This window comes from Nelumbo nucifera, chromosome 2, assembly GCF_055504915.1.
Source record: "Nelumbo nucifera cultivar China Antique chromosome 2, China Antique-T2T, whole genome shotgun sequence".
In the NCBI taxonomy this organism is placed as follows: Eukaryota; Viridiplantae; Streptophyta; class Magnoliopsida; order Proteales; family Nelumbonaceae; genus Nelumbo; species Nelumbo nucifera.
This window is the reverse complement of record NC_142650.1, coordinates 62,578,247-62,722,425: the sequence shown is the minus strand read 5'-3', so window position 1 is coordinate 62,722,425 and position 144,179 is coordinate 62,578,247. Positions and strand designations below refer to the sequence as shown.

Below are 144,179 nucleotides of genomic sequence, written 5' to 3'. Positions count from 1 at the left end.
GTTATTGAAAACAAAAACAACTGCCACATCGTTAACTCTAGATGCCCCAAGGCATGGTCAAAAACTCCAAGCAGCAAAAAAACAAATAGTAATAAACTAATAATTTGGTTAGAAGTTGGCGTAAAAACCTGCTTTTCTGTATGAGGGTTGGTTTTAGGCTAACTTCTATACTATTTGTTTTTTCGCTGCTTGAGGTTTTTGACTATGTTTTGGGCATCTAGAGTTATTTTTTATTTTTCTAGGAAGAGTAAACTTTTATCAAGCAAGCATAAACATTCAGTTATATCTCCAGTTGGCACTGCCTCCACTATTATTGGGTATCATTTAATGAACATCTATTGTAAGTTCATAGATAATTTTGGTTGCAAATTAGAAGCTTTTTGTATTTCATCAATTCGGTATTACAACATTGGTCATATTTTAGTAGAATAATTTTTTCATGTTAGCCTATATAACTGGAGAGTGCCTCTTCCACAACTCTAATAAACCCCAGAAGAATCTTTCAGATATTCTATCTTTTCTTATTTCCATATAGTAATTAAATGCTCGGTAAATTTTAAAGAGATGTTTTGTTGTCTTTGTAAATTTTTCTATAATGCTCTTTTCACAGTTCAATTAATAAATTTTAAAGTTTCAGCTGTGTGATGCTATTTCATGCTCCAATATTGAGATGCCATTGATCTTTCTTGCTCAGGGACCATTTGGGAGGGTTTAGCTTCATAAATAGCTGCTTTGAAGAAATTAGTCCAAGCCACCTATGGTGACTAAATTTAGTTCTCCATATATATATATATATTATGAAACATTGCTTACATGCTTTTTGGGTGGCTCCACCTCTCAAAACAAAAAGCCATAGTGAAAGCTTTCCTAAATAGGCACTCAAATTAGTGAGATTTTAGCCCTTTTACAGGACTAGTAAGTATGCACGTGCTTTACATGTGGTGATTCTTGAAGATGATAATGATAACAATAATATATTCAAAATTTTCTATAAAATTTATACATTTTTTTATATATATTTTTTTGTTTTTATTACTAATCATATGTAAATTGTGAAATCCAAATTCGATTATGTAAACACCTCATATTGGGCTACAAAGTTTTGGGTATTATTGGCAGGCCTACTTACTTGGTTGGACTCTTCTTTTTATAATATTTTATCTTCTTAGTGTATCCTGTTTTTGTTCATTTATCAAAAAAAAAGTTGTAAGATTTAAAGAAAGGGAATTCAATAAGGTGAAAAGTAGTAGTTCAAATTACATTTTAAACCTTACAACTAAATATGGATTAAATTAAAAAAATGGATATTTTAGTCAAAAGAGTTCTACAATCCAAGGTTCAAAATATTGATACGCCCGATATGCCGGTATGGGCGTATTGGGCGATATCGATACTTTTTCTTAAATTTTTTCAAAACTTGTTCAGGGGGGCTGGTTTAAGGTTGCTCCATCCCCTGAACCAGTTAGAACCTCGATACACCCTTTGTAGGGGTGTATCGAGGAGCCCCAGAATGATACATATCGATTGATACGGGCTAATATGTGTCTATCCTCTGAACTTTGCTACAATCTTATTCATATTTTTAATAGTAGTGTAAATATAAAATTATAGATGTGCTTAATTTTTTCTATAATTATGTTATGTACACCTAATTTTTCTTTAATATGTTAAATTTATGATATTATACAAATGCCCAATATTTTTTTTGTAAAATTTATGTATTTTTTTCATTTTTATGTTTTATATTTTATTAATTTATATTATTTAATTATGACATTATAGGTTAACACATTTGATCCAAAAGTTGAACTATTGATCCCTAACAAACCGGAAAATAATAACATTTTGGTTAGTTTTAGATTATGTATTTCATTTTCATCATCATTAAAAATAATTCTTGTTTATTACACATTTTTTAATTGATTAATAAAAATATCATACATATGTCTAATTTTTTATACATTTTGTAATTTTCTATATTTAAAAATTTTGTTAGTTGACTATGACTTCATGGGTTAACCAATTTGATACTGAGGGTTGAATTGCTTAGTCATTACTTGGATAAAGAATGGCTTTGTTTAAAAAAAAATATGGGTTTATATTGTTAAAATTATTGGATGTAGATATAATTAGTAGAATTTATTAGTGAAAAAATAATTTAAATATAGGATTTAATAAGAGAGAATAAGAGTTAATACTAAGACTTAATGAAAGAGGATTAAATGAGGTGAAAAGCATTAATTGAAATTACATTTTCAATCCTCATAATTAGAGATAGACTAAATACATTTTGGACATTTTAGTCGAGAAAAGTTCCACACCCTCATTTGTTCTTTTTATAATAGTATAGGTTTTGAGGTGAGATCTCTTTAGTCCTTCTCTCTCTCTCTTATTTTGTTTATACTTCCACCTTGTTTTATTAGCAAAGTTATATATCCTCAAAACTGCTGCTGTTCTTTTATATTTTTCCAACCTTTTCCTCTTCCAGAAATCACTAGAAGAGTGCATTACCAAAAAAAAAATCACTAGAAGAGTAGAGTCCGTTTGAACAATCCCTTTTTGGTTTGGATCATCTGTGTATAACTTGGTTTTGCTTTGGCGGAATGTACTATTGGGTGGTGGTCCTGCTTATGGAGTCAAATCAATATGTTGTAAGAAGGAATATTTGACAACAAAATCTTTTATGATTGTAAGGTGGGCCAGCCTTATTATAGTTACGGAGAAGTATGGACAGGCCCATTGCAGAATTCTAATTTCCACCGCAGATCTATAACATTTCAAAAGGTCAATTACCCCCATTTTATGCATCAATGCCTGCCCATGAATTGGTATCAATTCCGAGTTGTCATCTACCCCAACTGTACTTTGTGCCCAAACCGATTGGACTGGTTTTGGTTTCAGGGATTAGAGCTGACTGATTGATTCCGTCAGATCACACCCGACCTGAGCTATATATATAATATTTAATATATTAAATGTATTTATTTATTTATTATAATTGGGTCCATCAGATCAGACCCAATTGTTCCGAGTATTGATTGATTCAGTTCTGGGTCTAAAAATTATAGACCCTATTTCCGATTCTAGCCGGTCCCGGCCCAGACCCAACCCGTTGACAGTCCAACTTGAGACCCCCAAGTGATTTTTGAATACGTTAGTGTTCAGTGAAAAAGATAAAACATCACCGTCAAACCGGTGTTAGATTAAAGAATCGGCATGTTCAAAAATCACTGGGGGTCTTGTCTTAAAACGGTGGTCACAGGAAATGTGTTTTCCATTTAGTGTCATATGGGATTGCTTTTCATGACACAAGTGGACATATTCTCTACTTGGTCGGGTAATTTTGAGGTCCCCACGGGTTAGTTTGTCATTTCCTTCTTATTTCCAAAGCCAGAGGGCCTTTAAGTTTGTGTCGTGGTTTAGAACTGTACGCTAGCTAGTTTCAGAGTTTCACATTTTCCATATGTTAATACTCATCAATTGCTCTTTCATTCACTAATGAAAACATTAAAACACGTGTGTTTCAGTATAGAGAAAATCTATGTTTACTATTATAGCATTAGTCTTTAATTATGTACAAATTTTTATTTTTTGAGCAGACAGAAGAGTTGGTGTTCGGGGCATGTATGATCCCTCTGCAACTAAGCCCTCCGTATCTCTTTGATAGGGGTAGTGGTTTGGAAAATCCTTTCGGAGAATGGCCAGCGCTGTCGTTTCTCACGGAAAGTTTGGAATATCCAGAGCTGTATTCTTCTCTGTTCTTTTGGATTAGGATCACTCTCTCCATATCCAGCTCTATCAAAAGACACCAATTAGACGCCAAGTTCTTCAACAGTTTCCTGGAAATAACGCCATTAGCCCCATTAGCATCAACAAATTCTATACTCAAATATGGAATTCAATGACTCAAACTATCAAACCAGGGAAAGCAAGATTAGACAATGGATACCTGTGACAGTTGGATCACATCATATCCGCAAGAATCAAAGCCATGAACAAAGATGAACTTGTCTTTGGGACACCATTCTTTTTGTATGCCAAATGCCTACCATCTTTGAGTTTTAGGCTATGCTTGGTACTATGGGCATTTATTGAAAAAATGCCACCACATCACCGCCACATAGGCATTGATGTTTATTGCATATCAAGCAAAATGAAATAACTGTTTTTGGTTTCACAATTTATCAAATAAATTGTAGAAAACTGAAACACTTTGATTTTTGTGCATGGAACATTTGGGGAAACGTCAGATTCTTGTTTCCCCCAATGCCCGAGCATTTCTTGAAACCAAACGTTGATGTGACAAACTTTAATGGGTATTAATTTGACGTGAAGAGTAAAAAATGTTTAAAGTGAAACCCACCCAAACAACTAAAGTGAAAAAGTACAAATAAACGATCTATCCATAAACGCCCACGGAACCAAACGCATACATAATCTAGGCCCTGTTGGGTCATTTGAAGAGCCACATAGCTTGGGTGGTTGAGGTTTTTTATTTTTTATTTTTTATGGTATTTAGTGCTATGCACCATTACTTCCCCTGACCCTTTTTTTCCCGAAGTGCTAGTTGTGGGATTTAGGGATGGCAATTTTCCCCATTTTCCTGATCCCCGTGGGGATCCGCCTCAAATGGGGCGGGGATGGGGATGATTTTCCCTCCGCGGGGATGGGGATGAGGAAATTTTCATCCCCGTTAGTGGGGACGGGGAGAGCACTCCCTGCCCTGCGGGGACCCCAATCTTCGCCCTATAGGATCCCCACTAATATATATATATATATATATATGTACATATACATTTATATATTAATATTTTTAAAAATATGGTTGAGTATGTTTGAATCTTTTCTAATAATATTGTAAATTTTAATTATTTTATTTTTATTCTTTTTAAATAAAATAAAAACAAAAATAAAATGGATAACATTATAAAAAATCACGGGGAATGGAGATAACCTTGTCCCCGTTAGCGGGGACGGGGACAAGGATGGGGATGGGAATTTTTGCAGGGACGGGGATGGGGAGAGACTCCCTGTCCCCGCCCGCCCCGTTGCCATTCCTAATGGGATTTGATTCCACATCAATGCTGAAACAAACCAGCTAACACACCAACGAGCCAGCCCTTGGTTGGTGCTTGAGTGGTGGAAGTTGGATGGCCTAATAAGACCATGCAAGAAACCCCCAAATCAGGGCTATTGATATCTTCAGCATATCTGTAACAGTGAACATCCACAAACAATAAGGGTACCTATATTAATTAACCAAACCTTGGCATTTAGATAAAGATCCATTTCTTTTCAAAATTTTTAGCTCTAAAAATGAAGAGAATCCATGTCATGATGGAAAGAAAATTTACATATCTGGAACACAAGAGATGCAGGGGGCTTCTGTGCTTTCATGCCGGTCATAGAGAATGGCCAACGCTGCTCGATGGAGGCAACTTCTGTGTTTTCTGCAGTTTTGAAATATTTTTATCAAAAGTTCTCTTTTTTTATTTTGTTTTTAGTTGAAATATGAAATATATATTTTTGAATTTTTATCATTCTTTGAAATTTCCACTTTTTTTCTGAATTGGTATGATTTTCTGTATTTTTTTGCAATTATTGTTTTTAGGATTTTTTAGTTAAAACATATAATTTTTTAATTAATTTTTTTATCATTTTATATATTTTTCTATAATTTCTAATTTTTTGATGAAATATGTATTTGTGAATTTTTATCTTGTTGTACCTGTTTTCTACAATTTTTTGCTTTTTTTAGTTGAATTACATTTTTTTTTTATTTTTCTATCATTTTATGCATTTTTGTGCAATTTTTAATTTTTGGCTGAGAATATATTTGCGATTTTTGTGCAATTTTTATTTTTTTATTATTTCTCTTTTATGATTTTATTTAGTATTTTATTATTTTCCATGTTTTTTTTTGCAATTTCTCATGTTTTACACTAAATGTATAAGGTAGTTGAGCACTTCAGGGCATTTTAGTAATAAAAATATGTTTAATAAGACTAACTTGCCATTCAGGGGTAATTTGGTCATAAAAATTGCATTTATGCCGATGTGTACAACTATTGTCAATAAACAGTAACGATGTTTTTAACAGACGGTGAGTTTTGGAAAACAAAAGTTCATTGAGCTTCCTTGAACGTTTTGAAAAGTTATGGTGAGTTTAAAAAAAATGCTGAAAAGCCTTGATGAGTTTTAGAAAATTTACCTAATATATATAATAATAAAATAGGGGAAAGCCAGACTTAACTATTGATTTATTAATGTCAGCGCTCAGTTGACTTCAATAATTTGAATTCTGAAATAGTTTAAAATTTCAAATTAGGTGGGGAATTCTAGAAAAGGGAGGAAAGAAGTTCATGCCTAGGACAAAGTGGAGAAGGGAGCTAAGAGTCAAAGCTAAGAAGTTGATCTTCGAAAAGTGTAGAGATCAACGTCTAGGTACATTGAAGAGTAGGGAGGAAAGGAAGGTGACAATATTCCTGGTTAGAGAGTTGTGTAATGGTTGAAAGGTTTTATTGACGAAGCAACCTTTTCTGTTAGAATGCAAGGATGGAAGAGTTCTTTGAGTGCTGCTAATAGGAAATACGATGCCGTTCTGCATTGGAACAAAAAAGGGTGGTTTATAATAGTGACAAAGCTCTTTAAGGGTGACGAAAAGGGAAGCATGCAGTGGTTAGATGGCAGTCACAGAGATGATGCAGGTTCACATTGAAGAAGAAGAACCTTGGGAGAAGCAACATATTGAAGAGGTGGCTGGTGAGAGCTAATTGAAGGGGACAGAGGAAGAACTGGTGTGTACCAAGGATATTTGTAGTGCTAGTGATGGCCAACAGAAGTCTCAGGATTTGTTGCTCATTGCGAGCTTGTGTCAATGGGTGTCAATGAAAGTGGAAAGAGAGGATTGGTAGAATACGTATGTCGTCACTACAAGGGAGAAAATTGGCGACTGGAGACTAGTCTTGGATGATGTAGCGAACAAGCTATAGATTAAAAATGCAAAGACTATCTTACCTTTTTGTGAAAATAGAGCTATCATTGATATTGGCAATGAAGTGAATGTCTCAGTGGTGGAAACTATGTTAGGGATGGTGTTGTTTGAAAGATGGCATATGTGTTGTAATGAAAAAAAAAATAATAATAATAATGTTTCGAGTAGTGAAGATGGTAGGATTGCCATTCAGTCTTTGGAAGAAACATTATATCGGAAAACTAGTCGCATCTTAGGAATGGCAATAGGGTGGGTTCAGGGCAGGGCACCCCTTCCTCATTCCCGCCCTAAAACCAAGATACTCTACCCCGTCCATGCCCCGTCCTCGATGGCGGGGTGGGTTCAGGCAGGGCAACCACTCCTCATCGGGAACGAGGATTCCCTGAATTTTTCCTTTCCCGAGGGAACCACTTAAAAATACATTTAGTTTCAAGATATTTTGGTAATAGGATAATGGGAATTTAGGGGTATTTTATTAATTGGATTATGACAATTTGAATGTATTTTACAAATGGAATTATAGGATCTTAGTATTTTAAGAAATTGGAAAAATCTTAGTGATATTTTAAAAATTAATATTAAGCCTAGGGATATTTTACCAAGTTACCATTAGGTTTGGAGAATTATATGCAAACCCTGTCCTTGCCCCATCCATGGTTCAGGACAAAAATATTTTCCCTATCCTCACCTTGTCTCTGTTTAAGATACTCCATTCAGGATAGGGCCTAGTTTTATAGGAAAAATTGCCATCCCTAATAGCTATAGGTGGATGTTGGAGGAGGTGTGCTTCAATGATTTATTTGCTGTGATTCTTGTGAAGATAAAGTTGGTCAGAGTGAAACTGGAATGCATCCCACTATCCTACGACCTATTGATTGAAGGACGATGGAGGAGAGTTTGGATTGCAGCAGAAGTCAAAGCGTCTCTTTAGCAAGGCATCTCCAAGTTTGACGATGAAATTGAGTTGGCAAGGTGGTTCCCACATGGCAAAAGAAGAGAAGGGGAAGGGGAGGGAGTGGAAAAGAACAATTTTTTTGGAAGGTGAACAATCTAATGATTTTGACTGAGAGAAACTTATAGAAAAAAAAGGAAAAATTTTTAAATATTTTTAAAAATAGTGGAAAAGGGTGGGGTTAAACTCTTATGCTGAGGTGGTCAAATTTGGAGCTTGGTCAAAATCTTAGGTGGAATCCACAAGGAATACCAGAGAAATAGGTCTAGGTTTTTTTTTTTTTTTTTCAAATTGGTTATAGACCAAACCAAACAAGGTGCTTGGTTCAAACTTTAGTGGGTCTAAACTAAACTGCTCATGTGACACTTTAAATATTCATGTGAGTTGAGGCCTAGAGAAATTGACTAGGGACGCTAGACTTGGTCCATCATTGTCCCAAATAGCTATAACAGTGAAGGTTGTTAACAAGTCTAGTCTGAAGTCTGGGTCGAAACAAGGAAAGATTGGTGAAAGAATTGGTTGATGGGGGCTGGTTGAACCACGACATGTTCAATGAAGAAGACGTGAAGTTGGATATAGGATCGTTGATTGGAAGTGTGGAAGCAATGGGAGTTAGTTGAAATTCGGCAACAATTGGAAGAGATTCTAAAGCATGTGAAGACTTTTTGGTAGATGGGGTGATAAATCAAAACCTAAGCATCAAAGAACCATTTCTAAATAGGGACCTAAGGTAGGGTGTTCATAAGGAAGTTGTGGAGAGTCATTAGAAGTTAAACAAGGAAAATCTAGAAAAAGGTAATTAGGTACAAAATATTGGAAGTAATTCACAAAGTGCCTTTCCTATAGAAAATGAATCATAGTAGACATAACCTAGAAAAGCTAGTGAACCCTATTTTTTTGAATCGGTGAAAGCCTTTTAGTTCTTCTCTAGTGTTCTAACCAAGTATGTCTGTGGATTTGGTTTCAAGTATTGATGTGTGTCCTATGCTTGTAGACAGCACTTCATCTTACTAAGCTACCCATAGGCCATTAGTTCTAGCTTCTGAGAAGGAAACAAGAAGAGTTGTGGTTGGGTGTGATTCTAAGGAATAAAAGGAGGGAGAGAATTTGGGGTTTGATTGAAAAGTTTATGGAGGATTTGAAAGAGAGAGAATTGGAGAAAGGAAATTATATTGATTAGAATGATGGTAATGTAGAAATTGACTTAACTATAAAGAATTAAGGGAAGAGCCAGTGAATGCATGTTAGGAGAACATTAAAGATTTAATAGATGAATTTATGGGAAAGCCTGGGTGTAAGTTAAAAGATCCAAATGACTTAAAAGTTTTCCTAAAAAAGAAGATGAAAGAAGGAAAGGTTAGGAAGAAACAAATGAATGAGGTGAGGAGTTTAAGATTATATGTGAAAAGTGATAAGGATTATGTGAAATAGAGGGAAGAAGAAGAGGGAGTAAGTGAATGTTGTGGGTTTGGATAAAAAATATTTAGGTTAAGAATGAAGATTATTAGTTGGAATATTCAATGATTAGGGTGTGCTAAAAAAAGAGCTCTAATAGATGAGTTAAATAGGAAGGAAAGCCTAGATGTAGTCCTCATTCACGGATCTAAACTATTTGTTTTTTATGATAAATGGGTCAGGAATATTTGGAGGGCCACAAGAATTAGTTGGGTTGTGTTCCCATCATGGGGAAGTTTAGGGGGCGTAATGACCCATTGAAAGAATGATATGGTGCAAGGAGTGAAAGATTTGATTGGGAAGTTTATATTTTCAATCAAACTCCAACAATTGATAAATGATTCAAATAGGTCTTAACAGAACATATATGGCCCCAATGGGTATAGGGAGAGGAATGAGCTAAGGGAAGAATTAGGTGACATTTGGGAACTATGGGAAGGATCTTTGTGCTTAGGAGGAGACTTCAATGTCATAATATTTGTAGTGAAACCCGTAAGGTGAGGCAAAGAACTACCTCTAGTATGAGGAAATTCAATGAGATTGCTAATTTCTTTGAAATTAAGGAGTCACCTCTCCGACATAACAATTTCATGCAATTTAACCTTCAGACTAACTCTATTTGCTCCAAATTAGATAGATTTTTGTTCATGGTAGATTGGGAGGATAGTTGGGGAGATTTGATATTTAGGGCTTTACCTAGAGTAACTTTGGATCATTGGCCAATATCATTGGCTCCATTTCAGTTTGGTTAGTGTGTAATTTTTCTACTTTAATAAAAGGTGATTCCAAACTAGTTGTGGGGTGGATATAGGACCCAAAGATTGATTCAGTGTTTTAAGAATGAACTTAAAAAGTTTAAGTGGCTAACAAGAAATTTTGGTTAAAATGCAATGGGTGGGGCAAATAGGGAATAATTGATAGTTTAGCCAAGAATGGGGCAAACAAGGAATAGTTATATTAAGTAGAGCTGTAATTAGGTTTAGTTTTTGATTACTTGAAGATGTTGCATCTTGTACCTCTCCATTGGTTTTTTGTATTTGTTATTGTCCATTCTATCGGCTTCAATTTTATCTATACATTGTTTAGTTGCAGGCTACAACACCTAATAGAAAATGAACTTTTAAAAGGTTGAAAGTTCATAATTTTTCTAACAGTAATGAACTGCTTTGGCTATCTTTGGTACCATTGCCACTTCTACTAGCAACATTTTGTCTTGGTCAATACAAATTTTTGAGAAATTGTCTTAATTGCTACATCACATTAAATAACCACTTCCATTAAAAAAATATAGGCATTGGATTAGGTGTTGTCATTTATGCTAGAAGCAACAAATTTGATATTTCATGGAGAAGCATAAATGAAAAAAGTTATGTTTACATTGTGCCATAATTACTTTGGAGCATACTTGAACCACTTTTTGGAGTTCTATCATCAGCAAAACTATAGTTTTATCAAAGCTTTCCTAGTTGTAGGTATGTGTTTTATATTTTATCTTTTTTTGCATGACTAAATGCATTTCTTAAAATTTTATGTTTGGTACTCTGATTTTAAGAGTTTAAGAATCAGACTTGAAAAATCATTTTTATGGAGCAAAAGTGACAGTTTGGTAATTTACTTTTAAGGGTTTAAGAATAAGGCTTGGAAAATCCTTTTAAAGAACAAAACTAACAATTTGGTAGTTTGCTTTTAAGAATTTAAGAACCAAGCTTGGAAAATTCTTTTAAGGAATAAAACTAACAATTTAAAAATCTGTTTTTAAGAGTTTAAGAACTAGACTTGGAAAATCCTTTTGATAAACAAAAATAATAGTTTGGTAATTTTCTTTCAAGAGTTTAAGAATTAAACCTAGAAAATACTTTTATAAAATAAACTAATAGTTTGGTAGTATGCTTTTAAGAGTTTAAGAACAAGATTTGGGAAATCCTTTTTTGTAAACAAATAATAGTTTGATAATCTGCTTTTAAGAGTTTAAAAACAAGGCCTTGGAAATCCTTTTAAAAAACAAAACTAACAGTTTGAATAACTGTTTTTAAGAGTTTAAAAAGTAGGTATAAAAATCCTTTAAGGAACAAAATTAATATTTTGGTTGTTTACTATTAAGAGTTTAAGAATCAGACCTTAGAATTTTTTTTATAGAATAAAACTAATAATTTGGTAATGTACTTTTAAGAGTTTAAAAACCAAACATAGAAAATATTATTAATGAATAAAACTGATAGTTTGGTAGTGTATTGTTAAGGTCTTAAGAACAAGACTTATAAAATCCTTTTAAGAAGTAAAACTAACAATTTGATATATTGGTTTTAAGAGTTTAAGAATTGGATATGAGAAATTCTTTTAAGAAACAAAATAACAGTTTGGTAGTTTGCTTTTAAGAGTTTAAGAATCAATCTTGACAAGTCATTTTTAAGAGTTTACAACCCCCATGAGAAATTTTGTGGCAAATTTCCCATCGTACCTTAGCATCATGGGGTTTAATCTCAATCATTAGATCATTTACATTATATTTTCTTAGAATATGGACTTTTCTTGCAAAACACTAATTGGAATTTCCGCCCGTCCCTTAACCTTTTTAAAAAATATCTAAAGTCCTTAACACAACTTTAAAACCAATCATAACCTTAAATTTAATCCTTACTTTTCCTCCACCCAAGGATCGTCTTTATCTAACTTGTACCCTCTAAAACCATAGGTTAGTCCCATTTCTTACAACCCTCCAAAATTTTGGTCAAAGATTGTGACACTTTATGATTTGTACTTTTACTTTAAAAACCATTTGGATGAAAAATTTTCAAAAACGTATTTTTCAAAATAAAAGTAAATGATGATATTTGGATACAACAAAGTATTTTATATGTATGCATGTCACATGGCGTTTGAATGTAAATCAATAACATGTGGGTGCCACATGACATCATATATGAATGTTATGTACCATTTAAATGTAAATCAATAATATATGAATGTCATGTGGCTTTTGAAAGATAATCAATAATATTACCAGCCACATGGCAACATAGATGAATGACACATGGCATATGATTGTCATGAATTATGTTCATATAACATGTATCATCCATATGTGCCATATGGCAGCATATATGAATGTCATGTGGCATTTGAATGTTGAATCAATAACATGTAGATGCCGTATGGCATCATAGATGAACCATATGGCATGCCATGTGTCATTAAATATATTAATGTGTCTATACTTTCACATAGCATTCATATATGATATCATGTGGTGGGGTGTATAAGTATCATGCATGCACATGTTTGAAAAAGTATAAAGTATGTTAGAGGGCAAAAAAGCTTGAAGTATAAAAAACTGACTTCGTGCTTTTCGTGTTTTTTGTACTTTTACTTTGTGTTTTTTAAAAGCAAAAAACACCAAAACAAACACATTTTGATAATTTTCGTATACTTTTAAAAGTATGAAAAGTATTTTCAAAAGTACCACCAAATGGGACCTTAAATTTAGGCTCCCTACTTTCTTAGTCAATTAATGAGGGAGACAAGTGAAGACTTTAAGGAGCTTTGTCTAAGTAATTAATGAAGAGAGAGGGGATTGAACCTAGACATGAAAGTGTCTAGGTTCATCCAAAACAAGGAAAAACAAAAAGAAAAAAAAGAAAAAAATTAATAAAATCCTAGAAACTCCTTGTAGGTACCATGGTAAGGCGGAGGTTGGTTAGTCTCCGAAGGTCCGGAGATGGCAGTGGGAAAGAGGGAGGATGTGGAGAAAAGATGAGAAGAGAAGAAAGAAGGGAGTTGCTTATCTCTCAGAAATCCTATGTCAAGGTTGTATTTTGTTGTCACTCTTGGGAAGAATTCATCTCTCCCTTTTATAGAGATGAAGTTAAAGTTATCAAGGAATAAGTTTTTTCCTGTTAGGAAATTGAATATTTTCTATTAGGAAAATAGATATTTCCTTTAGTTTGACTATTCACGGATCATTATTAGAAAATCCTATCCCTTCCGGATTCTCTCTGTATGTGACCCTATTATACTAACGTGGCGTGGGCGACATCATCGTTTAGCGGGTGTACTTTTATTAAACCCGTATACGTAATTTAAAGGGCACGTGTAACCGGCATTTATTCCCGATTTACTGTAATTCTGCAGTTCTGTAATGGTGTCAGGTTCATCGCAACTTTGCACATGTTTGGGGTTAATCGCAAACCCATGCATGTCTTAGCTTACTCGCAGATTCACGCTAGCCGAAGTTTATCGCGACCTAACCCGATTATGAGTTCTACAATGAACTCATCGCAAACATGTGATAGGTTATGGATTTATCGCAGGCATCCACGTAGCATTGGTTTGACACCCTCTATACTTTGATGGTCTTAGTGACCACTATGTACCTACACCCCTCATATTTTATAATTGGACCTGTGAAATCGTTTTAAGGAACAAAACTAACAGTTCGGTAGTTTACTTTTAAGAGTTTAAGAATTGGACATAGGAAGTTTTTTTAAGGAAAAAAACTAATAGTTTAGTGGTATGCTTTTAAGAGTTTAAGAACTGGACATGGGGAATTGTTTAAAGAACAAACTTAGAAAATCTTTTTTATGAACAAAACTAACATTTTGGTAATTTGATTTTAAGAGTTACCAACTTCCATTAAAAATTTTACTACAAAATTTCCATCTTACCCTTCTATAAAAATGCACATTCTCATTAGCTAGAACACACCCTAGTATCCATGGGTTTAATTTCAATTAATAGATCATTCATATCTCTTGAATCTAAATTTTTCTTACAAAACACCTCTTTAGAAGTTCTACCTATCCCTAGACATTTAGGAAAATATCTAAAGCCCTCATCACAACCCTAGAATCAATCATATCCTTATATTTGAATACCTAATATTCTTTTACTGTAGGATCATCTTTATCCAACTTGCACTCTTCAAAACCCTAGGTTAGAAAACCCTAACTGCTAACTCTTTAAAAACTCTTTAAAAACCCTGTAGTAGGGACCAATCCACACCACACCATAGTCCACAACTGTTTTGAACTGTGGATAGATCGTGTGTACTTGACTAGTCCACACCCACGGTGGCATTCTATAGGTGTGGTGTGGACCAATCCACACCACACTTTTTGATTCCATGTATCTCATAAACATTTTATGGGAGATCTACACAGTCGATCATAAATGTCTAATTTTTGCATTTTATATGGTAAATAAATTGAAAAAAAGACATTAATATGTAGACAACAATTATATTTTTAAATATTATTTTATTGTTAAATATATTAAAAAACTAATATTTAAATAACATAAAAAGAGTTGAGAAGGAGTATCGTCGAACTTATGCTACAATTAACATTAAAAATTATTATTTTATTGATAAAATATTAAAAATTAAAAATTTAAGAATTATTAAAAGATTAAATAAAATGAGAGTAATTGGACCAATGTAATGCAGGTAGGTTACACTGAAACCTTCTCACAAACTATCCACACCCTAGTGTAGACCATCCACGAGAAAAAATACTATGGACGATAAATTGGGGTGTGGTCTGTCCCTGTCCACGCTATTTTGTTGACGAAGACTGTCCACACATAGCAAAACACCATATCTTATCGTGGAAATGAACAAAATGGTCTCATCTACAATATATACACGTTACCAAACGCAACCTTAGGCTTCTTATTCTTTTAGGCAATTAATGAAGAAAACGAGAGTGAGGACCTCAAGAAACCTTATCTAGGCAATTAATGAGGGGAGAAGGGATCGAGCTTAGATAAGAGGGCATCTAGGTTTATCGAAAATAAGCAAAAAGATTAATAGTGGGCGAGGCCTGATAAATCCTTTAAGGAACAAAATTAACATTTTAGTCGTTTAATTTTAAGAGTTTAAGAAATAGACTTAAAAATCCTTTTTAGGAACAAAATTAATATTTTGTAATATGCTTTTAAGAGTTTAAGAACCAGAATTGGAAAATCCTTTTATATAATAAAATTAACAATTTAATAATCTACCTTTAAGAGTTTAAGAAATAAACCTAAGAAATCATTTTAATGAACAAAACTAACAATTTGGTAGTGTGCTTTTAAGATTTTAAAAACCGGACTTGATGTAGATACATAGTGGTCATTCAGACCATCAAAGCACAGAGGGTGGAGAATTAATACAACACGGATGCCTGCGATGAGTCTATACCTCATCGTACATATAAAAGTTCATAACTCATCGCACGATTGCGACAGACTTGCACCCAAAATGGGTTGTGGTGAAATTCGGCCCATGTAAACCTGTAATGAACTTTAGATATGTACAGGTTTACAATAAGTTTTAGAAATGCACAGACTTGTGATAAGCTTTGGACGCACGTGGTCCTGCGATGAACTTCGCATATTTGTGGATCTGCGATAAGCTTTTAAATTATTATAAAACAACAAATGTAGAACCACTACAGACCAAGAGTAAATGCTAGAAACACGAGCACACATAATGGGACGCCCCGTGGACTTGGAAAAGGTGAGCAATACAAATAACGATGTTACCCACGCCACGTCAGTATAAAAAGGTTACGAAAAGAAGTAATATACGTAGAGAATCCTTAAGGGAAATGAAACCCTGTCTATGAAGGATCCCGCTGGACACGTGACGAAGCCCTAATAATTCTCCCTTAATAACCAACATAGAGATAAAGATCCCATTTCCTAATAAAAATGGGCTCTTTTATATCCTTCTTCTTATAGCTTTGGATTTCTCTCTATAAAAGGGGAGAGCAAATCTTCCTTAAGGGGGTAACAAGATAGAACTTTGACATAGAGTTTCTTAGAGGGGAGTCTTTCTCATCTCTTCTCTCTTCTTCTCTCTTCCCCACAACCTCTCTTTTCTCCGTCGCTTTTTCCAGACTTTTGGAGACTCGACCACCCACTAATGAGAACGCAACCTTATCAACACCTGGGAAGTCCATTTAAGGATCAAAACTAATAGTTTGATAAATTACTCTTAAGCATTTAAGAACCAAATAGGGAAAATTCTTTTAAGAAACAAAAACAACAATTTGGTAGTTTGTTTTTAAGATTTTAAGAACTAGACTTGAAAAATCATTTTTAGGAACAAAATGAACATTTTGATGGTTTGATTTCAATTTGCACAATCTCATTGTCCAAAAGACACCCTAACATCTTAGGGTTTAATTTCAATCATTAGATCATTCATATCATATTTTCTTTGAATATGGAATCTCATTGAAAAACACTTCATCAAAATTTTTGCCAATCTCTAAACCCTTTGAAAATATCCAAAGCTCTCAACATAACCCAATAGGCAATCATAGTCTTAGATTTGATCCCCCCCCCCCCCCCCCCCCCCCCCGCTCATGTTCCATATTAGGATCGTCTTTATCTAATTTGTCCCCAAAACCCTAGACTAGCAAACATTAGTTGTTTCCAAACTTTTGGTCAAAACTATTTAAAATTTAAATTTTAAATTTAGGCTCCTTACTCTCATAATGAGGGAAATAAGAGTGAAGACTTCAAGGAGTTTTGTATAGGCAATTAATAAGTGACGTATTGAACCTAAACAGGAGGGAATCTAAGTTCATCCAAAAGAAGGAGAAAAAAAAATACCCTAAGAACCCCTCATCCATTCGATTGGAACAAAAAAAAAATATTTTCTTTGAATTTGGTGGTTTGGTTTTAAGAACTCTTAGGAATAAAACATTGGACCAAAAAAAATATCTTCTTTGAATTTGGTGGTTTGGTTTTAAGAACTCTTAGGAATAAAACCTTGGACCTGAGAAATCCTTTTATGAAACAAAAATAACAATTTGGTAGTATGATTTTAAAAGTTCAAGAATCAAATTTGGGAAATCCTTTTATGGAACAAAAGTAATAGTTTAGTGGTTTACTTTTGAGAGTTTGCAAAGGAGGTTTGGAAAATCCTTTTAAGGAAGAAACTTAACAGTGTGGTACTTTGTTTTTAAAAATTTAAGAACCAAACCTAGGAATTTTTTTTTATGAAACAAGAAAACATTTTGGTAGTCTACATTTAAGAGGGTGTTTGATATTGTGTTTTTATCATGGATGAAACCATTTTGGTCTCGTCCATGATAATTAGTGGTGTTCGGTTCATTAGAAACGGGTAATTCATTGCCAAGGACCATCCCAAATCAATTTCTCGCTAATGCTTATTTTTGTGAATGGGAACCATCCACTAGTAGCCGAAAAGGAGCATGTGATAACATATCACATGTCTTAGTATTTGTTGTTTTTTTACCACTAATAGACCCTTGTGCGATGCACGGGAAAAAAGATGTTAGGGCTTATTGGGCTTAAAACTTATTGCTCTATGGGGTTACAAAACATGGGGGGTAAGGATGTTAAATTTTCTCCATCCCCAAAGAGTACCCAACCTCCGCGACCAAGTGGGGATAAGGAGTAAAGTCCACACCCCGCCTTGAACACGATTATATATATTAAATATGTGTATATATTATATTAAATATATAATATTATTCATGTTATTTGTATTATATTTCAAAATATATTTAAAATATTATTTGAATTTGAAAATTTCCTTTATTTAAGATAAATACCTTTCTGAAAAGAAACTTTTAATTAAAACATTTGGGAATTTAAGTCCCCGATGGGGAACCTGTCTCTATTGGGGACCGAAGATGCAGGCTAAATTTTTTTATCGATGGGGATTGAGATCAAAGATGGGGAGCAATTTAAAATTCGGGGTCAAGAGGGGGAGTATGATTGTCACCCCGAACCCGCCCAATGCCACTCCGACCTAGGGGGTCATCCCCCAAACCCTAATTCCCTCCAGACCCATAAATATAATTCCAATAATTATGGTAATTATAAATTTAGTATCCAATACTTATGGAAATAATTAAAATATTCTAATTGTTTATTTTAATAATTAGAAGTTGTGTAATTTGCCTTTCACTAAATTAAATTACCAAAATCACTAATTACTACTCAAAAATTATATTAAGTATCAAAATTACTGAAAATATAAAAAGTAAATTTATATTTATTGAAATTCATTTTTTGCTAAAAAATTTAATTATTATTTGATAATATCATTAAATATTAATAAATTGACCAAAATTACAAAAAATATCAATAATTATTTATTGCTAAACATTATTAATAATATCAAAATAAATGAAATTGAAAAAAAAAATAAACTTATGCTTATTGAAACGAATTATCTAATGAAAAATTTTCAATTATTAAATTTGTATTTTTAATATTTTAATTAATTATTAATTTTTTAGTAATTATTGATTTCAATAATTTATTTTCAAAAATTTTTAAAGTTAAATTACCATAACCAGTAATTTTCAGAAAATAATTTTTTGTAATTAAATTTTTCAATTTACCAAAACTACAAAAAATTATAGTTTAAGTGTTGATATTTATTAAATAATATTCAGTAATATCAGTAATTATTAAAAATGTAAAAAATATTTGACAAATTAATTTGACTACCCAAATTTATTTAACTAATTAATTTAACAATGCTTTTGGATTTAGATGGTTTGTTATGCATGTAATTAGATTAAGAGGTGTTTTAAGAGCAATTTTTGGTGGGAGAGATAGTTTAAGAGAAATTTCAGGAGGGGGTTGGCTAAGTGATTGGGAACATGAGAGAGAGAGAGAGTTAGAGTGATACTTTAGTGAAGAAGAGAAGGTTGCAACGTGGTTACATGGAAGGGTTGGGAAGGGGTAAGGGAGAAAAGAGAGTGTTAAGGAGAAATGAGAGAAGGAGGAACGGGAGAAGGAGAGGGTTGTTGACATAGCCTATGTTGTTATATAATATAGTATAGATTACACCCTTAAGGCTATGTTTCTTCTCACTTTATAGTTAACAAAGTAGAGATCCACTAATGAAAAATGGAACCTATAATTTGATAATATACCTTTTAATTTTTTAGCAAAAGTTCTACTATTTTTATTAAAGTTTTAAATAATTCAATAAAGTTTATTGAATTATTTTAATTTTTTAATAAAAAATAGTTTTGTTATTTTAAATTATTTTCTCACTTGTTTTTTGTTAAAATATTTTTTTGTTGGATAATATGAATTTATCGATGATGTTTCCAAATTAATTTAGGTTATTGTGTATAATTACTTATTTATAATCGATTGTGTAGCTATTCAACAAATTATATGTAAGATGTATGGAATAAAGAAGTGTGGTATGGACTAATCCACACATTTAGTCAACATAGTTCAAAAAAACTATGGACTGAGATGTGGTGTGGATTGGTTCCTACCACAGTAGTGTGGATCAGTCCACACCCACAAATTTTTCGTCCACAGAATAGAACACCTTAAAGAGTTTAAGAACTAGACCTTGTAAATTATTTTGAGGAAGAAAACTACAATTTTTGTAGTCTACTTTAAAGAGTTTAAGAAGAATTAGACAAAGAAAATGCTTTTATGGTACAAAAAAAAAGAATGGTTTGGTAGTTTGCTTTTAAGAGTTTTAAAAGTGAGGCGTAGGAAATTCTTTTAGGCTAAGTTTGATTGCGATGTAAATGCGAATCAACGTAAAACTCCACTATCGGTTTGCATTACACACATTTGTTTCTAGTGTAAAAGTGGACCAATGTAAAGTTCCACATCCTTTCCACTTTTTCAGGTGTTTGTTTCTAATATAAAGTTTACCTCAAAAATCGATATAACCCATTTTTTTATCAATGTACATTTACATCAATTCTCAATAAAAAAATCCCCCAATAACCCATTTAAAATTTAAACCAATGGAGTAACTTTTACATCGAGGATTTTTCCACTGCAATCAAAACGTAGTTTTAAGGAACAAAACTAACAATGTAATGGTTTGTTCTTAAGAGTTTAAGAATCAAACCTGTGAAATCATTTTAAGGAATAAAAGTAATAGTTTGGTAATCTACTTTTGAGAATTTAATAACCAGTCCTAGGAAATCCTTTTATTTAGCAAAACTAATAATTTGGTAATTTACTTTTAAAAGTTTAAGAATTAGACCTGGGAAATCCTTTTAAAAAACAAAACTAATAGTTTGGTAATATGCTTTTAAGATTTTAAGAAGGAAGCCGTTGATATCCTTTTAAGGAACAAAACTGACAATTTGGTAGTAGACCTGTAAAATCCATTTAAGGAACAAAAATAATAATTTGGTAATTTGCTTTTCTAGAATTGAATAACCAAAGTTGGAAAATCCTTTCTAAGACAAAACTAACATTTTGGAAGTCTGATTTTAAGAGTTCGCAACCCCCACGATAGATTTCGTTGCAAATTTCCATCTTACTCCTCCATAAAAAAGACTCCAATTCGTATAATCTTGTTAACCAAAACACACCTTAACATCTTGGGGGTTTAATTTCAATCATTAGATCCTTCATGTCATACTTCCCTAAAATCTAGACTCTCATTACAAAACAACCCCTCAAATTTTCTACCCATCCTTAGAGCCTTTTAAAAATATCCAAAGCCCATAACACAATCTTACAGACAATCCTAGGCTTAGATTTGATCATCTACTCTTCCTCCACCCTAGGATTGTTTTTATCTAACTTGTACTCTCCAAAACCCTTGGCTAGCAAACCCTACCTACCACTCTTTAAAACCCTTCAAAATTTTGGTCAAACCTATTTGAATTTCAAAATTAAATTTTAGATTTAGGTTCCTTACTCTCTTTGGCGATTAATGAGGGAGACAAAAGTGAGAACTTCAAGTAGCCTTGTCTAGACAATTAATGAGGAGAAATGGGATTGAACCTAAATATGAGGGTGTTTAGGTTTGTCCTAAACAAGGATAAAAAAAAAGAAAAACAAAAAGAAAACCTAAGAATGCCTCATCCATTCAATTAGAATAAAAGCTTCTCGAATTTAATAGTCTTGTTTTAAGAGTCCAAGAACTATATTTAAAAATGCTTTTGAAGAACAAAATTAACAGTTTAATAATAAGCTTTTAAGAGTTTAAGAATCAGATTTGAAAAATCATTTTAAAGAACAAAACTAATAGTTTGGTAGCATTCTTTCAAGAATTTAAGAATCAAAACAAAAAAATCCTTTTAAAAAGAAATTAATAGTTTAGTTGAATACTCTTAAGTGTTTAAGATCCATACCTAAGAAATTCATTTACAAGAAAAAATTAACAATTCGGTAGGCAACTTTTAAGTGTTTAAGAACTAGACCTAGGAAATCCTTTAGATGAACAAAACTAACAGTTTGATAGTTAGCTTTTAAGAGTTAAAAATCAGACTTCAAAAATACTTTTATGGAACAAAATAATAGTTTGGTAGTTTGCTTTTAAGAGTTTAAGAAATAGACTTGGGAAATCCTTTTATGGAACAAAATAACAGTTTAATAGTTTACTTTTAAGAGTTTAAAAATGAGCCCTAGAAAATTCTTTTAAGGAAGAAAATTAACAATGTTATAGTCTACTTTTAATAATTTCAAAACTAGACCTGAGAAATGCTTTTGAAGAGCAAAACTAATAGTTTGGTAGACTGTTTTTAATAGTTTAAGAACCAGACCTAAGAAATCCTTTTATGGAATAAAACTAACAGTTTAGTAGTTTGCTTTTAAGATTTAAGAATCAAAGTTGGAAGATTCTTTTTAAGGAATAAAACTAACAATTTGTTAGTTCTTTTTAAGGAACAAAACTAAATAGTTTGGAATGAAAATGAGATGACATACCTAAAAAAAATAAGATATGAATTCCTCTCTATTAGGAGAACTATAAATGCTAGTGTATCTGTCTCTCAAATTTTGAATTTAATGCTGAATATTTTGCAATAAGATTGCAAATCTTATACAAGATAATAAAATGGATAGAATTGAGCTGTTAAAAAAAAACTTTTCATTTAATAAACAAATCTTCATTTAAAAAATAAAAAGAGAAAAAACTAATAAACCAATCCTAATTGGCTAATTTCATAATATCACGTGTGAAAATTGATTGGTAGTATCTATCACACTTCATAGTCATTTAAATAAAAAGAAGAAAATCAAGCCATGATCCCACATTCTTAGATTACATGATTGCACTAAGAGGTTTGAGAATCAAAACATAACTTTACCTCTTCTCTTTGTTAGTTGAAAGTTGTAGGGTCAAAGAGATTTCCAATCTGTGGGGGCACACTTCACCTATTAACAAAGAGACTAAAGATGTTTTTTTATATACTTATAACAAAGGGGTAGAAGATTAGAAGGTGATAACAATTTTCTCCATTTTCTTTACTACACTAATGATGGGAGGTACGCAAATTAGGTATTTTTTCTATAGGACAACAAAAGTGTTAATTTTCTATGAAAGTTCTACTTCGCAACACAAAGCCCTAAATGGGTTTAGACTAGATTTCTTTCACAGGACAAGGTTGTAGGGTAGGGGATGGACACAAGGAAGAGAAAAAAAGTCACATGAGGAATCTCCCTTAGGATGGGGAGTCCAAACTTGTCTATCTGGTTTAGAGATATCCAAGAAAACAAAATCAATGATTTATAGAAATGAGATTACCCTAACAAGCTCATGATCTATTAAATCTCTCTTTAGGCCCATGTTCCAATTCACCCTAATTAACAAGGAAAATACAATCTGGTGGACAAGTTTTGTTTTGGACAAAGAAAGAGTGTACAAAGAATAGAAGAAATCTTTAAAGGTAGAGTAGCCTATCCAAAGGTCTTCTCAAAAGATAACTTTATATTTAGAGCAAACATCATACCTGATAAAGTTTAGAAATTGAAGAAGCACTCTACACATGGACTTCTAAGGGAAGGCCAAAGTTGTCGCAGATACCCGAACATCCCAACCATTGCCTGCACTTCTATGAATACTATTAATAACCTCTTGCTAAAGTCTCCTCTTCTCCAACAATAATTTGACAAAGACAAATTCTTCTTCCCTAAATTACCTATCCCTAAACCCCCTTACTCTTTGCTTTTACACACTAATTCCTATTTAATTAAGTGATCCTCCCTTTACCAAGTTTTCATAAAAAATCCCTCATTAACTTTTCTATTTTTTCACTTCCCCTTGTGGCATTTTAAAGACTAACAAATAATAAATTGTCAAGTTTGCTAAAGTGGATTTTATTAAGGTAATTCTACCCCCAAAGGATATGTAATTCTTCTTCTAAGCTATCAATCTCTTAAAACAATTCTCTACTATTGGATTCCACAACTTGCTTTTCCTTAAATTATCTTCTAGAGGCATACCTAAATATCTCATAGGCTAACAAGTAGTAGGAAAACCTAGGGCCTCCGCTCTATGATAGTCAATTTCTCCTACTTAAGATTTATCCTAGCCACACAACTCTTTTCAAAATAATTGATCTTTAGTTTAAAAATGTATTTAAACAATTCAATAACCCTTTTTAACTACCTTGCTTCTTTGGGATCCCCACCCTTAAAATCTAATTATATTATGTACAAACTGCAAGTTACTAGTGCATTATTCCTGCCCATCTTCCTTTCTCTAAACAAGTTCATATTATCTGCCCTCATGAGAAACTTACTGAATACATCTACAATTAAATTAAAGAGGAAAGGGGAAAAATGACCCCCTTATCTTAATCCCCGAGTAGTTGGAAAAATGTCTCTCACCACACTGTTTACTAAAAACGAATAACAACATGTTTTCAAACATCTTTCAATCCATTCGCACCATCATTCCCTAAAATCATAACATTTCAAGATATCCGAAAGAAAACTCAATCCACCATATCATAAGTTTTTTCTAGATCTAATTTACACACAAAGGCTTTACTCTTCCTTCCCTTAAAATTTTCCATACACTCATTAGCTATCAAAACTCGGTTAGTAATTTTTTGGGTATTAAGGATAGGAAAGTATAATTTACTTTTAGGGTAACGAAATGTTCATCACCAGATCCTTCAAAGATTGCTAATAGATCAAACTTGATTATCTCTTAACAATCTTCATAAAATGCCATTATACTAGCACTTTTGATTTATCCATTGAAAAACATCATTCCTAATCTCTCCCAAATCAAAATCCCTTTCCAACAATCTTACCATTTCAAGATCTAGCCTTGGCCAATCTAACCCTTCCACATTTCAATATCCACCCTTTTGTAAATTTCTTTAAAATGGTCCACAAAATACTTTGCAATTACCTCTTGGTTAGTCAAGGTTTCCCCATTAACTTCCATTTTGTTCACAAAATTCTTTCTTCTCCTTTGTTCACAAAATTCACTACTCTTCACATTAGTTCAAACCCATATTTCTTTTACCTCTTGCACTAAATTGAATATCACCTTCTACATCAGATCTCAACCTTTCCACCTCTGTCATCATGTTCTTCCTTGAATTCCCCATTGGCCATTTCTTAGCATACACATTAAGGTTCTTGACTTCCTTCAACTTCCAACCTAACTATTCAGCAACTTCACTTATGGGTTCCCTTTTTCCTTCCTTTTCCTTCTCTACACCCTCCCTCCCAGCCTCTACCCCAATTAGGCCTTTCCAACTCTATAGAATTACTAGTGTTCTCTTCAACATAACCTTCATTGACCCTAAGTCCTTTAAAAAAAATCACACACCAAGTTCTAGATCCATTCCCCTTGCCCTTCACAATCAATCTCCTTTGTACTTCTCTCTTCATTTTTTTTATGTTCACCTTCACTTCTAACCCAACTATAGGTCATGGTTGGTTCTCTGTAGGATTTGCAAGCACAGGGAGATTATTAGTAGCCTTAACCAAAATGACACACATAGCTGGAAAGTTAGGTTCTAATCAGTTGTTGGGAATAGGGACTTTTGAATTGAAACATACCCAAAAGATCTCTTCCGGCTGGATTTGAGGGTCCAATAGGGTTCTCAAGGAAACATGGTTGACTTTGACCACTAAAGAATTCTTTCCCTAGGGTACCCTCACACTCCTTGGAAGAATAATTGAAACCACAACTAGGACACCCTGTGGTTGTTGAGTCTCTAGGTTCATTCCTATCTTCACAAGCACATGTTTTGTCACATAAGTAATCTCTTCTTCCCTACGAAGCTTCAATCTAGCTTTAGATCTAGTAAGCACAATCATGCTTTCATCCCTTCCCCTCTCGTCTTCCTCCAAAAGGAGTAGTTTCGTATTGAAGCTCTCTAGTTCTTAGGATTCCTTACAATTTTTCAAACAAACGTTGCCAATACTAGATGCCTCTAAGTCATCAAATTCATTTTCCGCATTGTTGAACTCTCCCCTAACTAAATAATCCCCTTCTTCTTTTGTTAAAGTTCTCTTGCTCCTAGGAATTTTGCACTCTTGCTTCTAAATTTGAATTTAAATTCAATCCTATTAAGGGTGATCCAAATTCGATTCGTTTATAATTGGATCAAATATGGATCTATCCCTATCCAATTCGATAAAATTCGATATAAATATATATGCTCATATATACTTAAAATTGTATTATATGTATGACTGAAGTTGGTCTCAATGTTGTATTTTCACTAAATTTTTATAGTTCAAGTTTTATGCAAGTAATTTTCAATTCATAATATATAATATTTTGATCATTTTTTGTCTACTTTATTTATACTATTTAATATTCAATTATAATCTGACTTCAATTCGAATCCGCTATATAAATAGATCAAATTTAGATATGCCTATGTTCGATCCCTTTGTAGCCCTCTACCCCTAGAGTAGACCTGATTATAGGCCAGGCTTTGCCTCTACATTAATAGAATATACTCAATCCTAAGCCCTAGCTCAGCTTGACCATCGGGCCTAGGTCTTGAGCTCGAACTCGGCCCTCATATAAAGTCCAAAGCTTGGGCTCGAGCTCGAGCCCAACTAGAAACTATTTTATTTTTTCTTTTTTTTATTCAATTAAAAACTATTTTATTTATTTCAAAAGACCTTAAAACCTAAAAAAAAATGAAAGATCTCACTATTAGTTAAAAAGAGAAGTATAAAGAAAATTATATATATATATATATAATACATCATCAAGTCGAATTCGGACTCGGTTGAGCTTTTTCGAAAAATCCCAAACCCGACACAAAAAAGTTGGGCCCGATATTTTAGATCCAAGCTCAAACCCATGGGCCTAAAATCCTGTCCAAGTCCTACTTTATTCGGGTTGAGCTTGGCCGGCCCATCGGGTTACCCGACCCATGATCAGATCTACCTAGAGCCCTAATTAGATTCACTTGCACAGGTGGTGCATCAAAATTAATACCCCCATTATCTCCAGGATGATCAGATTCCTTAGATGGTAGATGTGGATGAGTGGATCCTGATCCTATTACCGTAACATACGTGACAAACTATGGGCCCATTAAGTCCTGGGGCTGGGGGCGTGCTGCCAGGATGCTTTTCAACCGTTGGAGGATTCCAATCTTGCGTTAAATGGCAACAAGTCAACAGTCACCCGACACTGGATCTGCTCCTAACATAGGACGCCTCACACCGACTTCACACGCACATCCTCCCATGGATTGGGAGCATCTATGTACGGGGATGCTCCTAATGCACGATGGATGTGCCTGTGAGGCGCCCATTTGTGAGTGAACCCAATCACGCTGGCCCGTACCTTCTCTGGTAATGAACGAGTGAACCCAACAACAACGACGAACACGATGAATATGATGTAAATGAAGACGATATAGTGATACACAAGCCCATGAAAGCCAGATTTGCTTAGCATGAACAGGGCTCCACGATCTCTGGAGTGGGCCCTTCTTAATCTCATTGATAGATGTAACTGTCTAAAATCGTTCAACCAAATTCATTCACAACTAGTCACCTCTGGCATCATCCAAGATGGAAACGTCCTAGTACTCGGCAAGAGCATTGCATTCTTTGCAAGTTATGCTGATTTCGAGTATGCCTGCGAGTTCCTGAATCAAATTCACTACCACCGGAGCTCTTTCGCTTTTAATTCATTGGTGTCAGCTTATGCCGTAAGCAATAAGCCACAGGCGGCAATTCTGGTGTATAGAAAGATTGTACGAAATGGGTTTTTGCCTGATATGTATACTTTCCCCGTGGTTCTGAAATCCTGCTCCAAGGTTTTGGGGATTGTTGAGGGTAAGCAGGTTCATGGGGTCGTTGCTAAGATGGGTTTTCTAAGTGATCTATACGTCCAGAATTCGCTTCTGCATTTCTATGGACTTTGTGGTGAATACCATTGTGCGAGCAAATTGTTTGATGGAATGCCCGTTAGAGATGTTGTCTCCTGGACTGCTTTGATTTCTGGGTATGTGAGGACAGGGCTTTGTGGTGATGCACTGGCTTTGTTTTCGAGGATGGATGTGAAGCCGAACATGGCGACTCTAGTTAGTGTTTTTGTTGCTTGTGGGCAGCTGGGTGATCTGGGTATGGGTATGGCAATCCATGGGTTGATTGTCAGAGGTGAATTTGAAATGCCTTTGGTAGTTGGAAATGCTCTTCTGGATATGTATGCAAAGTGTGGTCGTCTGGGGGATGCAAAGAAAGTATTTGAGGAGATTCCTGAAAGAGATATTTTTTCTTGGACAAGTCTGATAAGCGGATTAGTCCAATGGCAGTGCCCCAAGGAGGCATTGGAGGTCTTTCGTGCAATGCAAATGTCAGGTGTCGAACCTGATAAGGTTACCATATCTAGTGTGCTCACTGCCTGTGCAGGTCTAGGAGCATTGGATTTTGGAAAATGGGTCCATGAGTACAATGAACGTAAGGGCATTGAATGTGATACTCATGTTGGAACTGCGATGATTGACATGTATGCAAAGTGTGGGTGTATGGATATGGCATTGCACATCTTTCATAAGATGCAGCATAGAAATGTCTCTACATGGAATGCATTGCTGGGTGGCTTAGCCATGCATGGTCATGGCAAGGAGGTGCTCAAATATTTTGAGCAAATGGTTCGTATCAAAGTGAGGCCTAATGAAGTGACATTTCTAGCCATTCTTACTGCCTGTTGTCATTCTGGCTTAGTTGATGAAGGCCGCAAATTCTTTTATCAAATGATTGGTGGGGACTACAACATCGCACCAAGGATAGAACACTATGGATGTATGGTTGATTTGCTTGGTCGAGCAGGACTCTTGAATGAAGCGCAGGAACTCATCAGGACTATGCCAATGCCACCTGATGTACTCATATGGGGAGCTCTCCTTAGTGGTTGCAAGGCCCATGGAGAAATTGAGCTTTCCCAAAAGATCTTAAACAACCTACTTGATCTTGAATCCAAAGATAGTGGTGTCTACGTTCTTCTCTCCAACATATATGCAACAAATGATAGATGGAAACATGTAACTGGAATAAGGAAACTGATGGAGGAGAAAGGTATTAGAAAGGCCCCTGGCTCAAGTATCATAGAGGTAGATGGTAAGAGTCATGAATTTTTAGTTGGAGACAGTGACCACCCTCAGAAAGAGGCAATTCATCTTGTATTAAACATGCTAGCAAAGCATATCTTGAAGGACAGGCTTTGGAGTTCAAACTCTGATGTTTTACAGCAAGACTATTTCGTTTAGATGGACTAAAAGGTCTTAACTGTGGTTGAAATTTTCTGTCTCATGTTTTATCCTCACAAGTCATGTTTATATCTTTTGCTCTTAGCTTAGAAATCTAACCTAAAATTATATATTAAAGCAACATGGATATAGCATTGTTTCTTGATTTAGTGGCGAAAAAAGATGTAAATGAAAATGAATATTAAGAACTCAGAGGTAGTAGTGACGATATGGAGAAGATGATCATGTCCCAATATCCAATAGTGCCTTAAGCAGATTTTGTTCATTATAGGAGACAAGCAAGCAGTTGTCATTGGGTATAGAACCCTCTTTTTTAATAAGTTTTTTATTATTTATATGGGTAATTAGGCAGTGAATGCGTGTTTCGCTATTGTGTTTGTTGTTCAGTGTGATTTTTCCCCATAACTATAGCAAATCTTGTGAACGGTAAACCTTAAAATTTCATATAGTCTGGCTGATTAAGGTAGCTCATTGTAGATTTTGCTGTTTTTTTTTCCATTTTTTGTTGTTTTGGTAATTGTTCTCTTACTAGGGGTGAAATCTCTTCACCAGCATCTGTAATCTGTTATCTTTTATTTTACCGAAAATTTGTCCTTATCAAAAAAAAAAATTGGGCAAAGTTCGCCTTCTGGAAGATGTTCTGTTTTGGATCCAGGTTGTTTGTTGTTCCTTGGCATCATCTAACATAAATATTAGAACACATTTAAATTTAAAGTTGCAGAGCAAATAAAGTATAGCTGGACCAGCTTTGGAGTGAAAAATACTCCTTTTATTTTAAGAGAGTTATATCATTTTTTCTTTACTATGTATTGGGTTCATGCAAATGCCAACGAAAAGATAATAGAAGAGGTTAAATAGAATATAATAAAGAAAAAATGGGAAACTGGCACAAGTTAACCTTGAAGATCAACTCTAAACTACAGAGATGGCATCTGCTGTTCAAAGGAATCTATATTTTAAAGTTGGTATCTTTTAAACAAAAGAAAAGAAAATATTTTCTTTTATTGAATTTAATGAACATTTGCTGGTTTTATTTTCTATTTTTGCACTGCATGCTCATGTAAAATATTTGGCAACACATGAGCAGTTGTGAATCTGGAACCTCTGTGGTTTCTGTAGAAGCGATCTGTTCAGAATCTGGTGGGAGGTGTTTCAGTGATAGGATCCTCCTCGAACTGATTCATATTCCCATAGTAATAATGGTTGCTCAGTCTTTGCCAACATGAAATTATTGGCAGGAAGCAATGAGGATGATATACTAATAATTTTGTCGTCTCAACTAAATTGAACTCTTTCACCTTCCATTACCAAATTGTAGAGATGGCAATTTCACCCGTTCCCATGGGGCCCCACCCTGCCCCGCCCCAATCGGGGCAGGTTTTTTGGCCATTGATTGGGGTTTGGGGACAGTATTTGGCCACCCTGCCCCGACTATATTATAAAACATAATATATATAATTATTAATATATTATATTACATAATATAAAATAGTTCTAGGTAGGTTTCAAAAAAATAAAAAATAAATTAACAAGTATACAAGTAAGAATGACCAAGGTGGGGCGGGGCAATCCCCGTGGGGACGGGGATGGGGTTAGGATTTTTAGTCCTGTTGAGGTTCGGGGTAGGGAATTTGAATTCGAGGTCAGGTAAAGGGCAGGCAAAATCTGGACCTGCCTAGCACCATTGCCATTCCTACAAATTGCAAAGTTTAAGACCCTAGCATGGACTTGTTTGGACTTGCCTCAAGCGGCTTGGTACTTATGTAGATCATAGAATTAGAAATGAAAGATATTTAACATCACCTATTCGAAGTAATGCAATTAGGAAAGAAATAAAGAAACTGAAAGTTTGGCATTATTGAATTGTTGAGTGCTCGAATTTGTCTAATTTTACTTTTGCATTTTCACTTTGAATGTGTTTTATATATTATGTTTATGTATTTTAATTTGAGCTAATAGGCTTTCTGACATTTAGTTTAAAATTAAAGTTTGCACTTTTTATATTCTTATTTATTTTGTTCTTTTTCATTTTATTTTTACAAATTTTGCATCATACTTCAAAAAGGCATGTGTCTCCCCTTGTGCCTAGTGTTTTTAAACCACTGATTGTAATTGATGAATTCTTATTTTTTTTTCTTCCTTTTCTTGTTAATTAGGGAACATGCTTTTATTTGAGGAGGAAGTTCTTTATGAAACATGCCAACATCTTTTTATCTTACATGCGTGGAGTAATTAAGGATAATTTGATTGACATCTTGGAAGGAGTAGAAGAAACTATTTGTTTCTTCAAATAGGCACTACAACATAATATTTAATTATTACTTTAGATATACCTATATCACTGCATATCGGGACATTCAAGGTAAAATCCTTGACAGAGTGTATTGCATTAAGAAATTCTTGTTTATTCTATAACCTGATTGTAATGACAAGGTTTCTTAATCCCATACTATGCAAATATAGTACTAGAGAATTGCAAAGCTAATGCAAATGGTGATGGATTACAATCTTTTCAACCCTCTACCTTTGGTTCAGCTAATGCAAAAAGACAACTAGTAGGTGTTAGATTTCATTTGCTAAATGGGAATGATGAGTGGGGCTTAAAGTCCGATAGGGCACTGTTTCTTACACAGATTTTGTCTTTCTTGGTTGGGTACCTGATACCTGTTCAAGGGTGCCGTTGGGTACTTCAATTTTTAGTGTAAATTTCATCTCCAATACTATATCCAGATGTGTCCTTGTCATATCTGGATAATACACATGCCAGAATGAATTGAAAAAACTGAGATCCCAAATTCAAAGAATAACGGAGAATTAACAACTTCATGAATTTTCAAAGAATAACTGAGATCCCAATTTCATCTATTTTTGTCTTCTTTCCTACAAGTTTCCTACAATTTCATCTATTTTTGTCTTCTTTCCTACAAGTTTCCTAGAGGATTTAGACCACTGAGGCTTTTAATTGCTCACCTTTTCTTTTGGATGAGGCCAGGTGTGGATCCACAGCACAGTCCACCGAACATTGGCATCATTTTGGTTGTCTCCACTCCATTTGTGAAATTGTGAAATGGGGTATGATGGTTATCTTCATTTGGATGATAGCTTTCTTATACATGTGGATGCCCAAACACCCAACTAAAATAGGCAACACTACTCTCTGCAAGAAAGTACCAAATAGGACAATGAAATCCATCTGGTAGAATTACATTAATCAAGTGTAGAGCATTTTCACCGGAGTCATTGGAGAACTTGAGAACTCTAGTAAGAGGTGGACTCCTAGTTTGTACAGTTTTGGGATGCCTCTTTTCTTGTCCATCTTTATGTCATTATACAGTTCTTTATGCTCTCTTATTACTTCAATTACTATTTATTGTTGATGGTCAAAAAGATAAAGATATAAGTAGAATTTGGGAAACATCCAAATGCTAAATTTCCTTATTGATGGCATTCCCTTTACTAGAATTTTCGTACAAGGAATTGATAGCCATAGAGTTGCTAATTTAAGAATCCTGTGCTGCCACTTAAACGGCATAGTTTAGAAACTTGTAGAAATTGGTGACAACCAATTGGCACCCTACACAGCGCGCCCCACAGCATATCTGAATCGTGTATTAGAAATATCTCTCAATAATATGTTTCCATTGAGTTTACATCTCTGCCCCACAACGCCCCACAGCACATCCCCACCATGTATTGGGAATATCTTCCAGTGATAGTACTAGTCCCAATGATGTCATCATCGGGAGATGTTTCCAATACACGACGGAGATGTACTGTGGGGTGGAGATGTGATCTCGTTTCCAATGCACCCAAGCATGTGCACGTGGGGCACCTGTGGGAGATGCCAATGCGATCTCCAACCAATTCCTCTTTCATCTAAATTTCCATAGATCTATAATATAGTCTAACTTTTATTTCCAGGGATGGTTTCATGTCTTTGGCCATGTTTGGTTTGAAGGAAAATGCAAGGAAAGGAAGGGAAACATAAGGAAAGGTGTACAAGGTTTGTAAGGGTTTTCCTACCTTTCCCTTCCTTTCCCTATTTTTTTTTCTTCAAACTAAACACAACCTTGGGATTGAGAAACAAAGTTGGAAATACTGAGCTAATACCTATTAGTAGGTATAGTGTCCAATACATTAGGCTAGCTGCATATATATTTGCTTGATCAATGCAGGAAGTTTCCATTGCGAGAATCTACATAATAACCTCTCAAGAAAAGAGTAAAAGATATGTTTTCCTTTCTCAAACCCATCCTAAGCCATGCTTGGGAGTGCTTAAGTTAAATATAAGTGCTTATAAACACTTATTTGCATTTGGCACCCAACTTTTTCAAGTGATTATTTTTTAAAATAAACACTTGTTTTGTATTGGGTGTTTGGTAGTCTTTTTCTCTAATAAGCGCTTAAATAAGCATTTGTGACTATTTTATCTTTCATTTTCTTTCAAATTTTCAAAATATATCCTTTGAAAGAACTTTTATTAAATTACTTTTATAAAAATACTTTATTGAAAGCACTTTTACAAAAGCACTTTTATGAAAGTGCTTTCATAAAAATACTTCTAGAAAATTCAACTAGGGATAATTTAATAAGTGGTATTTTAAAATTCAACTAAGGATAATTTTGAAATAAAAAAAGTTGAATAAGTGCTTATTGTATAAGCACTTAAAAAAGCTGAAAATTTGGGCTTAAAAAATAAGTCCTTATTTTTAAAATAAGCATTTATTTCAGGCTTATTTCCCAAATACCAATAAGTGCTTAATGACATAAATAAGCACTTATTTTTAAGCACTCCCAAACATGGTCCTAGTCCACTTAGTAAAATTGAAGGAGGTGAAACCAGTTACAATGGTTGACACATTGAGATTGTTAAATGTTAACTGATTGAGATTTGGGCTTGAGCTCAATTAACGGAGCAAGGTTTAGTTGAACACTTTAGCTATTTAATAGGCTGTGGAACCAACGATGAGGTTCCACGCCAGTAATAAAGTCATTGGGCCATTGTAAAAGATGTGGGTCCTATGTATTTAATACTGGCATGAAACCTTATCATTGATTCCACAGCACGTGGAACAGCTAAAGCGCTCAGATTCCAATTAATGATACTTCAACTCTAAAAGCTGTAGCACAAGAAGAAATCTTGGATTCGTTTAAGCTTCCAAGTTAGTAGCATGTAAAATCCTTGACCTCATTCTAATATTAGTAAATCAAGATAAAACGACCAAATGAATCGATCTTAAGCTTTGATTATTCTCAGTGCTTATCTGTCTCAGTAGGAATACCGACTAAATCTTAAGCTCTAGTGGTATGGTCCATACAACTTTGAGCTCAGACTGTTTTATGAAAGTTAAGGAATCATTTATGTTCATCCCGCGCTAGTAATGAAAATTGTGTTGTGGTTGCTATTGCGAAAGATTATTTGGGCAAGATTCTGGACTAAAAGGATACTCGTTAGGAATTTCATGTATCAACGCAGCGGAAGCTTGGGCGGCTTGAGAAACTCACAATTTGGCATCAAAATTTACAGATTCTCCAAGGGGATTCGAAGTTCGTCATTTCTTGTCTCAAAGGTCAGATTCTCTCTCCATGGACCCTAAGAAATATTGTAGAAGATTGCTTGCAGCTGAAAGAAAAACATGAGAAAGGATTTGGGTATAGACACGTGCTTCAGGAAACTAACAAAGCAGCAGATTGACTTGGGAACAAATCTCACTCTTCTTTCGATGGTTATGTTTCCCTTAACCTTTGCAATCTCTCTTGGACTTTAGATTATATTTGTTTGAATGGCTTGTGGAGAGATGCTACCCCCGTCTTGTATAACAAATGGGCCCATCCAAGCCAGTTGCTTTTGGATTGAGCTTGAGCCCATAATATCTTGACCCTCTTGGGCTTGGCAGTTTTGTGCTTTTTTTCTCTTTTTCATTTCATTTTCTGATCAAAATCTTCATATTGCGCTAGTGGGGATGCTTGGAACCGTAATAATTCGCAAGCTTGTTCATTTCGATGTGGGAATTTATAGTGAGAAACGATAGGGAAAAGGATCAACAGTTGACCCCATGCTTCAGGTGTTGGTATCCGTACCGTAGATTGTGGCATTGCTCAGATTTCAATGCACAAGTACCCCCTTTTGTCTTACTCTTTGAAGACTGTCTCTACATGTTTTCCACTGGTAGTCTTAAGCCCGAGTCATAACTCTTAATAGACAGCTCTTCTGTACATGTGGGCAGTTGGACAGGTGATCCACTGTTCAACGGTATGATGAAACCATCTAAAATATTCTATTCGTTCCTTGGACAAGGAAAGAAAAAAGGGGAGAAAAAGGTTAAAACACAACTGTTGAGATGGTTGCATACATAATCTCAAGCCACAATTTATCCCATGCGTCAGTCAAGATTTCTTTTTCTGTCAACAGAAACTTAGGGTTCATTTGGTTCACATCTGGAATTAGAATCGAAAACTTTTAAAATCGGAATTAGAATCGTTTATTTCAGACAGGAATGAGAATGAAAATTAGAATCAGTAAGAATGAGATTTCATTTTCAAGAAAGGAGCAGGGAATGGCCATTCCTTCAAATGGGGGAATGTCATTCCAACAAGAATGGGAATGGGATTCCGGTTCCATTGAAATCGGAATAACCCATTCCGATTCCAATTCCAGACCCCTATTCCCACAAACCAAATGGGGCCTTACATAATTGAGAAACATTTCTAACCCTAACCCTAATAATAATAATAATAATAATAATAATAATAATAATAATAAAACACTTAAAAGATGTTTGATGGTAGAGAAAGCCTCTTTTACCTTATTTTTCCTTATGAGTGGTGGAGGGAAATTAAAATGAGAAATTTTTTGTCTTACAGACTCCACGGTCATTGGCCAATGATACTCTTTGAAGATCTTTATGGGTTTGAACTTGGGTTACAAATAGGTCTGCAAGTCAACCCTAACCCTAATCCAATTCCAAAATTCTGGGGTTAGGTTAGGATCGGGTTGGCTGGACTTCTCTATTTTCTTTAGTCAAATTTACTTATTTTTTAGATTGGGTTTATGTTAATTTAATATTAGCATTTATGTGTTAAAGAACAGTATCATCTTTCAGAAAACTTCTTAACATATAAATACATACATGTTTACATAGATAAATATGTATACACAAGTATACTTGTAACTAAAAAAATACATAAACATATACAATTATGTATACATAAGTAGATAAATATGTATACATAAACTAAAACTTCTTAACCCAAAATACATAAACATATAAGCATATACAAACATGCATGAATAATGAATCTGCATATACACAAGTATTTAATTACATGCATAAATACATCAGATTCATACTTTTCAACCCTAACCCGAAATTCAACCCAACCCTAATTTTTTGGAGTTGGGTTTAGATTCGCTAGTCCAAATTGCAGCCATAGTCAAAAAGCAGTTTATGGGTTTTCAAGATGATCAGAAGCTCAAATTTGGAAGCTTATTGAGACAATTATGAATTCTAAACATTTCCCTCATATGGAGACAGAGAATATAATCATATATTTTAACTCTTGTCAACTTCTTCCCTGGTCTATACTAGTGGCTTCATCATTGAAGACAAGTTATAAGACCCGGAAGTCATCAGGACAATTCTTCCAAAATTTACCCTATTCCTTGAGGAACCATGCATGTAAACCTAAGGGCCAATCAGTCATTTTAATGAAAATTTGAATTGAGTTGGTTTTGGGATATCGTACGGGGCACTTAATAGTCATAGGGACTCTCTTTCCGCCAGCCTTTTCTTCTTTCCTTTCCTTTGACTTGTTTGAGCTTAAGTTCTAAATATGTTAGATTTGAAATGATGTTTGTCAGATTGATTTTGATGATGGTCGGAGCTGAGTTTGAAACCACGTCATATCCTGATGCCCTTATTATGGTGATGAGTGATTGAGTTCTTTGTTTTTCAAACTAAGATGACCTCCATTGACTCCTCTGAATATGTGATGTTACCTCTGATTAGATCTTCCCATCATTCCTTCCTGTGGACACGATCTCCATAGAAAAACCTATGTTGGATCCCATGCTTCAAAGAAAAAATTGAGAAAAAAGGACTATTTGAGGGGCTGCAGATCACTGTAGTCGGTTTTGTCTTCATTTCAAAATATTTTGTAGCCAATATGTTCCAAATTTCCTATTGATACCAAGTGAATGGTTTGGATTCAATGATTCCAATGTCAGGAACCATGTAACCATCATTCATTTTCCTTAATTCCCTATAGAAATTCGACTGTTATATATGGAGATGTTGCCCTTGTTTTAACCACTTAATCAATCTTAAACGTGTAGTGTAATTAGAAGATAAAAGTAAAAGAGAGAAGATAATAAAATCTGATAACAGAAACTTCAATTTAAGACCATATAAAAATATTATATTCCTTTTGCCTCTCTGGTACAGCTTTATATGTCTGCATTTCATCAGCTCAACACCAGAATTCAGAAAGAAGACATAATTAGAAGGAGACGGGTAGGTAATAAGTAGTACTCTGGTGGAGCAAAAGATACTAGAAACTGGATCTACTATTCCTTTTTGACTCCTATGTCGCAACACAAAAAAGGGGTCAGAATGACAGCATCCACCAGAGACTATCAGGGTTTGCTGGGATTAGTTGTATTCAGACTGGAGGTGGAACTGAGGTTGAGGTCTGGGATAAGGCTTGGGCTGGGTTTGGCGTTTGCATTGGCCAGCTTCTGCTTCTTCAGCTCAGATAACAGAGCCTGATTCTCCTGGTTGAGAAGCTGAGCTTTCCTTCTTAGCCTCTCATTCTCTTGGATTATGTAGCAGTTCTGCAGGTATAGCCTTGAGTTGATCCTTTCCATGACTATGCAAAGTGTCTGTAACCAAAACAGTAAACAGAGAATAGTATATAAGAGAGTATCTTTTACATTGTTATTACAGGGAAAAAACAGAGAAAACTACTGTTACACTAGCTCTTGAAGAAATAAACTGATTTTATAAGTACACTACAGAATCCAAACAAACTTTAATAGAGAAGGCCCTCTGCTTATTCTTTTAAGAGAGGAAGATGAATAAATCCAATTTAAACCCAAACAAACTATGACCAAGTACTTGAAGAATTGAAATGTTTCAATTGCAAAATAGATAACCAACCAAATAACAGAAATGCACAGTCTCAGTTACAGTACACCCCAATAGGCTTCCACGAAAGAAGAATATATGGTAAGGGGTAAAAACAGAGTTGGAAAGAAGTTGGTGTAGCAAATGAAACAGAGTTGCCTGAAAACAGAGAGTTAGAATAAAAGAGGTGACACTCCTCCAGACTTGCACTGATTTTAAAGCACACTTCTCCCTTTACGGTGAAGTAAAGAATAAAGTTTGTAAGAAAACAGGGTGTAAGCTCAAAACCAAGCTAAGCCTCTGCAAACATAAGTATATTGCAATTCTTGCCTCAGAGATAGAAAAGCTGGATGTTCTAGGTTAAAAGGACTTAACCAACGTAAAAAAGAAAAGGAAAGAAAAAAGAAAGGAAGCCCAATTGGGTGGAAAAATATTCCAAGCTTCCAACATTATACTTGTCGTTCTAAGATCTTCCATTGCCATACCTAGAAAAAGGAAAGCAAAGCGGGCCTATGCACAACAAAGAAACAATAGAAAACTAACCAAGAAAAGAAACCCCAGACTCAATTCAATTCACTCAAACAGAAACTCACGTATGGAGATCACACTTAAAGCTTTCTTTCAAAACGATATCTCCACGATAACATAAAAAGGTGAAGGCGTGCAATTGGTTGTGGAGTGTGGAGAAACATAGAAGAAAAACAGGAACCCAAAATAACAAAATCCTTTCATAGCACTACAGAAGTAACCTTGATGCAAAAAGAAAGAAAAAAGCAAGAAGAGAGAGGAAACTAGAAGGCAGGATAGAGAGAGAGAGAGAGAGAGAGAGAGGGGTGGGGTCCTTCTTTAGCTTTTGAGAAAAGATCACCTTTTTGGGATGGTTAGAACTTAGAAGATGAGACCTTGATCGTGGAATGCTGTGTGTAGTAGAATTAGTAGAAAAAGAGAAGGAAAGAGAAAGGAAGAGTTGTGAGTGATGAATTGTATGGGATGAGGAATTGGAAAGAATATATAGAGGAAGGGAGTAGTGGGGGAGGAGACATTGCCCCGTTCATCTGCCACCATCAATCATGCATGTCAAGGCACGGAAGGCGGCCGGAAGGGGCGAAGATTTAATGTTGTATGATGATGGCTGTGGCTGGTTGGCCTAAATGGCCGCTGGCTTTGCGCCTTTGTGAGGACTGGACTGAGAGGACTCTTTCTCTCTCTCTCTCTGTGGAGAAGGTGGATGGATGGGTGCCGTCATGTGATGATGGTGGCTGCAGTGGGGGCATTCTCGTCATTCCATGGGGTATTCTTGGAATTTTCTATGCAGGGTTTGGTTTTACTAAATGATGGTGGGCTCGGCCGTCCCAAGATTCGCAATGATGGTTGGATTGGCTCGAACCGACGCACCCCATCATCACCTCCACCCCATCATTGATGCTCTTTTGTTTTTTTTACTGCTATTTGCTTCAACTTATTAATCTGTTCCTCTTCCCCTCCCCCCCCCCCCTCTCTCTCTATCATTTTTTACACCCTTTTTCTTCATTTATCTATTTTCCCGGCTAATGCATTCTAGCTTGTCCTTAGTAGGTATTGGACGCTTTTGCCCATATGACAGTTTGAAAAGAATACAACTATTTATACTCCTTCTAAACTGAGCTTATGGGATTATGGGTTTGATGGATTGAGGGTATAATTGACAATTTTCTTGACACCCTCTTGTTTTATACATCATTTTATTCTTTCCTTAATAGTTAATAACCCTTTTTGACAATTATATATACTTCTTTTTGATAATTATATTTGTAGTTTTTGCCAAATACGGTTGATGCACTATATTTTGCCCATATGGATATTGATAAGTTGGGGCTGGTGATAAATTTGGTAATTTGATTGACGTGTGCGCCGTGTGGTGGTGAGCCTCGTTAGTTGGGCCTCGAATTCTTGTATTAGAGGAGCTGCTAATGGGGTTAATGCATGCGTAGAAAAGGACTGTTTTGCCCCCACGATTTCCAATGTTGCACCATCTATTATGGTTCTTTTGTTTTTACGCTTTATAATAATAATGCTTTGAGTAAGTTACGTTTTCCTATTTTGAGGGTGTAATGGATATTATTGCTTTTCCAAGTTGGCCTGCCTCATGGGTTGTGAATGGTTAATGTGAACATCATGTCTGTTGAGTGTTGGTTGTGTTTTCTTTAAAATCTTTGACGGTTTTTTGCTTACGTGGATGAGTGCCATAGGGGTAAAAGGGTCAATAAATCAAGCCTCGTGAACCTCGTTTCTTGAGTCCGAATCTCATCTTGTTGGCTAATTGGATTGGGTCCATGGTGAATGGTCGAACCACTCAATTCAAGAGCCGGTTACCTATTCCTTTCCATTTAACACCTGACTCGATACATTGAATTAATTAGTCAATTGCTGATCCATTTAAATATTTATAATGTCACGGGTTGATTCATTCGCACTAAACGGTTGAGAATTATTAACCCAAAAACCAGAGGCAAAATTATTTCCATTATTAGAAATTTTTTAATAAAACAGAAGAAGTTACATAAGATGAATTCACATTTCCGCCCCACAATGTCTCACACCACATCCCTACCTATACCTACATGAAAGAGCTTCATGAATTAACCAGCCAACAGCTTCGAATCGGTTTTATAATATTATCTCTCTCTCCAAACTCCAAACACATAACAGATGGACTGTTAGGCCATGGTTTTAGTCATCATGCACCTCAACGTTGAGAACTGTTTGATCGGTATACACTTGGGGACATGGCCCACATAAGAGGTGACTTCCTAGGATGTGGTAAGTGGTAACATCCGGGAAGTGATCCTACTAATTGTCTTTGGGCTTAAATCTTGAATGGTGGTCTTATTCTTACATGTACCAATCTTATTATGGAACTGAATACCTAGCTATACCATCATGTATACTTAGAACAACAGGTAGGCATAAGGATGCGGTATGCTTTCTACAGTCAAAAATGAAGGGCAGTCAGCACCAACGTGCACTAGGTATAAATGATGATGCTTCCAACTTCCCATTCGTGATATAAATTTAGCCTGAAACTAATAATGATGACCAACCCTAATAATAATCTCTCTGCCTTCTTAAATTAATTTTGCTTTTTATAGAAAATTTTATGATTTAGGGTTAGGCTTTTTTATAATAAATTAGTCCCGTGTGATGCATGGAATTTATCAAGGAAAAGTTAAATAACCAAAACTTATAATTATGGAAGTAATGTGATGTTATTTAAAATAATTAAACCTTTGTTTTAATAATTTGTTACAAAAACGATTTAGTAATTTAGTAATTTGGATTATTTATTTTAATGTTTTTAACAAAAATAACAAATTATTGCTAATTACTTAATAAAATGGTTATTTTTTTATATTATTTGTTTGTGTTCTATTTTACTTATTTTACTTCATTAATGATTAAATGTTATAATTTTTTGTAAATATCACTCAAATATTTGCAATACTTAAATGTTAATAAATATATTAAATTAGGCTATAGTTGTAATTAAATTAATCTATAGTTAACTTTTTTAGTCATAATTAAATTAATCTAAGCCCGAACTCAAGGTTTAAGACTTTGGATTAGACTTGGATTGATCCTCATCCTAACCCAACCCACCTAAGTTGTATGCATTACGATACTCGTAATTGGATAAACCAAACTGAGTGCAACCTATGGGTTGGCAAATGGGTAGGTTCTACCCGAAATCAAATGGATCCGAACCTCGAACCAGCCTTGAACCAACCCTATCCAATCTATTACAAGGTAGGGTCTGATTCCAAATTCTTGGAACCGACCCCCACTCAGGTCGATTCCAGGGTCTAGGAGTTTACCCTACTCAAACCAACCTTGTTTGGCCTTGGTGGATCTTGCCTTGGAACCGAACTTGCCTTGAAATAAACCCAAGCACTCATGGTTACAAAGGCTATGGTCTCACTTGAACATTTAGTTACTTAAGTTATTTGATCATTTGTTTTCATTTTAATATTTAAATTGAATGTGTCAATAAGTAATGTAAAAGGTAATATTTACAAAATTTAAATTTAAATCATAAGTTTTGAACCATATAGTGATGATCTATATATTAAGTTACTAAATTAATCAATAAAGATAATATAAGTTTTAAATTATATATTATATTTATTGAATATCAAGTTTTTAAAGAGCATGCTTCTTTTCTTTTCTCTTCTTTTCTTTTCTTTTCTTTTCTTTTCTTTTCCTTTTTTATTATTTTTTTGAAGGGGGAGTAAAGAAAGAACAGGTTCCACAGGTAGACCCTGGAACCGACCTTAGAACCAGCCTTCATAGGGTAGGTTTCGATTCCAAAAACCTGAAACCGACCCCTATAGGGCAGGTTCAAGTTTTGCCATGGAACTAAACAAAACTGACCAATGCTCACTCCTAGTGCAACCCATGCATGCATTATTTTTGGGTTTTAAACTATTTTTAGATAATATTTAAACAGAAGGAGCTATGGGGGATACCCCCATGTGCAGCCCAATGAACCAAAAAATAAATAAATAAAAGATCTTGGGGCAAATTTTGATAGTGTATTAATAGATTTTACGGTTGCCTGGCCTAGCCCGACCCACACCTCAAGTGTAATAATATTTGTTTGGACCTAAGACATGGCCTTACTCGTGTTAAGTATAATAAAACTATTATTTTTTTTACAAACTAAAATTTTTATTTAATTTTGGTTTATTTAAAAAAGTATAGCATATATATTTATATATATTAAGGGCCTGTTCGTTTGCTTTGAAGTCTGACATCTAAAAGTGCAATAATTACTTTAAGAGGTATATTGGTATTGGTGAATTTTTCTTTCCTCTGAACTTTGAATGCAAAGAATGTTGTTCTAAACTCTGAATTCTGAATTCTGAATTCTGAATTCTGAAAATTGTGAAATGTCCATTTTAACCCTATATCTAAGATTTTTTTTGTTTTTTATGTAATTCAATAAAAAATAATATTGAAAATTAGTATAATGATTAATAGTTATTCATAAATAATTATTGCTAAATAATACAATTAATAATCAATTAATATATTAGTTAATAATTAATTAAAAAATATTAATAAGTCATTAATAAATTTTTATAATTCATTAATAACAATTACTTATTCTTATTATTTCATTATTATTACTAATTATTAATAATTAATTATTACTTTTACTAAAAATAATTAATGAACTTTCATTATTATTAATAATTAGTTATAATAATAACTATTAATATTAATAATTACTATTAATTAATAATTAATATTATTAACAATTACTATTAATTAATTATAATTATTATTATTACTAATTAATCGTATTTTTAATTACTATTAATTAATAATAAGAATTAATATTAATTATTATTATCACTAATTATTACTAATTAATAATTAAAAATTACTAATTAATAATAATTATTCTTATTAATTCATTATTATTACTATTATTCGTAATTAACAATTATTATTGCTAACTATTACTAATTAATATTTAATAATTATTATTTATTACTAATTATGATTAAATCATATTAAATTTATTATTAATTATTAATTCATTGTTAAGTAATTATTTGTATCATTGTTATTACTTAATTAATTAATTAATTATTCTAATTATTATTAATAAATTATTATAATAATTATTATTATTTATTAATTGACTATTATTAATAACTAATATTATTAATTATTTATTAAAATTATTCATATCTAGTAATTTTGTTATTAATTAATTTCAATTATTATTAATTTACGCATTACTGATTATTAATATTATGAAATACTGTATAAAACTATATAATATTATTATTGGTTATTAATTGTTAATAATATTAAGTACTAATTAGTCATTAATGAATTGATATTAATATTATTATTATGTGTTGTTAATAATATTATTTATTAAGACATAATTATTTATTCATTAATTAATAATATTATTACCAATGGTCATATGCTTTTAACGTTCAAAAAGGGTAAAACCGTCCAACGGTCAGCGAATAAGTTCGTTGATCGTCCATACCATACTTTGCATTTAACGCTTTGTCATGTTCAGCGATCAGAGTAATCGAACAGTCACAAAATCGCTAAACGCGTACGGTGACCATTCAGAGATCAGTGTTCAGTGATATCGAACGTGCCCTAAATGTGTTACCTAAATATTACATAATAATATTTACCATATATGCATATAACTAATTAATAATTCGATTAAATGTGGATTTAACCCCCACCCAATTTGATTAAAATCAGCACCTAATAAAAATTATTGTTTTATATATATGTAGTATAATTAATAGAGTTTATGTATACATATAAATATTATGTGTTATTATATAAAGTTTATAACTAATAAATTTAATATTTTATGTTTATATGCATTTATTATACATATATACTTTAAAATTTGAAATCCAACATAATAATCAGATGTGGATACAAATCTAAAATTTTCATAATCGATGTTCATGTGGATATAGCTGGACATGATTTGAGTTTAATCTATTTATAGTTCTACTACCCACATTATGTATGGGCTTGGTGCAAATCTGAGCAAGACCTAGCTCAAAAGAAAATAATTGCTTGAGCTTGAAAATGTATAGGTCTGGTTGGGTTGGGCTAAGTTATAAAACTTGCTAAAATATAATATTTTTATTAATTTTAGTAATTTATAAGTCTCTACTACCTCCATTATGTGTGGGCTCGGTATAGATCTAAGTTAGACCTAGCTTAGAAAAAAATAGTTGTTTGAGCCTAGAAATTTGTAGGTTTAGCTAGGTTGGGCTTCATGTAGATCTGGGCTAAGTTTTATTATTTTAATCAATTTTTATATAAAATGCAAATTGTTTATTTTATTATTTTTCATATATTATTATTATTATTATTTTATGCATTAAAATATGTTGTATCACTACCGTGTATCAGTATCACACGTTACAGGTTTTCAAATGAACCGGAACCATTTTTGAAAATGGGTCAACATAGACCTGTTTAGCTTGTCTTCTTGGCCTGAGTGATAAAACAGGTTCTACAGTTTTAATTTTCATTATTTTTATTTCTATATCATATATATTGGGTCCTTTGTTTTATATAAGTCTCTTATCTAAGCATGTGCACTATAAACAATAAAGGTCTCGACTCATAAAAATTATTAATTTTAACAATATCATCAGTTAATTAAAAATACATTAATATAAAGTTATCTAATATAATAAAAAGAATAAATAAAACAAAATACAAAATTAGAACACGGGTTCTATATGCAATATATCTGACCCATGTTTATGTCATAATATTATTAAAACTATGAATTAATATTTGTTGTATTTAAATTTCTTATTTTTATTAGTGTTTATTAAGTTTGATTTTTAAGTGGAATTGAAATGTTTTTAATTAACATTTTAAGGAAAGAAAAGATAAATATATTTTAATTTTTACTAAGTTTGGTTAATAGTTTTTATTTTTAAGTGGAAGTTTAGTGGATTTTTAAATTAATAATTTTTAAAATAATATTTTCATATTTTTTGTTTTATGTGTGATTGTTTAACCTCTATTTTTAGATTATTTGATTTATTAATATTTTACTTTATTATGTTGTTTTAATATTTCCCTCTCTCTCTCTCTAACTAGTGTAGAACTTTATTGATCCAATCAAATTTTGCAATAATTACTTTTTATATTTTTAAAGCAAAAGAAAATAAGAAAAAATGAAGAAAATGGAAGAGATTTACATCGCTACTGAAAAAAGAATATGGATTTCTTGATCAATGGGAATCAAAATCCCATTGAGCAATTTTCCCCCTCTCAATATCCAAAAAAAAGAAGGCCCCCTTAGTATCAATGAAAGTCTTCATTTGATTACAAAAGGTAAAATAAAATATCAACAAGAGAATCTTCGATTCAAAACTTCTTTTTGGACTCAATAAGTCTTGGGCCGGTTGGGTTGGGCCGAGGATCAACCTAGGTCCAACCCTAAGACTTAATACCTTGGGCTAATGCTATCTTAGCCTCAAATGTAGTATCAAATCTCCCCAATGTTCCTCTAAGACTTATCTCTATGTGGATGGATGAATATATTTGTTTTATGAATAAAATTGGTTAGGATGAGTATGGGTAAAATAAATTCTTTATAAAAAAGTAGGGAACAATTTGATAATTGAAAATTGTAAAAGGTAGTTCATGTAGTTTAAAATAAAATAATAAATTAAAAGGGTTTGTTAATGATCAAAAAATATTTTGAGTATTGTCTTGTGGAGGATATTATGGAAATTTTCAAATTTTATGAGTTGTAACTAAAAAGTTGCCATTTACGCATTCCATCATGCATAATCTACTCAAGACACGAAGACAATACCTTTGAGTTATGTTTCAACAAAGTGTGGGACATAGTGTACATCGTCGTAGCAAAAGTGGACTCTAATCTAAAATGTAAATCCTTCAAACCCTAAAGATAAATCCTTAAATCCTTAAACTTTAACCCTAAACCTTAAATTTATTATATAAATGTCTTTTGCTAGGACCCATGTACTAGGGGTGCAAGTCAGGCAGATTGGGCAGGTTTATGGTCAATTCGGGCCTGATTCTAAAATTTTAGTTTAAGGCCCGAGTCCTGAGCCTGAAGTTAAGCCTGATTTTTTCAACCTGAGCCTAGCCTGCACTGTAATTTGATGCACTTGGGTTGGGCTCATGACCAGGCCAAGCTTAGGTTAGTCGATGAAACCACTTTAAAATTATATATACATACATACATATATATACATACACACACATATATATATGTGTATGTGTGTGTATATATGTATGTATACATATATTTACGTATATATGTATGCAAAATATGTATATAAATAAATAAATATGTATACAAATGTATATATATATGTATGTATACAAAATTAACATAGACATATGAATATAGTTGGGCTGCGCTTGAGCCAAATTCAAACTTCTTAAGGATTAGGCTCAGGCCAGGCCCGAAATATAAAAAACCTGATTTCTTGGGCCCGATCCCAACCCGTGTAAAATTTGGGTCTGAGCCAGTTCGGACTCGGGTTGGGCACCCCTAGCATGTCCTCAAACGGCGGGGTATGAGACAAGCATTTTTCCTAATATAATATGACATTTTTATCTTGTTATGTTTTTAATCTACAATAACCATGAACAATTGATTCATGGTTATCTGAAAAACCAGAGGTCGTCAGAACAGGGGAAATTGCAAGCTAGGAGTTGGAATGGCAACCAGTCGTTCAGCTCTAGGGAGGGTGAGTCCGAAAACATCGTTCATGTCGAGCTCGCTGAGTTTCATCCCATCGGGTAGATCCCACGTAAAGCAATGAAGGAGATGAGCCACTGCCAACTCTAACGTGTACAGTGCGAGTTGCATACCGGGGCAAGAACGCCAGCCGGAGCAAAAAGGTATGAACTCGAAGTTGCTTCCTTTGAAATCCGGTGCTCCCTCCTTCAGAAACCTCGAAGGTTTAAACGTTTCCGGTTCGTCCCAGGCTTCCGGGTCTCGGTTGATCGCCCAAGCATTAACCACCACCTGCGCTTGCTTCGGGATGGCGTAGCCACCGATATCGGCGTCGTCCGCCGTCTCGTGCTGGAGGAGTGGCACAGGTGGCTGGAGCCGGAGTGTCTCTTTTATTGCACGCCTAAGGAACGTTAGCTTCTCAAAATCCGAATCCTGAACTCTTCTGTCCACACCCACCACGTCGACGAGTTCCTGTTGCACCCTCGACAGGTCCGCTGGGCTTCTGATCATCTCTGCCATGGCCCACTCGATTACCGACGCAATAGTTTCGGTGCCACCAAACATCACATCCTATTGTATACACAAATTCTGGACAAAATCAGCGACCTAATCTGATAATCTGTTTTTTAGTAGTAATCGTTTAATTTCTTTTCAATTCCACTTCATGTACCGTGAACATAATCTGATTATCTGTTGTTTAGTAATAATCGTTTAATTTCTTTTGAATTTCACTTCATGTAACATGATAATGGCCTTGATGTTATCTCTGATCAGGTTGATGGATCCCTGTAAATCTTCAGATTCACCATTTTTCGCATCTTCATCATAAAAGGAAAGCAGATCATCTACCATGTCATTATCTTCCTCCGTCTCATTGGCTCTGTTCTTCCTCTTTGCCAAGTGAGCGTCGATGATTCTGTCGATGAACTCGTCCAGGGACCGCCGAGCCCTGGCGAGTCTCTTGCTGAACCCCTGCAAGTCGACCCGGCCAAGCCAAGGAATGAAGTCGCCGAGGTTGAAAGCCCCGAAGTGCCTCGAGAGCTCCTGGATTATATCTACGAACTTCTCCTGGCCTTCACGAATGTCCGACCCAAAAGCGGCTCGGTAGGTTATGTTTGTCATGAGCGAGAGTGCCAGCTCACCGACGTCGACAGGGGAGCCGGCTTTCCCAGCTACAGTCCGAATAACAGAGTCAACCTATTCGCGTACGGATTGCGGCTGAACACCTTCGTGACAAAGATCTTACGCATCTGACGCCAGAAGGGGCCGTAGTGAGCGAAGACCATGCGCGACCGGTAGTAGGTCAAGTACCTAACGGCGATGTTGGTCGGGCGGTTGGAGAAGATGTTATCTTGTACTTGAAGAACCTGGCGAGCCATCTCTGGGGTGGACACCACCACCATGAGTAAGAGCCGAGCCGAATAATTGACTATTCGAGCTCGGCTCTCATGAATAGTATCTGTTTGATTCGAGATAGAGATTTGATCTCGAGCTTGGCTCGGTTCATAGTTCGCAAGTTCGAATTCGATAACTCAAGTTTTTTTTTTTAAATAAAAGTACATATAATTATTTTTTTTTTAATTTTTAGACAAAAAATTAAGAATTATAAAAATTATTTTTATTTATTATTATACATGAAAACTAAAAATATTATATTAAATTATTAATAAAATTTTTTTATTTAGAATAAAATTATTTATTATATACATATATGTATAATAAAAAATATTTATTTAATATTAGGCTCGCGAGCCTCACAAGCCAAGATTCACTAGGCTTGAGCTCGAGCTAGGCTCAACGATTAACAAACAAGCCTTATATATTAAGCTCGAATTCAGCTCAAACTCAGTTTAAACTAGACCTGTTCATGGGTCGGGCCAGGCCGGGCTCGGGTCGGGCTTTCACTTGTCACTAATGAAAATATACTAGGCCCGAGCCCGAGCCTGGCCCGACCAACGGGTGTTATGGACCTGGGCGTAGGATCTCGTCACGGGGCGATTTGTGGGGAAAACTCCTTGCCCTTCCCTTTGCGAGTTGACCCTATGGTGGCGAACTGAGGGGTGATTTGTTCAAGAGATCACCTAACTCTCCTTGCTCTCTTTCTTGACTGAAATTTCGATACCTTTATTGAATAAAATCAGCTCCTTAAATAGGAGATTACAAGAGGGTTTCCTTCTTGTATTCGACTAAGGTAGTCCCTCTCTTATCGCAACTTAAACTTCTATCGAAACTCAAACTCCTACTTCTAAGGGGAACACAAAAATAGGGGATAAGGGAAAGGTACAGCTGGCGTTGGCGAGCAGGGCTGCTATGGCCGAATAAGTGTGGGCCCGCCCGGATGAGCTGTCGTGTGGGCCCTGCTCTACTGTTGGCGCGTGCATCTCACCTTGCTGCTGCTGTGAGGCGTGTGCTACTGTCGTGTGGTGTGTGCTACCGTTCGGTGCGCGCTGCTGCCGGGCGGTGCGTGCCGCTAGGCGCACGGCTGGCAGACTGTACCGTGGCGCGCTGCCAGGCGGTGCGTGCAGCCTGTACCGCAACGCGCTGCCGGGCGGTGCGTGCCGCTAGGCGCGCTGCTGCCTGTGGTTGTGACGCAGCGTGTTGCCGGGTGTCGTGTCCATACTCCCCTCGGCAAGGGGAGCACGGCAAGGATGCTCCCGAGTACAGTAGCAGGCTGGCCGAACGGTCGCAAAGATAGCCTCAGAAAGAGAGGCCAGTTCGGGGAACCATCCACGTGATAGTGGGAGGTTCGGTAGTAGCGAGTTGTACTTCGGCAGCGGCCCGGGCGTCAGTTCGTGAAGCTGCCCAAGAAGAGCAGAACCCTCTGAAGAGGCCGAAGACGGAGGAACCAATTTTCTTCATGGAAGACGATGCGCGAGGGGTCCACTACCCCCACGATGATGCGCTTATCATAAAACTAAGGATCAACGACTTCGAAGTCAGGCGCGTGCTTGTTGACTCAGGCAGCTCGGCGGACATTCTCTTCAAGTCGGCGTTTGACCAGCTTCAGTTACGGGGAAGCGAGTTGAAGCCCGCAAACACTCCTCTGGTGGGCTTCAGTAGAGAGGAAGTCAAGCCCCTCGGGAAAGTGACAGTACCTGTGGAAGTCGGCACATGGCCCCGTGCGGTCAGACTCAACCACAATTTCCTGGTGGTCGCGACCCCCTCCCCATACAATGCCATAATAGAGCGGCCAATCACTGATGTCCTACAAGCAGTGGTCTCCACCTACTACTTGGTAATGAAGTTTCCTACAGACTTCGGTGTGGGAGTAACGCGGAGCGACCAACTCGAGTACCGCAAGTGCTATGTTGCCGCCTAGAAGGGAAAAACAAATGTGGCTGACGACCTCGAACTGGAACGACCTACGGAGCAAGGCAAAGAACGAGCTGCGCCCACAGAAGAAACGGTCGCGATCCCAACTTCAGTTGCGGACCCAGCTCGGACGCTACAGATCAGTGCTTCCGTCCAAGAACCTCTACGGTCCGAACTGGTAAGTTTCTTACTTCAAAATTTAGATATTTTTACATGGTCCGCAGCCGATATGCCCGGTATTGACCCCAACCTTATAACTCACAAACTTAATACCGATCCTGAAGTTAGGCCCATTAGACTGAAGAAACGCAACCTAGCCCCAGAGCGATGAAAAGCAGTCGACGAGGAGGTCCCGAAGCTTCTCGCAACCAACTTTGTGAGAGAAGTCCATTACCCGAGTTGGGTAGCCAACCCCGTTCTGGTAAGGAAGGCCAACGGCAAGTGGCGCATGTGCGTCGACTACACCGACCTGAACCGGGTCTGCCCAAAAGACTGCTTCCCACTACCCAGAATCGACCGCTTGGTAGACGCGACCTCGGGGCACGAGTTGCTAAGCTTCTTAGATGCCTATTCAGGCTATAACCAAATCAGAATGGATTCGGCCGACGAGGAAAAGACCTCGTTCATCACAGAGTTCGGCCTATACTGTTACAAGGTTATGCCCTTCGGATTAAAAAATGCTGGGGCAACCTTTCATAGGCTTGTGAATAAGTTGTTTCAACCCTTAATTGGCACAAAGATAGAGTGCTATGTAGACGACATGGTCGTCAAGACACAGTTCTCGCACGAATTAATACACGATTTGTGTTCTGTATTTCAAATCCTGAGACAATTCAACATGAGACTAAATCCGAACAAATGTATCTTCGGTGTCACCTCGGGCAAGTTGCAACGGAAAATCGTTAACCGGCGCGGCATTGAGACCAACTCGGACAAGATTAAGGCAATCATAAACATGAGACCGCTTCGGAAATTGAAGGGGGTCCAAAGGTTAAATGGTCGCATAGCCGCCCTAGGCCGCTTTATGTCCAAGTCGGCAGACCGCTGCCTACCTTTTTTTAAGGCAGTTAAAGGCAAAGGGTTCGAATGGACCCGAGACTGCCAACTCACGTTCGACGAGCTAAAGAAATACCTCGCTTGTGTGCCGGTCTTAACCAGGCCCGAGGAGGGCGATGTCTTAGAACTGTACCTCTTGGCAAGCGACGAGGTGGTCAGTTCGGTACTAATAAAAGAAGTAGATCGGGTCCAACGACCCATCTATTATGTTAGTAAAATTTTGCAGGGAGCAGAGACGAGATACCCGCAGATAGAAAAGTTGGCATACGCACTGATAATTGTAGCTCGGAAACTCCGCCCGTATTTCCAGGCTCACACTGTCATCGTCTTGACTGACAAACCTCTGAGGCAAGTCTTACTCAAGCCCGAAGTTTCCGGTCGGCTGACGAAGTGGGCCATCGAGCTTAGCGAGTACGACCTCCAATATAAGCCACGAACTGCCATTAAGGCCCAAGCCTTAGCAGATTTCATCACCGAGTGCACGTTCAGCTCCGAAGTCCCCAGGCCGGTTGAGCCCGAGATCCCCAGTTCGGGTGAGCCCGGAGCTCCCAGGCCAATAGAGTCCGAACCCCGTGAGGTAGTAGCCAAGGTGGCACCTCTCCTAGTTAGGCCAAACGCGAATTGGGATGAGGAGCCCTGGATCCTTCACGTAGATGGCTCCTCGAACCAACAGGGCAGCAAGGCTGGAATAGTCCTGCGCAGCCTGGGTGGCACGAAATTGGAATACGTGCTACGCTTTGAGTTTGCGGCATCCAACAACGAGGTGGAGTACGAGGCATTAATAGTCGGGCTGGCCCTAACGCAAGAGATAAGAGCGAAACACAGTTATCTGTAGCGATTCCCAGCTTGTGGTCAACCAGGTTACGGGCGAATACGAAGCACGCGAGCTAACTATGATCGCCTACTTAGCAAAGGTAAAGGAGGCTCTACTCAACTTCCAGTCACACTTCATCAAGCAAATCCCGAGGTCAGAGAACACTGAGGCCGACGCCCTGTCCCGGTTAGCCAACATTCTCAGGGGGGCAGAGGAGGTCGCTCCCGTCCTTGAAGCAAAGCCGAGCTGGATCGACCCACTCGCGAGCTTCTTGCTAGACGAGACCCTCCCTGTAGATCGCAATGCAGCCAGGAGGGTGCAGCGCCAGGCAGCCAAATATGTCATAATAGACGAACGGCTATACCGACGATCCTACACGCTCCCCTACTTGCGTTGCTTGCGACCTACCGAAGCCGAGCTCGTATTCCGCGACACTCATGAAGGTCTGTGCAGCAGACACTTGGGGGGCAGGGCCCTCGCCCAGAAGGCACTTCGACAAGGGTACTACTGGCCAACGTTGAAGGCAGAGGCCATCGAGCTCGTCAGAAAATGCAACAAGTGTCAGAAGCATGCCAATATCCACCATCAGCTTGTCGCCGACCTCAAGTATCTCACTAGTTCATGGCCCTTTGCGCAATGGGGCATCGACCTCCTGGGGCCATTCCCGCCAGCAACAGGTGGAAGGAAGTTCCTAGTGGTGGCGGTAGATTACTTCACAAAGTGGGTAGAAGCTGAACCTCTCGCAACAGTCACAACTCGAAACGTACAGAACTTCTTTTGGAAGAACATAGTATATCGCTTCAGGTTACCTCGGGTACTGATCTCCGACAATGGCAAGCAATTCGAGGACATCAAATTTCAGGAATGGTGCCAAGATATGAGGATTCGGCAGAACTTCACATCGGTTGTGCACCCGCAGGCAAACAGTCAAGCAGAAGTTATGAACAAAGCTATCCTCCGCGGGCTGAAAGCGCGACTAGACCGAGCTAAAAGGTTGTGGGCGGACGAGCTACCAAGTGCTCTATGGGCTCACCGAACTACGAAAAAACCGCCACGAGAGAGACCCCCTTTAACCTCACCTACGGCACTGAAGCGGTAATCCCGACGGAGATCGAAATACGTACACTGCGACTAGAAGCATACGACGATCAGACAAACGGAGACGAGCTACGTACTAACCTCGATCTACTCGACAAGGTAAGAAACCTCGCGTACATCCGGACCACAACTTACCAGGAAAGAGTAGCTCGGTACTACAATGCCAGAGTAAAAAAGCGAAACTTCCGCGTCGGCGACCTGGTTCTCCGTAAGATCATGGCACCCAAGCCCGGCGTGGGCAAACTTGGACCGAATTGGGAAGGGCCCTACCGAGTAAAGAGAGCGCTAGAGGGAGCATACGGGCTCGAAACCTTAGAGGGCAAACAAGTACCCCAAGCGTGGAACGTCGTTAACTTGAGATGATACTACCTATAAATCACCGAGCGAGGTGGACTAAGTCGCTACCAAGGACCTCGGCGTGGGCAAGCAAAGGCAAAATGCTAGCACCAAGCTGACGAGGCAAAGCGCCAACAGCGAGCTGATAAGGACCTCGGTATCTCATCATCGGGGGCCAAGTGTTGATGCCAAAAGCGGCCGCACGAGTATGGTTCTCGACAAAACAATATAGTCAGTTCGGGCATATAGCCTTATTATGCTAATCCGCCCTAGGCCCTAATTCCAGCAGTCCGACAATATAATCAATTCGGCAAAGAAGGAGAAGACAACAACACTTAACCAAAAGAACATTTCATTACAAAATACTCTGTTTACATACCAAAAAAAAAAAAAACAGAAGCGAGCTCACAGGCCCGGAGGTACATCTTCCTCACCCTCGGAAGGCACTTCAACGATACCCGAGGGTCCTGCCTCGTTCTCAGAATCCGGTTCACCGTCAGCTGCGTTGGCCATCTCCTGAGTAATGAGCGAAGTGGTTATGGCACTGATGTCGAGCTCGGGGTATGTGTTCCTGATCATCCACCGGCTTAGTTTAAAACCCATCCTGTACGAGTTCACCATCAGCTCGTCAAAGCACGGCGAGGCGATATAGTCATCGACGGCCTTCTTCTTGGCATCCTTGATGCCCTGAGAAAAGATCTCAGTCCTCTCCCTAATATCCTCCTGAAGGTATTCGACCTGATGCTGCAAGTCCAGCCTCAGGTCCGCCATGTGCTTCACCACCACTCCCAGGGCCTCGGTGTCTCTCTGAGACCTCGCCAGCCTGGCCTGTGCAGCGCGAGAAGCCGCTTCGGCAGCGTGGGAAGCATCTTCGGCAGCTCGTGCCCGCTTTGAGCTTCTTTCCGCTTGGGCCGCTAAAGCATGGATGGAGGAGTTCACCTGCCAAAAAGAAAAATAACGACAATGTTAAAAGAGTAATAGCGAGAAAGGTAATGACAAGGAACCCGACAAGAAGTCGCTGACTTACCACCATGGCATAAGAGGCAGCACGCCCGGTTACATGGTTCAAAGGAAGCTCGGCCCACGCCGCGACCTCCTCAAGGTAAATGGCCTCCATACTTTTTTTGAAGAGCGTGGTTCGGCGACAGCACGCTCCTGAACTCGCCTTAGCCTCCCGAGCCTGAAGGCCTAGCCCAGGTATAAGCAGCCTCAGCGTAAGGAGCCCCCGTATAAGCAGCCTCGGCGTAAGGGGCCCCTGCCGCTTCTTGTACTAGAGGGGCCATCTCGGGCTCCCTGGGCGGATCCATTGGCGGAGAGCTCGGTACCTCGGGCTCCGCATCTCAGGGCGGTTCGGCACGAGCCCATTTGACAACTCGCTTCCTCCTCTTCATGGTATGAAACAGGTTCCCACCGCGAGTCTTTTCTGCGTCTATCACACCTGCAAAAAGAGCTCGACATCAGGAAAACGAAAGAATGAAAAACAAAGGCAAGCCTCTAAGCAAAGAACCTACCCGAACTCAGGCTGGCCTGGATGAGCTTGGCCTCCGTTAGATAATGGTGGCATTTTAGCCTGAGCCGGGCCCAGTCCCGGAGGCCCTTCGCCGTCTCCCTATCTAGCGTAACATCGGGGTCAGGGGCAGCCAACCCCCACCCAGTTTGGAATGGCCACCCCGTTGCACTTCGTACCACGAAGTAGTCCCGTTTCCACGTCGGGACCTTGTTGGGAAGATCGTGTAAAAGCTTGAACCCCGGGCGAAGAGACAGGTAGTACGTCCGCCTACGCTCGGGAAGGGGACCCGCTTGCTTCTTAAGCATGAGAATAGAAGAGAAGATCTCTAAGTCTAAAGGTAGAATGTGTTCGCAAAAGAGGGAGATAGTTCCAACCAAATTGTGGATAGAGTTTGGGTGGAGCTGACCGACAGTGACACCGAAGTGGTTCATAACCTCGACGATAAGAGGGTGGAAAGGTAGGCGCAGCCCGGCGACGAGCTGCTCCCGGAATATCACGATCTCGTCCAGACCGTGTTCTCAAGGGAAGTCGCCCGAGGGTATAAAGTAAGTATACTCCCCGGGCAGGTTGAATTGGGTGATAAGGGAGTAAAGCCCCTCAGGCATCATGGTTGAGGACCCGAACTTGTCTAACGTCCGACCTCGATGGGAGGAGGACGCCAAACTACTCGAGGCAGCTCAGCCTACGGGTTCGAACTCTTCCTCGAGCTCTACCTTGGGCTCACTAAGGCTGTCGGGGTTGCAGCTCGGTTCGTGGAACCTGCATTTGACTCCCTCAAGAAGTTGTCTAAGCTGTCCGAGCTAAACATCGGGAGGAAAGGAAAACCAGGAAGAAAGTACTGACTCACCCGGAAAAAGCTAACGGACTACGGAAGGTTGACGCGAGCTAAAACTTGGACGTGAGCTCAAGAAGTGAACGCAGGAGAATGGCGATGGAAAGCGACTGGGGGTCCCCCACTATTTATACCCATAGTGACCGAAAACCGACGGCTCTGATCGAGGCAAATCCAACAGCTCACGATCAAGCTGACCGCACGCCTCCTAAGACCGAGACGTGATTGGCCGCACATCTTTGGAAACCGAAGTGGCGTCGGCGCACGTCTCCCAGCATTGAAGGCAGCAGTGGCGCGTTTTTTGAATTTGAAATAATGCCCGCCGTCACGTCTCCCAACATTTAAACACGGATTGACGCGTTTTCTGACTTTTTGGTGCTCGAGGAATCCGGAAATTTCTTAACGTATGCACACTTCACGCCATTAGTCAACCAGTTTGAAGTACGGGTCAAATCCACCCGTTACCTCGCGAACTCCCCGCGCTAGGGCAAGACCCTTAGCACGATGAGTGGGGGGCAATTGATGGAGGAAGATTTGGCCCGACCTCTTGGCCACCCAACACGTGGAAGCAACCGAGGGTGACCTGGCAGGAGCGACAGCTCAGCACGACAATGCTCTCAAGGCACGAGCTCCGAGAGGAGGAACCAGCAGTCCGAACTCCCCAAAAGGAGCCCGAACTCTCCCTTTGACCCCAAACCTTACGAGGAGCGCAAAGGGCAATAACTCGAACTGGCCCACCCCTGGGCAATTCGGGCCACACTTCTATCCGAACTCAAGACTTCACCTCGCACCCCACTCCGGCACTTCGTCTCTAGGCCGCCGAACTAAACAACCGTACCTAACACCAAAGGAGTCTGTATCCTGAGGCGGCGCGCCTAACTGACTTAGGATCTGACGCTTGACAGCCGTACTTCAATGGCCACCTGCCACCGCCACCTCCAGTTACAGAGACGGCTCCGACAAAGAGAACAGTGGCGATTGTCTGCCCCAGCAGAGGTGATGACACCCGAACTGGCAGAAGTGCAGAGGTAATGATACCCAACCTGACAGGAGCTTGGGAGTGAGTGCGCGAAGTGGTTATAAAAGGCCCTCTTCCCCCCAAGAATGGAGGTACATGATAACTTTGCACCATCTGGTTTTTATCTTGCCTTTGAGAAAATACTAACTTGAGCTTCGGAGCACTCTTACTGGGTTCCTCCCCGGAGACTACTCGCTTTCTTCTCCATTTCAGGCACATTTTGCTCCAGTTAGAGGCAAGATCGTTGACAAATAGGACCGACCGGATTGTGCTCCATCATTTATGATTTACGATTTCACAAAATTATAGTATAGGATTTGTGATTTTGCAAAATCGCAATCTGCAACTAATGTGTCATTGCAAACTTCTCATCACACAAAATGTCATCACACTAAAAGCATAAACAGCTCTCACGAATCACACAAGTGCAAGTAAAATGCACCTCATTGCACTACACACGTGCGTGTGTGCATTGCACGGTAGCAAGACTCTATACTCTCCTCTCTATAACTTTAGGGAGTGCAAACAAACTCTTACTTAAAAAAAGCTCAAGTTAGTTTCAGTAATTTTTCAATGTGGGACAAAGCTTAAAAGAAGATAAACAAGTTAAAACAGAGTTTTGTTGGAAATTTTAAAACCAGTTTTCAATGGTGCATGTCAAGTGTGTTTTTGTCAATGTAATTCATCAATCAAACCCCATTGAATTTTAATCTCTAGTGAGATTAAAGTCCAACAGTAAATGGATAATGTTAATTATCTGCTTGCCCAATGCCCATAGATGTGTTTATGTCCTCTAAATCACGACTCAAGGTGTCATAACTTGTCTCTGAATTCACAATTCATGATCTCTAATGCATGGGATGCCCCCAACTGATGAGGTAGATCGTAGATGATAGAAGATGCTACTCTCGCAACCATCTGTTATCCTATTACTACTGACAAAGGAGACTCGTTGCCTAACATTCAGGTATGGTTTCAAAATTCAATGGAAAAAGTCACAGTTCTTAGTTCTTACTATAGGTTATTTACAGAATGTTTTGTAAATCACAATTGCTAATAATAACAAAAAATATCCTGGAAAAAGAACATCATTGGTTTAATGAAATGGCATGCTCATACAAAGGATCAAAACATATCATCATTTCTAGACTTTATTAAAATCGGAGCTATGAGCCTCAATAAAATTTAAAAAAAAAAAAAAACAAAGCAAAATTGCTCAAAGGAAAGTTTCTAAAAAAGGCAAAAGGCTTTCCATTGGAACAACCCACCTATTACATACTGTTTAAGACTTCACCGTCGAAAGATCAGGACCCTCATTTGGCTTGTGGGTGGGTTGCAATGTATTCGATGAGATGAGCTGCTGAAGAGAATTTGTTGGCTTCACTGTCAGGGATGTCCACAGCAAATTCTTCTTCCACTGCCACCATTACCTCCACATTATCTAACATATCCAACTGCAAGTCATCCTTGAAATTTGCTGTTGGGTTCACCTGTCCGACCAATTTAACCAAGAGTTACTACTTCATATGTAATACAGACAAGAGAAAATGATTCAAGTTAAGGAAACAGATACAGCACTTGAGAATCCTGAGAGAGTAAAAAAAGTGTGAAGGGCCTACAAATTGTCTCAGTTTTCTTTTTTCTTTCTTTTTATTCATTTGCAAAGAATAGTTATAACTGTACGTTAAAATCATAAAGGAGAAAACTTTTTCCTCTGAAAAGAAAATAAGGAAATTTATACATTTGACAGATTATTATGGGTTACAATCTAAACATGTCATTAAGTCATTGGCATCCAATTTATGGGTTACAATCTTCCCCCTTTTATGCACCAAGTGGTCATTCTCAGATTCTAAACTACATTCATGCTTGTTCGCCCAAGATTTTACAATTGCCCCAAGCAATGGCCCCTTAATTATGTTTGCATATAATAAAGAACATATTTTCTTGTTATGATGGTCTTTGCCCTTGCCTCCATAACTATGACCCAGGTTTGACACTCCTTGCATATTTCACTAATAACCAAAATAATATATACATAAACCAATGACACAGACAAGTTGGTTAGAACTGCTTGTGCAATGGCATTTTACTGGGTCCTGAAAATTTCAGAAAACTAGGATTTAGAAAACTGAAGTCTGAGTGGTCCAACTGCCCAACCTTGTCCAGGTCTGATAAGAGTATAAGAAAAAAAAAAGTTTCTATGTAAAACCTTGTTCAGGTCCTGAAACTTTCAGAAAACTAGGATTTAGAAAATTGTAGTCTGAGTGGTCCAACTGTCAAACCTTGTCAAGGTCTGATAAAATTGTAAGAAAAAAAAAGTTCCATGTCTTCTTAATCTCTAAATGAAGCCTCCATTAAAAGCAGTCCCTAGACCCTACTTTTATTTCACGCACCATTACATAGGCCAATTTAGCAGCTCCATAACCCACTGAACTTAATTATAGCTATTCTATTATAAACCCTAGCTGCATCCTTAACTTAGGAACTCTACTCAACCATAAAGGTCATAAAAAGATTGCCTTACATGCATCAAAGCTCTTGCATAACCATCATTATTAATTTTGTCTTTCTTGTCCTTTTCTTTAGGAAGCAAATAAACAGAATTACAGAAAAGCAGCAACTGTGTTGCAATAGCAAAACAGGAGTCATGTTGCCAACCCCATATAGTTGGGGTAAGGCTTGGATGATGATGAGCAACTGGTCTGCCAATGAGCCCACAACAGCCCAGATATTAACTTTGGTTGAACTTTAATAATAGGACAGCAACTACGTTTTTCTTGTAGTGGATTTAGTTCACTCATCCAACATTAAGTTCCTCTAATCTTTGTAGCATTGCTCAGAGCCTTACAACTGCTTTGTACCGAATACAACATCCCAACTCAACACTCAATAAGAGGCGTAACTTAATAAGTGGCTATGGAGGAGCAAAGTTAGACTTGATGAGCAAATATTCACAGCTAGTAGGTTTCTTTCTCAATCTATTGCTTCCTGGCAAAGCTGGTGTTGGCTCTAATGGTACCATTTTAGATAGCCTTCTTTGTTTGATATTCAGAGCCTGCCTACTGCACAACCTTTTGGATATAATGTCAGTATATTACATAAGGTTCAAATATTTACACTATATTTTTGTCCCGTTTACAATGAAAATTTTGTTTTCTTGCCATTTATATCAAAACAAATAAGAAGGGATGTAAAACAAAGTTTCCCTTGTAAAAGGATCAGAAATAATGGCTGAAGTATTTGAAATGGAGAAAGAAATACAATCATACTAATAGGATTAGAAGTTATTAAACTAGGGCTTTATGTCTTGTAGTCAGTGCATAATTTTAACAAAGTTTTACTCTAGAAGTTAATACTTAAATATAACCACATAAAAGCAGAGACATCTCCCCCGACCCACTTATACAAACAGATGCATACAATCAAGAAAATGGCGAAACCCAGGAAAGGAAGAAACCTGAAATAGTGAAATGTCATCTAGCAAAAGGAAAAAGGGAATGAGGGAAATCCTAATGGAAAATGGACCCAAAATACGCTTCCTTTATCAACCATGGAACCAAAAGAGATGGCCTAAAAGAATTCCCCAGATGAATAAAAAGCAAAACAAAACAGCATACAAGAAACACCAAAAGCTCCCAATTCAAAACTCCGACACAATCAGTCAGCACCAGAGGTTCCCAAAATATAACAGAGGGGCAACCAAGAAGGAACTCCCAAATAACAAAATCAAACACAAAAAGCAAACCACGGCACAACAAAGGAACCCAACTATAGTCCATAACAGTACAGGGACAACCATTAGGCTCTATACTGGCATAATAAAAATTCCCTTCCTTTTACTTCAAAATTTTCGAAATGCAGTGTAAACGAAGCAAGTTGCTATCCCAGTGTTCCGATTCATCCAATCAGATCAAGTTTTAGTCTTGCATCAAAATTGCAAGAAAATATACCAATAAAGCTTATGAAGTTCCCAATTAACAAACAAATAAAAGAAAAAAGGAGCGAGGAAGGGAGTGAATGAAGAGCACCTTGGCAGGATCAACGAAGGGGATGGATTTGAGAAGATCCACAACACGGGTGGTGACCTCCTGCTTGTCCAAGAAAGTACCAGGAGAAGAACAAGCAGCGGATTGAGAGAAACCTCTAGATCCTGCAATGTACCCTGGAAAACCTCGATTTCTTCTGATCAGCAAGATTTCAGGAGAAACGCCATTGATGCGATGCGATAGAATGGAAAGAGAAACGAAAGCAGCAGCAGCAGCAGCAGCAGCAGAAGGTCAGTACGTATGACCTGCATCTTTCTACTCCTCTAGAACTCTTTCTCGGCCTCAGACACCCAAGGAGGTGACCAGCAGCATTTGGAATGCCAACGGGGCGGGTTCGGGGCGGGGATCATATTCGCCGTCCCCGACCCCGATTATCAAAATTAAACCCGTCTCAGTTCCCCATCCCGCCGGGGATACAATTTGTCCTCCATCCCGATCCCGACGGGGATGGATTTCGCGCGGAGACCCGAATTCCAAAATTTTTTAGGTAACAGTATTTATTTGAAAAACAAATAAAAATTTTAAATTATAAATATTTTTTAAATATATTTTGATATATATAATATAAATAATATATATATGCATAATCAGGGTCAGGGCGGGGCAGGGACTTCAATCCCCATCCTCGATCCTGACTCCGATTGAGGATTCCTATTAATTTCCATCCTCGTCCCTGTCTCCGCCCCGCCAAAAGAATCCCCACACCCGACTCCATCGGGTCGGGGAAATCAGGTCTCCGTCGGGAATGGGGAAAATTGTCATCCCTAAGCAACTTCCGAATCCTGATTACAAGTCCGGTAGAAAGTAGAAACTAGAAACAATTAAACGAATGAGATGATCAACTGTACGACCTTAAAAAGTGCACATTGCGCAGACGTCCAACTCAACCAATCAATCCCATAGACCCGAGACCAAGTCACCTACCAATAAAATACATTTCAAGAGATCAAATCAATCCCCCACAACGTCCTACACGACATCCCCGCCGTGTATTGGTAACATCTCCTAATGATAATATCAAAAATAATGATGTCTTCATTGGGAGATGTTCCCAATACAAGGCAGAGATGTGTTGTGAGACATTGTGGGGGCAATTTTGTGGAGGGCTTCAACATGTACCAACATCATCTGACACCACACATTTCATGCATGAGGGGCTCCACTTTTATGATGAGCCCTAGTTTCATAGTGAGAGTGTAGTGTTAGATCAAGTTGGTAAGGTGTTGGAACTTATTTTGCTGGTAGGAGATCCCAACTCCACATACCCAAATTATTAAAGTCTACTTCAGAAGGCTCGGTTCTGCATAACCCTATTAGGCTCAATTTGGAAGAAGTACAAATACAAAGAGTGCAAATTTGTATTTTGTATGTATTTAACTATTTATATTGTATATTGATGTAATGCAATCTGGTTGCTCCCTGTAGGAGATGATCTGGCTACCAGCAACGACGGGAACTGAGGAACCTGCAAGAGATGAAATAGAGAACTCGAGGTGGCTTACCCGGCGAGGACACTCCGATGGTTAAGTTAGCACTTAGTAGCGAGCTTGAAGACGATAATAGATTGTGAGAGAGATAGAGAGCAGAGATTACGCATATCTTCGCCCCTAGGGGGTGAGGTCTTTATATATTGGAGTCCTCGCGGGTTTGGTGGAGTAGTTCCTGGATCCCTGCTGTGGTGGGATCCGTTTCCGTGTTAGGTGGGGATAATGCCGCCAACCGGTAAGGTTTCCCATTTCCGCCTGAATCGGGAAGTGGGTGAGCTAATATAGCCGTTACAAGGCACGATCCCGTAAGATGCGGGTACGGTGGTGAGAGCCTTAGAATTACCACGCGGCGGTTGGTGAGCATCTCCTATTTAGACCTGATATGAATGTTGAAGTGCCTTGGGACCGAGGTGGTCCTGATGTGACCTTGCACCAAGGTAGATCCGTTGCGGACTTGGCATGTTAGGCTAAGTTGTTGTCCTACTAGTTAGGTCGCGTCCACGTATCCCCTATTACTAGGTTGGGCCAAATCACCCTGCATCATATATATTTATTTGTGTTCTTTTCAAATTAAGCCTTAATTACTATTTTGGGTGGAGGTGTAGTCATAGAGGTGGCCACAAGCCAAGCTTCTTATGAGCTATTTGAGCTCGACTCAACTCAGTTTAAACTAGGGCTACAAGTCGGTCCGGGTTAGGTCGGGTTGAGGCCAACCCTAAGTTCTAAACCCCCAACCCTAACTTAACCTGACCTTTAACCCAACCTATCCAACCCTAACCCTAACTAAATTCCTTCAACCCTAACCTAACCCAAGGTCAATTTCAGGTTGCACTGGGCTCGAATTGGGCCCAACCCAACCTTCTTCCCATCCCTTAATATCTCATACAAACTTCTTAGTCTCATATCTTAACTCAACTTTCACTACATATATTAATCCTATGTTTTATTAGTATTTGTTTGTTGATGTTTTTATTGGTTCTTTAAGTACAAAATTTAGAAAAGAAAGTATTTGAAATGCCTATAGTTTATTAAGAGTTATGACTTATAATAGATCTTTTATGGGCATCAAGCTATGGGTGGCAAACAACAAAGTGGAGATAAAGAACAAAATATTCAAAAAAGATAAAGTATATTATTAAGGTTTTAGTATTTCCAATTAGGATTAAGTGATGTGATTATCTTAAAAGAAATAAATGATAGTATGTGGTGGGGGCTACACAACTATCATGCATTAAACAAATCAATGTATGATATATCACATATATAACATATATTTATATATGATATGTACTATAGAGTTGGGTTTGGGTTGGATCGGTTTGCCCGAGTGGTCAACCCTAACCTAACCCAAAGTAAAGTCGGGGTTCATAAATTTCAAACCTAACCCTAACCCAAGCATCAACCCAACCCGACTTTTTCAGGTTGGGTTAGGGCCAACCTGACCCAAGTTGTAACCTTAGTTTAAACCGAGCTTGAGCCTGATATATAGGCTCGTTTACTAATCGAGCCGAGCTCGAGCCTAGTGAAGCTCATGAGCCTAATCGAGCCTAGTATAATAAATAAATAATTTTTTTATTATATACATGCATACATCCATCCATACATACATACATATATATATATGATAAATAACTTTTATAATTCTTAATTTTTTGTATGTAAAATTAAAAATATTTTTATATATTATTTTTATTTAAAAAAAAAACTTGGCTTGTAGTCGAGCTCGAGCCTATTCGAGCTTGAACTTGCAAGCTTTGAACCGAGCTGAGCTTGAGCTCAAGTTTTTAACTCAAATTAAGCTCAAGTTTGAGCTTGAACCTAACACAATTTTAGCGAATTGAGTTTGAATAGCCAAATATTCGGCTCAGCTTAACTCAAATCCACCCCTCGATGTAGAGATGGGAGAGGTCCGAGAGAAGATATAGGAAAAAACATCATGCATGAACCCACCAATTTGCTACCTAATTCACTTCCTGAAAGACATGATGATAGGTGAGGCTAGTAACACGTTCAACCTCGAGCATTCATTAATAATCATCGAGAGGTTCACCTAGTGGTACATCCCCATGTAGTGGGAACATCTCCCATGAATAATAACACAAGTATGTGAGATATTCCATATACATGGTGGGATGTGTCTGCTTGTTTAATGTGAGGTGCGTTATATGGGCAAGAGATTCGATCTCCCGTGTAAGACCCCTTTTTAAAGAGACTGAATCTGCTCCTCACACATGGTGCCTCACACCGACCTCACAGGCACATCCCACCATACGGGAAATGTTCCCAATGCATAGCAGAATGTGCCTGTCAGATCGTTGTTAGGCGCCCAGTGTGAGTAGTAGACCCCAATTCCTCTTTAAAAGCCAGAATCCCAATTTGGATGGACCTCAGTGTTAGTGACCTGCCACAATCCCAATTTGGATCGTCCTCTAACCTGTCATATTATAACAAACTGTTGACTCACTCAATTAATAACCTATTGATATAAATGACTGAATTGTTGTTGTAGTTTACATCAAACGGATAAGTGGTTCAACTTCTTTACTGGGTTTTAAATTTTGAGTCCTGGTTGTAGGGATCAGGCCCAATAAGTATGATTAATAACTGAGAAGATTGTAGGTCTAATACTAAATACTGACAGACCCTATAGGGTAGGGTTTGGATAGGACTTTAAGCTTGGATTGTGATTTTCCAACATTATTGGAGTTCTCTCAGAGCAGACATTGTCCAATTAGTATCTGATTTCTTTCAAACAAGACAACTTCTGAAGGAAATTAATAACACCTGCATCACTTTTATTCCCAAGTGTAGGAATCCAGAGAGGCCGTCTAACTATAGGCCAATAAGTCTCTGCAATATTATCTATAAAATCATCATCAAATGGATGGCAAATCGAATGAAGCCATTACTTCAGGAGCAAATTGCGCCAAATCAAGTTGGGTTCCTCAGAGATAGACAAATATCAGATCATGACTTGCTCACCCAAGAAATTCTTCATCATGTCAAGAGACAAAGAACAAAGAAGGGATGGGCTGTAATTAAATTAGACATGTTCAAAGCTTTTGACAGAATGGATCAGCTTTTCTTGGTTGAAGTTATGAAGAAAATGAATTTTCCACTTCATTGGTGCAATCTCGTACAAGAATGTATATCTACTCCATCATTTGCGGTCAATTTACGAGGAACCTTATGAGGACACTTTCAACTGAAGCAAGGTCTTAGACAAAGGAGAAAGCAAAGGACTCATTACGGGTTTCAAACTCCGTAGATCCAGTGAACTTAGACAATTAAAACAAATTCTTAGTTCCTTTGAAAGTATTTTGGGACAACAAATAAATTACACAAAATCAGAAATATTTTTCAGTCCCAAAATTCATAGAAGGCACAGAAGATTACTCTCTTCTATCATGGGTATCAGACAAAGTAGTCATATTTTAAAATATTTGGGAGCAAGAGTGGGAGGTGAGAAAGCTAGAATCACACAACAACAGTATTTATTACATAGGTTACAATCACAAGTGGAAGGATGGAAGTCAAGGTTGTTATCCCAAGCAAGAAGAACTACACTAATTAAGGCAGTGGGTCAATCCATTCCCATCTATGCAATGTTCACGAAGTTATTTCCCAAGAGGTTTACATCACAATACGATAAGTTTTGTAGGGATTTTTTGTGGAAGGGATCTCGACAACAACACTCATCTCACACTATCTCATGGTCCAAGTTATGTATACCAAAGCAAAAAGGTGGATTAGGCCTCCGTTTAGCAGAGGAGATGAACAGGGCAATGTTTGCAAAGCAGGTTTGGAGATTATGCTATGAAGCAAATTCACTTTGGGCCAACTATACTAAAGAGAAATTTCATCCAAATTGTAGCATTTTTGTAGCAAAAGCGACAAAAAGCAATTCAACTTGGTGGAAGAAAGCGGTCCAAATTGCTCAAGTGATCAAATCACATGTTTGTTGGGTACTTCATGATGGGTCAAAGATAGATGCAGCAAATGACCCTTGGGTCCCTACTTTTCTAGGACATGTTCCCCAAACAACTAGAAATCACACAATGCCTGTGTCTTATCTTTTAAATAGTGATGGCACTTGGAATGTTGGTGAGCTACAAAGACATTTTTCAAATGAAACCATCAGGCATATATCATCCATTACACCTTAACTAGACTTATCATCTGATTGCTTGCTTTGGAAGCACACAAATAGTGGTGTATTCAATGTTAAATCTGCTTATCAGGTATTTATTAATGCCAAACCATCAACATCTTTTAGTTTTTTCCACTGTAGCCTAATTTGGATGCTCAAGGTCCCATCTGGAAGGCTTTATGGCAAGGAATTCCTACATTGGACAAATTTGGTTTCATCGCACACATGCAAGACAAACCTTCAATCATATATTCTTTCATTGTTCTTATGCACGGGCTATATGGTGTCATGCTCAACTCGGCATCAATCCAGATCACCATGGAGAAGCTTCTTTACATCAGATTCTCAATAATTGGCTCTTGTCCACCAAACGGGAATTAACAAATCCAGATCAAGTCATGTTCTTATCCAAAATTAGTATCTTGCTGAAACTAATATGGGACGAAAGGAACCTTAGAAGGCATCAAGGTGGGGCATCTTCACCAGAGGATTTATTCCAAAAAATGCCATCTTTCCTTCTTGAGATAGGGGACTCCAAGGGACCAAGAAACCTGTAGCGAGAATTGGTTCCCATAGATTCCGAGCATATCAAAATTTATACTGATGGTTCTTTTAATCCATTTTCAAATCGTGCAAGTGCAGCTTTTGTGGTGTAAATGCCAAACCAGTGTAATATTACATTTCGGTTCGATTATGCAGATGTTTGGATGAAATGTAAAAGAACAACGAACGAAGATCGATGTCAAATTCCATTTTGAGAGGTTTTTACACCAATAATCGATGTGAAAAATACATCGAAAAAATCAATGTAAAACCTCTTCGCTTCTCCCGTCCAAGTAAAAGCACTCCCACTCTTAATAACATTTCTCTTCTCCATCTCCTACCTGCTCTGTTTCATCCCTCCTTCACCAGCGTCGCTGCTTCTCCGTCGTGCATTGAAGCTGCTTTGCCAATGTTGTTGCTTCTCCATCGCTGCTTTGTCATTTCATCCCTGCTTTTTTGTCTCGATTGAGTCTCTAGGAATTACCCAAGCACAAGTTCCTCAATGCTTCTCCTATTGAAGTTGGCCATTAACAAGAGTCTGCGTGCCATATGTCGAGGTTTTGGTCTACGGTGGAGTGCCTTCAAATTCAAATCATAAAGCCAACAATAGCATATTTATATCTGCCTCTAAAACCTGTAGCCGCTTGATTATTACTACATAGGACCCAAAATGGGAGATGGAGGAAATGTCGTTAATGGGAGACATTATCAAAGTTTTTGTCATTCGACAACCCATTTGCTTTCTGATGGTTGAGTTTTGGTGTATGTCTCCAACCCAAAACGTTAATTACAATTTCTCAGCACTCTATCAAAGGATCAAAGTTTCCGCCATTGTTTCTTTTCTGTCTCTAACTGTTGAACACACTATAAAGCGATTTGATGCAAGGTATTGTATATTCCCTCAACTTAAACTACAAATATGCTCTTAAAAAATGTAATAGTTCCATCATTGTCACTTGGATGGTTTTGGAACATTCAATCAATTCGTAACTGTTCGATGAAATGCCTCACAGCACAAGCATCAACCATCTCACTACAGTTCTATCATCTGAGCCTCCATTGAAAAGGGTTCCCAATAAAAGGCCCTTCTGGACTACAAAACAGTTCTCTACAGGGTCACCCAATTCTATCAACAAACACTTCTCTCTATTCTTGAATCCTACAAAATTATCTTTGAATTTCGAAAGTAGTTGTATCCACACTAGCGTTACTAAATCTGGGTTCCGATCTTATCAATCCACTGTGTTCTCTCTGATAGCAAACTGTGTTGCCTATGCAGTGAAATTCCTAGGTGGGGTTTTGATCTGGTATTTGCAAATTTAATTATTGCAGGTTGTATGAGGACATGAGAGTTTATAATGCAGAGTATTTTCCCATTGTATCTTTTGTATAGATCCTACAAACCCAATAACCGTTATTTAAACAAAGGTAGAGACTTACATCGATGGGTATCCTCCAAACATTTGCAAAAGTCCAACATATATTTTACATTGATCAGCCAAACACGTGAATGTAAATACTGGTTTCTGTTTTACACTCAAAAGTCAATCAATGTAAAACTCCTCGGTGTAAATTTAGATTTACACCACAACCAAACATAGCCCTACTGTTTGAAAAATCCCTTAGGCTGCATTTGGTTTGAAAGAAAAGGCAACCTACATTTTCCTTCTTTTCCCTACCTTTTCTTTCAAACCAAACACAACCCTAAAGTATTCCTAACTTTTCTAACAATTGATATCATCTTTATACATTGACAGAAATAATAAAATATCAAATTTTCCCTCTATTATTCTTCAAATTTTTAAAATAAAATCCAACAAAACAAAATTTCCAACAACGATAACATCTGTTACAAAATTTAGAAAATAAAATTCTATCCTTAAACAAAACATCAAATTCAGAAAACCTGTAACTAAAGAACACTTTGATTTCATAAACATTTCGCAAATGAAGAGCTTCTACCAGCTTCAAGGTTTTAAAATAAAATGCAACAGAACGAAACTTTCAACAACAGTAAGATTAGATACAAAATTTAGAAAATAAAGTTCTATTAAAAAACAAACATATTTTTCCAACTATAAACATTAAATTCAGAAAACCTGTAACTAAAGAACTTTTTGATTTCATAAACATTCACAACAGGAGAAGAGCTTCTACCAACGCTACTTGGTCTGTCAACCACTTGTGCTTGCCACGTGGGTAGAACAGATTCAAGATAATGTACAAATCAAGTTGCATTCAAATTATTGTAGATCTATTGTAAAAGAAATTAACTTATATTTGTACTACAAATATTCAAACAAAACAGTTTCAAGATAACACACAAATCGAACTGCTTTCAAACTCATTTCTAAATAGTGAAGATTCAGTCCACTTAAGGCATATGTTGAAGAAGATGGGCTTTTTCCTACTAGCCTGCAACGCTATATTGCTGGAAAGCTTCCCGGGATTCACTATCACGATTCACGAGCTTAGGTTATGTTTGGTTTGAAGGAAATGAAGGGAAGGGAAAGGAAGGGAAGGGAAGGGAAAGGAAAGGAAGGGAAGAGAAAAAATTTCCCCATCCATTGTTTGGTTAACCAATGGAAAAGGTAAGGAAAATTAATTTTCCCTTGTTTGGTGAGGCAAGGAAAACATATGGAAAATTAATTATCATGGGTCTTACAACTATTATAAATGAAAGATATGTTCATAATTAGCCATTTCTTCAACTAATATTAATTCCAAAAGGACAAGAAAATGCATATCAATATTTATGTAGAAGTATATCAAAATTGTCATGCCTAGTCAATCAAACAAAATGCCCATAAAACATAGTTCAAACCATTAAAAAAAATTTACCAAAATTATCATGTCAAACTATAAAGTAAAAGGTTGGTAAGCTCATAGGCCCATATCAATTATGGAATACTAACATCAAAACGGGTCTCCTAGCTTCATGACCAACCAATCCTTCCTCAGTTCTAGCATAATCACATAAAATGTCAAGGCATGAAACCAGTCCTCCAATAAAAAATCAAATGCCTTCAACAAAAATGATGTAGATATTCCCTCCAAGCTCATAACATCTCGGAAGAGAGTATCTCTATCGAACAAGTCATATCCACATTCAACAGCCTTTGTGAGTTTTCCCAAGTTTTCTGCAATCTCTCCAAGTTTTTCTTCAATTTCCAATTTCCTTTTCCATTTTCCTTTTGATGACGATGGTGGATCTATTGCTCCTGCTCGTACTGAAGAATCTCCAATTTCATCACCAATGTCATTTGAGGGTGTGGAAACTTGACCATCAGTACCATGAGTCATAGAAGCTGAAGTTGCTTCACGTCTGTTCAATTCCTTTGCAGTAAAAGCTCCACTCCGATAACTTGATCATTTTCACAAACAAGTGTCAAATCATCGTAGTTATCAATTTTTTTCCTACGATATTGTCTCGCCTCCGGATGAGACTATGAAAAAAGAAGTCGATTCATCACATTAGACAATGATAACAAAAGAAACATAATCCAAGCATTATATAAAATCACATACCTCAACATAAGAATTCCAGACTTCAGGTTCAGCATCTATTGTATGTGTTTGATCATTCCAACTAAAGTCACTTTGATTAAGAATAGCTTTTAATGTGGCAAATTTTGTTTTTTATAATCTTTAAGCAATTCTTAATATGACCAATACTACACTCAACTCCAAATTTAGAACCAATTGCCCTACTTGCAGATTTATAGGCAGGGCTCTTGAAACTCTTATCAACTTTGTTCCCAATATGTACTTGTTGGACAAGTACCTCAATAAGATAATTGTCCATTTCTAGGGTCCAGGTCATGTTAGGCTTCTGACTTCTTGATTCCTGTCCTTCCATATCTAAGACATAATAAGCACATAATAAACATGTAATAAACCTAATATAATAGAAATTATATCAAAAAAATTCAACACAAAACAATGATTTTCTAATAAATGCAAACAAAGATAATGTGACAATAATCATTGTTTACATAACATCATTTTCAAATCAAAAAAATCACAAAAATCAAATCAATGCCTTCTTCGAGAGTATTGTAATTGGTAATCTTCCTACATTTTTGTTATTATTTCTTCTCTTAAGCGAGTTCCTTGTCTCACTACCTCATTCCTACTTAAACGATGTAAAGGTCTTCTTATTTGTCTCTCATCATCTTCTTCCTTAAGTTCAAAACCATCTTCATTACCTTCCTCTAATCTTCTATTTCCTACTTCTTGATCATATTGCCTCATAATAAAATCATATGGATTCACACCCATCACATGGTTGTGTATACAACAAGTTTAAGATTTTTCAGTTTACCAATTTGTTACATGTATAAAGGGTAGAAGTTCAAAATTGTAGTCATGAAGTTAGAAGCCTAGAACAATGGCACTTAATGACACCACAACCTAATTATATTTGCTTTTCCTGTAGACACAATAATGTGACAAATATTAAGATGGGAAGAACACAGCTCTTCCACTTGTCAATGAGCACAGCGAATAATGTGACAAATATTCAATATAACTTTTTTAAAATATACCCAATTTTCTTGGTATATCTACCACTTGCCAATGACCAACCTGAGCCCTCATCAGGAACAACAAGAAGAACACAACTCTCTTGTTCGCTGGATTGTCTTACATGTGTTGTATCTTGATTATTTTGACTGCTTCCTTTCTAGCATGAATATCTTTCTCCATTTGGAATAAGGTGAATAAGCTTTCACAGATCGGATGAAATAGATTGACTTCATACGCTATTCACCATTATTTCTTCAGAGCAGAAGTTCCCTATTGAAGTTGAAGTGAGGCTCTCGATTTTTTTCCCTCTTTTTTACTTTCATTTTCGAGGGAAGTGGTTTCCGACCAAAATGGAAGAATCCCGTTTTTTCATTTTCATGATTTTAAATCCTCCCATTTTCCAAATCTTCCCTTCCTTTCCTTCAAACCAAACATAGCCTTAATGGTCCGCTCACGTTGATGGCAATGCCTGATGCTATTGTTAAAGACGAAGTAGAAGAGAAATAGTCTAATTACCCCTTTCTATTGTGTTTCTTGATGAATTTTCTTCTGGTTTTTCCCAATTTTTGATTGAGAACCCCTTTTTGTATTCAAGAAAATATATATTAATCAAAAACTTCAAACGGCACACTCAACTTCTGTGTACTCGATTCTCTCAACGTGCCTGTATAACCCATTTACATCACGGAACACCTACTACCCAGAAATGCTATCTCAAGTTCCTGGAGGATGGTGAAGTGGTTCAGATGAGGCTATTGCAGCTGGACAGGTGGATTAACCAAGTATCATTTGTTCCTAGTAACAACACAAATAGCCATGTGGAATTTGTCTTCTGTGAGTCTCCCCCCAAACCAGCTGAATCCAGAACCTACTAGGAACACCAAAACTAAAAGTAAGAACAAACTATCTGTGGGTAATCTAAGAGATTTACCTATATAAAATTGTTTTAATTTAACCAAATTCAAATACAGATTTTGTAAAACGACAACCTGCGTGCTACTTAATTGTACAATTGGATCCATAGAGTAATATTGCAACTTGAATTTGTCCCAAATTCCCAAACAATCTAAATCAATCCTGATACATTCACATCCAGAAACTTTGTGAATTGCCAACCCTGATCTACTCTATAATTTTTTTTAATATTATTAAAAAGACCCACTGACCAAACTGGCTATATTTCTCAACCTCTACAGCCAGATAAGTTCAAGTTGTACCCAAGACGATTATACTTTCAACGTGACGCCAAATTGCCAATAGGCGTGGTGCGTGGACTCCAAGCACAGCCGATCCGGACTGGAACTCTGGAAGCCCAGAAAGCACTACTTGTATTCAAGTCAAATTGCCCCAGAAAAAAAAAATAATAATAATAATAGTACATGCACAAACTACTATGCATTTGGCACTAAACTTTTCTAAAGGGCCGCGGAGCACATCCATAGGTGTAGTAGTTAATAAACCGAACGAGTAATTGAAAATAAATTCTTTACGGATAAATGAATATGGTACACCATGAGGTTCTTTCTGTTGCTTTCTAGTATGATGTTCGCAAAAGGACCTATATCTAGAATTGTCTCACTCTGGCACGGATATGCACCACTTCCACTAGCCAAAAATGTAAAAGAGCCATCTTCCTTGCTCAAATCACCCATTAATGCAAGCTCCCATTAGCTGCCTAGCGTTCTGTAGATGATAGAAAAAAAAGGGAAAAAATAAGTTTTACTAAGCATCTGTAAACACGATCAAACCAACCCATGAGAAGTATAAAGCAAAGGGGATTTGACATTATCCCAAGAAAATAAATTCTGATAGCATACCTTAGTCCTAGCCAATAATTTACATCCCAGCTCTTGGCATTTTTTCCCTTTTTCTCTTCCAATCTTCATCATCATCACAAAACAGGGCTCCATAAGAACAGTGTCGAGCAGTGAAAACTGCCAAAGGTGGGCTTCTCCATCAAAGATGTAAGAAGCATCAAAAGAAACCGAGAGTGATGAAGCACAATCAAAAGAAGCTTGAAAGGTTCGAGTGTATGCTCCAGTCAACCTCAGGTTCTTATGCCTGCACTGCTGCCAGTTTACAGAAAACATGTCAGAGTAATTTTCTCGCTTCATAATCTTAGTATTTCTCTGGCAGAGCACAGGCATCGCCCAGGCCCCTCAACGGGGCCGGGCTAATCCATAACTCGCTTCAGGTTGCTGTTGATGAGGCTGCAAAAAATAGAACCAATGAAACTGTTAAAGAGAAAGTAGTATGCTTTTAAAATAAATAATAATAATAATAAATAGAAGTTAGAAATTTCTATTGGCCAATATTGTAGGTAACACGCCTAATGATGCCTTGGGGGGGGGGGGGGGGGATCTTCCTTGTCTTATCCCATACTTTAATGTTCAGATGGGCAAAGCCTATGTGCACACATTTACTCGTACAAAGTTGTCAAAGTGTCAACTAAATTAGTCAATTGAGGACCGGGCTGATCACCAACTAACCAGTCAATAGATGCAGTCACATAGGACAACTGAGCATCACCTACATCAACTAGTGGATTAATTACAAAACTTTATTTGTCTGTTTTTATCCCACTAGGCCACTATCTCTAGTTATTGGGAACAATATAGAATATTTGTGTTTTGTTATATTCTGCTTTAAATATCTGTGATGGAACATGATTGTTTCTTTTAAATTCATTCAAATCAGCGGTGTGCTGGTACATAGTTGCTATAAACAAAGGGCACATAATCAAGCCTGCATTTTTTATTGCAAAGCAAAAGCAGTAATTTCTTATCCTAAATTATCCAGCCTATTTTTTTGTCACAAAACAAAAACCTAACAGCACCCAATACCATTCATTCATCTATTGCATGGTTGTGATTTATATTAACCTATTTATGAGATTGCATTGATATCTTAAACTTAGAATATATCTTTTTCTCATCAACTTCCCAATGCCTAGACACTGGCTAGTCATCAAATTGACTAGATAACACAAAATGACTAGTCATAGCTTCACCAAATTGATAGCACTGTTTCACTTTTACAATTCTACTGTTGTGCACTAAGATTGGACCAACCATAACAAACCTTTGAAAAGCCATAGAGGACAAAATTAAAGTTCAAAATTCTCAAACAAAATAAAGGCTGCATTTGCTTGCATCTAAAATGAATGAAAATAATGATTTCTTGAAAAATAATAATCAATGAGAAAACAAAAGAGTATTCCTAATTTCCTTGTCTTTTACTTTACATGGAAAACCAACTTAATGGTTGAGAAACATACACGTATTGCGAATCAAGGAAACCAACCTCAGTTTTAAAAATTGTCATGTGGTAAAGAACAATATTTCCTTAAAATTAGGACCCACTTTTTGGAAAATGTTCATTTTCTACAGCTATTTTATGTGCAATGAAACACCATAAAACAGCAATTTCAGGAAACTCTTTACAATTTTTCATCTTAGTTGCAACCAAACAGAGCTAAAATATAAACATAAAAAAATGCCAGACGGCCAATAAACAAACCACCTCTTAGGAGATACCATAGTTGCCAAGACATAACCTAGGCAGGAAGGCACCTTATTATAACATCGTTATTATGGCTACATCATACTGAAATGTGTGATTATACATTCTATTATATGCTATAGCCTAGACAGGCAGGCACTTTATAATTTGTAATAAAAATTTACTATTGAAATTTAAAAGATCCAAGAAAAGAAAAAAGAAAGAAAGAAGAGAAGCATAGAGAGTTTCTCTCTCTTGTTCACACACAGATTAAATAAAATAGTGTCTCTATCCTAGCCTAGAAACCTTTGTTTATTTTTCTTGTAAGGCTTGGAAAATAGGAGGGGGAAAAACCATATACTAGTGTCCTTACCTGTGCAAAAGGTTGGTGGGCATGCTCATGAGGATGGACAAACGGCACTCCAGGGCGTGGAACCGGATACTGAGAGGAATGCAGATAAATGGCAGAAGTGGTATGTGCACCAACAGGACTGGGATTGAATGGGGACATTATGGTCTCCGGTGGACCATAGTTGATTCCAGCAGGGGTAGATGTAGCAGCCCATGGCCCACGTAGGTGTTGAGGAATTGGATGAGGTTGGTGGTCCACAGAAATTTGAGGCCTATGTGCTGATCCAAGCTGTGGGAATTCAGTATTGTAGTTCAAAGCAGGAGAGTACATAGGTTGCATGGCATATGGTCCTCCATTGAATCCAAACCCAGGATCAAATCTTTGCAAATACCTGCACAAGCACGTTAGCTATATTCTTAATCTATCTAAAAACAGAAAATAATGTCGTTTGATTATTAAGCATTGCCTCTGGTGTTTCAGAAATGCATTATATTTTTTCCCTCAGAAAAGCATGGTATTTGATGGTTCAAAACAGGTTAAGCATCATGGAACGAATACAAAAGTCAGAATGACATTGGCAACACTCTCACCAATTAGGTAGGAAGCCACCATCCAATAAGTCTCAGAAACAAGATCAGAGGGACTACCTTGCTGTTCAGAAAATACAGTCAACAGTCCACTAAACAACAGGGGATAAGCCACATAATGTTTGATCAAACCACTAAACAAGTGATAGGACCAATAACTTTGTGGATACAACCTCCAAAGCAGGTTACCCCCTAGATGGAAGAAAACAATGACAGCTTCCTTCCCATCTCCTGTAATGGTAATGCATACTAGTCATTGTTGATGACATTTAGGTGGTCTTTGGCATGACCATTCCGTCGCATGAATTTGCCATACCAGCATGTTAGAGAAAACAGGAAAAGAGGTGTAGATGCTAATGTCTGTTTGGACTCACAGCACTGCAATGCCCATTTCATGTTGAGGGTGTCAGAGGAAACACCTTTTCCATGTTCTGAAAATTTGAAGGGAGGAGCATTACAGCAAAACTCCCTCTAATGTTGCACATTGAAAAGTGGAGCACCAGAACACTTTTAATTAGTTGTCACATCCTAATTGCAGCACTTTAAAAGCAATGCTAATAATCAACAAATTATACAACTCTTGGGTTCTTTTTTTTTGATGAATACAACTCTTGGGTTCTTTGCCCTATAGACATAGTGGAAAACATGAAAAGGCACACTAGACAACGACATGTCTTATAATGGGCCCACATTTTCTGTAGGTGAAGAAAATCAAGAGTTGCATAAACTTGTTTACTAGTATTTGTCATTTTTAAATAAAAGAATCATGACACCTTAAACAAAATATCAGTTTTGTCTTTACTAACAGCTTTATACTAGAAAGACTGCCACAACATTTATGATGTTGCATTGCTGATGAGGCAAAACAACAATGCCAAAAATGGCAGATATCCCAGGTCTTGGGAGGTGTGCACTGGATATGGACCTAACCTTTGGCATTTTTTCAGTGTCCACTCTTGTACTCAATCTCATTTTCTGACACTTGTTAGCCCAAGATTTTTACCACAAACCAAGTAATGGCCCATATGAAAGATTGAACAAAATAAAATACAAGTTACTTGAAGAGTATTGGGCTTGGAGATACCTTTCGTAGCTTCTGTCATAGTCAGGATCCTTACGATCAACCTCACGATCACGAAAAATAGCAACCCTATTGTTTGTCTTGTGCCTACCAACAGGCTCCTTCTCTGTCCTACTTCTACCTGATCTATTGCTACTTGTAGTAGAATCAACAGAATTCCTTCCAAGATTCACTTCAGAGCCTTCAACAGATTTGTCCTCCACCCTTGAAGACCTAAAAGTGCAGTGGTGGAGAGTATCTTGCACTGTGAGTTCACTTTCTGGTTTTCCAATGGCACCAACACTACTACCGCTATTACTAGAGCTAAATATCCGTGCACGGGCCCTGTTATATTCCTCTTTTCTTTCCTCCACACTTTTTGAATGATTTGCCTTAGAGGTATGTGGATTTACATTGTTGAGAGTTTGAGACCTTTTCTGCGGTCTCTGTTTAATTGCAACCTTAACAACACTATTACTGTCATCCTGTGGAAGGTTTACAGGAATATCTGCTAGACGAATTAGAGGGAGCCGGCACTCAGAAGTCTTGCGAACAACAATTCTGGAACCAGACCCATCAGGTAAATTGTTGTCTAATATGACCATTGATTGTAGACAATAATGCTGCGCAACACGATGTGCCGCCAAGCGCAAATAGGAAGTAGGCAGCTGTTGAAATTCCAGTTGCTGTCGTGTTGGGTCACAGATGAACTTCTCAACATCTTGTTCCATCCGCAGAACTAGACAAATGAGAGAAATATCATGAATTCTTTATTTGTCATGAGAAAGTGAAGCAAATACAACAACCAAGACAACACGGTGACAACTCCTTAAAATTGATTTTAGAAAAAGTTTATTGGCCCTGGGCCAGGTAGCAATAGCTCATACCAAGAAAAATTAAACTATATAATCTCAGAATACTAGATGCAGAATATTCAAGTACAACTTTTACGATAACTAACAAAAATGAAACGGGGTCTCCTGAAAGGAAGAAAAAAAACCCTGCAACACTCAGACCACAGACATCCAACTACAAATTGGGAACATCTCCCCATGAATTTAATCTCTCAGAGGTTTTGGCAAGATGAGCAATATTTGATATCCATGCTATTATAATTGCCGTGGACTAACAAATCATGACTTTTGTGCAGAAAAATGTGGTCTTGCTTGCTATTTAAGTACCATATAATTTAACTTTCATGCTGGCCACTTTCTCTAAATGTTATTTCATTTCTAAACCGTTAATTCATTTTTCCTTTTATGTTTATATTCTCTTTAAAGCCATTTGAGCATGTTGCCATATTATAACATATGAAACTGATCTTGCCTTTAGTTAAAATGCTTTTGAGTTCCTACAATACCCAACTCATTTAATCTTAACACAAACACTCTTCAGAAGCTTAAGACAAATTTTCTGGAGGAAAACCTACTCCCAATGTAAAATATAATCAAATATGCTTGAGGAACCAAAAATAGATAATGTATATATATATATATATATATGAAACCAAACAACTGCTTTTTTCTTTTGCAAAAATAGATTTTCATCCACTGACATGGACACTGAAATACAATTTAAATCAAAGATAGGTATTATTTTGTTCAGTTCCTCAAGATGATCCCTACTCAATCACAAGCCAATCATTACCAACTCAGCTATCAAATTGACAATAAATGGTGCCAAGCATAGTACTACAATTTAATCCTTCATACTGGGGATGTGATGGGAGAAGCTCAGCAGCTAAATTCTAGCCATATATAATAAGAAAATGGCAACTGATTTGGATTTTTTTTATCAAGAGGGTTCATCAATAACTGATCAAGAAAGGGTTGAACAATAAGCTGAGGATATATAGTCATTATAGACATTGTAGAACTAGATATGAAACTTCTACATTCGGATTTAGGTACTTGTAAGTTTTTTGTTTCCATCCAACCATAAAAACTTCAACAATTGGTTTTTATACCAGATTAACATGGCAGGTATAGAACCTTGTACATCTTTTTTCTTTCCCATCATAATAACTGCAATGACTAGTTTTTATACTGGGTTGGTAATGCAGCTGTAGAGCCTTGACCTGTACCATCAAAGCTGTAGAACAATGATACCTAGCAAAAAGTTGCCCCAACCCAACCAACCCAGAAAAGATTGGGTTGGGTCAGGTTGGGTCATGGGTCAACCCGCTGACCCAATTGTCAGGTCTAATTTGGACTATTTATGTATTGTTAGAAGCTTTCATTCTTTAATCTTGTAGTCTTTACTTTTTATTGTTTACTCTTTGAGTTTTTGAATTTTCAAGTTTTTTTTTTATTTTATGTTTCAAATTTTAAGGTTAATTCCTTTAATTTTGACTTTTTTCATGTACTTTTTCTTTATTTTTTGAAATTCCAGTTATTTTAGGGTTGACCCAAATTGACCTGTGGGTCAACCCTAACCCAAACATTTTAGGGTTAGGGTCTAGCATTTGCTGACCCAACCGAAAATTCAACCTACCCCTAAATCAACTCGAAGTGTCTTGACCCACCCAACCCAATTGCCAGGTCTACATGATAGGGTCTAGCATCCTGCTTAAGAGGGCAAAGTAGGTTCAGCATTTTCAACCTGTCATTGATGCAGCCAGTCAGACTGGTGACCAGGCCACAATCCCAATTTTAGTCAACCTCTAACCTGCTATGTTACAAAAAAATCTGTTGACTTGGTCAACAAGTCATCAACCTGAACGGTTGAACCATTGACCCATCTGACCCATTCAACAGGTTACTAGTTTTTTTATATTAATCACATCACAGGTTGACCCATCAACTTGGAAGGAAAACAGTTCAGCTTTTGGGCCAGGTTTTAAAGCATTGAATAGGTTATCTATTGGACCTTCTACCTTGATCATTGATATAATGTGTTTTTTTATAAATAATTGAAATTCATAAGTTAAAAAAAAAAAAAAAACAAATCAAAGAGTACAAGAGCCACCACCAAGTTGCCCAATCAGGCAACAAGACACCGAAACAGAAACAGAAAAAAGATAATCCAAAATAAATTACAAATTAATTCCCAGCCCATGACAACCCAAAACAAGTTGATCTCTGGCAGCTCCAGCTCTAGCTAAAGAATCTCCCAAGGCATTGGCACTCCTAGGAACCCAGTTGAATTTGTATTGAGAATCTACAATAAGGAATTTCGCCCCTCTGAACAAGGATAAAAGATTTCAATGCAGCAAATCTTTTACATGGCCCTACAATAATAAGTTTGGAGCCCAACCTTTACTGTTTATCCCCCAAAGAGAAGCTCCAATCCAACAGCCTGGCCTTAAAAGCACAACCTTAAGTATCCTCCTAATGAGAATTCCATCACAGTTTCACTAAACCATTCAGTTTTGAATAGTAACCTGGTTATTTGCTTTACAATCTTTACTATTCAGTTTTGAATAGTAAGAGCGGCATTTTTCTGAAAGGTATGGAGGCCAGCATGGCAAAAGGTTAAAAGCCAATAATGCAAAGTAGAACCAGAAAAGGAAAAGGAGTACTTAATTTAAAAAAGAGTATTTTAAAACCATCTCTAGAAGCATATTGTATAAAGGAATATAATCTCAATTATCAGGTTTGCATCACAATGTAAATTATTTTACATTTTAATTAACAAAAGAAATCAAATGTAATTAACTTTAGTAGAACCTTCTAAAGTATTCAGTCTCAAAAATTGATAATTTATGAACATTTTTATTAGAACTTGTACTAATAAGGATGCATTGAACTAGAACCTTGACATATCTAGGGAAGAGATTATATGGATAGAGACAGAGAGCAAAGAGATCATGCAGAAAGCATACATACACAAAGCACACAACAAGAGAGGGGGAAGAGGGGGGTCAGTCCAAGAAATGATTTTATTTAGATATCCACATACAGGTCAAACAACATTTGGATATTCTTTATGTATCTTTCTTATCCCATGATTCCCGTCTCTTCTTCCTCCTTATTATAGCCATTCATTCTAATTCAGCCTCCTAACCTCCAATATTCTCACACTTTCAAACCAAAGCATATATTTCTTTTAATTCTTTATGGATTTTGTTTTGATTCCTCTTGAAACTGAAATTAAACCTCATAACTCCAGAATTCTGTAGAATTTAAAACCCTGTTCTTGTTCCTCCCAAGTCCAAATAACTGATTAACTTATCTGTTTTTAATAGTTCAAGTTCTATGCAAAAGCCGCATTCCAAGTCCCAATATTTTTTTCGGGCACACTTCCCCACGATAAGAATAAATTCAAAATAGTTAGTCCTGAGAATCCTTCCCCAAATAATAGCATGGCCCTATGTCGATGTCCGAAAGTTAACAGTCCTTGCAATAGCAATTAACTAACACCCAATGAAGTCTCTAGGAAATATTCATAATTCCTTACTTGAGAATTCACATAATATTACAATGGTCCTAACTTCTAAATACACCTACTACATCACCCACCCCATCACCTGAAATGCAAGCTCAGAAAATAGTTATTTTAGGAACATACAATTCTATTAATCTAAGAAGCTAGGAACCATATATATAAACAGAGTACTACATCATATAAATCCCAAACCTTATCTACAACAAGTGACAGACAAAGTCAAATGGATTCATAAACAACAACTGGAGCTTAACCCTGGACACGCGAGAATAGGCAGGAGACTTACTCGATAGCCGCTCGCGAGGGTTCTGCAGAGCTTCTCTAAGAAACTGATCAACCTGATTTATTGGATCCTCGGAAACCCCTCGAATCTTCTCAGAACCAACGGACGAAGACGAAGCAGAAGCAGAAGACGACGAGACAGCAGAAGAAGCAGTAGAAGCAGGACGAGGAGCTGCAGCAGAATCATCGGCGAACTCCGGCGGTGATGCCGTCGTCAAATTCTTCTTGCAGGAGACCATTAACCTGCTCATGCTTTCGTCCAAATCCACCATTTCCCATGAATCAGGGGCCCCGAGATCCTCCACAGAGCCCTCCATGGCCGGAAAATTCTAGGGTTTGGGAATGGAAAGGATCATGAAATCAGGGCTAGCTCTGGCAGAAAAACCCTAATTGCAGAGAATTTCATGAGAGATGGAGACGATGATAACGAGACTAGGGTTTGGAGCAACAACGAATTCGCAGAATTAGGGTACAGAAGAACGACGCGAACGAAGGACGATATGATACGATAGATTTCTTTTTTCTTTTTTCTTTTTTCGTACCCTATTTACGGTTTCTTTTGTGTATTCCTGTTATTAATTTAGAACAGTTTAGATCTGTTCCCAACTCCCCTCCCAACACTGTCCTAAGAAACCATTGCAGTCGCAGTCGCAGTCGCAGTCGCAGTCGCAGTCGCACATCGGAGCTTCTCCCCAATCCCATGAATGACAAAGAAAATGATCTCGATATACGGCTGAAATGACTTGTTGGCACAGTGCTGAAAGTATGTTGTTGGTATCTACAGATTCCCAATTTCCCGCTTTCTATGCTTTCTATCGTACGAGTGTATCTACACATGTAAGGAGATAGATGAACGAAGTAAATTCAACAAAGAAAAATAAATGTAATGGTGGTCTAGACATGAGGCTAAGTAAAAACAGATTAATGAAACCATGGATAATATACAAGAAATTATAAAAATTACCAAAATATAACAAAAAGTTGGGCATATATCTAATATTATGCATCAAAATAAAAAATTAAGAATTAGTTGTTCAATCATTTTGGTCAAATAGATCGACAAGTGATATTATAAATAAATTAAAAATATATAAAAGTATAAATGAAATAAAAATAATATAAAATAGAATAACAATGTCATAAATACATAAAATTTATACAAAATAGATAAAATATAAAAATACAAAATACGTGTCAAAATTGGGCAGTTATCTAATACATATTCATTATATTAAGAAGAAACAATTTGTGATATTGTAAATACACATATATATTGTTATATATATAGAGAGAGAGAGAGAGAAAATATATAGAATATATATGTATATATTGTAAATAAAAATATATATAATAGATAAAATATACAAAAAAATTATATATATTCATTAGAAAGAAATAAACCATTTGGGTCAAATGGGTCCCTTTGTGAAATGTCATAATTAAAATATAAGTCATATAAAATTAATAAAATAGACAAAAGTATTAAAAAAAAAAAATTGGGCATGCCTCTAATATTATATATTCTTTACATTAAGAAGAAAAAATGGATTTCTAGTCAATGGTTCAACTATCTAAGTCAAATGGGGTAAATGGTAACATCGTAAATAAAAATACAGTCATTTAAGAAAACAGCATACAAGTATGGGAAATGTATAGAAAATATAAAATAACATTATGTGAAATTGTGAATATAGAAAAAATGTACAAAAATTAGAAAAACAGAAAAAATATGTATAATTCTTATCTATATAAAATTTATAAAATAGATGCAGGTATGTAAAATACATAGAGCTTTTTCACAATTTACAAGCATATGCTTACCACACAGGTTATTTGCTAGTTATAAGACATTAAGAAATAGTGAAGGAAATGTATTTTCATTGAAAAGGAAAAAAGGATATCTATTATAATCTCTGTCTATGTACATATAGTTATAAGATTTGGGACTGTGTGTTGTTTCGTGTTCCACATTCCCACTTATTATGGACTTAGTTGTGTGGCACGATTTTATTTTCATTACATGCAATAGGGTTGTGTACACAATTGTATAAACCGACCAACCAACCCAATTAAACCGAACTGATTCGACCCGAGATGGTCAAATTTTTGAAAGAAGTCAGTCGGTCTCAGTTAGAAAAATGTCAAAACCTGACTATTCGGTTTGAAATCTTACACTCTATCAAATTGTGTTTGTGAAGGTTCTCTTGACATTACTGCCAGCCACGTGTATGTCTATAAATGGAGGTTATAATATGATTGCATTAAAAGTTGCAAAAGTTGATTTTGGTTCTGTTTAAATCAAATCAATTAAACCGAAGTCAATTTTAATAACATATGTAGCTCAGTTTTTGCATATGACTGATCGGCTTTGATGATTGGCCTTAGGATCAACCCAAAAGTTTTGGTTTAATTGGCAAAATTAAATAAAATCAAATTGAACCGACCCGTGAACAGCTCTAACATGCAAGAGGAGAAAAATAAGCATAGTAAAGTGCCAACTGGCTGGTTGGTAACGTCTCTTGCTACTTGTAGCAGTCTTAGTGGAGACTTGTGATCAAATCCTACTTCATACACCAGGGTCATCTTTAGTCTTATCCTAGTGGCTAAATTTATTGACATGTGGCAGATTGAATTTGCTTGTAATTTATTACCATCTTTGGTCTAATCAATTGTAAAATTCGAGCTTGGATTTCCTAAACGCAAAAAAGTGCACAATCACGCTAAGAGCATGATATCCAACCATACATTGAAAACATTCCTCCATGAATATGGAAAATGTTCCCAATGTACAACTAGATGAATAAATCCTATCTCATAAAATTTGGGTTTAATTTAAAAATTTTGGCATGCATAAATTGTTGTCGAATTTGGGTTTTGATCCTTCAATCCAGTGGTCCTGATTAGCCATGTTTCCATTGCTTCAGCCATGTAAATAATGGATGATTCATGAACATGGTACTCCTCTCTCTCTCTCTATCTGTTGTTTAAATATTTTATTAATTTAGCCAACAAGTTTAGACATTTAAAAATAAAGTCAAAAAAATTCAAAATCTATATCTCTTTTCATCTTTTTGTTTTTACCTTTTTTATCTTTAATTGCACAATGCATGCCACTTGCCCTTACATTATTCAATTTATTCATAAGGTGTATTTTAAGACAAAAACACACCCATGTTTTGACTTGTGTGTGTAATAATGGGTGTGTTAAAAGCTTAACATCCGGTTTGAGGGGGTTGACTTGGATATAGGTATAGCCAAGCTTCTTGGTAAGATTTTTCTCTTTTTTTTTCTTTTTATTTTTTTTTTTTTGCAATATAAATAACATAGTTTGTGAATTGGTAAATTGGGCTTATGTTAGAAAATAATAGGCATAATTTTAAAATAAACTGCACCCGTATACACCCAAAATAAATAAATAAAATGAAAGTGAGAGGTGCTCTCTTCTCCTCTCATTCTTCTCCCACCTCTCCTATTCTTCCCCCTTCCCCCTTTTTCTTGAATTCTATTTAATCACTTCACCTTCTTATCAGTTGTGTTTTTCATTGCGCCCAAGCTTGCAACTGTCATTGAATCTTTTTCCATTTTTTGCAATCATTAATACCATGGCTGAGTTTGGGACTTGGGAGAATGATCCATGAATACTACATTAACTTTTGTTCTGTCAAATGGTCCATAAAAGGAATGCTACTTTTTTTTTTCTCTAACCCATCAAGTCAATAAAGATTTGTCCTTTTCATTTGGGCCCATGCACTTTGGGTTTGTCAACAACCAAACTTATATTTAAAAATGTAGATTTTACAAATATGTGATGTATTTTTTCTGTTTATTCTTCACATTTTTTACAAGATGACACTATATTCATACCTTTTCCTCTCAAATGGAGCTTTGGCAATTGGCTCTTGACTTTCATTATTTACTATAAGAATAATTTTTTCTTAGGGTAATACTTTATTTCCACATTTGTTTTATATTTTTAATCAACCAAAATTTTTGTTTGTATGTTGTTAATGTAACCATTAGTTAATTTCCCTTGATACTTGCTCTCCACCACATTTTGTCCTTTTTCTAGATATTGGGTTTATCATTAGTTTGCTTATAATATCTTGTGCTGACAATATCCTTTCTCTTTGTTGTATGCATAGGAGTAGACGTCTATCCATTACACAACAATCAGTTCAAAAGAATATTTGTCTTCTCCATTTCCCACATTCCATCTTATCCTTTTTTGAATTGAGTCTCTTGCTTTAAGTATGCCTTTTCATTCTCATGATATTCCTCTTTACCATCATTTTGAATTAAGTGAATTAGATTCTAAGTACTTCCTCTCTCTAAGGGGGTGTTTGACAACATAATTGATATTGTTTTTGAAAATAAAAACAATTGCCACATCAATAAAATTAATAAATTGGCAGGGTTAAAGGGTTGGAAGATGTATGTGAAGCATAGGATTTGGCAAGTGATAATTGGAATTGGCATGGATAGGTTCCAACTCATTAAAGCTTATATAAGATTTAAAGTGTTAATATGTGTCATATTGATTTTTGGCATAGGTGATATGTAAAATACTATAAATTAGGGAGTACATAGATTTTTTAAGATTGATGTTCACTAGGGAGTACCAATTTTTGGAATAGGCAATATATGGAACACCAAGAAGCAGGGAGTATTAATTTTTGGAATCAGGTGATACTAGAAATTGCAAAATCTTTTAAATCAAGTTCAAGGCAGTGTACCTTGATACAAGTCATTCATTAATCTACTTAGAATTACAGTCTTAAACAAGAAAGAAGGGGTATATGACCATGTAAACATATGAGATAGAACAAAAGCTTGTTTATCCAACTTGTGGGTTACCTGGTTACCCACTTTAGAGACCCATCGAACTAAGCAATGAGGGAATTGTAGATCTGATCTGCCAAGGATGATTTGTATTGACCTCTTATAGACATAACATAGTTGTATCATAATCACCTTCAAGAATAAATGGAATAAGCACCAACTTCAAAAGCCAAGATGAGACCTGTAAGTGCTACTATAACCTTAACTTCTTTAGGGGTGCCCAATTAGACTTGAAGAGCACAACCATAATAGAATATGCAACTATGGTCTCTAATTATCACACCTACTCCTTCCCCTTCAAGGCAGAAAGAGCACTACCAAAATTTACCTCACAACCTATGGTGTTAGCTTCTACCACCCTCTAGGAATTGAGCACTACAAGAAAAAACGTCGACTTAGGTCTAAGGCAGCGGTCTTGTGTCTGCCCCCAAAGAAGCTGCCGCCTTAGACCAGGACCGCCGACTTAGGTTAAAATGACCACCGCCTATGATGGCTGGCCAAAGGCAGTTCAAATTGCTCTAAAGTGGTGGTCTATTGGAGCCGCCGGGTTAGTGTTAATAAGGCGGCGGTTTTGACCACCAGCTTAGGTCCTAAAAGACCGCCACCTTAGCTTTTCTAAACATCCCTACCATCTTTAGGAGGCGGTTCAAACCGCCGGCTTACATATTTATGACATTATTTATGGCAAAGCCGGACCGCTGGCTTAAATTTTTTTATACTTCTATATCCCGTTTATTCCGACAACTTTTTTTTTTGCACTAGCACTTATACTAATTCATCACTTTAATACCTGCTTAGTGAAAATCTCATGACAATTGATACATAAAAAAAAAACTTAAATAAAAATGGTATTTAAAACAAAATTAATGTATTAAATTAAAAAAACTAATTATTATTATTTCCAAAACAATTATTCAAATACAATATCCAATTGGCATAAAAAATACAAAGGCTTCAAGAAATTCAATTTGTCAAATAATATAACACATCTTCCTTTCTTTCCACTTCTATCATAATTTAAGATATCTAATAATCTTTGTGCTTTATTTTCTTGATTGATTGTAGCAGACATCCAAGCTCTGCTCAGCTTTAAATACAACACTGCATAAATTATCCAAGCTCTACTCAGCAGACATCCAAGCCCTGGTATTGTTATATAGCAATGGTATCCATCTATGGCTGCAAGCAGACAAACAAATAATAAAAAGCAAAGACAAATACTATTGACAAACAAAAGAAAATGATTAACTGATATATGTTGCTTATTAACGTACTGATGGATTCAGCATCCAAGAAATGCTACAAAACATAGGAAGGATTAAGATAGTGAAAAAAGAACCAACAAACAATATCAACAATACAAACACCATTACAAGGGGGGAGGGAATAGCCATTCCCTCAAATGGGGGAATGCCATTCTACCAGGAATAGGAATGGGATTCCAATACTGCCAAACCAAATGGTTGGAACCAGAATGGGCCACTCCAATTCCGATTCCAAACCTCCACTCCCATGAACAAGAAAAAAAAACTCTTTTTATGACTCAGAAGCTGAAAAGAATAATCTACTTAAACCCAGTTTTAGGATGCCTTTTCCTTTGATAAAACACATTAAATGGTTCATCCAGATCAAGGACTGACGTTGGGTTAAGTGTAGTTATCTATGCTTGGTCTCACACCAAAGTTAGGAAAAGAGAAACTTGAATCCCATAGTACTCATGGCTGTATTTTTTGATATTGGGTTCCTCGCAATTAACAACCCATATCAGATTGGTTAAAATTTTACCTGGTATGCAGCCGACTGTGAAATCTGCATGTTAGAAGCTCCTGATGAGCATGCATGGTGGCACCAAAATTTTCTTTCTTCTTTATAAGCCAAGAGTCTGGTGATGATATCAAACCTTGTCATCTATGAAGTTAGACACAACAGAAGTTGCTGTGTCATTTGACAAATGAACGGGTTGAAGATCCAAAGGACCAAAGGGGGTCTACTTACAATTATGTCAAAAAGTTTAGGGGAAGTGATTGCAATTACCAAACTCCAAAGGAGGTTTTAGCAATAACCAAAAACTTCAAGGGAGGTTTCAGCAATTTACCCAAATTAAAATGGAGTAAAGATTGAAGTGGTTGAACCAAATTATTTATTATTTTGTATTTTGATGAATAAAATATTTGAATTTGTCCTACTCAACCCAACTTCAGCTTTATCCATCAAGGAACTCACAACCTCCTTAATTGATAACTTATTAACTAAAAGAGAATGTATTAAGCCATTTAATAGAAACTACAGAGTTGTGACATCCAACAAAATCTGATTCCATATTTGAAAACTTATGAGCTATATGCCTTGTTGCCTCAGTGGATGTGGAATAGCTTGTTGCCACAGTGACTCTCTAGACAGGTTAACACCTAAAATTGTTGAACAGCTTGAGCGTGTAGGTTCTGTAGTTCAAGTTGCTGCTGGACCAAGCTACTCCTTAGCTATAACCGGTGATGGAACAGTACACTCCTATGGGTCTGGCTCCAATTTCTGCCTTGGCCGTGGAGAACAACATAATGAGCTCCAATCACGTGTAATCCAATCATTCAAGAGGAAGAGAATTCATGTGATCCGTGTCTCAGCAGGAGATGAGCATGTGGTGGCACTTGATTCCAGTGGATATGTTGGTCTCTTTACTTAAAGGAAACTAAATACTTTTATTGAATTTATAGTATCATGATATATTTATAACTTGGTTGTAACTATCATGATCACAGAATAAATTGGTGTTTGCAGGTATACACATGGGGCAAAGGATACTGTGGGCGGGTAGGTGTACATCAGACAACATAAATCAAGATCCCACACATGCATGGAAGCTGAGCACAGCAGACAATGTTAAAGGGTGGATGGATTAAAGGAAAACGGCGGCGGGTAGGTGTACAATATCAGGGGCTATTTAAAATCAATGGATTGGAGTTTGGAGAGAACAGATTAGCTGAACTTAATAGCTATATTTCCGTGTGTGGTACCATTCATAATACCCCACACTAGCCATAAAGTGCACATGGCCCTGAACTTTGGCTGGCGTGGAGCATTATGATTGATCCCACAGCCCAAAACACATATCAAGTTTCAGCTAATATGCTCGCCGAATTGGATGATGAAGATTGTACACTCGAGAGAATATTTCTGATTGAGGAGACACTTCAAACAAAAAGAAAGAAAGAAAGAAAAGAATCAAATTTTATTGGACCATTAGACCTTTGAGCACCCAAGAGAAACGTCTGATATTCTTTCTTGTGTTATCTTACCTGGAGAACCCAATGAGCGCAACTCAAGAACCTTGCAATTTCCAATGCAAATACATAATGAGCTGTTAATGGTTCAACAATCTGCAGAGTCAAAGAAATATCAAGTTTCAGAGTTAAGTATGAAGAAAAATAATAATTCATCGAACTTAAGAAATCAATGATTTATCTTTCTGCCTTCATGTATTACCTTCGTGTTCTGCATGACATGCAGCTGTGGTAATACTGAAACAGCTTCCATATATACACAAAAGGCCCAAGCAATCCTGTTAAAATGATGATGTGTTGTTGATGGATGAACAAGTAGATCTAATAGAGAACAAGATACCACCTACATTCACGTTGGAAAAAAATGTTAATAATGAGAAACAATAAATCCATAGAAACAACATTAAGATCAAAACAACAACAATGATGATGATGAGATGTATTTATTACAGAAGTAATGCTTATACAATTGAATTCTATTATTTTGTGTTTTGAAGACAACCATTTTTCCTCACAAGTGCCAACATCCCTAATAAAAATGGCTAAACACAATAACAACAGATATATTCCATCTTTTTCTAAAATTTGGCCAAGTCAACCAATATGTTTAGGCAAAACTTGGTTAATCACATTACAGATCATATGCATATCCACAACTATGTGTGTATGAAGAAAGGTCCCTAATTAGGCAAGTGGAGAAATTCCCACCCATTTCTGTCACATGGAAGAATCCTATGGCCAATTTAAACCATTCATTGGGTAATGGACCCTCTAGGCTAGTTGCATTCTGTTGAGGGCCCGGGAATAGGATCTCGTCACGGGTCGGTCCACGGGGAAAACCTCCTGTTTTCCCTTGTTCCTTCCTGCTCGTGATGAACCAATCTTGGCGCCTTCGGTGATTTGTCCAAGAGATCACCAACTCTCCTAACTCACTCTTGACTGAATAATTTGATATCTCATTCAATAATGGTGTCTCCTTAAATAGGAGATTACAAGAGTCCTAATCAAAGGGAGTCTCCTTGCTGAATAGGGAGACTTCCAGTTCTATCTTGCTAAGGATAAGATAAGCTAATCCTAATCTGATAAGCTACTAACAAGATAAGATAAGCTAAGCTAATCCTAATCTGATAAGCTATTAACAAGATAAGATAAGAGATAAGAACAATAAGATAAGAACAAGCAAAATGAGCTAATCTAATCTAGATAAGGTTGTTGTTGCCGAACTGGGTAGGATGAGCACCACTGAATCCTTGCTGCTGCTGGCGGTGGACCCGGGGCCTGTTGCTGCCGGCGGCGATGGTACGTCTTCCCGAGGAAGGCGTCCATAACATTACTCCCCTCCTAGACTACGAGCTTGTCCTCAAGCTCGAAAGATGGATATGTGGCTTGGAACTTTGCCAATGGGATCCATGTGGCTTCTGTTGGTGGTAGATCACACCATTCCACCAAGACTTCAAGGATTCCACGATTGAAACGAGAGCGGGTGACAATTTTAGGATAGGGGACCAGTTTGCCATCTTTCAAGGGTGGCAGGGAGGGAACTTGGTATGGAGGAACACCCGTAAATGGTTTCAGCAAGGAGATGTGGAAGACATCATGAATTCAGCTAGTCTCTGGCAATTCTTCTCGCCTAGACAAGGCATCAGCTGCGCGATTAGAGAATCCCGCCTTATATTCCACCCGGAAGTCAAACCCGAGCAGTTTGCGAACCCAATGCTGCTGAGGGGAAGTGGTGAGACGCTACTCTAACAGGTATTTGAGGTTGTAATGATCAGTTTTGACGATGAACGACCACCCCCACAAATACAGCCTCCAGTGCTGGATGGCTCGGGCAAGGCCGATTAGTTCGCGCTCATAGGCTGGAAGCTTCAAATGCCGGTCGGCCAATCTGCGGATGAAGAAAGCGATCGGGTGCCAACGCTCCATAGTTCTGTACAAATTTGCGGTAATAACCCATTAAACCGAGGAACCCGCGTAAGGCCTTGGTGGATTGAGGTTTGGGCCATTCTGTTATAGCCTGAATCTTGGAACTATCAACTGTTACACCCTACCCATGGATGATGTGGCCGAGGTAAAGAACCTGTCGTTCCCTGAAGGAGCACTTGGACCGTCTCTGGAATAAGCTGTGTTGGCGTAGGAGTACGAAAATGGTCTTCAGATGGTGGACATGCTCTACCCATGATTTGCTGTAAATGAGGATATCATCAAAGAAAACTAAAACAAATTTGCGCAGATGGGGCTGGAATACCTCGTTCATTAGTGCCTGAAATGTAGATGGTGCATTGGAGAGTCCGAATGGCATGACTAAAAATTTGAAGTGGCTATGGTGGGTGCGAAAAGCAGTCTTCTTCACATCACCGGGAGCCATGCGAACTTGGAAATATCCGGACCTGAGGTCCAACTTAGAGAAACACTGGGCACCATGCAACTCGTCCAGCAGTTCGTCCACAACGGGAATAGGGAACTTATCTTTGATCGTCCGGTCATTGAGTTCTCTATAGTCAACACAGAACCTCCACGTTCCATCCTGCTTCGCCACCAACAGAACCGGAAGAGAAGGGGGAGTGACTTTTGCGTATGATCCCTTGGTTCAGCATCGTTGTACATTGTTTTTCTATCTCATCCTTCTATAAGTGAGGGTAGCGATAAAGCTTGACAACGACTGGTGCTGAACCCGCCACCAAAGGAATACGATGGTCGCAAGCTTGGGAAGGGGGAAGGCCCTTCGGTTCCTGGAACAGATCTGAAAACTCGGCGAGAAGTTTTTCCATGGCTGCTGGTTCTGTCTGGAGTGCATGAACCTGCGGTGTCTTTTCTTTAACCCTGCAACCGTGCCATGAAACTTGCTTGCCATTCAGGTGGAAGGTTATGGTGAGTGCGCTGAAGTCCCACAAAATCGGGCCTAGGGTAATTAACCATTTGACCCCGAGAACAATATCAAACCTATCCAATGAGAGTACAAATAAATCAACAAGAATTAGTTCATAATTGACCTGTACTGGGACGTCCTTACAAATCCCTGGACTGTGAACTTTTTCACCATTTGCGACGGCTACCTGTAGTCGCGGCCGGAGTTCCATTGGTAGTTTTAACTGCAGGGCTGCATGTTCACTTATGAAGTTGTGTGTGCTCCCTGAATCGACGAGAATGCGCACCGGCTGACCTGCGATCTGTGCCTGTAACTGCATGGTTTGAGAGGTTTTAATACCGGTGATCGCATGGAGAGAGATCTCTGGTTCGAATGTGACGGGTTCCCCTTCCTCCTCCTCTTGCTCATCTATGAGAAGGCAAAAAAGCCTCTTGCATCTATGTCCTGCCGAGTAGAGGTCATCACAGTTGAAACATTGACCTCTCGCTCGGCGCTCTGCCATTTCTGCCCTGGTCAAGCGCTTGATGGGAGGAATGACCATGTTACTGCCTGTACTTGTCACTGCTCTAGAGGTGGTGGTCGTGGGAGGCTTCATTTCCCGGTTGGTAGCAGAAGAGGGGGTCGTTGCTGCTAGTCTTGGGGGCACCCACGAGTTCGGTGGACGACCCACATTAAAAATTCCGCAGCTGAGCTGCAGCTTGCGCTCAAATGCGCGGGCTAAGTTCATGGCTGTGACCAAATTTGAGGGATTCTGCATCTCGACATCCATTCGCAGGGGTTCTGCTAACCCTGCTATGAACATATCCACTTGCTGGTCTGGTCGCACGGAGGATGCCCTCGCGAGGAGGGTTTGGAACTGTCGCTGGTATTCAGCAACTGTTTCGGTCTGTTTAAGGTTAATTAGCTCGCCCAGTGGGTTGCTGGTCAATGGGGGTCCGAACCGAAGAAGGCAATAGGATTTAAACTGGGGCCAACTGAGCCCGGGCTCTTCTTGCTCTAACCGATAAAACCAAAGTTGTGCTTCTTCTGTTAAATGAAAGGCGGCTAGGCTTACCTTGTCCTGGTCATTTGTCCGTTGATTCCGGAAGAACTGCTCACAGCGATACAGCCAGCCTAGGGGGTCTCCGTTGCCGTTGTACGATGGGAACTCCAGCCTGCTGTACTTGGGGATGATGGCTGCTCCATGGCCGACGGACTGCTGTTCGCCGGAAGACTCCGACAAATCTGGCCGGCGGTCGTTAGCTGCTGTCCCTCCATCAGAGTTCCTTTCCCTGCTAGAAAGAAACATCTCCATTAGTCATCGCAGTTCTCGCACTTCACCTTTGATCTCACAAACTTCGGAGCTGGTCTCCACGAGTTGGTGCTCGAGGTCGTGGACCCTGGAAGGTAGCTACTCCAGATCTCCCATGACGCCTTGCTCTGATACCAAGTTGTTGAGGGCCCGGGAATAGGATCTCGTCACGGGTCGGTCCACTGGGAAAACCTCTTGTTTTCCCTTGTTCCTTCCTGCTCGTGATGAACCTATCTTGGCGCCTTCGGTGATTTGTCCAAGAGATCACCAACTCTCCTAACTCACTCTTGACTGAATAATTTGATATCTCATTCAATAATGGGGTCTCCTTAAATAGGAAATTACAAGAGTCTTAATCAAAGGGAGTCTCCTTGCTGAATAGGGAGACTTCCAGTTCTATCTTGCTAAGGATAAGATAAGCTAATCCTAATCTGATAAGCTACTAACAAGATAAGATAAGCTAAGCTAATCCTAATCTGATAAGCTATTAACAAGATAAGATAAGAGATAAAAACAAAAAGATAAGAACAAGCAAAATGAGCTAATCTAATCTAGATAAAGCTGTTGTTGCCGAACTGGGTAGGATGAGCATCACTGAATCCTTGCTGCTCCTGGCGATGGGCCCGGGGCTTGTTGCTGCCGGCGGCGATGGTACGTCTTCTCGAGGAAGGCGTCCATAACACATTCTAACCAACCTAATCAACATCAACCTTATAACCCTCCTTGTATTGAAAATTTCCCCAAGTTACACAAGCCATCTGAAATTTTTCCACTTTAATTTGAAAAAGGCCCCAAAAGAAATTATTCTAGCCATGTGGTAAGCTCAAGGTTGCCTCTTGAAAAGAGGGCAAGGAGAGGAACACAGAAGAGACCAGTATTGTAAAATGGAAGATTTGAAGTAATTTTCTATTTACTAAATGACCCAGGTAGAAGATATATACCCTATGTGTGATATACACCCATCTTGCTATCAACTATTATTGTGTACCGGTTACAGAAATTTCATGAATATTAAATTATTACAAGTACATCTTTTCATATTGTGGCATAGCTGCAGTAACAAAAATTTCACATCCATTATAAATAAAGTTAAACCATGGGCAGGTTGATATTTTAGGTTTTTTTATGTCAGTGTGTATCAAATTATATATGTTCATAGATGGCACAACCATGTGCCACCAGCTGAGTTATTTTAGCATAAGCAAGCACTTGTGCATAAAGCTAATACTAAATAAAGAGCAGATACATTGATGTCTCAGGTTTCTTCAAGTCAATATACTCATACATGCATATAACCCTTAGTCCTAAGTACTGATTAGGATTATTTTGCAGGTTAAGCCTCCAATATGACTAAGAGGAGGGACCAACAAAAATCAAGAATTACTACAAAAAGATAACCAGTAGCATGTACAACCTACAAAGCCAACAGGATAGCTACTGCAGGTCCAAGCAAACAAGTAAAGTACTTCTGTTCATCCTTACAAGGTATATCTTTAAGACTAACAAACCAGCTCATGGATACATTACCATCTCAAGGTTCAATTTCATGAAAACAGAATGTGGAACCCAATGAAGAAAACTCACCACATAATATATGGCAAAATTATCTTTGTCCTCCATGTAACTAGATTTTAGTTTAAAATGAATCATATAAATAACCCACAAGGTTGTCCCAAGTGTAGCTGAATCAAGGATTGTGTGTATATCATACTCCATGACAAAACTACAGTATAGTCTAATAGCTATAAATATAGCTGTTAGTTCCTGAGACTTGAGTGAAGGTCCTACAAAGAGTTAAGAGTAAAAGAAGTGAAGCCAAAATATGCAATAGCAATGGGAGCTGAATTAAGAGAGGATCAACACTTTCAGGCTGAGGTGGATGAGTATTGTCTGAAATTGGTGTACAACTACATGTTAATAAACGCATGTCAAATAGACATCACAAAAAATCATACTTCAGATTCAAAAAGGTGTCTTTTCTATATGGTTAAACTACACTTTGGTAACAAAAATCAACATTTGAGGAGAGACTGAATTTACTACTAGCTGGATTCATAGAATCTTCACTGACATGGGTGGAAAAGCCTTTGCTTGGATTCATAGAAAAGCTTTAATATTTAATAAATTTGGAAATGAGAAAGTACAAGCTTCTTTACACGTGATGCCTGGGCCTTTTGGGGAAAAGCCTTTGCTTGCACAATTAGCAAGTACCAGCCAAAATAAAGAAATTCTAAAAAAACAAAGAAAGTGGGAAATATCTTGGAATTCCTGTTGTCTATGCTGCACTATTACACTCCTCTAAGATTGGGCCTTACAGCTCAAGACCCTATTTGGAGGAACAATAAAATATTCTTTTATTGTGCTTCATAGACTTCCCATAACTCAGAATAAGGACAAAAGGAGTAACGAATTTATCATGCTTAAGTTCATATATATTAGTAGACCACACAAAACAGTTATTGGAACATGAAGATAAAAATTCCTGGTGTTCCTTGATCAATTTATTGTAGAAAATTGATGCCCCAATAGCTTAAAATTGACAGTAAGAGGTAGTACATCTATTTATGTAGAAAGGAATAATTCTATCGGTTTTTCTTCTTAATGGCACAACATAAGTTAATACAACCAAAAAGAAAGAAGGCCTAACCTGCATATTCTGTTCTATTGTTTTGTTGCTCTGAGCATCTTTTGCATATCAGTGTCACTCTCCTTATCTGATGCATATGGAAGAATCTTCATCGTCTTCTCAAGCTGGAACCTTTAGTCAACCCGCTTGAGGAAATATCCATACATCACCGATGCAGCATAGACCTGCCCAACCCTAAGCTTGCTTATCTGTGCAATGGTACTAGAATCTGCTACTTTGTTCCCCAATATAAGAGCCAGATGATTCTAGATCATCTCATAGGCTTCTGGGGAGTGGAGCTGCTCAAGCTTCTTCTCCTAATCTGGCCATGTGTCTACTCGGCCAGAAGGATCAGATGACAGTATTGCAGGTATCAAAGAAACATTTGCATCCATGAATTTCTGAACTATTAATGCATATAAAATCTCTTCTAGAGCCTTTCTCCTCTCATTGGCCTTAACCCCAGCTATTCTCCTAATAATATATTAAAAAGTCAATTAGTTTCTCACTTGAAGCCTACACAACATGTTCTTAATCGGTCTATAAAATTTTCTACTAAGCACTACCCTGTACAAGACAAGGTCGGTCCCTGAAGAAGCAGGCTCCTCCTTTTGTTTCTCGTTATCGCGAGCAGTCTGAAGTTGTTCGAGCTGTTGGTCCACAGCAGCAGGCACCAGATGAGGGTGGCTTCTTAGAATCTAAGCCAGGAACTACCCAACAGGAGACTCCAACTGAAGAGGCGCAATCAGAGCAGTTGACTCAGTAGAGTCCTGAGATGCTGATGCCCTCACAACGGTGCTCTTCCTGCTTCTTGAAACTGATCTACTTTGTCCTTGCTTAGAGAGATAAGTTGATGGAGAGGTCTTATTCATGCTAAAGCATCTAGAAGCAAATGAAAAATAAATTAATTAATTAATTAAATGCAAGATACCTAACAATTAAACTAAAGATGTAATATAGAATACAATCACAGTGATTCCGAACATAACGTGGCACTCCAAAGCTAATTTTGGATATGAAGTCACAACATAGGATAAAACACAAATCAATCAATGCATAAGTGAAGAAGAAGAAGAAGAAGAAGAAGAAGAACATTACCTTCTCTGCTCAAACGAACAAGGTTCGCGTTTTGGATATCACCCAGAAATTTCCCCTTAAGCCGCACAAAGGTAGCTCTCCCCTTCTCAACAAATACTTGTAACCTAGATTTCTTGTCTATTACGGAGAATGAAGATTTTTGGCCCTCGCGCGCGTTTTTCCCATACCAGTCTATTAAACCGGTTTTAAATTTGGTTTAAGTAAAATCTGCCGAACATATTCTTATGGACCGCCGCCTTAGCTTCTGATGTAGGTGGATGTCACTAGCGGCGGTCTACCGGCTCTAAATCGCCGCCTTTGACCGATTTTCTTGTAGTAGAGATTGGAGGGAAGGGTTGTAAAGAACTTGTGAAGCTACATGTACTACAAGTCATTTATCTGAGCTTTCCAAATTTAGAGTGACTAGGCCGAATGGGCCCTAGTGGTTTATCTTTTATTAGTATTGTTCTTTTATATTGTTTATTTGTTAATGAGCCCGTTAAGTATCTTTTATTTCTTTTCAATGATGAACTAGCTGCCCACTTAAGGGCAGATCTGTGATTAGTATTGATTAAACATGCTTAATAAAAGATTAGGGCGCTAGGAGAGGAGGATCAAAATTTTCTTTCTTCTTCTTCTCTTTTTTCCTTTCTTTCTTGCTAAAAGTTGAGAATTTTTACAGATTTATTGATCTAAATCACATATTGTTATCAGAGCACCTCTTCCTCTCTTCCTTCTTTTACTTTTTTTATTTTTTCCCATACACCCTTTTATTTTTTCCCATACACCCTTTGATTAGAAGAGTGTATGGAGAGATGAGTTGCTGACCATTCAAAGAACTTTTGTGCCTAGTTGGTAGAGGGTTTGGAGAGGTTGAGTCTAGCTATAGATTGCCAAGAAAGTGAGGTTGCTTATCTTTTCCCCAAATCCTAGTCAACTAGAGAATTTATGGTTACAAGGTAAGAAGTCTATTTGGGTGTGGTTTTCAGTGCTTGGAGAGTTCCTTTTGATGTCCAGAAGAGGGTGGTTGAAGTTGAAAAGAGTTTAAGAAGCTCTGGTATGAGCAATTGACTCTTCTCCTTGTTCTCTCACGGAGCTAGGTATAATGAAACCCTAATTTGAGCACCTATAGGCACTAGACCAACCTCAATTAGGTCCATAAAGACTAAAGTTTGTTTTTTATTTTCATTTGATCAACGAAGCAATTTGGAAGTGAGTTGAAGAAGATTTCCAATGTCTATGATTGGTGTAGTAAATTCCATTTTGGGTAGAGTGACCACAATTAAATTAGATGGAACAAATTACTTGGCTTGGGCATAATCTATAAGGATTTATGTTTGTAGTAGAGATAAACCGAAGTATCTCATAGGCAGTTAGAAGAAAACGGAAGAGGCTAATCCCACATATGAAAAATGGATGCAAAACTATACAGTAATTGGGTGGTTAGTCAACTCTATGCAGCCACACATAAGTTAGCATTACCTCTGGATGACTTTAGCTAAGGAGATTGGAATAGTAGTTGTTTACTACTTTATGTTGAAATCATTGTAGTAGAAGATTGATGTAATGGAGACAGTTGTATAGGAGAGTACCAAGGATGTAGAGACATTCAACAAGCTGGTAGAAAGAAACTGGGTTTTTGAGTTTCTCACAAGACTCAATCTTGAGATTGATGTTACAAGACCGAACATTCTGAATAAAGATGAAGTAACTCTTTTTCAGGCATACTCTATGGTGAGCAATGAAGACAGTAGGCAACAAGTACAATTACAGGGACCACGTCCAAAAACATTTTGCACATGTTGGACTAAGTCAAAGGAGGCGACTGAAAATAAAGAGGTGATATGTGAGTATTGCAAGAAGCTGAAACATACCAAGGACACCTATTGGAAGTTACATCCAAATATTCCTTCGTGCAGGTTTCAGAACAATAACAATTATAAGAAGAATGGTCAAATTGGGAAGCCTAAGAATGCAAATGTTGCTACAGTACATAAAGGTGGGAATAGGGAAAGTGGGGAGAAGTCTACTATGGAGCAATTGGAAGTAGTGAAGGTAGAATTTGAAAGGTATGGGAAACTGATTATTCACTTAGAGACTACTGTCACAACATCCAACTCCTCAGGCAACACTTCTTCATCTGCATTTTCTCACTCAAGTATTCGTACTTTTGTAAAAGTACTTTCATAAAAGTGCTTTCGTAAAAGTATTTTTTATAAAATTACTTTTATAAAGTGCTTTTGTAAAAGTATTTTTGTAAAAGTTCTTTCATAAAACTACTTTCATAAAAGTGATTCTTATGTTGACTTTAGTTTTAATCGGTTTCAAATCATACAAGGGTTTGAATTAGGGGTGATCATGGGTCGGGCCTAGGCCAGGCTTTGCCTTCGTAACAACAGGCTTAGGCTAGGCCCGGGCCCGACCCGGCCCGCATTATGGGCCTAAAAATATAAGTCCGGAACCGAACTAATTATTGTATTTCCAAAATTAAACAATTATACATTTTTCACTGTCATGGAGATTATAGTAACCTGTAAGAAACTTTAAACTTAATATCAAGATAAAAGCTTCTAACATAAAAGAAATTAAATAATTATACCTTGTAATTTATAAGTTTCAATTGGTCATTAGTATGCTAAAAATGATAATTTTAACAAACCAATTCTTCTATCAACAAAAAATTAACCTATAACCTATAATGTCTATCAAAAAATAACCATCAATTGTCAATTTGTCATGTAATATTCACAAAACAACTTTAAATATCTCTATAAGGGACTCCATCTTCCATTCAACTCCTACAAATAAAAAGTGAAATAAAAAAGACATTAGTGAACTAAGAAAAAATAGTTCAAATTAATGTAAATAAATAAGTAATAAAATATTGAAAATGGTTTCAATTTTACCCAAAACTTGCAACCACTCTAAACTTCAAATTTATCTTCATGAATGGAGTCTTCATCACTAGAATATTCGTTTTTTGGTGAGAGAGAGAGCTGAGAGTATTAGGATTTAGTAATTTCTATATTTCATTAAATACTATATTAAAATTTGGTAAGATCTAAGACCGTAGGATTAAAATCTTTAATCTCCTATAAATATCTATTTAATATATAAAACATCAATTATCAAATATTTTTAAATAACATATATACATAAAGATATATATATATATATATATATATATATATATATATATATATATCCGGGCCCAAACCTGGCCTTAAATTTTGCAGGCTTGATGTGGGTCCAGGCTCAGGCCGGGCCTTAACAAAAAGCCTAGGCCTAAGCCCAGATTTTCCGGGCTGGGCTTGGCCGAGCAGGGCTGAAATGATCACCCTTAGTTTGAATTATTGGAAATTTGGTTTAAGTCCAATTTAGACCAATAAGAATATAGACCAATTTATTTTGTATTGGCCCAATCAAATAATTATAGTGGATTGTCCAAATCCAATTTGATAAGGTTAGGATCGGATTGGATCCAATCCAAAATTGGTCGATTGACACCCTTAGTACAAAGTCCTAATCAAGTATAGTTCAACCTACACCCAAACCACCTAATTAATATCCTTAGTTAGTGCTTTTGTTCTCCTAGTTCAACCTACATCCAAAATTTGTGCTTTTGTTCTCAACTCAATATTCACTCCAAACGAAACTGACTTTTTATTGGGCTTGGGTTAGCTTAAGCCCACCCAACCTGAGGTGTTAAACCCTCAACCCCAACCCTTCCTTTTGCTTTTAAAAAATGTTCTAACTTTACATTTAAGGTTAGAATAAGGTTCAAATTCTCACAATGTATCAATGCATATCATACAATACATATTGACTGATCATTGATACATGCTTTGTTAGGAGTTTAGGCTTTTTAAATGTTTTAATTAGATCTATCAATGAGTACCAATTATGGTGGTTTTGGATCTATGATTTTGTCCCAATTAATAATTGGGTTGGGACTGGTTCTTTCCCGTCAAAACCGATTTAGAGCTGATCTAATTACATAGCTAATTTATAAAGATCTCCTTTTTTCTTAATTTTTTGCTATATTTTATGTCTAAAAGGATAAATTTCATAAATAAGATAATTTTGGTTAAAAGCATTTGTTTTAGTTGTAGGTACATAATGCTCACTCAGTCCCTTAGAGCATAATAGATACTAAATTTGTACCACAAGGACACTTCCGATTAATCCATAACTGGTCCTTCCTTGCAATAAAATTGCAATGAACCCATTCTGCACCAGGCCCCACGACAAACTCTGGACCGTTATGGGGTTGCGGTTCACCGAAACCAAGACCGAATATTTGTTGCACATGAAGCTTTTTAATCACTCGTGTGACCAAGGGCCACGTAGGTTTACTAAAAGACTACTCGTTAGGCGATGACGTCACTAGTGCCACGCCAATTAAGTGAGACATGAAAGGCGGTAGCACACATGGGTTATGAGGATATCTGGAAGAAAGGAAGGCTAATCTTCGAGAGATCCCATAAGGACACGTGGCGAAACCCTAGCAATGTTCCTTAATGATTAACAACGAATCTAATATTCTCCTTCCTAGTGGAGAACAAATGCTTTTGGCTCTTTCTTTTCTGAACCTCGGGATTCTCCCTTTAAATAGAGATCCCTTTCACGACGAAGGACATTCATTCAGATCTTAGTAAACCCTATTATCAAGACTCCTTGCTCAGCTGCCTCATCATCCCTCCTTTGCCCTAAACCCTCTTGATGGTGCGCAATCCGGCCGGTCTTAGCTGTCAACGACCCTGCCTCTGAACTGAGAAGCAAGGAACCTGAAACGGAGAAGATGAGGAAGCTCCGGGGGGAACCCGGTGTAAAGGCTCCGAAGTTCAAGTTAGAATCCTTCAAAGGCAAGATAAAACCAGATAGCGCAAAGTTTGCATACCTCCTCTTTGGGGGGGGGGGGTGGAGAGCCTTTTATAACCACCTCGCGCACTCACTCCTAGACTTCTGTTAGGCCGGGAATGATTACTTCCGTGCTTCTGCCAGTTCAGGTGTCATTGCCTCTGCTGGGGCAGAACCGTCACTGCTCTTTTTGTCGGAGCCGTCTTTGTAACTGGAGATGGCGGTGGCAGGTGACGGTAGCAGGTGGCCGTTGAAGTGCGACGTCATGCATCAGATCCCAAGTCAGTCAAGTGCGCCACCCCTGGATACGGACTCCTTCGGTGTCAGGTACGGTGTGGTTCGTCCAGTTCAATGCTCTGGAGGCGAAGTGCTTGGAGTGGTGTGCGAGGTGAAGTCTTGAGTTCGGATAGGGGGGGTGTCCCGAACTGCCATGAGACGGGCCAGTTCGGATCACTGCTTTGTGTGGCTCGGGGCCAAAGGGAGAGTTCGGGCTCCTCATAGGGAGTTCAAGCTCTTAGTAGGGAGGTCGGGCTCCTTTTAGGGAGTTTGGGCCCCTTGTAGGAGTTTGGGCTCCTCTTAGGGAGTTGGTCTCCTCGAGGGGAGTTCGGACTACTGGTCTCTTCCCTTTGGTGTTTGCACCCTGGGTATGCTGCTTTAAGTGCCGAGCTACTTGTTTTTTGCCACGTGGCGTGATTGCGAGGTCGGGCCAAATCTTCCTTCATCAATTGCCCCCCACTCCTCGTGCTAAGGGTCTTGCCCTGGTGCGGGGAGTTCGAGCTCTTAGTAGGGAGGTCGGGCTCCTTTTAGGGAGTTCGGGCCCCTTGTAGGGAGTTCGGGCTCCTCTTAGGGAGTTGGTCTCCTCGAGGGGAGTTCGGTCTCCTCGAGGGGAGTTCGGACTACTGGTCTTTTCCCTTTGGTGTTTGCACCCTGGGTATGCTGCTTTAAGTGCCGAGCTACTTGTTTTTTGCCACGTGGCGTGATTGCGAGGTCGGGCCAAATCTTCCTTCATCAATTGCCCCCCACTCCTCGTGCTAAGGGTCTTGCCCTAGTGCAGGGAGTTCGCAAGATGTTAGGTAGATTTGCCCTGCACTTTGAATCTTGGTTTTGACGGCGCGAGGTGCGTTGTCAGTGTTCCTTGGGTTTCTTCGAGCGTCCATTAGGCGGGAAGCGCGCCGGCCTACCTAAACGCTGATAGATGTGGCGGCGCGCGCTTTATTTCGAATTTTCAAAAAAGCGCGCCACTTGGGAGGCGCGATAGCGGGCGTCTTTTCAAATTTGAAAAAGACGTGCCGCTGCCGCTTTTACTGAGGAGACGTGCGCTGGCGTTCCGTCAGTTTCGGAAAGATGTGCGCCGACGCTTTGTCAGTTTCAGAAAGACGTGCGCCAATCACGTCTCAGTCTCGGGGGACGTGCGGTCAGTGCGGCTGTAGGCCGTCGGATTGGCTTTGATCTAAGCCGTCACTTTTCGGTCACTGTGAGTATAAATAGCGGGGGGGACCCCAGTTGTTGTCACTTCTGTATTTCTCTCGAGCTCGCGTCCGAGTTTCAACTCGCATCCAGTTCGCGTCCAGGTTTTTTTAGTTCGCGCTCAAGGTCTTCCGCTCATCCGAGCTCCTGTGGTCTACAGCCTTTTTCCGGGTGAATACTTTCCTGGATCCCATCTCACTCCCCGATGTCTAGCTTGGATGGCTCAGATAGTCCTTTTAGCGGGTCTAATGCAGGTTCTACGAACCGAGTTACATCCCTCGATAGCCCTAGCGAGCCGGAGGTAGAGCTCGAGGAAGAGTTTGAACTCTTAGGCCGAGGCGCTTCGGGTAGTTTGGCATCCACCCCTCATCGGGGTCGGATGTTAGACAAGTTTGGTCCTTTGACCATGACGCCCGAGGAGCTCCAATCCCTCATGAGCTACTATAACTTGCCCAGGAAGTACGCTTATTTCATACCTTCGAGTAGCTTTCCTTGGGAACACGGTCCTGATGAGATCGTGATATTCCGAGAGCAGCTTGCCGCGGGGCTGCGATTGCCTTTCCATCTCCTCCTTGTCGAAGTCTTGAACCACTTCGGCGTGACGGTTGGCCAGCTTCACCCGAACTCCATTCGAAATTTGGTGGGGACAATCTCCTTATTTTGCAAAGAGAGCTTTCCGTTGGACTTGGAGATTTTTTCTTCAATCTTGATGCTTAAGAAGCAAGCGGGTCCCCTCCCCGGGCGTAGGCGGGCATACTACCTGTCTCCTCGCCCGGGTTTTAAGCTCTTACATGAACTCCCCAACAAGGTCCCAGCATGGAAGCGGGACTATTTCGGGGTGCAAAGTGTGCTGGGGTGGCCGTTTCAGACCGGGTGGGGGATGGCCGCTCCTGACTCCGGGGTCACGCTTGACAAAGAGACGGCGAAGGGCCTCCGGCAATGGGCGTGGCTTGGGCTGAAGTGTCAACAGTATCTGACGGAGGCCAAGCTCATTGCAGCCGGCCTGAGCTCGGGTAGGTTCTTCACTTAAAGATTCTGTCTTGCTGTCTTTCTTGCTTTTTGCTCATGGCAAACTTCTTTTCGTAGGTGTGATGGATTCTCGAGGGACCCAGGGTGGGCACTTGTTCCAAGGCATGAAGAGGAGAAAGCGGGTTGCCAAGCGAACTCGCGCCGAGATGCCCTGGGATGCGGAGCCCGAGGTGCCGGACTATATGCCAAAAGATCTGCCCAGGGAGCCCGAGATGGTTCCTCTAATGCAGGAGTCGACAGGGGGCCCTTATGCTGAAACTACTTACACAGGGGCTCCCACATACTCCAGTGCTCCTGCTTATTCCGGGTCTGCTCATACACGAGCTGGGAATCACTGCAGATAACTACGTGCTTTGCTCCGACCTTGTGTGCTAGGTTCAGCCCGGCTATCAGTGCCTCGTACTCCGCCTCGTTGTTGGATGCCGCGAACTCAAATCGTAGTGCGTATTCCACTTTTGTTCCGCTCGGGCCGCGTAGCACTATTCCAGCCCCGCTGCCCTGCTGGTTCGAGGAGCCATCTACATGAAGGATCCAGGGCTCCTCATCCCAGTTCGCGTTTGGCCTAACTAGGAGAGATGCCACACTAGCTGCTACTTCACGGGGTTCGGACTCTATTGGCTTGGGAGCTCCGAGCTCGCCTGAACTAGGGATCTCGGGCTCGACTACCTCAGGGGCTTCGAGGCTAAACGTGCACTCGGCGATAAAATCTGCCAAGGCTTGGGCCTTAATAGCAGTTCTTGGCTTGTACTGGAGGTCATACTCGCTGAGTTCGATGGCTCATTTTGTCAGTCAACCGGAAACCTCGGGTTTGAGTAAAACTTGCCACAGAGGTTTGTCAGTCAGGACGATGACGGTGTGAGCCTGGAAGTATGAGCGAAGTTTTCGAGTTGCTATCACCAGTGCGTATGCTAGCTTTTCTATCTGCGGGTACCTTGTCTCTGCTCCCTGCAAAATTTTACTAACATAATTGATGGGTCGCTGGACCCGGTCTGCTTCTTTTATTAGTACCGAACTGACCACCTCGTCGCTTCCTCGGGCCGGGCTAAGGTTGGCACACTAGCGAGGTAACTTTTTAGCTCGTCAAACGTGAGCTGGCAGTCTTGGGTCCATTCGAACCCTTTGCCTTTGATTGCTTTGAAGAAGGGTACGTAGCGATCTGCTGATTTGGACATGAAGCGGCTTAGAGCGGCTATGTGGCCGTTTAGCCTCTGAACTTCTTTTATTTTTCGGGGTGGTCTCATATCTAGGATGGATTTTATCTTGTCCAAGTTGGCCTCAATACCGCGCCGGTTGACAATGTACCCTAGGAACTTGCCCGAGGTGATGCCGAAGACATTTGTTAGGGTTCAATTTCATGCTAAATTGACGCAGGATTTGGAAGATAGAATCTAAGTCTTGTATTAATTCCAATGAAAACTATGTCTTGACGACCATGTCGTCTACATAACATTCTATTTTCGTGCCAATCAAGGGTCGAAATAGCCTATTTACAAGTCTTTGGAAGGTCGCCCTGACATTTTTTAATCCGAAGGGCATGACCTTGTAGCAGTACAGGCCGAACTCGGTTATGAAGTTGGTTTCCTCATTGGACTGGTCCATCCTGATTTGGTTGTAGCCCGAGTAGGCGTCCAGGAAGCTTAGCAACTCATGTCTCGAGGTCGTGTCCACTAGGCGGTCAATTCTGGGGAGGAGGAAGCAATCTTTCGGGCAAGCTCGGTTCAGGTCGGTGTAGTCGACGCACATGTGCCACTTGTCGTTCGCCTTTTTTACCAGCACTGGGTTGGCCACCCAGCTCGGGTAATGGACTTCCCTTATGAAGTCTGCTGCGAGGAGCTTCTTGACCTCCTCGTCGACCGCCCTCCAGCGCTCTGGGGCTAAGTTGCGCTTCTTCTGTCTAACGGGTCTAACTACAGGGTCAGTATTAAGTTTGTGAGTTATCAGGCCGAGGCTAATACCGGGCATGTCAGTCGTGGACCAGGCAAAAATATCTAACTTTTGAAGTAAAAAACTCACTAGTTTGGTTCATATGGGTTCCTCGACGGAAGCACTGATCTGTAGTGTGCGAGCTGGGTCTGTAGCCGAAGTCGGGATTGCGACCGTTTCCTCTGTGGGTGAAGCTCGTTCCTCACCTTGCTCTGCAAGCCGCTCCAGTTCAAGGTCGTCGGCCACCTTGGTTTTTCCCTTCAGGGCAGCAACATAACACTTGCGGGACTCGAGCTGGTCGCCCCGCGCTACCCCCACACCGAAGTCCGTAGGGAACTTCATGGCCAAATAGTAGGTGGAGTCCACCACCCGTAGGATATGCGTGATTGGTCGCCCTATTATGACATTGTATGGGGAGGGGGTCGCGACCACCAGGAAATCGTGGTTGAGTCTGACCGCACAAGGCCATGTGCCGACCTCCACAGGTACTGTCATTTTTTCGAGGGGCCTGACTTCCTCTTCGCTGAAACCCACCAGAGGAGTGTTCGCGGGCTTCAGATCGCTCCTCTGTAACTGTAGCTAGTCAAATGCTGATTTGAGAGGATGTCCGCTGAGCTGCCCGAATCTACGTGTACGCGTCTGACCTCGAAGTCGCTGATCCTTAGTTTAATGACAAGCGCGTCATCGTGGGGGTAGTGGACCCCTCGTGCGTCGTCTTCCATGAAGAAGATTGGTTTTTCAGTTTTTGGTCTTTTTGGGGGGTTCCGTTCCTCGAGGGCCGCTTCGCGAACTGAAGTCCGGGCTGCTGCCGAGGTACACCCTGCTACCACCGAACCTCCCACAATTACATGGATGGTTCCCTGAACTGGCCTCTCTTCCGGAGGCTGGTGCTGCAACGGTTCAGCAGGTCTGCTGCTAGATTCGGGGGCATCCTTTTCATGCTCCCCTATCTCGTCCCAGAGAATATTACACTGCTCGGAACTATCACCGTGGTCTCTATGGAAACTACAATACAAATTCTTATTCCTCTCGTTCGGATTTCCCTTTAGGCGAGGTGGCCACTTTACGTATGGGGCGTCCTTGATCGTCATTAAGATCTTGGTCCGCCTCGTGTTTAACGGCGTGTAATTCGTCCGAACTGCTAGGGGAGCTCGGAATGACTAGTTCGGCTTCGGCTCCCGGGTCGGGTTTTTCCTATCGACTGGGTTGGAGGGCTCGCCTTCCCTCTTTCTTTTCTCGTTCCCGCCTTCGGTTCGTTGGTTGATTTCTTCCTCTGTCCTCATGAACTTGTCTGCGAACTTAAGGAATTCGGCCACGGTTGCGGGCTGGTTAACTACCATGTGCCATTTGAACTCTTTGTGTGTTACTCCTCTTTTGGCCGCCGTGAGTTGCACCGCGGGGTCTAACCGCGGTATCTGCAAGCATGCTTCATTGAATCGCTTGATGTAGCCCCGGATGGATTCTCCTTCCCTCTGGACTACTCCGAAGATGCTTTCCTCTGTTCTGGGGTACCGTTTGCTGGTGACAAAGTGTGCGGTGAAGACCTGCACGAACTGGGCCCAACACTTTATCGACCCGGGGGCTAGGTTCCTGTACCAAGTACGAGCTACCCCCCTGAAGGTGGTGGTGAAGGCCATGCACATGCACGATTTGCTGGCCCTGGCGAGGTGCATTTGGGACTGGAAAGCGTCAACGTGGTCGTTGGGGTTGACGGACCCGTCATACTTGTCCAAAGGTGGGAGCTTGAAATCTCTGGGCAAGGGGACCGCTAGGAGTTCTGATGCGAGGGGGAAGGAACTGAGAGAATCGGGGCAGCTCCTACCTCGTCCGAGCTCATCTCTTCTTTGCCTCTGAGCTCTGACAAGACACGGGTGGCAGTTCGGTGACTTCGTCGGCGCCTCCGTTGTTGAGTGGGCCTGGTACTAGCGCTGCTGGCCTCCGTGTTGCCGAGCTCGATGGGCCCAGAATGCTGGTAGTCCATTGCTAGGGCGCCGAATTGGTTTTCCGTGAGCGGGAACTCAAGCTTGGAGCGTCGAGGTGCCGATCTTGCGGGCGAGGTTCCCGACCCGCCTACGAGCTACGAGGCGGGGATGATTTTTCTCTCTCTTCGGCCTGGGGACGAGGCCTGGTTGTTAGGGGGGTTCTAGGGCCGGGAGGCCTTTCCTTGGTGGGGGCGTCCATCCTACGGGGAGGCCTTAACCGGCCTCGGAGCAGGGTGCCGAGGTGGAAGTAGAGGTTGGTTCAGCGGCAGTTGGGGGAACTGCTGTTGATAGTGATATTAGGAGATGTTGTGCAGTACTTGGTGCTGATGAAGCTGGTGTTGCTGGAACTGTTGCATTTGGGCTTGCATTGCCCGCATGCACTGCATCAGGTCGTCCAACCGGTTTTGGCTGGTTGCCAGGGGGACGACAGTTGGTTCAGTAAAGGTTGTCTCAATAGGGGGAGGAAAGGGGATGCTCGTGGCAGGAAGGTTTACGGGCGCCACTGCTTGTGGCACATTCAAGCTGGGGATCCCATCCACCGAAAGGGGGATGGTGAACTGTCCAACACACACCACGAGGACTTGAAGTTGTTCCCCGGTGGTGTTTGTCTCTGTGCCACGTCCGGCGTTGCTGGAAGAAGCCATGAGTGTTGGGTTTTTTGAAGAAAAGAGGTTATGAGAGTTTGGAGGGAGGCTTTTTGAAGCTTTCCCACAAATGGTGCCAATTGATAGTGCGCAATCCGGCCGGTCTTAGCTGTCAACGACCCTGCCTCTGAACTGAGAAGCAGGGAACCTGAAACGGAGAAGATGAGGAAGTTCTGGGGGGAACCCGGTGTAAAGGCTCCGAAGCTCAAGTTAGAATCCTTCAAAGGCAAGATAAAACCAGATAGCGCAAAGTTTGCATACCTCCTCTTTGGGAGGGGTGGGGAGCCTTTTATAACCACCTCGCGCACTCACTCCTAGACTTCTGTCAGGCCGGGAATGATTACTTCCGTGCTTCTGCCAGTTCAGGTGTCATTGCCTCTGCTGGGGCAGAATCGTCGCTGCTCTTTTTGTCGGAGCCGTCTTTGTAACTGGAGATGGCGGTGGCAGGTGACGGTAGCAGGTGGCCGTTGAAGTGCGGCCGTCATGCGTCAGATCCCAAGTCAGTCAAGTGCACCGCCCCTGGATACGGACTCCTTCGGTGTCAGGTACGGTGTGGTTCGTCCAGTTCAATGCTCTGGAGACGAAGTGCTTGGAGTGGTGTGCGAGGTGAAGTCTTGAGTTCGGATAGGGGGGGTGTCCCGAACTGCCATGAGACGGGCCAGTTCGGGTCACTGCTTTGTGTGGCTCGGGGCCAAAGGGAGAGTTCGGGTTCCTCATAGGGAGTTCGAGCTCTTAGTAGGGAGGTGAAGCTCCTTTTAGGGAGTTCGGGCCCCTTGTAGGGAGTTCGGGCTCCTCTTAGGGTGTTGGTCTCCTCGAGGGGAGTTCGGTCTCCTCGAGGGGAATTCGGACTACTGGTTTCTTCCCTTTGGTGTTTGCACCTTGGGTATGCTGCTTTAAGTGCCGAGCTACTTGTTTTTTGCCACGTGGCGTGATTGCGAGATCGGGCCAAATCTTCCTTCATCACCTCCAATTGATTCTTTGTCCCTAATCTTCCTTTATCTTTCAAAGAGACCACCCACTAGCCTAACTACTCCTCGCTTACATTAGTAACATATAAACTAATAAACAACTTACTATTTTATTATATTTTTATTAGGGTTATATTATAAAATGAACTTTTAACTTATTATTATCATAAGTAATTTTAGATGTCATCAATATAATTGGATCTAACCAGGTCAAACCCGATTAATTGATTCGGTTGTGGGTCTAACTTATAGAACCAACTAATAATAAGAATGGTACTGGTACACTATTCATAAGCATTATTTTTTGTTTAGGATTGTTGCTACCACATGATTGTTTTTCAATGCCCATTAACAAACCATTGCTAGCCACGGTAAAGAAATGAGAAAATGTCAAAAAGTTATATGAGAAAATATTTATTTTTTGAAAGACATCTAACTAAACGGGCACCGTTTGCCCTATACCAAATCTCTTACGTGTAACCAACGTGTTGTTGTTTTCTGGGACAATGACATCAGGTCTAAACATGCCCTTAGTTTTAATCATTATTAAAAGCCCTTCAATTGTATCCAATGTCAAATTATAAAAATTTAAGTTTCGATGCTTCTGATTTTTTTGGTAATCCGAGATTTATATTAAAAGATAATCAGAAAATACAAAGTCTTTCTTGGCTATCTCCATATCCTGCTTGGCCAGTTATGCTTCTGATTTTTGATACATAAAATTTGCTTACCAAACTATCCATACTTTGAACCTTTAAAATTAGTATATACATGATATATTTTGGGAGAATTAATGTTAACACGGGTAAGGCGTATCGGCCTGTACGGGTACTATTTTTTTGTTTTCTTTTTAATTTTTCCCGAATCTGGTTTAGAGGGGTCAGTCTAAGACCCATCTACCCCCTGAACCACTCATCAATCTGAAACACTCCCTATAGAGGTGTATCGGGAAGGCTTCAATACGATACATATCGGCCGATACGGGCCAATACGTGACGATATTTTAAACCTTGGTTAACACCAAAATTTCATGACTTTTGGACTCAAGAATTGTTGGTGCATATGGATGCAAGCTCAGGTGGCCAAGGCACTTTGTTATGGACACACCACCCGGCAGCGCACTACAGCGCAGTCATAGGCAGTAGCACGCACCGCCCGGCAGCGCCGCACAGCAGCCCGGCAGCACGCAGCACGCACCACCCGGCAGCGCGCACAGCAGCACGCACCGCCCGGCAGCGCGCAGCACGGCAGCAGCACGCGCCGCTCGACAACAGCACGCACACACGGCAGCAGCACTGTGAGATGTGCGCACCGCCCGACAGCAATAGGGCGGGACCCACACGACAATTCATCAGGGTGGGTCTACACTTATCTAACCACGTCAGCTCTGCTAGCCAACTCGTCGCCAGCTAGTCCATTCCTCATCCCTTATCCTCATCTCATCTTATCTTATCTTCTTAGTAGGAGTTCTGTTCTTACTTATCTAGTTATGTTCTTATCTATTAGAGATAAGAACTGAGTGCTGTTAGAAGTCTGTTAGAAGTAGGAGTTTGATTTAAAGTTGGATTGTCCTAGCTTAGTCGAATGTTTCCTCTTGTAATCTCCTATTTAAGGAGCCATGAATTGAAATAAAGGCATTCAGTTTTCCCAGTCAAGAGAAGACTAAGGAGAGTTCAGGTGGTCTCTTGGACAAATCACCCATTAGGAGAGTTCGGGTGGTCTCTTGGACAAATCACCCAATCGGTCTTCCACAATAGGTTCTGCACGCAAGGGAGCACGCAAGGGAAAGTAGGGCTTTCTCCCCGTGGACCGACCCGTGACAAGATCCTACGCGCGGGCCCATAACATTCTGGTATCAAAGCCTACCGTCATGGGGGAACAGGAGCCGCTATCTTCCAGGGTCCACGAGCTAGAGCATAGGCTCGCCGAAACCTGCTTGGAAGTTCGTGAGGTCAAGGATGATATTCGAGAGCTACGACGCCTACTGGAAGCGTTCCTCTCCAACAAAGAAAGAAGCTCTGAGGGAACCGCCACCCCCAACAGCTGCCGTCCGGATGGGGTGGAGACATCCAGCGAACAACAGATCGCTGCCCCAACAGCCGCTGTTATTCCCAAGTATAGCTGGCTGGAATTTCCATCCTACAACGGCGCTGGAGACCCACTGGGATGGTTGCACCGCTGCGAACAATTCTTCTGCAACCAGTGCACCGATGACAGGGACAAGGTCAGCTTGGCCGCGTTCCACATGACCAAAGAAGCGCAACTCTGGTTCTACCGAGTGGAGCAAGAGGAACCAGGTCGTAGTTGGGGGCAGTTCAAGTCGTACTGCCTCCTTCGGTTCGGACCCCCAATAACAAACAACCCCTTGGGGGAACTCATTAATCTCAAGCAAACCGGTACCGTAGCAAAGTATCAGCGGTAGTTTCAGACCCTTCTCGCCAGGGCCTCTTCAGCACGCCCAGACCAGCAGGTGGATATGTTCATAGCTGGTCTAGCCGAACCCTTGAGAGTTGATGTAGAGATGCAGAGCCCACCTAACCTAGTCGCGACAATGAATTTAACCCGAGCCTTCGAGGGCAAACTGCAGATTAGCCGAGGGTCGTTCAACATGGGATGCCCAGCAGCGGCTTGGACAAACCCGAAGCCTACTAGAGGAGGGTCTTCGCTGGCAGCCAACAGAGAACCACTCGGAATGGCTCCATATCCAGCAGCCAGCCCAAAACAGAAGCCACAGACGAGCACCAATTCCAGATCAGCATCCAGTGTGGGGAGCAGCGGCGGTACACCCCCTATTAAGCACTTGTCCAGGGCTGAGATGGCAGAACGCAGGGCGAGGGGGCAATGTTTTAATTGCGATGAACTCTACTCAGCAGGGCACAGGTGCAAGAGACTTTTCTGCCTCCTGGTGAAACAAGAGGAAGATGAGGATGAACCCCCTCCATGGGAACCCGATCCAGGAGGGCAAAGCCACCTAGGATTCCTTTGAGGGTGTTTTCGACACTCAATTCGAGCTTGAGGACAAGTTCGTAGTCCGGGAGGGGTGTGATGTTATAGACATACCACCCGGCAGCGCATTGCGGCGTAGTCATAGGCAGCAGCACGCACAGCGGGCCGCCCAGCAGCACGCACAGCGGGCCGCCCAGCAGCACGCACCGCCCGGCTGCGCGTAGCACGCACCGCCCGGCTGCGCGCAGTACGCACCGCACAGCAGCAGCACTAAGCAGCAGCACGCGCCGCACGGCAGCAGCACGCACCACACGACAACAGTAGGGCGGGACCCACACGACAGCTCATCAGGGTGGGTCCGCACTTATCTAACCACGTCATCTCTGCTCGCCAACTCGCCGCCAGCTAGTCTATTCCTCATCCCTTATCCTCATCTCATCTTATCTTATCTTCTTAGTAGGAGTTCTGTTCTTACTTATCTAGTTATGTTCTTATCTATTAGAGATAAGAACTAAGTGTTGTTAGAAGTCTGTTAGAAGTAGGAGTTTGATTTAAAGTTGGATTGTCCTAGCTTAGTCGAATGTCTCCTCTTGTAATCTCCTATTTAAGGAGCCATGAATTGAAATAAAGGCATTCAGTTTTTTCAGTCAAGAGAAGAGTAAGGAGAGTTCGGGTGGTCTCTTGGACAAATCACCCATTCGGTTTTCCACAATAGGTTCTGCACGCAAGGGAGCACGCAAGGGAAAGCAGGGTTTTCTCCCCGTGGACCGACCTGTGATGAGATCCTACGCGCGGGCCCATAACACACTTCAACCCCTAACCCAACCCAAAGTTAAATAAGCTCATGATCTTCAACCCTAAATCCCAACTAAAGAGCAATAGGAGTAACCTTTAACCTTTAATTTTTCGATCATCCCATAGAAGAAAGGTTCAAAATATCATGTATTGGCCCTATTGGCCAATACATATTGTATTGGAACCTTCCTAATATGCCCCTACAAGGGGTGTTTTGGGTCGGCGAGTGGTTCAAGGGGTAGACTGGACCCTTTGAACTAGATTTGAAAAAATAAAAAAAACAAAAAAAATAGTACCGATACAAGCCAATACACCCTACCGGCGTGTCACCTTGTATCGATATTTTGAACATTGCATAAAAGTAAGTTGCTACCCTGACAATAAGGGAAACCAAGACCATTTATGCCTCTCCGGATGACCGTAAAAAACTTTGCATTTAAATAAAATTCTTTGTACATTTTTTTGGTATTCCATGTTACATAGAGATGGCAATTTTCCCTATTTTCCCAATTCCCGTAGGACCCATGGGGCAGGGATGGAGATGATTCCCCTCCCCCCGTGGGGATGGGGATGGGGAAATTTTCATCTCTATTGGTAGGACAGGGCAGAGATGGGTACTCTCCCCATCCCATGGGGCCCCCAATCCCGTCCTATGGAAATCCTTGCTTATATATATGTATATACGTATACATGTATCTATATATGTACCTATATATATTAATATTTTTAAAAATATGATTAAATATATTTAGATCTTTTTAATAGAATTGTAAATTTTAATTATTTTATTTTTAATATTTATATGAAATAAAAATAAAAACAAAATAATTGACATCATAAAAAAAAATCATGGGGACTCTTTATGGGGATGGGGACAAGAACAGGGATAGATATTTTTGTGGGAACGGGGATGGGAGTGGCTCCTCTTCCCCACCTTACCCCATTGTCATTCCTAATGTTTAGGGGATTAAAAGGTGAGAATAGTTATATATAAAAAAAAAGTGGGGATAAAATAGGGTGTCCATGCCATCCAATGACCTTACTACAGAATATGTGGATGACAAGTGGCTATCTCAACTACTAGGTCATTAGCTTGCGGTAGTTCACTAAGCTCCCTTTATCCCTTGTAATTTTCTTTTGAACTTTAAAAGAGTGAATTCTGACTTTAAACATTCAATCAAGGTTTTTAAAATCAAACCGTACAGGGGACCATTCTGGCTCCTATTCCTGGATTGAACGGTCTGAACAGATGATTCACTTGACAAAAAAAATAAAAAAATGGAAAAACAAAATAGGCCAAAAACCATTGTCTGGATCGATGGTCTGGCCACCCGGGTCAATGATTTATTGACCAAACCAACGGTTTTGGCCAAAAAATGGTTTTGGAGTAAAACGGAACCGATCAGGTTCCAGTTTTTCCAGTCCGACTATCCAGTCCATTCCTATTTTGAAAACACTGCATTCTATTCACACAATCGAATCTTTCAAGTGAAAGTGCTTAAATCGATTTAGAAGAAACATAAGCCAAGTATGAAAAGTTGTAATACCCAAATACTCGTAGAGATAGAGAACTCTAACTAAAAGTTTCACCTAATCTCAAGCAAGCAAAACTGGTGTTATGAATTAGATGAGCTTTGCTGATAAAACTCGGTGAGGAAGCCTGAAGAGGTAAAACCAGTAATTTCAAGCAAGAAAAAAAAAATTAATATCACACCATAGTTACTTGGTGCCACTCTGGCATTTGGAATACCTTTGGAGTCGGTGTGCATCAGAACCCCTTCCCTCACTTTAATCCCCTCTATGGTCACTCTCCTCTTTTAAGTTTGATGACCCAAGTAGACCATCTCTCCTATCGACAAAGGATTCTGTGCCATCAATGTAATATGAAGACATTTTTTCTTCACTTGTCTTTATTCTCGAACAGTGTGACTATTAGCCCAATTAGGGATTAATCCTCAGTTAGTATGTGAAGATCTTTCCCTTCATGAAATCATACATTGGGCTGGCAATTTTGACCCCAACCCATTTGATCCACCCAAACAATCCACTTTAGAATCCACCAAATCTATTGACGGATCAATATGGATTGAGTAATTCATTAGGGTCGATGGAAAAAGGGTCAGGATGAATTGGGTAAAGAGTACCCATTAGGGCTCAAGTTGGATTGGATTGCATGGGTCAGGATGGGTCAAACTCAGCTCCATCTGTTCTCGTCAAATCTCAAAAAAATAGCAGTTGAAGTGACTTGAACTCAGACCTCCTAACGAGTTTATATCTCATTAGAAGTCCAAACCACAATGCCACATTTATAAAGTAATTCCAAAAACTATTTTATAAAGTGATTTTATGAAAAATACTTTTACAAAAGCACTTTTACAAAAGTACTTTTAAACGAAAGCACTTTTATAAAAATACTTTTACATGAAAGCACTTTTATAAAAGTACTTTTATGAAAGAACTTTTACAAAAGCACTTTACATGAAAACATTTTATGAAAGTACTTTTATGAAAGCATAAAAACACTTTTATAAAAGTACTTTTACACGAAAACACTTTTATGAAAGTACTTTTACAAAAACACTTTTAGGAAAGCATAAAAACACTTTTACACGAAAGCACCTTTATAAAAGTACTTTTATGAAAGCATAAAAACACTTTTATGAAGTACTTTTATGAAAGCATAAAAACACTTTTATGAAATACTTTTATGAAAGCACTTTTACGGAAGTACCTTATAAAATTACTTTTGTGAAAGCAATTTTATGAAAGAACTTTTATAAAAGTTATGCATTTTTTTTGCATTTTTTGCAGTTTTATGTTATTTTCTACATTTTCTGCAACTTTTTGCTATTTTTTATAATTTTTGGTATTTTTTTCATTTTTCTGGTCATTTTCTACAATTTTTTTGTGCTTTAATGCATAATTTTTGCATTTTTCTGGTGTTTTTCATGCATTTTCTGGTATTTTTGCGTATTTTTTTTATTTTTTTTCTACAAAAGTTCTGAATTTTCTACATTTCTTAGTATTTTTTTATATTTTTTGTAATTTTCTGGTATTTTTATATTTTTTAAAATTTTCTACAATTTTTAGTATTTCTTACATTTTCTACAATTTCCTATTATTTTTTGCATTTATCTACAATTTTTGCATGTTCGGGCATATGAGATGACCTAACTCGTTTTTGTCACGTGGCAATCTTGAGAGAGATTATTCTCTCAAAAGTTATTATTTCAGGTATATAGGCCGTTCTGACCCTTTTTTGTATTTATAGGTGAGAACAAGTGGATTTGTATGGGTAAGGGTGGTCAAGGGTCAATATGGATGGATCAAGTGGATCAATATGGGTGAGTCAAGGTGGGTTAGAGTTAGAGTGGGTTATGACCCTTTAACAAGGATTGATGATGGATTATGGTGGGCTGATGGGCCAATATTGGTGGACTGGTATTCAACCCTAACCCACCAACCCACCCATTTGCCACCCCTCATACATAACTGGTGCACATAAAAAGACAATGAGAATAAAAAGTTGTTTATGTTAAGATTTTTTATCCTATTCAGATTAATCTCGAATGAGAGGAATTCCTACATTCATGATAAAAAAATGTATTCCTCCCAACCAATTGATTGACAGAGCACTTGCATTTGAGTTGGAGATTACTACCAACGGTCCACATCCAACTCTTATACCTCAAGAGATCTCACTCCTGTGCAAAGTTCCATTAAACTATTTGATGATGGTTCTTTTCATCCTGACTTAGGAAAAGCTGCTACTGGTATTATTCTGTTTAGTAGTGATGATTCTATCACTTATGCTGCAGCTCAAGATATTAGAGCTAGAGTACAGAATGCTTGGAAGCTGAATGGTGGGCCTTAATACATGGCCTCCAACATGCCAGAGATCTTAGACTAAAACAATTGATTATATTATCTGATTCAGTAAGTATAGTAAATGGTATGCATTACTTTACTCTCCAAGGAAGCTGGAAGGAGAAATCTATGAAGGAAACTGCTATCACTCTACTATCTTTTTTTTATATGTAAATATTTTATCATATAAACAGAAATATGAATAGAATGGCCCATACTCTAGCCTATAATGCATGTAAATATGGTATATATGGACAGGGCCAATATGTACTGCAGCACCTGGATGTATCGGCTTCTTCTATTTCTGGATGAATGATCATTTCCTGCAAAAGAAAAAGAAAAAAAAAAGACAAAAACCACCTTTCACTTCTTCCACCTTCAGTTGTTATCAGCATATGATTTGGACGTGCTATTAAAATTCTGTTAAAATTACAGTAGTGACTCTATTTAGCCTTTTAAATCAAATGGACCAAAATGTTAATTGTTGGTTACTTTTAATATTTGCAAATTTTCACTAAAAGACCTACATTCCCAAGTCAATGAAAATGAGGGTTTATTGCATATACATCAGTTATTTTTAAGCTTTGAAGACAAGTCACCAAATATCCATCCATAAATTAATAGCCACATATATCATCCATATTTTCTTCTCTATTGATGAAATTTTATAAAAGTAAACATCAAACTTGGGATAATTGCCAACCTCTGAGTGGGCCCAAATTTTATAGGTGGCATATTTAGAGGATGAGCTTCAATGTTGATGGTTTTGATCTGTCATAATGCCATTAATTTGGCCATGTCAAAAACCAAGTGATTTACCCACAAGTAATTATCAATATTAATAATTAAAAAATTATTTCATTAATATATAAATAATTAATAATAAAATATAAAACAATAAAAATATTACTAATTAATTAATTAATAATTGTTACTAGGGTTGATTTTCTCACTATTTTCCCTTTTGCAACCAAACAATGGAACATAAAAATTTTCCACCCATTTTCCCTTTCCCATCCCACCAAAATCTTCCCACAAACCAAACGAAGCCTTAAAGACAAACTTGATTGTCTGTTAAAATTAACAACAGAATAAAGAGGAGAGGTTTTAGCATTTATAAAATACCTCAGGAGGTACAAGGATTTTCCCTAAAACAAAACTATTTAAAAATCCAAAAGTACTTAAAATAAGTAAAGAACTAGAATACACAATGTAGTTGCATCTAATTCCTTTAAAACAGATGGCACTCTTTTGTTCCTTCTCATGCTCCAATCCCTACTTTTAGGAACTTGGTGTAAGGATCAAACATACAAGTAATTTGATGGTCAATTGATTGGTGAACTTGAACCAATGGTAATGACAACTTGAGCTGAACAAACATACCTCTGCAACTAGCATATTGGTAGCCAAAGCATGCAGTATAGTCAATATGTCTCAAGGAACCCTCACAGAAAGGTAATATGAAAATGAAATTTGGTAGTATTTGACAGTTCTCTTAAAGAACAAACTTATAGAAACAAGCTTCATAACCATCATATGATTCAATTACTGTTTGTATGAATAAGTACTACTCAACACTTTCTTTCACATAGAATCTCTGGAAAAATGAATGAAGCATCTAATAGCCTGTATAAGAAAAACACAGCTAACAGTTAATATACAGGCTTACACAGCACGTTTACAACAACCAGCATGACACAAGGAAAAGCAATTTGGATTTGTGAGCCAGATGCGAAATCGCTATGGATGCAAACTTATGGCATAAATGCCAATTGAACAATTCACATTCCATCATTTTTCATTCTTGGCATCCTTATAGAGTAATCCAACTCAGAACATGTAATAAAAATGGGCATGGATAAGAAGTCATAATGTTTGGCTTGCCACTCATATACAGTATCAAATGATTCAAATCCAATGACCTTGAAAAAGGTTTGGTAATACAGTGAAGAACTTACAGAACAGATTTTCTATATATAAAAAGCAAGTATGCAACCCAAATCTAACTTGGAGACCCAAACAACTCTAAATCTAGACGATGGACACTTCAAATTGAATGCTTTCATGAAATAAATGCTGAGGATGCCTCAATTAGTCTTAAGATTACCAAAAGCAAAAATGACAAAAATTGGTGCCGGACAGAAGATGAGATTTATCCTTTGTGAATTGAAGTGTTTCCTTTACAGCAATTTCAATCCCAATCCAAATTTGGGAATAGCAGTTTTATACATGTCATGTCAATCTGTGACTCCTTTTCGAGTCATGGGAAACCACTAATACAGTTCTAACAAACCAGAGTTTGATGACCAACAATTAGATTTAAGATTTCACAAACACAGAAAGTTGCACCAGGAAACAACTCAATAATATATTGCTACAGAAGGAACCTTGAATTTGTCTGCGAGGAATGGTATTGCCTGCAGTCTCTCAACCAAATCGTTGTAAAAGGCATACTCTGCTTCATAATCATGCAAATGAAGTTCTGCCTTTTGGTTGGTATGATAATGATGTTTTGCTTCCACCGATTTCCCAAAACCAAACATACTAACTTTGTCACAAATTCCCAGTGCTAGCATGACAGCTTGCATACCAGAAGAATAATGGAACATAGCACCATCATGGGTAGGACCCCATTCTTCAGGGGACTTCCCCGTTTCTTCTAAGAACCGTTTCATGGAGTAGTACTTCACAATCCGAGTACACAAGACGTCGAACCGCGGATCTGTAACTAGCAACGGAGCCTTGTGAGAGGAATTGCAGAGAGTGTAATCCAGGAAATGCACCGGTTGGCAAATGTACATAACGATCGGAACAGTTTCGCCATAAGGGTGGCAGAAGCAGCCATTTCTTCTGGCACATAGATGCAATATATTGCTGTTCACGAATGAGATACTGGTTTTCGACCCTACATTTCGTTGAAACCCCTCAGTCCTGGCATTGTTCAGGCGGATCACAATCTCGTGGCTGTCAATCAACCCCCCATACTCAGACTTCAGTAAAATCCCACTGTTCCCAACAACCGCACAAGAAGCATATGGCCGGTCGGAATCACCGAACCCATAGTGTCTATCAAGAGGCCGTTTCACCAGGCTGATCAACTCCGACATGATCTCCGGTTGATAGCGCTTGTTCCTGGACCAATCACGGAGGATTCTCCGGAAATCCAACCAGAGCCTGTAATACTTTGGGGAACGAAAGTTGATTGGCAATTTGCTAACAGAAGGTCTACTCCGAACGTCAAGGTGATTCAGACGCTGCCACGATGAGATCGAGCGGCCACCCCCTGGGGCGCCAAAGTTCCCTTCTAGCAACTGCTCGACTTCTTGCTTGGCCTGCGCCTCTCCCATATCAATCGCCGCATGCCTGAGCAGCGTCGAGTTGAACACCGGCACTGCCAGTTTCACTGTGACATCGTTTTCCAGCTGAAAGTAACCGAAACTCCGGCGAATGGCGGTTCTACAGCTCAGCGTGGTCACAATCACAACAAGGAGCAGGAGACTGAACAGTGGACGAACAGACCTCTTCATCGGAGCGGGCAAATCGGGAGACCGCCCATAGATTGCTCCTAAATTGGGGGAAAATAAGCAACAGAACTTAACCAGACGCCTGGAATGAGAGACATCATTTTTCACAGACGTTTTCATGGAACCCCCTCAACCCCTCCACCACCCAAGCAAGTAAAAACAGATCGGATTACCCGAAACCTTTCACTTAAGTAACTCGGGTGGTGGAACAAGTACATGTTGCCATGATTAAAAGAATGAATCACAGATCTTGAAGCGGAAACCTCGCCATTTCTTCTCAACCCAATCAGATTGCAGATGGGATAATCTATAACCCAGAAAATAAAAAAAAGAAACCAGAGTAAGCTTCAGAGATGGAGCCCCAGCTGGAGTCTGCAGCAGAAAGACAAAGGTAGTTAAGGAAGAAAGATTTGAACAAGGGAAACAAAAAGAATCAGATCTGTAAAGAGACGGATTCCAGCTTAGTGAAAAGAATCCGATACGTGATAGTAGCAGATCCCAACCTCAAAGAGAGTTTCTTTCTCTCTTTCAAAGCGGCGAAATCCCTTAAAACCCGCAAAAGCGCCTGGAGTGTGGAGTTTGTTCTGTTTCTGTTACGCAACCAAAAAATGGGTAATAAAACGACAGAGTCACAGACAGACAGACAGACAGACACAGAAGACTAGAGCAGAGCTGTTCTACAGCCTTAAAAGGCTGATTCTACCCTTTTATCCTGGCTTCTCCATTTACAGACCGTTGGATGAGAAGGGCAGGTGGAGGATAAATCCAACGATCACACTGCTTGGGAGTTTTTTATAAACGTTTTTGTAAATTTTGTAGTCCACTGTTTCTTTGGAAGGGCTCCACTGGGGGAATTTGAACTCAGGTGTAAAGGTCGAGTGGTGGATGACGACAGGGGTTATTGGCCATTTGGCTGGTAGGTTTTTCAGAGTATTTTATTAATAAAATATCACTGAGGGAGAAAATACCCTCCCCAGATGCACAGAAGGAGATTGCAAGCAGACTTGCATGCGTTTAATTTACGAGTCAACCACACTACAGGATACAGATAGATACAGACCGCAGAGGGACTCGTCTCTACTGTACCGAACACTCGTCTCTCTAACTTTAGGCTGCATTTGGAAAAGATGCAAATAGAGTGTAAATGAAAATATGCAGAGTGTATTTCGGTCTATACAAATGTAAAATTGGCAGAGTACAAATAGAGTGTAAATGCAAATTTATAAAGTACATTTCGGGTTGCCTTCCCGGGTCTCGCCGGTGTTACCTGTAGGTCGTGATGTGCCTCGAGATGGCCGTCTCCTGTCCCCCTGCCGGTGGGGAATCCGCTCCCGGGTCGTCGCTCTGTTGCGTCTGGCCCGTCTGTAGTGATAAATTTACTTTTTGCGAACGAGTTTTAGTTGTAATGGATGTACAACTAAAATTTATAAAGTACACAATATGCTTTTTTAACATTTGATCAACTTCGATCTTTTATGTAAAATTCCCTCTCATTTTTTATGCGAGCATGCCTTGGAAGTCGTGTTTCTCGTAGGCCTCATTCTCTTTTTGATAAGTTATTTAACTGGGTAAATATGTACTCAGGTAAGTGTTTCTTAAGAAAGGCTAAACCGGATAAGTGCATTTATCCATGTTATTTTATTTTCCATGCAAACAATACAATGACCATTTTAACCATAAAAATCTATTATTATAAGGGACATTTTTGTCCCATTCAAGTGTTGACAACTTTTTCCTAAGGTGAGAAAGTTATTTATCCACACCTACGAGAGATAAGTATTAAGAAAATAAACTTTTCCTGATCCCCACATAAACTGAAAAAAGAATATGGGATTCTTAATCAATGAGAATCAAAATCACATTGACCAATTTCCCCCTCTCTTAAAATCCAAAAAAAAAATGCCCCCTATTGTCAATGCACAAATGTAATTTTGCCAAACACTAGCAAAACTAACTGGAGTAGTGCATAACACTCTTCCCCAAAAAAAGCCATATTATCAGACAACTTTTAATTGTAATGGATGCAAATACGAATCCCAATAAAGTAATATACTTTTTTTAACAAAAGTCCACTTTAAATGCAAATTTACTTTCTTTTGTCATATAAAATTACATTTCATTTTGGATCTAAATATACCTTCAAAATTGTATTTTTTTGTCATTGTCAATGCATAAATAAATTCTTACCAAACACTAGCAAAATTGAACCGAAATACATATTTACACTAAACTGTCATTTACTCTCTATTTGCACCATTTCCAAACATAGCCTTACAATAATTAGAATTGAACAATACCGTTTACTACGACCTGGTATTAGATTGATTTGGATAGGCCTTAAATAGCCCTTAAAAAAGTGACAATAAGCAAGAGATCCAAATTAAGGGAAAATGTAGGGAGTGATGCCGAAAAGGCTTTGAGCAATCACAATCTTCTGATATCATATTCGAACCCACACATTAATTTAAAATTAATATGAAGTTGATCTTGTATTATAGATGTTACCGGACAAAGACAATTAAGCACTGCAATTTGGGTGGTCCAGGTCGAGCATTTGTCAAATTTTGAGTGGGTCCGGATTGATCTGACTTGAGGACCAGGTCCTATGTGTAAATTCTTCAAGTTGGATAACAAATTTCTACCTCTAAAAATGGGTTCAATTATGATGCTACAAGAATATGATACTCAAAAATTATAGCCAATCAATGAAGTAGATTTTCAACAAAATTCACGGGTGAGAGATTGATTTGGAATCATAGGTTTTATTCTTAGGGTTTAGTTTGAAAAGAATACAAATGTAAATATGTACAGTGCAAATACATACAAAATAATATGAAACATAAGGTTTTGTGCTCTACATATTTACATTTGTACTCCTTCCAAACTGAGCTTAAAGACCATACCAAACAGAAAGACATGATACCGAAAGAACTTGTAACTAATAAATTATTGCTATAAAAGTGATAATTAATCAAATGACATTTATCAAAATTAATAAAGGTTTTTGATTGATCAAAACTCTTCTGATACCATGTGTTCTGGCAGTATAGATTTCCCTAAAGAAAGACATTGACAGAATTAGATTGCTTTCTTCTCTGGTTCTTGCATTTGATTTGTAGGTGGAATGCTGCCATCTCCATCAACATTACAGAATTTGGAGTCTCTTGACTAGTAGTTACTATAAAGTATGAATGCAAATGGTTTTGTAACTTGTAATATGGATGCATTGTCATTCAAGGAATAATTTAGGTTACGTTTGTGACATATATTGTGTGAATGCATTAGAAATTGACCCTTTCTTTTTAAACCATCCATTACTTTTTATTAAAAAACTATGTTTGGCTTGAATCACTTTTTTAACTCTTAAATCAGGTTTACACATACAATCTCTGACATGGAAAACCACGCAACCCGACCACACTTCAGGTTTGAATCATGGGTCTATAATTGAACACAATTCAGTGAGTTCGGATTTGCACCTCACAAAATTAGTCCTCTCACCGACGTTACAACATTCTTGGCTGTCCGTTGGGAACAGCATGGTTGAGAGTGTTGTGATGTCAGAGTGGGGACTAATTTTGTGAGTAGCAAATTCAGATTCTAATTCAGCTGGTATTTGGAACCCAATCATCACAGAGCTCTTCCTTCTGGGCTTTGGCAAATATGCCTCCCCCAAATTGATCAAACAAATCCAAGTCAACCAAATCTAGCATATAAGTTTGTTTACTCCAAACGTTTGGAGCTTCAGTATTAATTCATATTTTTTTTTCCACCTAAGGTTGAGAATTTTATATTTAAAGGGTTTCTTGTATCAACTGACTAGTCTTGCGCTACTGAAACAAGATACACACATATTGATTATTGAAGGTGTTATGTGGGGATGGTAGACTTGGAGAAGCGAGCCCCAAGTCAGGCTGGTGCCAATTTTTGGGCTTTCGATGGATTTTGGAATATAAAAAGAAAGGCACATGACATCTTCCAATGGAGTTCTCTACAACGTCTCAAGTATTCTAGTATTGGAAACATCTTCTATTGATGATATCATCATTTCTGATATTATTATGGGAAGTTATCGATACACAGCAGTATGTATAACGTCCCACGGTGTATTAGAAACATCTTTTAATGATGACATCATCATTTCTGCTACTATCATTGAAAGATATTCTTAATATACAGTGGGATATATTGTGGGGCGCAGATGTGAACTCCTTCTATGTGGGATCATCGGGGATGGTATATGGACCACAAAAGGTATGAAATACGCAAACATTAATAGTATTTTTATTTTTTTAAACCCCTGTAATTTGATATATTTGCTGATAACTCCACATACTGTTTCTTTTTCACTAAGCTACAAATCCCTTACAAAGGCTACAACTATCATTGCATTCTCAGTAATAGTTGAATCAGTATACCGGTGATTTTATTCCCAAAGAAGAGGCAGGAAATGGCCATTCCCTTAAATGGGGGAATGACATTCTAACAGGAATGGGAATATATTCCGATTCTGCCCAACCAAACAGTTAGAATTGGAATAACTCATTCTGATTCCGATTTTAGACTCCTATTCCAGTCAACCAAACAGAGCCTAAGATTATCATTTTATTGACATGGCATTTTTTCTATTTTCAAAAAAAATTGTTTCTAATGTGTAAAATATCAGAGAAGGCTACAAAGAATTACATTCCATTGATTTCAGAATTGCATCATAATTTATAGAGTGAGAGACAAGCCCTTTTTTTAAGCCTAGAAATTTCCATTAATCCATGTCAAACTCTGTTCATCTTAAATTATCCTAATCCATCTCAAACTCTATCTTATTGTAACCACCTTATCTCATTACGTAATATATTGAATTCACAATTGTTTTTGTTTTCAAAAGCAAATTATATTTATTGACAAACACGCCATAACTTGTTGCTTACACCAGTAAATTAGTGACTGATGAATTTTCCAATTTACATCTTACTGGTCCGTTTGGCTCATGGAATAGGGGTCTAGAATTGGAATCTAACTGTTTGGTTGGATAAAATCAGAATCCAATTCCTATTTTCAGTAGAATGGCATTCCTCCATTTAAGGGAATGACCATTAATTCTCTCACTTCCCTTAGGAATTTCAATTAGAAATGGCAATGGGGCAGGGACTATATTCCCCGTCCCAGTCCCTACTGAGGAAAAAATGGTCCTCCATTCTTGACCCCAATAGAGATGGGTTCCCCATTAAGGACCAGAATCACCAATACGGTCTTGTTTTCCGAAAGGAAAACAAGTTTGTAAAACTCACTGGTTATGAATTCAGCAAATATTTTGGCATACAAACAAATAGAAAAAGAATGGCTTGTAAATAAATTAACATTTAAGAAACTTTTGACTTGTACGTTGTAATGGGGTTCTTGAAACTAGGGTAGAAATACCAACGAGCATTCATTAGGGATACTACAAAAATACTAACGAGCATTCATTAGGGAGATTTCAAAAATACTAACAAGCATTCATTGAGAAGAAATGCTTATCTTTTTGGCGTTTTTTCTATTATACTTTTGAGAGAGAGAGAATGTGTTATGATCCATTTGTCCTACGTTAGTAGTATGAGATGCTGTTGTAGGGTATATATGTGCTTGGGTTCCCTCTCTCTATCAGTTATCTTTTAGGGGTTAGTTCTCCTAAGGCACATAACAAATGGTATTAGAGCCTATATTATGCTTCCCAGTTGCAATTGTGTGATGCAGACGTCGGTATTGCAGTATTCGGCCAAGACTAGGCGGGCTAGTGCAAAGCCAGTCTGTGTGGGTGCCAAAACTGCAAAGCATGGTGAAATGTTACAATCCATTTGTCTCACATTGGTAGTATGGGATGCTAATGTGAAGTATCACACATTGGTAGTATGGGATATTGTTGTGGGGTATATATATGCTTGGTTTCCCTCCCTCTAACAGCTAGCTTTTAGGGGACATAACAAATGGTATTAGAGCCTATGCTATGCCTCCTAGTTGCAATTGTGTGACACAGGTGTCGGTATTGCAGTATTCGGCCAAGACTAGGCGGGCTAGTGCAAAGCCAGCCTGTGTGGGCGCCAAAACTGCAAAGCGTGGTGGAATGTAATGATCCATTTGTCTCACATTGGTAGTATGGGATGCTAATGTGAGGTATCCCACATTGGTAGTATGGGATGTTGTTGTGGGGTATATATGTGCTTGAGTTCCCTCTCTCTAACAGCTAGCTTTTTGGGGTGAGTTCTCCTAAGGCACATAACAAAATGTTGTGAATAAAAAGACAAAAGTAGGGAGGAAAGGGGCAAGAGTCAAAAGAATAAAAAGACAAAAGTATGGTTTGTTTAATTGTTTTATCACTGTAGCCCTTATGGGGTATATGTAATGACATTTATGTAATTAAATATTATATAGGCACACACACACTCACCTAAATAAGGATATGTATGAGGGGGGAAACAACTAATGTTAGAATACCAATGGGAGAAACTTCAGATTTTACAATTACTATGGGTTAAATATATTCACAAGGAAGTTCTATGGTGCATATTGTTTGTGGATGAAATTGTTTTAATTGATGAAATCAATAAAAGATTCAATGCAAAATTAAGCTTATAGACAAATGCCTTAAAAACAAGAGTCTTTAAAGAAAATATGTCTAAAATAGAGTATATGACATTTAAATATTAATTTAGTAAGAATAGGAATGTGAATCAAGATAAACTTAGGATTCAAAACCAAGAGATAACTCAATGTTACCATTTCTGGTACCATAGTTCAATAATTCATAACAAGAGAGAGAACGAGGAGGATGTCACTCAAAGAATTAGAGCAAGATAGGAAAAATGGAGGGGCACATTTGGACTTTTATATGATAGGTGAATACCACTTAGATTAAAAGAAAAATTCACCTTCAAGAAAAAAGGAAAATTCTATAAATCAGTTGTAAAGCCAACTATGTTGTATGGAGTAGAGTGTTAGACAGTCATTAAACAATTTGTTTAGAAAATGAATGTAGTAGAAATGTAAAAGCTAAGATGGATGAGTGGAAAAACTAGAAAGGAAAGAATTAGGAATAAAGTTATTCGTAGGAACCTAAGAGTAGCTCTAATAGGTGATAAAATGTAAGTGAGAGAGAGAGTGAGAAGAATAAGGGTCGATTTGGGTCGTAGTTGGAAATGGAATTGGAATAAAATCCTTTAGAATTAGAATCGGAATGGTCTATTCTCATAGTTTGTCTGGTTCATACAGGAATTGGAATGGGAATTAGAATAAGTTGGAATGGGATTTCATTCCCAAGGGAGGGGGTGGGAATGACCATTCCTTAAATGGGGAATGCTATTCCATTAGGAATGGGAGTGTGATTCTAATTCTGCCCAACCAAACAGTTGGAATCAATGACCCATTCCAATTCTGATTCCAAACCCCTATTCCTGCGAGCCAAACGGGCTCTAAGATGGTTTGGGCACATGTATAGTAGACCACCAACTATGCTAGTTAGAGAAAGTGATTTGTTAGACACTGAAGAGATAAAAGAGCTCAAGGTAGATTAGAAAGCACATGGATAGAAGAAGTAAGAAATGACTAAAGCACTAATAATTTAACAGTGGATATGGCTTCAAAAATAATGATTAGCAAAATAGGATTGTTGTAGCCGACCGGCCCGACCCCATAGAGTTGCATTTTGTCGAGGGGCTGATACACGAAACATACAAAATCTGTATATTTTGTTTATTTTCTTGATATCAGTCCGACATGGGCTCGTATCAGATTGTTTTGGTCTGTATTGATTGGTACATGCCCGATACGGTCCAATATATATATCGACTGATACAATTTGAATTTAATATACTTGCCTTTCTTATTTAATTTTGGCAACTTTTAAATATCAAATTTAATTTTCCTCTTCCTCTGTAACTTTTCAAATTCAAAGGGATTTTAATCCTAGTCATTAGTTTGTAATGACTACAAGTTCAGCACTATGACATACCCTAAGCGTTTAGTATATTAATATGTATTTTAATTCTTAATTAAATTCTCTTTTTAGTGGATGATAGTCGCTAAAATTCATTATTAAAATATATACTAATAAATATTAATAAAAATATATTAAATTTTCAAGAACTAAGATGTTTGTGTGTATATATATACACAATTTAATTCTTTTATCATTTTTCAACAATTTTCAATTGTTTCCGATATTTTGCACTTTGTATAAACCATTGAAGTATGATTTTTTATGTTTAAATAACTTATTTATGGTCATATAAACCATATATTTATTATTGTTAATATAGTTTTTTTAGGATTCATATGAATTTTTCAACGTATCCATATATATCTAAGATGTATCTATATATATATATATATATATAGATAGATAGATAGATATAGATATATATATAAACTGTGAACTTTGGGGATGATTGGATTAGTGGCTTCGATTGCAAATTTAGTTTGATAACCTTTGCATGCTTGAGAAGGGAAGACATGGCGAGTTTCCATGTGCAATAGATTAGAAAACAATCTAGACCATATGCATGGAGGGCTATTATGTCATTATGTGCAAAGGAAGGAGGTACAAAATGGGGTTATGTCCAAATACAACAAAATATAGTGGCATCAACAGATATATATATATATATATATATATATATATATATATATATAATTATTATCTATTACCTACTTTTGATGCTCGATTTGGCCAAGGGCAACAAAGTAATTTCACTCCCAATCTTCGTGGGAAGGCCAAAGACTTTAAGGGTCCCAGGGAGATGTGTCGAGGCCGAGGCGTATCGATCCTTTGGATACTATAGAAGCCGAGGGTTAGTATCGAGAAGGGTGTCCGAGGGAGGATGAGGTGTTGTTCCCACGGTGATGAACCTACAAGAGAGAAGGTGTCAGAGGCCTCGGGTGGTTACTCGAGGCAAGGACTCTGACAATGTCTGAAGTCGAGGGGTCCAGACGAGGTCTTAGATAGTGCTAAGTCATTAGTGGAGAGAGCACTAGAGATCACATAGGTTTCGAGTGGAATCCCTTACCTTGTGGGGGGTGCCTTGCATTTATAGCCGGTGCTGCCAGGGGGTAGTTGGGCTCGGATGGTCCAGATGCGAGCTGTACGAGGGCCTGGTGAGATGTTCTACCAGTGCCATGCGGCGCCCTACGACTGGGTCCGCTTGGTCCGCATTAGGTAACCCTGAGCATCCTCATGGTAAGCCTATGCGAGCGTCCTCCATTCGATACGCGTCAGCCTTGTACAGGCTAGCTAAATGCGCCTACATCACTTGGCCCCCACTCCCGAGGCCAAGGTGGGGGTTCGGAAGGGGCCTCGGCTTTGGCCGAAGGGAGTACCGATATTGGTAGGTGCCATTGGGCTTTTTTAGCGGAGTGTACCCTGTAGTGGCGTCACCTTTGTCTCACTTCTGCTTTGGCCTGATTAAGTTCGTGGAAGAAAGGCGAAGCTATGGATGCCTCAGCTTCGACTAGGGAGCCCGAGGTGGAGGGGGCCAGCTAAGCAGAGCCTATGCCTTGTACTCACATGGTGATGGTTTGGGGCCGTGTACGGTACGGGATTCATTGGCTAGCGCATCGAGGTCGTGTCTGAAATGGGTAAAGCAAGCAGTGCCTTTTGTAGGGGGGATCGACGCTCTAGGCGAACCAGTCCACGTGTTCATAAGGTTTGTGCATCCGAACTGGTGGATCGCGGCGAGCGGGCATATTGGTTCGCTCAACATCGTTTCGCTTCCCCGAGGCTAGGCACGTATGGGTTTACTAGGCATCTTTTCATTTCCCCGAGGTTAGGCACATGTGGGTTTAATAGGCGTCGTTTCGTTTCCCTAAGGCTAGGCACACTCGGATTTAATAGGTGTCATTTCGTTTCCTTGAGGCTGGGTGCCAAGTGTCACACCGCGGGTGGTCAACAGAAGCGAGGACCTTGCGACCGTTGGATTTGGCAGGATCTGAGCTGCTAATTTTTCTAAAAATAGGGGCCTTAGTGGCGATTTTTCTTCATCATTTGTCTCTAGGTGCCCTTGCTATAGAGTGAACTTTGCTCTCAGACCTTTAATCCATCGATACACCTCGTCTCCACTTATTTCACCTTCGTCTCTTAGGTAACTTTTAAGCCATGTCTTTCTCAGACTCTGGCCCTGAGTGCTATGAACTTCCAAATTGTTCGGAAGGAAGCTCTCTTCGGACTCCTTTCCCCCTTTCTCCTTTAGGTCCTTCGGCTGTCGTCCCCATTCAACGAGAGGAGAGGGTGCTAAGGGAGAGGGTAGCCTCTGGGGTAACGAAGGCAGCGGCCGAGGTGATGACCCTCTCTGTGAGAGCGCCGCATCTGTGACGCCGAGGGGCTCCCCACGCCGAGGGCGAGCAGAGTCCACAGCCCGTCCTGGAGACGATGGCCAAAAGCGTTGCCCGAAGGGTGGCAAAGGCTGATGTTCCATGTTCGGAGTTCGAGAGCACTTTGGATGTGGATCAAGTAAAGGCCCTAGCTAGGAGGTTTTACATACCTCAGTCTTACCAGCTTAGGGTTCCTGACCTTAGCGATTGGCCGTAGACCCCTAAGGAGGGGGAAATTTGTATATATTAGCATTTTCTAGAATTTGGCCTTAGGTTCCCTCTTCACCCTTTAATTTCTGAGGTATTGGAGTTGTATGACATAACTATTATTCAGCTCGTCCCCAACTCCATTAAGACTCTTGTAGCCATACTAGTGTGGGCTCAGCTTTAGGATGTAGAGTTGACCCCAAAGATGATCCACGCCATGTTTGTGCCAAGGAAGCACTCTTCCGAGGCCAGCATGTACTACTTATAGCCGCGGAGGGAGAGGCCGGTTGATAATCGTTTGTCCACAATTGGAAGGGCAAATTTTTCTTCATCTCCTGCCTCGAAGGTTGGTCGTTCAGGTCAAAGTGGAGAGTGGCTTGAACGATGGTGGAGAAGTGTCCCCCTTCGCTTTGGGACGAGGAGGCCGCTGCCGTGGCACACCTGGTTATGTTGGGACGGTCAAGGCCAACCCTTAGTGGAGGAGGAGCTCCCCTTGGTATTTGCAGGGTTCAGCCCTACCCCCCTTGATAGGAGAGGTTCCTTAGTTTTTTCACACGTTCCCCTCATCCTTGTCTGGTGTACTAATTCATGTTATTTTCCTTTACAGAGGTACCAATGGACGCCAAGAAGCTCTTGCTCGAAAGTGCCCGTGCCAAGCAGAGGGCCCAAGCGGAGAAGAAGGCAGGAGGGCAGATGCCGAGGAGGCCTGCCAAAAATGAGCTTGCAAGGGCAAGCGGACATTAGTCCCCCCAAGGGGGTTACTCAGCATCAAGTCCCCACCAAAGGGGTCACCTAGCAAGTCCCTGCTAAGGGGAAAAAACCGGCCGAGACGTCAAAGAAGCCCATAGAGGGGCCGAGGCAAGTAAGAAGAGATCTGCCGAAGGAGTTTTGAGAGAGCTTCCACCAAAGAAGGTGGCTCACGCCGAACGTCCAGCCAGGGATGCCGTGAAAGAAGCCTCCCCCAAGGGGGATCCCATGAGGCCCTCATCTGCCCCCTCGTTTGCACTGGAGCTTGCTGAAGGAGCCGAGGGGTCTGCTAAGATCTTCCACCCCCGGTGGTCAGTTTGCAAGGGGGATCAATAACTGAGGAAGGGGTCAACCAGGCCCTGGTGAGTGGGGCAGTCCTCTCAAGGGATCATTTCCGCATGATGTAGAGTGAGCCGAGAGCCGTCTACGACATGGGGTTGTACCACTTGGCTGAGTAATTCTCGTTCTCATACTTCATCTTCTAGTTATTTCTTTATTGTAGTCTTTATTGATAGTTTCTGTTGCAGGCCTCTCTTCACTTCGTCGGTCTGGGAGATCGAATGAGTATACCTTGTCATGCCTGGAGAAGCTCGAGAAGGAGAAGGAAAGGCTCTAAGCCGCTGTCGCCACCGCCAAGGACAAGTGGGAAACTTTCAGGAAGGCTCACAAGGATGAGCAGATGATCCGAATGAAGATGGAGGTTGACCTAATGGAAACATGGGCCCTCCTTGTCAAAGAGCAAGAGGAGAGGGTTCGCTTCGAGAGCATCGTCATAGAGGCGGAGTGGCAGGTGACCCAGGCCGAGGGGTGGGCTACCGAGGCCAAGAAGAAGGCAGCCGAGGTATAGAAGAGGGCTGTGGAGGCGGAGAAGGCAGCGACCGAGGTAGTAGAGGCTTTCAAGAAGTCTGCCGAGTACCAGTAGGCTCTTGCAGAGTATGCATCCACATCCTACTTGGATGGAATTAAAGACACCAAGAAGACCCTCCTACAAGTGATGCCTGACTTCGACGCCGAGGGGCTACAAGTGATTCTTGACTCCCCTGACGAGACTCAGACTGCTGATGGCTCTGCCCTCTCTCTGGCTGGCGGCAAGGCTTGATGTAGTTCCTCCAGTCTTTTGTTTTTTCTTTCCTTTTTTCTTTGAGATGTAAATGTGCTCAACCTCTGAGGCCATAGAATTTTTTTTTTTTGTAAATGCTTATACTGGAATGAAATGAAAAGATACAAGCACTTTTGTATGATGTGTTCTATCCTTTTGTCAAAATATTATTATATACATACTTTTTTTTTACCGAGAGGTCTCTGCCCCTCCCAACGAAGAGATCACAATTCAAAAAATGCCTTGTAATGGCTCGCTTTAGGTACACTCTCGCTTTAGATTGTTAAGGGGATGAGGCCGAGGCAAAGGTATGCAACCAAGGTGCAACTTGCTTGGCTTGTTTTTTACCCAAATGTTTACTTAGGCTAGGCCGAGAAGGTCTGTGAAGTATGGGAGGTAAGCCAAGGCCGAGATGCAGCTCGCCTGGATACTCTTTCACAAATGGTTACTTTGGTGAGACCGAGGTGGCGCTCCAAGGAGGTTGGGGTCTCGGGCCGAGGTGAACTGCCGAGTTGGTCGGGGTTGCCATTTACTTAGTTGCGCTAAGTGTATACAACCAGGAGGCCAACCACCGCCGAGGCAGGTGGCGAGGCGTGCAATGCCATGGCCGTCCTAATGTGTTCTAGTTTTGCGAGTTGTTAGGTTAGGGTGTTCACCGCTAGTTGTAACCTGGCGATGGTTTGGCTCGAGCACATGGTCCTCGGAAGAGGCTGCGTGCTTCGGCCGGTCGCGAGACTGAGGGTTCCTGAGAACTTAGTGAGAACACATGTTAGACATTGAGTCAAAGAGGAACTTTGCATTTCATTCATCAAAATTTTGCATTTACCGCATTGGTAATACATCTGGAGGTTCTCTGCGTTCCACATCTGAAGGACGGGTTTTCCATCCAAATTTTCTAAACAAAAGGTGTGGAGCTGATGACTTGCATAATTCTGTAGGGGCCTTCCTAGTTGGGGTGCAACTTTCCTACTCCAAGTTCGGGGACCATTACCTTCCTGAGGACGAGGTCTCCCTCTCGGTAGTGTCTTTCTTTCACTTTTGAGTTGTAGTAGCGGTCCACTCGTTGGTGGGAGGCAGCCACTCTGATCTGTGCCTACTCCCGGGCTTCCTCCAGCAGGTCTAAGTTTGCTTTGAGTGCTTCATTGTTCTCGGCTTTGCTGTACGCCTCAGTTCGGAGCGTCAGCTGGCCGATCTCTGTTGGGATAACTGCTTCTGTACCATAGGTTAGGCCGAGCAGGGTCTCTCACGTGGCCGCCTGAGGTGTGGTTCGGTAGTCCTAGAGGGCACTACTTAGCTCATCAGCCCATAGGCCTTTGGCTTGGTCTAGTCTGGTCTTCAGTCCATCTAAGATAGTCTTGTTGGTGACATCGGCTAGACCATTTGTCTAGGGGTAGCCCACTGAGGTGTATTGCTGCTTGATGCTAAGGGAGGCACACCACTCTTGAAACTTTGCGTCATCAAATTGCTTCTTGTTGTTAGTGACTAACATGTGGGGGAGGCCAAAGCGGAAAATAACGTTCTTCCAAAAAAATCTCTGAACTGCTCAAGCTATGATGGTAGCCAAGGGTTCGGCTTCCATCCACTTGGTGAAATAGTCCATAGCGGCGACGAGGTATTTCCTATCCTCCATTGCCTGAGGAAAGGGGCAGAGGAGGTCCATCCCCCATTTGGCAAAGGGCCAGGGGCTGCTGAGAGCCGAGAGGGTGGTGGCTGGCTGATGGCATAAGCTGGCATGTCTCTGGCATTGGTCACACTTCTGTACTAGTTTGGCTGCGTCTTTGTGAAGGGTCGGCCAAAAGTACCCCTGCTTTAGTGTTTTTTGGGCTAGGGCTCGGCCGCTGAGGTGGTTACCGCAGATGCCTTCGTGAATTTCTCAGAGCACATACTCGCCCTCCTCCTAACGAAGGCATCGGAGGTAAGGCAAGGTAAAGGATTTTCTGTACAATTTTCCCTCCAGCAAGGTATAGTGGGCTGCCTGACGTCGGAGTCATCTAGATTCGTTCCTGTCATCAAGTAGCCATCCTATTAGTGGAAAGTCGATGATGGGGCCCATCAATGATGGTTCGACCTCTATTGGAAGTACTTGGGCTTCTTCTATGGAGGACCGAGGTAGCTTCTCAACGTGGATAGTGTGGCTGAGGCCTGCATCCGAGGTGCTTGCCAACTTAGAAAGGATGTCGGCTCTTGCGTTCTCGGCGTGCGGTACTTGCTGTAGGAAGAAACACTGAAAGTGGCGGGCCGGTTCTTGAACTATGGTGAGGTATTTGGACATGCTTTGCTCTTTGGCTTCATACTCGCCATTGACTTGATTCACCACCAGATGCAAATCGCTGAAGACTTCGACATGTAAGGAGCCGAGGTCCCTAGCGAGGAGGGCCTCATACTCGACCTCGTTATTGGATGCCTGAAGTCAAACCTTAGCGCATACTCTATGATTGTGTTGTCTGGGGTGAGGAGGATGAGGTCTGCTCCGCTTCGTTTGGCATTAGATGAACCGTCCCCAATAAGTGTCCACTTGGGGTGAGTCCCCTTGGCCAAGTGACCCCCTTCAACATCTTCGGGATTCGACTGAGGGTTTGGCTGGATGTGCATTCCGCTATGAAGTCTGTTAGGGCTTGTGCTTTGATTGTGAGCCTCGATTAGTACTGTATGTCAATTTCAAGCAGCTCAATGGCCCATTTGATCAAGCACCCCGAGGTCTTGGGTTTGATAAGGACAACCCTAAGAGGCTGGTTTGTAAGGACTGTTATAGCGTGAGCTTGAAAGTACGACCTGAGCTTTCTAGCTGAGACCACAAGGGTGAAGGCTAATTTCTCCACCTCGGGATATCTAGTTTCGGCACCGCAGAGGACTTTGCTAATGTAGTAAATCGGTTTCTGTGTTCCATCTTCTTTTTTCAAGACTAAGTTAACTGCCTCGTCCCCGATTGATAGGTATAGGTATAGGGTTTCTCTTGGGGCTGGCTGAGCGAGGAGGGGAGATGAGGCGAGGTAGACCTTTAGCTTGTCAAAGGTGCATTGGAATTCCTCCATCCACTGAAAATCTTTCAACATTTTTATGGCATGGAAGAAGGGAAGACAGCGGTTGGCCGACTTCGACTGTGGGGGTGCCATATCCTCTATGGCTTGTATCTTGTCAGGGTTGGTCTTAATGCCTCTTTGGGTAACGACGAAGTCTAAAAACTTGACTGAGGTGACGCCGAAGACACACTTGCTGGGATTAAGCTTCATGTTGAACTTCCGCAAGGTGTCGAAGGTCTCGACCAGGTCCGAGGTGTGCGTCTTGGCTTTTAGGCTCTTTACCACCATATCATCCACATAGGCTTCGACTTTCCTCCCCATTTGGTTTTTAAACACCTTGTTTACGAGGTGTTGGTAGGTGGCCCCTGCATTCTTGAGGCCGAAGGGATCACTTTATAATAGTAAGTGCCATGCTTAGTGATGAACGAGGTCTTCTCCTCGTCCTCTGGGTGCATCCTTATTTGGTTGTATCCGGAGAAGGCATCCATGAAGCTGAGTAGCTCGTACCCTGCAGTGGCGTCGACGAGATGGTCTATCCTTGGCAAAGGAAAACTATCCTTAGGGCAGGCTCGATTAAGGTCTGTGAAGTCAATATAGATTTGTCATTTCCCATTAGCTTTCTTTACCAAAACCACATTTGATAACCAGTTAGGGTAGCATACCTCTCGGATGAAGTCGGCGTCGAGTAGCTTGCCAACTTCCTCTCCTATGGCCTTCCAACGCTCCAATGCAAAATTCCTCTTCTTTTACCAAACCGGCCTAGAGCTCGGGTCCATACTCAGCTTGTGAGTGATGACTGAAGGGTCAATTCCGGGCATGTTAGTGGCGGACCAAGCAAAGACATCAGCATTAGTTTTGAGGAAACTTACCAATTCGGATAGGCTATGTGGGGGAAGGTTGGACCCGACGCAGATCATCTTCTCGGGCTCGACCTCGTCTAGGGGAACCGAGATGAGGTCCTCGGCTGGTTTGCCTCGGTTCGCTGGTTCCTCCTTGAGGTCGAAGCCCTCTAGTGGCAATGCTTCCTTGTTCTTGCCCTTTAGTGCTACTACATAGCATTAGCGGGCTACTTGTTGGTCCCCACAAACAAATTCGTTGTCGTGCTCAGTGGTGAACTTAAGGGGTGGTTGCCTTTAGCACGTGAAGGGTCGGTTTTCCCATGATTGCATTGTAGGGCGAGTCGATCCTCACGACCAGGACCTTTTTCATCCACACCACCTGGTGAGGCTTGGTCCTTACCATGATAGGTTGGGTAATTTTTTCCTACGATTTGACCACTTTACTAGAGAAGCCGACCAATGGGACATCAGCTAGTTGGAGGCGCTCAGGCGTGATCTTCATCTTCTGAAAGTCTTCGTAGAAGAGGATGTCAGTCGAGGACCCCGTGTCGACGAGGATCCTCTTAACTACGAAGTTTGCAATGATGGCCGAGATCATCAAAGCATCACCATGGGGGACTGTGACCCCCTTTAGTCCTCATTTGTGAAGGAGAGGGTTTTCTACTACTTTAGCTTTTTGGGGGCAGGCCCGTGGATGCTTAACTGTCTGGCATAGGCCTTGCGGGCCGAGGCCGAGGCTCCACCCAAGGCTGTACCCCCAGCGATGACATCGATGACGTTGGGTATCTACTGGTGTTGCTGCTGGTGCTACTGTTGTTGTTGCTGCTAGGAGGATGTGGCACCGGGCCCGCTAACCACAAACTGTTTAAGGTGCCCTTGTTGGATGAAGGACCCTATCTCATTTTTCAGGTTGTAGCAATCTTTGGTGTCGTAGGCGGTGCCGCGGTGGTACTTTCAACTACGTCCGGGTGGAATTAAGTGGCGTATATTGGTTGTAAGTCAGAGCCGAGGCCGGTGGCTTCTTGTGGTCCTTGCTGTTGTTGTTGTGATGGTGGTTATCTCCGCCCTTCCTCTTCTTCTCAGGGTGGCCCATTGTAGTGCTCGGCTTCCCTTTCCTGGTGGTCCCCGGCTGAAGCCTCTTCGGTCGCAATATATTTTTGGGCCTTCTTGAGGAATTCTAGCTTCGTCTTTGGCGGAGTCTTGGCAACCGAGCACTTCAGGGCCGAACTGGCGCGGAGTCCATTGATGGCAACGTGCATAGAGACCATGAGGTAGAGGTTACAGACCTCGAGCTCTTCCTTTTTGAAGCAGTCGATGTAGGACCCAAGACTCTCTCCCTGCTTCTGCTTGATAGAGATTAGTGAGACAATGCTTTCTGGCATCGTCTGCTGCTGATGAAGTGAGCGAGGAATAAGTTGGAAACTGCTCCCACGATCTAATTGACCGAGGTGGGAGGATGGAGAACCAACGACGGGCAGCAGCTCCTTTGAAGGTGGCCTAGAAAGTCCGGCACGTCAAGAAGTCGGAATACCCGTAAAGTATCATGAGCACTCTAAAACTTCCCAAGTGGTTATCACGGTCCGAGGTCCCGTTGTACATCTCTAGTGTAGGGGCCTTAAAGTGTCGGGGGAGAGGCTTAGAGATGATGTCCGGGGTGAAGGTGTCCATCCTTCCCGTCGAATTGCTTTGGTCGGCTGAGGCTTCAGCTCGGCTCTCTCGAACTTGGCGGAGCTCGTCTTTGACGGCTCTGAGCTCGACTCACAGTTTCGCAATCCGGGGATGGGGTGGAGCTTGCCACTCATCCCTGTCTTATCGGCCACGACGAGGGTCGATACGAACTTCGAAATGCTCTGAGGCGGGGCCACGTGCCTCCCATCTGGCATGACGGTTGTTAAGGATGTCGCGGAGGTTTGAGACCGGCGCGGGAGAGGCGCGGTGTTGGCTCTCAGCCCTTGAGTGGGCGCTACGTCGGCCGAGGTGCCCACCTTCGCCCTAGGTGTTCTCTCTCCAGCGGCAGTGGTGTTGATCAGAAGGCTGTGAGTGTCTTCGGACCATGCCGACTCTTCATCCCTTTGGCTAGGAGGTCTCTCGTTCCTACGTGGCCGGCTGGCGGGTCGGCTGCTAACAGAGTCGGTGGGCTCGGCCCATTGGGGGTTGGCCAAGCTGAGGGTTGGGGGCCTGACATGGTCACGTCGGCCCTGGTCCGACACCTCGGTGGGGCGGTCGCCTCGAGAAGGATCTCTTGCCTGGGGGTAGGCTTGCTCCACGCGTTGTGTGAGGTATTCTAGACGGTCGAGGACTGCTTGGAACTAGGGGTGGCAACAGCCGAGCTTTTCACGAGCTAAGCTCAGCTCGGTTTCAGCTGAGTTTGAGCTCAAACTCGAGTCCAATTCAATGGCTCGATTATTAAATGAGTCGAGCTCGAGCATACTAGAGCTCGGTTCGTGAGGCTCGCGAGCTGGCTCGAATATATATATATATATATATATTTGTTATTTAATATATAATATATAATAAAATTATAGAAAGTAATATATATAATAAAAATATTATAATTCTTAAATTAGTAAATTTAAAATAATTTTTTATATATAATTTTTATTTTTATAAAATATTTTTTCTAAATTTTTTTATAATAAAATATTTATAAAATATATAATAAAATATTTTTATAAAATATAAAATGAGCCGAGCTCGAGCTTATGAACTTTTGACTCAAGCCGAGCTCAAGCTTAAGGTTTTGGCTCAAACCGAGCTCAAGCTCGAGCTCGAATCCACCCCTACATGGATCTGTTCATTCGTGATTAGGTTCTAAGGGTTCCTGGCTCTTCGTACCATGGTGCTTGAAGCTTTAGGAGATCTCGAGTTTGTAGTGTTTTGAGGGATCGTCTTAGCAATGGTTCCCATAGACAACTATTGGTGCTCGGTTTAGCCGAGGGCAATAGAGTAATTTCACTCCCAAGCTTCGAGGGAAGGTCGAAGACTTTGAGGATCTCGAGGAGATGTGCCGAGGCCAAGGACTAGAGGCGAAGGCGTATTGCTCCTTCAGACACTGTAGAAGCCGAGGGCTAGTACCGAGAAGGGTGTCCAAGGGAGGACGAGGTGTTGTTCCCACAGTGATGAACTTGCAAGGGAGAAGGTGTTAGAGGCATTGGGTGGTTACCCGAGGCGAGGGCTCTGATGATCAAGTCAGTATGTGCACGAGGTGAAGAGTCTAGAGCCAAGGGGTACAGACGAGGTCTAAGATAGCGCTAAGTCCTTAATGGAGAGAGCAATAGAGATCACAAAGGTTTCAAGTGGAATCCCTTACCTTGAGGGGGGTGCCTTGCATTTATAGCCGGAGCTGCTAGGAGGTAGTTGGGCTCGGATGGTCTAGATGAGAGCCATATGAGGGCCTGACGAAATGTTCTTCTAGTGCCACGCGGCGCCGTGCGACTGGGTTCACTTGATCCGCATCAATTAACCCTGAGCATCCTCATGGTAAGCCTATACAAGCATACTCCATTCGACACGTGTCAGCCTTAATATAGGCCAACCGAATGCGCCTACATCACCTACAAATCAAAAAATTTGTCGAGCATTGATGCAACGCTATTACATATAATATATTATACAATGTTGTCCATATCAGACTTGCTATTTGATTAGGTTGCCCGTAACCATAAGCAACAAGATGTAAATTCATTTGTTTGTTTTTTTTTTTCTTTTAATGGAGTTTAGGTATTAGTTGGACACCATTTATATTAAAAAATGGTTGGAAGGCTTTCTTTTTCTTACTTTTTTAAAGCTTCATGGGCCTACACAAACGGAGGATATCCCATTCCTATGACCCTTCAGTTCTGGTGACAGCAGGATTTGATCCCAAACGGTTTATTGAGAAAACTTTAGCTATCCATGTTTGACAGCTTCAGCTGTTTATAAGGTCTCTTTATACATTTCAGTCCGTACAATTGTGTCGACAGTATTGTTATTGTTATAATAAAGTTCATAAAAATTAATGTGTTAGGCAAGGAGAGCCTTTGAACAGAAGAGGTTGTATAAGATGGACAGCCAATTTTTTTGTCCCAATGGAATTCAAACCTGGTTCAATTAAGGCTATTTTTTTTTGTTATAAAAAGAGGCTAAAAAAATTTAAATTTGAAGCTGGAATTGGAATCGGAATGGTTTAATCCCATAGTCATAGAGGAAGGGAATAGAAATTGGAATAAGTTGGAATAAGATTTCATTTCCAAGGAAGGGGCAAGGAATGACCAACCATTCTCTTAAATGGAAAAATGACATTGCAATAGGAATGGGAATGAGATTCCAATTTCACTCAACCAAACAGTTGGAATCGGAATAGCCCATTCCGATTCCAGACCCCTATTCCCGTGAACCAAATGGGGTCTTAATCTGTTTTTTTCATGTTTCATAGAAGTTATTTTGAATTCGTTTTATTTATGGTCCAACCAAGTCATTTTATAACTATTTATTAATAATATTATTTTGTTATCAGTTCTACTTTAATTTTTTAGTTGTTGTTCAATATTCAAATTCGATTGAATTCAACAAAGAAAAAGGGTGTTAATGCAATCTTTCATTTTCTTCAAATATTCTTGCAATTAGAGTAGCTAATATAAATATCATGATCCGATCCGAGATCCGATCCTATTTGGTTGAATTCGGATCACCCCTGTCAGTCCTATATATTATACTTATAAATGTAAATATATAATACACACACATATATATATATATATATATATATATATATATATATATATATATATATTTATAAATTTGTTATATTATTTATTTTTTATAAAAAACATGTATATATATGATAAAAATAATTAAAAAAAATACTTCTATTTTTTTGTTTTTACTTTATTTAAATTAGTATATTTTATTTTTATTTTAATAGTTTATTAATTTTTAAAGAAAATAAGTCAAATTGGATCAGATTCGAAAATCCGACTTATCATACGATTTGAATTCAAATCGAGTTTTATCAGATCCGATCGAATATTCAGATCGGATCGGATCTGACATAAACAATGTCAGATCGGAATTGAATATGACTCCGGATCACCTGCCCACGAGAACTCTACCCACGTCTACCCACAACACACTACCCCCATGAATTGGGAACATCTCCCCCTGCATAATAATATGTAGGAGGATGAGATGTCCTCCATGTATGGCTGCGATGTTATGTGAATAGACGCGGGCAGAATTTATTTGGGCAGGAGATCCAGACTCTTTAAATATACCTTGATTCAAATCCTATCCGATCCATTTACATCCTAAATATATATACATGCCTACTTCTCTATCCTCCAACAAATGAGGAAGGTTTTTTATTTTTTTTAAACCTAACAAATGAGAGATGATATCAACTACTGCACTTGATGATTGTGTTGGGGGCTGCCTAACCAATTAAGAATAAAGTAGCCATGCATGAGAAGTGAGAGATTGAATGGTTGTGCACAAACAAATTATGGCTGGCGTGGGTAGTTATTATTGGTTATATAGCCCATAACGCAGCTATCCAAGTGCAATTAATGTAGGTTCTTTGTGAAGTTCTCATATCATGGGTGTGGGATAAAAGAGTACTTGCATAAAAAGTTCTCAAATGAATCCGGATTTACTGCTCACACAACGTACGGTGTATATGCTTTACACCAACCTTACACCACATTGCAGCCATGCAATGGAAACATATGCCAATGAATGACGAATAGAGATGTTCTCAATGTGTGGCTCCAAATATGATGTGAGGTGCGCTAGGTGAGTAGAAAATATCAT

At 39.2% G+C, this 144,179-nt stretch overlaps 6 protein-coding genes and 2 pseudogenes across 16 annotated transcripts; 1 reads left to right on the top strand and 7 right to left on the bottom strand.

The window, feature by feature from the left end:
- The first annotated feature begins 26,790 nt into the window (after positions 1–26,790).
- Positions 26,791–29,086, top strand: LOC104607750 (Pentatricopeptide repeat (PPR-like) superfamily protein). Its single transcript, XM_010273444.3, has one exon. The coding sequence runs from the start codon at positions 27,038–27,040 to the stop codon at positions 28,853–28,855; it is 1,818 nt and encodes a 605-aa protein (XP_010271746.1). The 5' UTR covers positions 26,791–27,037; the 3' UTR covers positions 28,856–29,086.
- Positions 29,087–37,248: 8,162 nt separating this feature from the next.
- Positions 37,249–39,435, bottom strand: LOC104607700 (protein LITTLE ZIPPER 4). 3 transcript variants are annotated; one of them, XM_010273393.3, is made up of 2 exons: positions 38,849–39,435; positions 37,249–37,736 (listed from the first exon to the last, which is right to left on the bottom strand). In XM_010273393.3, exon 2 carries the CDS (start codon positions 37,719–37,721, stop codon positions 37,491–37,493), a length of 231 nt encoding a protein of 76 aa, XP_010271695.1. In that variant the 5' UTR covers positions 37,722–37,736; positions 38,849–39,435; the 3' UTR covers positions 37,249–37,490. The 3 variants fall into 3 exon arrangements, with proteins under 3 accessions (XP_010271695.1, XP_010271697.1, XP_010271696.1); XM_010273395.3 differs by lacking the exon at positions 38,849–39,435 and adding an exon at positions 38,574–38,818; XM_010273394.3 differs by lacking the exon at positions 38,849–39,435 and adding an exon at positions 38,014–38,527.
- A 7,565-nt stretch (positions 39,436–47,000) lies between these two features.
- LOC109113874 (cytochrome P450 84A1 pseudogene) lies at positions 47,001–53,228 on the bottom strand (annotated as a pseudogene).
- Positions 53,229–54,278: 1,050 nt separating this feature from the next.
- Positions 54,279–58,068, bottom strand: LOC148802266 (uncharacterized). The gene is made up of 2 exons (XM_088896957.1): positions 54,901–58,068; positions 54,279–54,812 (listed from the first exon to the last, which is right to left on the bottom strand). The coding sequence occupies exons 1-2, from the start codon at positions 54,988–54,990 to the stop codon at positions 54,279–54,281; spliced, it is 624 nt and encodes a 207-aa protein (XP_088753083.1). The 5' UTR covers positions 54,991–58,068.
- A 235-nt stretch (positions 58,069–58,303) lies between these two features.
- Positions 58,304–61,669, bottom strand: LOC109115445 (acyl carrier protein 2, mitochondrial-like; annotated as a pseudogene). The gene is made up of 2 exons (XR_002023239.2): positions 61,265–61,669; positions 58,304–58,723 (listed from the first exon to the last, which is right to left on the bottom strand). The product of XR_002023239.2 is annotated as an acyl carrier protein 2, mitochondrial-like (transcript).
- An 11,788-nt stretch (positions 61,670–73,457) lies between these two features.
- Positions 73,458–82,844, bottom strand: LOC104607704 (uncharacterized). The gene is made up of 5 exons (XM_010273398.3): positions 82,162–82,844; positions 77,514–78,228; positions 75,864–76,233; positions 73,807–74,199; positions 73,458–73,672 (listed from the first exon to the last, which is right to left on the bottom strand). The coding sequence occupies exons 1-4, from the start codon at positions 82,472–82,474 to the stop codon at positions 74,149–74,151; spliced, it is 1,449 nt and encodes a 482-aa protein (XP_010271700.1). The 5' UTR covers positions 82,475–82,844; the 3' UTR covers positions 73,458–73,672; positions 73,807–74,148.
- Positions 82,845–87,870: 5,026 nt separating this feature from the next.
- On the bottom strand, positions 87,871–98,544 carry LOC104607706 (uncharacterized). 7 transcript variants are annotated; one of them, XR_016081948.1, is made up of 6 exons: positions 93,331–97,067; positions 90,983–93,217; positions 90,477–90,617; positions 90,290–90,370; positions 88,271–88,295; positions 87,871–88,175 (listed from the first exon to the last, which is right to left on the bottom strand). XR_016081948.1 is itself a non-coding variant. In XM_088896994.1 (6 exons), exons 3-6 carry the CDS (start codon positions 90,525–90,527, stop codon positions 87,907–87,909), a joined length of 426 nt encoding a protein of 141 aa, XP_088753120.1. In that variant the 5' UTR covers positions 90,528–90,617; positions 90,983–93,217; positions 93,331–97,062; the 3' UTR covers positions 87,871–87,906. The 7 variants fall into 7 exon arrangements, 2 of the variants coding, with proteins under 2 accessions (XP_088753120.1, XP_088753119.1); XM_088896994.1 differs by having other exon boundaries at positions 93,331–97,062; XR_016081947.1 differs by having other exon boundaries at positions 87,871–88,295.
- Positions 98,545–120,746: 22,202 nt separating this feature from the next.
- LOC104607707 (beta-1,6-galactosyltransferase GALT29A-like) lies at positions 120,747–123,218 on the bottom strand. 2 transcript variants are annotated; one of them, XM_010273401.3, is made up of 2 exons: positions 122,646–123,218; positions 120,747–122,514 (listed from the first exon to the last, which is right to left on the bottom strand). In XM_010273401.3, the coding sequence occupies exon 2, from the start codon at positions 122,260–122,262 to the stop codon at positions 120,979–120,981; it is 1,284 nt and encodes a 427-aa protein (XP_010271703.1). In that variant the 5' UTR covers positions 122,263–122,514; positions 122,646–123,218; the 3' UTR covers positions 120,747–120,978. The 2 variants fall into 2 exon arrangements, with proteins under 2 accessions (XP_010271703.1, XP_088755054.1); XM_088898928.1 differs by having other exon boundaries at positions 122,625–122,850.
- Positions 123,219–144,179: the final 20,961 nt, after the last annotated feature.

Coding starts and splice junctions, on each gene's coding strand:
- LOC104607750 (XM_010273444.3), top strand. CDS start 27,038: ATGAACAGGGCTCCACGATCTCTGGAGTGGGCCCTTCTTAATCTCATT.
- LOC104607700 (XM_010273393.3), bottom strand. CDS start 37,721: ATGGAAAGGATCAACTCAAGGCTATACCTGCAGAACTGCTACATAATC.
- LOC148802266 (XM_088896957.1), bottom strand. CDS start 54,990: ATGGAGGCCATTTACCTTGAGGAGGTCGCGGCGTGGGCCGAGCTTCCT. Junction 54,813..54,900: donor CTGCCTCTTATGCCATGGTG/GTAAGTCAGCGA, acceptor TCTTTTTGGCAG/GTGAACTCCTCCATCCATGC.
- LOC104607704 (XM_010273398.3), bottom strand. CDS start 82,474: ATGGAGGGCTCTGTGGAGGATCTCGGGGCCCCTGATTCATGGGAAATG. Junction 78,229..82,161: donor CCCTCGCGAGCGGCTATCGA/GTAAGTCTCCTG, acceptor TCATTTGTCTAG/TTCTGCGGATGGAACAAGAT. Junction 74,200..75,863: donor CCCACCAACCTTTTGCACAG/GTAAGGACACTA, acceptor TATTTTTTGCAG/CCTCATCAACAGCAACCTGA.
- LOC104607706 (XM_088896993.1), bottom strand. CDS start 90,527: ATGGAAGCTGTTTCAGTATTACCACAGCTGCATGTCATGCAGAACACG. Junction 90,371..90,476: donor ATGTCATGCAGAACACGAAG/GTAATACATGAA, acceptor TTGACTCTGCAG/ATTGTTGAACCATTAACAGC. Junction 88,296..90,289: donor GCGCTCATTGGGTTCTCCAG/GTAAGATAACAC, acceptor TATGTTTTGTAG/CATTTCTTGGATGCTGAATC.
- LOC104607707 (XM_010273401.3), bottom strand. CDS start 122,262: ATGAAAACGTCTGTGAAAAATGATGTCTCTCATTCCAGGCGTCTGGTT.